This window comes from Ammospiza nelsoni, chromosome 5 (genome assembly GCF_027579445.1).
Source record: "Ammospiza nelsoni isolate bAmmNel1 chromosome 5, bAmmNel1.pri, whole genome shotgun sequence".
Taxonomy (NCBI): Eukaryota; Metazoa; Chordata; class Aves; order Passeriformes; family Passerellidae; genus Ammospiza; species Ammospiza nelsoni.
In genome coordinates, this window is record NC_080637.1 from 67,623,893 (window position 1) to 67,768,071 (window position 144,179).

The 144,179-nt window shown below is 42.7% G+C and overlaps 1 protein-coding gene across 2 annotated transcripts; it reads left to right on the forward strand.

Moving 5' to 3' along the window:
• Positions 1-23,150: 23,150 nt before the first annotated feature.
• On the forward strand, positions 23,151-112,505 carry WNT7B (Wnt family member 7B). 2 transcript variants are annotated; one of them, XM_059472390.1, is made up of 4 exons: positions 23,151-23,242; positions 73,080-73,306; positions 100,065-100,336; positions 112,026-112,505. In XM_059472390.1, the coding sequence occupies exons 1-4, from the start codon at positions 23,172-23,174 to the stop codon at positions 112,503-112,505; spliced, it is 1,050 nt and encodes a 349-aa protein (XP_059328373.1). In that variant the 5' UTR covers positions 23,151-23,171. The 2 variants fall into 2 exon arrangements, with proteins under 2 accessions (XP_059328373.1, XP_059328374.1); XM_059472391.1 differs by lacking the exon at positions 23,151-23,242 and adding an exon at positions 29,888-29,970.
• Positions 112,506-144,179: the final 31,674 nt, after the last annotated feature.

The following is a 144,179-nucleotide window of genomic DNA, read 5'->3' on the forward strand; positions in this document are numbered from 1 at the left end:
AAAAATGTAGAGTTCAGGAGGTGCTGGATTTTTGGCTGGTTGTATTTTATTTTATTATTTTATTTTATGTTGAGCTTTTATTGTTGTTTGCTTTTGTTTTTCGGTATCCACTTTGTATCCATGTTTATTACATTAGTCCATTACTAAAAAATTCCAGAAGAAACAAAAGCAAACCCAAAACTATGGAGGCGACGAGTAGGGCCCTACTGTACAATTTTAATTAACGGAAAGACAAAATTTCTCTTGACTTAGGGTGGAAGGGAACGAGGCCCTGTGAGAACCACGACAGGAGTCAGGTGTATTTTCCTTCCTCTCCTCAGCCTCAGGGACGAGGGGACAATGCCCCACCGCCGCCCATCCCGGGGCAGGGCTGCTCCGGCCCAAGGGACACGGAGAGGCTCCCGAATCTCTCCGGGATCCCTCCCCACGTCCCCACGGATCCCTGCCTTTGCACAGGAAGGGCACACGAGTGCCAGGCGGCTGCTGCCCTGCTCCAAGCATCGGCGCGGCAGCGGGAGCCAGAACCAAGCCAGGGGCTTGGCAAATATTCCCTTCCAAAGAGCAGCGAAAAGGGATTACACTGAATTATCAAGTACAATATTTAGCTTCCATTCACGCCTCAAAAAAATTACTCTAATAATCCATTAACTGCTATTATGACCAGTGTTACTTATTCATCACTGCTCCGTGAAAGTTATTATTTATTTGAAAATTCTTTGCGATTTCCAGTTGCTCTCCACATAGCATGCACTACTCAAAGAAAGCGAGAGGGCTCTCAAACAGGAAAACGCAAAGTTAGTCCCTCATTTTGCAAGACGGAGACGCCACTGGGGCTACTAGTTTTATTTTTAATACAAAGAAAATTATTTTCCTCCGTGCTGAGCACCTATTGTTTTATTTTCCTCCTTACTATTACCGTGGATTTCTCTGGCAGGTGCTGGGTGCCGAAGCCTTAGGAGAAAACAGGCTACCTTTTGACAAAGGCCTAACTATGGACTTAACAAGCAATAAACCCTACGATGTCGTTTCAATCCCAAATTCACCCAAATTCAAAGGATGCCGTAAACAATGTGAGCAGTACAGAAACATTGTGGAAAACAGGAATTAAAAAAAAAAAAAGTGTTTTTTTTGTTTGTTTGTTTTTTTTGTTTTTGTTTTTTTTTTTTTTTTTTAATGGGCTCTCATAACCGAAAAATACTTTTAGGGTATGTGACAGTCTGGAGCAGGACTCGTCTGCTCCGTGGGGAAGCAGAGCCAGCGCGCACCGACCGCCGGGCTGTGAGTGCCGCTGCCCCGGCTCCCACCCGCGGGGGATGCTGAGAACCAAAATCGCCACGGGGGAGAGCCAAGCGTGTCCCCGAGTCCCACCAGTTATTTTTATCCACGTCCGGCCTTTCCAAGCCATCAGATATTCGCTGCGATAGAAAAGCACCCTCGGAACTCAGCCGGGCTCGCAGGGACATACGGAGCCCGCCACCGGGAGCGAGCTGGGCTGTGACATCGGGCCCCACGCTGCCTGACCGTAAATTAGCAACAAAAAGAGTTAACTACCTAAACCCGAAATATTGCCGAGATCTCAGTAAAGCAAAGAAAGAAAATTTAAAAGTAACAAAAATATACCCCCAAATACCAGTTTAGGACAGGCGGGCAGCAGCACAGCAGTGCTAGCTCCCGGAGACCGAGCTGCTGCTGCTCGGATTACCCTCCGGACGCTCCAACCACGAATGGAAGGAACCTTCCTTCTTTTTTTTGTTGTTTTGGATCTTTTTGTTGTTGTTGATTTGGGTTTTTAGTTTGTTTTTTATTTATTTGATTGTTTTCCCCCCTTCAATGTCCCTTCTTTTTTCTGTACGAAGCAGCAACCCCGACCCTGCGCACTAGGCCTTGCAGAATCTCCCAAAACAGTTTAATAAAAGGTAAACCCGGGATTGAGATATCCTGATTGGCATTTATTATAAAATATATAAAGTACATATTATGTGTTTATATGCGCATGTATAAATATATATCTAAGCTCCCCCAGGCCTTTTTCAATACATCGGGAAAAACTCAGACTCGAGGTAATGCAAAGTCAGTAACAGGAGCAGCTTTTCTCGGCTCTGACAGGCTTTGTCTCCATGTCTGCGTCAGACAGCGCTCAGTCTAAACCAGCCGGATTAATCAGGACGATCCCCGGGTGATCCCGAGCAGCGTGACAAACCGCAGTGCTAAAATATGCCCGTGCCACTCTCTGCGGACACCTCGGGGCTGTTTTACGGTGCCACATCCCCGGTTATCCCTCTGCTCGCGAATACCGGCCGGGGCGCTGGGTGCGGGAATTAAAATCCACCATCGCACCCGGAGAAAGTTTTAAATGCCAGGATTCACTGTCCTCTTCACGAACGGCTAAAAAAGAAAAAAAAAATCAGGTGTAGTGATACGCTCTCATGTTAAAATTGTGAACAATCGGTATGGTTTTCTTAAAAGGGCTAGTATGATTTCAGCAACCTTGTCTTTGGAATACACTTCGGGGGCCCGGATGACGTGCTCGGTACTCGGGAGGGAAAGGACAGACGGGGACGCTGGGGATGTTCTATTTAGGGGAATTTTTGTTCAATCCAAGGACAGGAGCCCCGGGGGGCAGCAGGCGGTCCCTGCACACAGCACCACGCAGACAGCCTCGCCATTTTACACAGCCACCGCTCCTGCGCATTAAACGGGACAGCGGAGGACGGGCTGGGATCACATCCAGCAGCGGCACAAGCCTTAATCCGGGGCCGCGGAGGAGCCAAGAAACCCCCGGAGGGGCATGCGAGCAGACGGAGCCCTGCGCCCACCGCGCCCCTTCAGCGCTGCTTCCAGAGAGCCCGAGATTTACAAAAAAGGGAGGAGAGCCGGCGAACTCTTCCAGTTTGTGTTTCCACGCACGGCCCTCCAAGCGAACACGAAGGGGCGATCGAAAGGAAGATGTCTGAAGGTGCTGCCCCTCACGGCGGAGAGGGCTCTGCGCCTTGCCAGCCGAGGTCCCGCTGCCCGGCACCCGTCCCGCACCCTCCCAGCCGTGCCAGCTCGCTCGGCCCGCAGGGAAGGGCGGGCTAAGGGCGGCGGGGGCGCTAGCTGAGGACGGCTGCCTGCGGGGGGAGCCCAGAGAAAATGGAGGCAGGCGGGATCGTATCGCTGAGCGGTTGCATGGCGGCAGCGGGGCGGTCCGAGCTTCATACTGAGGGGGAGCGAGTGAGCTTCCCCCGCCCGTCTGGGCTTAACCGGGACACGACAGCGACACACTGCCCGATGCTCCCCGGGCTCCGGACACCGCTCGGCCTCTCACGGCTCGGCTCCTCCAGGCGGCCCTGGGGCCATTCCAGAACGTTCCCCGCGCGCGGGCTCTGCCAGCTCGGCATGGCGGGCCGAGGCCGCCCCCTGCTGCCCTCACGCTGCTGTCCCAGGGCTGCTGGGACAGTAAAACATGTAAAAATTAGTAATTCTGTGGGGAAAACGTCATTTTTTAACGCTTGGCATCCTGCAGCACATACGCCTACCCCCGCCTCCTCCCCCCTCCTTCTCCGCCCACCTGCTGAGTGTATAATTTGTGTCAGGATTTTGTCAATTTTTTAATTTAGCAATGTAAATTGAAAGTGCAGAGTGGCCAAGTAAAATGAAGGTTGAGTTAAACTCAGCTGACCAGTGCAATGCAGTTTCTTTTACCTTTTTTTTTCCTTTAAAAGTACGTGCCCATTTTATCACCCCTTTATGGTGGTTTATGGTTCCTTTAAATGGCCCTGAATATCAGATCGCAAATGCTGAAAAAATGTAAATCCGGTTTGTCTAATCTGGAGTTTAAAATATTCTTGTGATGTCAGAAAGTGATGGCTTATAAAATATTTTCATTTAATTAGGAAGTGCTAAGCGGATTTCTGCAAGGAAAAAAAATAAAGGCAAGGAAGCTCAGTTTGAATTATTTATGCGCTATGAACTATCATGATTGCTGCTGCAGCTTTTCAAGTACAAAAATCCAGGATTTGCTCGCTTTTCATTTTTAGAACATAATTCTTTAATTATTCAGGCATGCAAATGACTGTGAACAGGGATTAATTATGCAGGTAATCAAGGTTTTGTTCTATGTTTACTTTTGAAAAGCAGATTGGCTGATACTATGTACAGTGTTGCTGACAGTAGGCTGGTGCACTGAAATACTCATGTAAGGTATGATAGCAGTTTGGGATTTCATGGAAGTAGAAGGGGTAGAAGTGAATTGTGTTCCTTAGTTTATGCACAGCCTTGCATAAGCTAAGGAACACAATTCTTGCTGTATGTCTTGCTATCCTGTGAGAGAGAATTATCTCCTTCCTCAGGACCAAGTGTTCATCATCCCCTTTCTTCTCACAGAATCATAGAATATTCAAAGTAGAAAGGGACCCACAAGAATCATCCAGTCCAGCCTCTTGCCCTGCACAGACACCCCGACAATCCCTGCACAGACACCCCAACAATCCCTGCACAGACACCCCAACAATCCCACCCTGTGCATCCCTGAGAGCGGTGTCCAAACGCTCCCGCAGCTCTGGCAGCCTTGGGGCCGTGGCCATTCCCTGGGGAGCCTGGGCAGTGCCCGACACCCTCTGGGGGAAGAACTTCCCCTGATCTCCAGCCTGAGCCTGCCCTGACCCAGCTCCAGCTGTTTCAAGGGTCTCTTACAAGCTGTTGATCACTTCAGTGCTTCTGGCTTTAAGGCATGTCAAGTTAGAAAGCCAAGATTTGAGGATTGGCCTGCTTTGGATGCTGCTTAATTATGAGTCCCTTTTGATCATTTTGGAAATAAAGCCATAGTCTACACAAGGCTTTTTTGGTGTTGGAGGAAGCTGTTTGACCTGTGTCAAAACAGCTGGATCTGCAGAAGTAAGGAGTAATATTATCTTATTCGTTGCCCAAGGAGAATTATCTTATTCAGAAAATGAGACTGTTTTTTATACATCAGAGGAATATTTTCAAATATTAGGACAAGAGTGAAGGGTCTGTGGAATGGGGCAGCCTGAGTCTTTTGGAGGCCTCATGACTCATTTTATCTTCCTCCCTCCCCAGAACTCCCATTCCATTGCAGTCTTTTAAGGCACCTTCTGGGCAGCAGGGAGGAGGCCACAACATTAAAAAGGTTATTTTATTTCAGACTGACAAAAATGTGCTACAGTGTCCACCTCATACACAGAGCAGCTAACAAAACCTTTTAGCTTCTCCCTGCCAAAGTAGTTTCCTCAGGCAGCTTTCAATAGCCACTCCTTAAAGCAGGAGGGAAAAAAGCCTCAAACACTAATCCTCACCAACTACACTGCTGGTAGATAGCCAAAAGGAGAAATGGACCTCTTACTTGCTTTGAAGCTTTACTTTTTTGACTCACTGATGAGAGTGGTAGCTAAGCAGCAGCAGTGTAGTGGCTGTGACAACGTCAGAAGGAGAAGATGGGGTTGGAGGATGCTGATACAGCAGGGGAAAAGTCTGCATGCTTGACATCCAGTTACATTCACTTAGATGAATATCACAATGCAATTAATTACATGGAAAATGCTACAGGAGATATTTATAGCAAATATAAATTTACTCCTTGCAAATAGGAGTAACCTCAAAGAGTGGAAATAGTAGTGCTCATATTGATCACTATTGGCATTAGCATTGGGATAGTGGGGTTTAGCCAGCTTGAAGGAAGACACCTTGTTATGAACAAAACATAAAAGTTCAAGCTCCTTTTTTGTTCTGAAGATAAGTTCTGCAATGTAAGAAAAATAATTGCTGAGCAGAGGAACATGAATAAAAAAAGTCATGACTATAGAATGTGCAAACTTGCATGTTCTGGTGACATGTACTTAAGAAAAAAAGGTGGGCTGAGAGAAAGAGACAAATTGAACTCACAAAAAAAAAATCTGATTCACTCCCTTATTTTGTCCTATGATTAAATGTGAACATGGAGAAAAAGCCCATGCACACAAAGGAATCAGCACTTAAAAATGGGATTATGACGCTAAGGAATCATATAATATTCAGCTTTCAGGGGTATCATATAATGTCCGGCTTTCGGGGCAGTTTACAGGTGATTTACAGAGTGCTCACCCTCAGGACATGCCAGCCATGGGGTTGGATGCTTCACTGTACTGACACTGATGAACCCATCATGGTGCAAACCCGCTGTAGGTTCCCTGGTGTTGGTGGGACTGCTGCAGAAACTTGCTGCCTAGGAACAGGGTGGGGGGATCAGACATCTCGTCAGTGCCCTTATGTGGGATCTCAGCACCTCAGGATGGAGGTGCAGAGAGGCCGAGACCACCCTTGGGGGGCTCGGGAATCCTGGAATGTTGCCAGAAGTGTCTGGTGGCAGGATTTTGATCCTACACAGGAGATGAGACCTGTATGAGGACTGGGAGGAATTCACTGGGTGAATGGTGAAGGGATAAGTTAGTTAAAGTGTAAAACACAGGGTTTAGGATTTTGGGGGGTCTAAAGAAGTAAGATGGAGGAATTGGGGCGTGTCCTGTCCTTCTTCTTCTTCTTCTTGGCCTCCATCTTCTGTGGTGGTGGTGGCACTTTGGGATTGGTCATTACTAAAAGTGCACCGGTTAATAAGGGTAGAAGGTATTGGGGAGAAATGATAAATATTGTACACGTAACTTAGGGTATAAAGATAAGTGACCGCCCCAGGGGCTCGCAGTGTGCTCATGGCTGACTTGCTGTGCAGACCTCTGTCGGGCTGAAAGAAAATCTTTTAGATAAACAATTAATAAACACCAAGACCGAGACAAGATCAGAAGTCTCTCCTCGTCCTTTGAAGCGTCGGCTCTTCAAGGCCATCCCTGGGCCTTTCCAGGCCACCTAAACAGCTCACAGAAAACCTTACACCCTTAGTTCAGTTTCTCAGAGCATTGTTTGCCACTTCCAGCTTTAGGTGAATGGAAGAAGAAAGGGCAAGGAGCCGGTCCTCATTGTATAGAGTGAACAGCAACAGATGGAAAAGTAGGAGGCAAATTAATTTTCCCTTCCCTTTCTGGATATCTGTCTGTATTTAATTATCCTGGGATTTTATAGCTGTCAACTGATGGATGCGCAGCCTACCAGTGCCTGCTGGCTAATCCACTTTGGGGCTATATTAGATTGGTTGAAAATGACTGGATTAGAATAATATTCTGCTGTAACATTAAACAATAATGGGATAATGAGGAAGTTTACGGAAAAAATATTATTGGTGTCAATAGAAGAAACTGAGTGTCAATTTCCAAAAGGTAGATCTGAGTTTCAGTAACATTAGTGCAACAACAGAGAGAGTTAGGCTTGTTCATATGAGACTGAGAATTACATAAAAGGAAAAAAAAAGGACTGGAAAATGAGAAAGTAAATAGGATATATGGTCTGGTGGTTTGGTAGGAAACCAAAGACAGAATGTTAAATTATGTGTGGTCAGTAGCATCTTGTAGACCCAGATGTAGGACATAAAGAGTGGTAAAACAATAAAAATTGGAAGAAGAGAAATAGAAATTCACAGACCTCTCAAAAGAAATACAAGGGAGTTCCTTTAAATGAGTCCATGAGATTTACACAGGTGAAGATATGCCTTAAGTCATGAGAATTCTTACTGTGTGTGAAGTTATTTAATGATTCATGCTCAAACAACTCACCACCAAAACCCAGAATGGTCCATAAAACTGAGTGTGTTTTGAAACTCTGTGTCCAGTTCCTTGCTCTTACTTGTGAATAAAGGTTTACTCTTAAAGCACTGATTTGGAATGGAGTAAAATGAGAGATTCTCTGTATATGTTAAGGTCTAAGGAAGCTTGGTTTAATATGTATGGTTTTTTACTTTTTTGTGCTTAGTGCAACACACACACAGTGGGCCTTTTGGCAGAAGTGTGAAAATTGTTTCTGCACCAGCACTATGCTTTTATCATCCTTAATTCTTTCCTTCAGTATATGTCTACATGCCAGTATCACCATTATCTTGTTTGAATTGAGCATTATGCATTTTCTCTAAGTAACTGGGAAAGAAAAGTATTTTTTTCATCCAAACTGTTTGCAAACTGAGAAATGAATAGAATAGAATAGAATATTTTCAATTGGAAAGGAGCCGCAAAAATCATCTAGTCTAACTACCTGACCACTTCAGGGCTGACCAAAAGTTAAAACATGTTATAATTGTCCAAATGTCTTAAAGTCTGGGTTTGATCATTGATCATCTCTCTAGAAAGGGTTTTCCAGTGTCTTTGGAAACTTCAATGCTTTCAGGAATGACAGGTAAATTATTTTTTTAGTATCTTAAGGGAGTAGAAGTAGCTACAGAAATCAGAGTCCTTGTACTTTCAAAAAGCACCCTGTACAAACCAAGAGTGATTCAGGAGTATCAGGAGATCTCATAAAATACATGTGTTGTCTTCAATAAAGTACCCCTGATCTCCTGGATGGTTTCTCCCCGTGGGAGGCAGTGGTAATTTTCCCTTGTTTCACCCATATTAGTAATTAAACAGATAATTTATGGAAGACCTCTTAGGTGAGAATATCAACAGCTTAATTGCCTGTAATGAGCAACAACTGATGCAGTCACTGGCATTCACAGATGCTTTCTGTAGCAGTGCCTTCATTACAAATTGTGCTGAAGTGACCAATACCCTGCCCTTTATGTAGAAAAGTGCTAACAATTTTCTCAGTAATAACACCAAAACATTAATGTTGCTTTTTGCAAGCCATGAATGCAAAGGCCTAGGTCGCGGGTTTGGCGTTTGGCAAAACTAGCTCACACATCCAAAGACTGTGGAATATTTATATCCTTTTGCTTTTTTATCACTTCTGTCATATCACCCAAACCTAGTGCCACCTGTTTAGCTTTCCCCAATATTGATACCCCTGCTGATATCTTGCTTTTCTAGCTCAGATTCTTCATTCCTTCAAGCCTGTAGAGAGGGAACTGGCAGGAAAGTCTCCATCTCCTTGCTGAGGCAGGAGGCACTGTGATGGAAGTGACGTTCAGTCATTTAGTAATGCAGTGATTCAGTGCAGACTGTGACCCAGGCATGTCAAATTCAGCATCCTCAGCCTTCCTGAAGTCATGACAAACCACAGGAACAATGATGAGCTGAAGTAATCTGTGACAAAGGATCAGAAGGCAGAAGGCACCCACTTGCCTGTTGTTTGATTTCTATGGTTGTATTGTTTTACTGCATTATCAGCAGTGTCACTTGACAGACTAACAATGTAATACACTTTAAATGGCTGAGCTGGAGCTGAGATGCATTGGTCTGTCAGCATCTAACAGGAAGACCAGAAAAGCCAGTTGAAGGGGAGGTAGTGTTCTAATTTCAAAAAGGGAGCTCTAGCCATGGAAATTGTAAAAGAAACAGCATCTTGTGGATTCTAGAAATACTACATTTTCTATTAGATTACACTCCTGAACCCAGATTTCCTTTTGATTTTCAAAATTTAGTTGTTGATTTACAACAAATTCCTAGAAATACCAAGAAATGCTGTATTTCCTCTATATATTTAATACAATGATTCATTTTATCAAAGTGCTTGATTTTTTTTTTGTTTCAGAATCTTTCTTTCCTTTACTCCTATTTCAGTTAACTCCTATTTCCTCCAGTCCTCTTTACTTTATTTGCTGATTCTCTTCTGCACACCATTTTTCTCTTATATCACCGTTCTTCAATTCTACCTTCCATTTTCTGTTCTCTTGCAGACCCTGTTTCTTGGCCAGTATGTAAGCAGAAATAAGAGCCATCCTTAAAGCATTCTAAATATTTATTGTCCTAATCTGATTCTTCCAAAACATATAATTATGCTACATATTGAAAATAGATTATTCTGTGTTATGACAGGAATAAAAGTAAGATTTTTTAACAGGGCAAGCTTTCCAAGACCTGACACAGTGCTGTTCTAAAAAAGACAAGTTTTGATTTTCACATTACAAAGGAGAAGTACCTATACAGCAATATGGTAGTTGGAAGGAAACTTCTAGGAAATTGCTTTTCTTAGTTCTTAATTGCCAAAAGTCAGGGGATGCCTTAAGCCAAAAGAGGTTTTATATGTATGTTTTTTTTTTTTTTCTCCCTACATTCATGCCTCATGATTGTGGAAGATGCTGTCCATGGGCCATTGCTGAGTCAATCCAAGTTAAAACTTTTGAAAAGAAGAAGAAATGTAGTGAAAAGATACATTAAAAAGACAGTTAGCCAAGAGACTGTATTTAATCAAGGCAATAAATATGTTCTCACTTTATGACTCATGGAGACTCCACAGACAATTCATAACAATCAACTGGAGTTTGAAAGGTCCCAAATAGCAAAGGGCAAAAGATTATTTTAGCTGTGGCATGCACATGAACAAGTCCAGAATGATTCTGTGAATAAAGCTTTTGGTCACTCTAGAGGGAATAATTAACCCAGTATAAAATAATTTGTTCACTCTGCACCTAGAGACCCCAGGGACAATGTGAATTACTGAGGAACATTCCCAAGAGTGATATTGGGTTGGAGCTATGCTCTGCATTTGGAAGAATGTTGGGAATTAATAATTTACATTCAGTAATCAGAAATTTTAGTTCAGTTATGTGAAACACACAAAGCTAGGCTCCAATTTTCTAACCCTCATACGAACTTGTAGCAAAAAGTCATTGTCTGCACCCAGAGAATGAAAAAATTAATTAATACGCTGGGATGAGACATGTTCATCCTACAGGAACTGTTTGTACTTCCTCAAAGATTCTTCAATTCTTCCCTTTTCTGAAAGCACAGGTAGGGGTGTGCAGGTACAAGCACAGTAGCACCTATTCTGAGTTCCTTCCTTCTTTTAAAAAAGCAGAAAGATAAATTGATTCTAGAAACCACAGAGAACTGAAGACTTGCTATGGCAAGGCCATGGCTGAAGATGCTCCATAACTGGTCTCAGCTCTGTACTTGACTTGTTTTGCTCTCAGGAGTGGTGGGCATGGCAGGAGCCAGCGCCTGCCAGCCCAGTGTCCTACAGGGCTGCTTTGGGGTGCTCCCTTAGGTGACTGTCCACATCCTGGCAGCTTTCAGGCAGATACTCAGTGCGGGGAGAGGCAGGCACTGCGGTGGCCACACGATGATTTCAGATAAACGTGGGATTGTGGAATAGTTTGGATTAGAAGGGACCTTTAAGGGTGACCTAGCCCAAACCCAGACCAGGAGTGCAGGTTTCATGCCAGAAAGGTTTAATGAGGAATCTCCTCCTCTTTTGGGCCCTTGCTCAGGGAGCCTGTGTGTGGAATCCCACCTGTGCTTGGTTTGGAAAGCATTTTTTAATGATTTTTATAACACATGTGAGGCATGTTAGGGCTGCATCCAAGCAATCTGCAGAGAACTTTCAGCCCCAAAGGAGGTGATGAAAGAGTAGAGGCTGTCAACACCATGTGAGATTTAAACCCTGATTTCTGCAGATATCTTGTACTGAGTTTAAGGAGACACTGGAGTCAAGCAAAGAGTTAAATCTGTAAAGTGAAGTATGCACTTTTAAACATTTCATAAATTGCTTGTAACTGCACAAAATACCGCAGGGTGCATGTGAGCACCCCCACATGAAGCTGAATTGCAGCCAGATAAAATATCCTGCAGCTTTTGCTGATAATCCTGATGAAAGTGAGGCTCATTGTAATAGAAAGAAAATGTAGGGAAGATGTGTAGATAAGTGACCATTCTAAGTCAGTGACCTGGGGGAGGACATGATGCAAACATTATTTGATGAGTCATTGGAAGCTGTAAAGGGAAGAGTGGCAAACCTTTTTAGATAATTTGCAAAGTCTAGTCATTACATATATATATATATATATATATAAAGTTAATATATCCCATTCTGCTTTGTCATAGAACTCCTAGAACTGCAGCATGACAACACAGCTAGGTGAGCCAAACCCTGGTACACAGAGACAATGATTAAAATATCCATGTACAGAGGCAATGATTAAAATATCCATAAATATCCAATGATTAAAATATCTATTATTTTTAGATATTTTCCAAAGTCTGGCTATTACATATATATATAAAGTTAATATATCCCATTCTGCTTTGTCATAGAACTCCTAGAACTCCAGCATGGCAACACAGCTAGGTGAGCCAAACCCTGATACACAGAGGCAATGATTAAAATATCCATGTAAAAGAGACAAATGTTCTGGAAAACAGATGAAGGATGAATGAAGAGTAAACTTCATTGGGCACATCCTTAGAAAACTACTCCCTAGAAGTCATCTTCACCTGAAAACCTCTTTACTGGGGCATTTATTTTTGATTTAAGACACTAGAAATATTTCTAACTCCTAAGTAGCAGCCTATGAATGGACATTTTTTTCCATTGACTTTACTGTAGCTGTAAATAAATTGCAGACTCTACTCAGTAAGAGCAGTAGATGTTTTTAAATAGTGGCTGGTGGAAAAGACAGCAAGCTAAACAAACCAATGTTCTCATGTTTATGTTGGCAGCATTAATATCATCAATCCTGTGCTTTCAAAAATAATGTCTGGACTCTCCCTCCCCCCAGTTCCATTATTAGATTTACTTTAAAAATCAGGATAATTTTAAATATTGCAATTCTAGATATGCTTGGTTTTCTTAGAAGGCCATAGTTTCTGTGAGCAGTGGAAAAAAAAATCCCATTTAGGAGTTTTTCTTGGCATCTCACACGTATGGAATAAAATAATCCAGAGGTTTTCGTTTGTAATTTTAAAATGTCAAGCATTGGAAGGCATGTGATTAGCTTTTGAAATCTAGAAATAATGTACTGTCAGATGTATATAAATACAGATCATCAGAGTAATTTTTAAAAACAACCATGCATAAAACTGAGAGATGATATTTTTATTCCAAACAGGAGCGTTCATATTCACACAGATTTATCTCAAAATAGTAAGCAGTATACAATAAAACAAATTAATAATTTCAATATGAATAAAGCCCATAAAGTCCTTTATTTTTATGAAGAGATGGTTATCAAGTCTGTTAATGAGTTATTCTTAGGAGAAAAATGAATGTTTAAAGGCTCAATTACAAGATAACGAATATGACCTAAGCATAGGTCTGCAATTACAGAGTTTCTTACTGGTTGCTGAAATAAATGGGATATTTTCTTGATATGAGAGGGAAAAAAATATACTCTTACATCTGCACTATTTGCCTTTCAGGATGTTTCCCTGACAGGAGACTGCACCAGGTAGCAAGACACGAATAGGCATTTTGACTTTAGACCTGAGATTTCTGGAAAGTGTAGTTTAGAAATCAGAAAGAAAAAAAAAAAAAAAAAAACAACAAAACACCAAAAACACAGGTTTTTTTTCTCTTTTATAGATGGTTATTTGCAGTTATTGGAATGACAAAGTTTTTAATTTTGCAATTAATGAATCTACAAGATTTTGTATTTGCATTTAGTGAAAATGCAAGATTTTTGTGTGGTTACATGCAGTGATGCTGTTCTGGTCTGCGGGCAATCACATTTCTGATGACAGAAATGCATTTAAGCATATATCTGAGAGATTATAAGCAATGCCTTTGAAAGCAGTAAGATGAATTGCTAAAGGAGATTCACATGATTAAGCTGTATCACCAGTGATGTAATGACAAATGAAAAAAGAGGTAAGCTCATCCATGTTGTGGTCAAGCCAGTGGTAAGTGAGTAATTTCCACACTGCTCAAATTAGAAGCAAGTACATTTTCTCTCAGTGTGTGGCAATGAAGCCAGAACGTGAATGGATGGAGATGAGGCAGTGTAAGTGGAAACCTCCTGATACCTTGGAGCTCCAAATGTTGATGTCTGGCTCGACTGGAAGAGAGAACCATTGTCACATTTTATTTGTCAATTAATGCTCCTTCCCCCTTATTATTTCTCTTGCTTACTCTTACTAAGGCGCCTTGTCTTACAATGAAAAGTTCATCTCTGGAGGGTTACCTGAGGAAGGACTCCAAAGGACCCTGCAACTCTAGACTCACAATCTCTCTACATACAATATCAAAACCAATATCTGGTAAGGGGACAGCTGCAGTGGTGAAAAACCTACAGCAGGACCTGGTATCTTGTATTTACAGGGTTCCCAGACAAGGGAAGGAGTGATGAATCTGACTCCATGTTCTTAGGAGGAGTATAAAAATAATTTATTATTAAATAAATTATTATTTTAAATAATTTATTAAAGATACTATATTATAATAAGGAATACTATACTATACTAAAGAATACAGAAAGGGTACTTACAGAAGGCTAAAAGATACTGAAGAAAAGCTTCTGACTCTTTCCAGAGCCTCAACACAGCTGGCACTGATTGGCCAATGAGTGAAAACACACAAGAATCCAATGAGACAATCACCTGTTGGATAAACAATCTCCAAACACATTCCAAAGCAGCAAAACACAGGAGAAGCAAATGAGATAATTATTGTTTTCCTTTTTCTCTGAGGCTTCTAAGCTTCCCAGGAGAAGAACCCTGGGCAAGGGGATTTTTCCAGAAATATGATGGCGACACTGGTAGACTTTTCTCTTTGTCAATTAAAGGGTAGGAAGGTTTCTGTCATAATTCTGCTAAGAAGCAATCTTCCCTTGATAGAAGCATTGATAGAAGAGTGCCATGCTCCATATCTGCAAGCTCATCTCCACATTTGGCACTGTGGCCACTTTGGCCTCACACTGGGATGCTGCCCTGGTGACAAACACTCTGTGGGTCTCACTGTCTCTGAGCCAAGGGGAATATGTTGCTTGCCTCAATGAGATTTCCAGGTCTAAATAGGAATAAAGGAATAAACATGCCTGTTTATTCATAATATTTCTCTTTTTTTGCAACCATAGGTTATTGCTCACCTTCCTTTTTAACTTCCCAACTTTCTTCTGCAGAGAATTTTTCAAAGTAATGCAGTCAACAAAGAACCCTGTGATGCAAACTGTAGTTCTTAGATGTGTTTGAGATATACAGTGATGCAATTTCACTGGGACAGAACATCAGGCCAAACACACAGAAGAGTTAGAGCTTTAGTCTTAGGCTGAGTATCAATGCTTATTGGTTTGCAACTCAGAAGCTAAAAGGCATTTTGCACTGGATAGAGAAGATGTTAGGAAGAAAAAACTGCTTAACAATGTGCAGCTTCCCTTGTAATATTTACAAAAATTGCAGCACTCAATAGGCAGGCAAAACAGAATCAGTATATCACATAAAACTATTCAGTCCCTTAGCTTTTGAAAGATGATTTTAAAGGTTAAGTGTAATCTGACCCCACCATGGTATCTTTTGTAGTCATCTTTCAAAACCACAGATAACTGAAAATGTGTTTGCCCATCTAGACATGTCTGAGAATATAATAAGAAAATAGGAATGAGCATGTAAATTTCAGCAAAAATCACTTCCGAGTTCTGATTTTTCCTTTTGTTGCATCATATGTAGTTGTAGGGCTTAGAGGCTTGCTGATTATAGATTAAATTACTAATCTAAAATTATTTTATCTAGAAATTTTGCTAAACTCAGTATTTAGTTTGCATTCATTTGGTATAAAGCTTCTTTAGTAGGGCTACTTTAGGCAAATCATGGACTTGGGTTCAATGATGATGTCTCACTGTATTGTCTGAAGCATGGAATAAAATTTATTCACAGAACTTTAGAATCTACAGTCTCAAATCTTAAGTCTCTGAGTTGCTGCACTGATTAGAAATGTGCAAAGGCTCCTTTCATTGGACATTTGCTTCATGAGGACCAGGGAGAATGTTTGTTTCTGCAAGAGAGGATGAAAGGACTTGCTGCATGAAATACAGCCTAGAGATAACTGCTCTGGGTGTTCCTCTAAATTCCTGGATGCAAACTCCATCTCCTCTGGTCAAGCTAGATGCTTTCTGAAACACTTTCAGAAGAAGTCAGAAGGCATCTCACCATGCTTTATAAAGGTGAAAGGAATTTTGACAGCACAGTGGTTGAAAGAAGACTCACAGAATCAAAGGTCTCATGTCTAAAAGGAACCTGGATATTTTTAGCCTGTGGTAGGATCCTGTACTACTAAATTTCTGTAGATGATTATTTAACCTGATCTTAAATCTTGGCAATATTTGCCATTAATGGCAATATTTGCCATTAATTTTGTGTAAATGCTACTCAAGTCCATTAATCACAAGTACAATTCCTTACCTTGCTGTCTTTGCAATGTGTTTTTGCACATTTGAAGACTATTACACTCTCCCTGCTCATTTTGTGTTTCTGTAAAATAAAGCAACACAACCTTTCCTCATGGATCCTGTATTTCATTGTTGTAGTGGATCATCTTCCTGTTGTTCACCTCTGGGTCATCTCTAGCTGGTCTGTGTACTTACTGAAGTTCACTACCCAGAATACAATTTCATACATGAGTCTGGACTTCCTACTGCTGCAGAGTAACAGAATATGTCATGTTCATTCCCATCCAACATTCCTGTTTATTCATAGTATTTCTCCTTTTTTGCAACATATGTTATTGCTCATATTCCTTTTTAACTGCCCAACTTTCTTCTGCAGAGAATTTTTCAAAGTAATGCAGTCAACAATGTAAGAAATCAGTTCATGAAGAACAGAAGAAAGAATCTAAAATTATATTAAATCCAGTGCAACAAAGCCAGGAAAGCTTAAGTTATCAAGGGAGGAGTTTGTGAGAAAGTCTGTAAATTCCATTTCATGCTGCTATAAAGATGTGTACAGTACCTCTGCTTGAACACTGACTCTGAGCTTGGATGAGACAAGTAAACAGAAATTTTCAAGCCAGAATTTACCTGTATATATGAAACACCTGAAAAAACTGAGCATGGACAACTCTGTTACTTATTAATCAAATTTGCTGTCTGCTAAACTGGTGGAAGCTTAACAAGCTTGGGAATTACAGGAAGACTGATAGCTTGAGAAAGTGGAACGTATTCCAGGTTATGAGATGTAAAAGAGAGGAAAGAAAAAGAGGGAAGGAACTGAGATTAAAGCCAGTGGTGATCAAAGATGTGCCCAGATTCTCTTTTGCACAATACCAAGTGAGAGAAGAACTAAGAGGGCAGTGGACAGGTCAGTTACTATGTAAGAACAGATTCAAACCTGGACTATGGTGAAGGTTTTATTGCCATTAAGTCATGCTATTGCCATTAAGTCATTACCATGCCTGATGCACATGCCAAAAGCATAATCTTTTACCAGTTTGGTATTCTTCTGCTGAATCAAAGCTCAAAGACCCGATGATTGAGAACACATCTCAGCATCAGAAGCTCACTGAAGGACATCCCAAGCCAGAAAAAACTCTGGCATCAGAGAGTGCGTTTGGTTGTCTCTTAGAAAGAAGGGATATCATAGACATAGGAAGCAGGTGGGTAAATGCAGCAGTGTGATTTAAGAAAAGATTTCATGTACAAAAGCATGGTAACACATGTACAAAATATTAAAGACTACTAGTATGTGCATATGCTTAATGTGTACATTTGTTAAGAATGTGCATGAATTGTGTGTAAAATCCTGATCAGATGCAAGATACCTATCTTTCTGTTCTTCTTTTTTTTTTTCATTTTTCTTCTTTTAGTTCTTTTTCTCTCTTTCTTTTTTAGTCCCATATTCTCTGGGTGTTTCCCCATAGGAATGATTTTGTGCAATTGTTTTGTGAGTGATAGATGGGGCCTTCATCTACAACTACAATAGTGGAGCAACAGTGCCAGAGAGTGGCTGGCTGGGATAAATGCAGCTGGATTTGCCTTGTAGTTAAGCCTTTGGGACTTAGAACAAGGACACAGAATCATAGAATATGCTGAGCTGGAAGGGAACCCAAGGATCGTCGAAGTCCAGCTCCTGGTCCAGTGGTTGATCTGGGCAGTACAGGAAGAAGAGGAAGGCATGTAAAGTGGCCTGTCACAGAGTAATTATCTATTCTGTCTGCATTCCCTAGAAATTTCATGTGATTTACTCTGATTTTGTACACTATTCTTGGAAAAATGCTGGGAAAGATGATATGAGCTCTGACCAACAGTTCCTTTCCCTTTGGTCCTGCTTGCTCATACTTCCATTTACAGAGTTGCACAGGCTGCAAGCTGTTCCCATACTGTGGAGATTGCTCCTCCTGCTTGGGCAGAGCTCCTTGTTCATGAAAACATGTAAGCCCCAGGTCAGACAAACAGCACTGTGTCCCTTGTGGCACATCCTGGAATAAATGGGACCCGTGCATGGGCCAGTGACTCTGATTCCCCCATCATCTTCATTTTCTAAAGAGATGCACACCTAGGTTGCCCTCGAGTACCTGCACCTGATAGTTACCTCCCGTTGTCCAAGCTTTCACAGCCTGACAGGAGACTTCTGAAGGTCACTTGGATTCTCCTCCCTAGGTGAAGGAATAGGCTCTCCAGTTGGAGTGGGGGTAAATGCATTTGTGATGGATTGGGAAAGCTGAAGCTCAATAGGGCTTTGAAATATTTTACCACAGGAGCCACTTTATCAGAAGGCTGTGGGGAGGTGTGGGAAAGGTGTAGTGACCAGCAGCAGTGTGTGTAGGTGACCTTTGCTTTGGCATGTTTTGGAGGTGTGAATGTTGAGCTTTGTCAGCAGAAAGTGCAAGAGAAACTGAATTACTGAATTTTTTATTGACTATATCTCCTACTATGCCAGTTATTTTGGATGACTAATAAATAAGAATTGTGTACTAGAAGACCATTCAGCAAATGATTTCAACCCACATCTACCAATGCTTTTCTATTTAGGAATATTACCTTGCATCCAGAAAGTATTTTAGCATTATTAAGGTGGTATTTGTTTAAAGTAATTCAACAGGCTTTATATATTTTGCACATAAAGTAATCAGGTGAATCTCTGAATACTAATGTGAGAATTAAGCATTTTAATATTCTACTGAGATTTTTTCCTTAAATCACAGAATTATTAAGCTTCATTAAATCTTCTTATCCTCAGCCTAAGTTTTCAGGAATAGTCAAACTGATATTTGAAGGTAAGAAAATATATAATTTTCCCTCAGTCTAGGATCTTCAAATCAATTAGCTGAAGATAGCAGTGGAGTAAGGGTCAAAAATACAGAAAAATTTTGCCCTCTGAACAATGCTACACCATAGACTACAACATAGTCTAGTTTTGTTGAAACTTCTTGGGTTTTCATGAAGAATACTCACTAATTTGCAGAAGCGAGTGGGGTGTGCTAGCCTGATTGTCATTGAGGAGACTGAGACAATGTGAGTTGTATTCCCATATCCGTGGGGTTTGCGACAAAACAGGCACGAGGGGTCTGTACAGGAGACCTGTGACAACAAATAGCTGCGATGCGGAGCCCCTGGCTCCTCCTAACCTCCCTGGGCAGTGAATGCCCAGTTCCTGCTCACGGCCTCGCACACGGCCAGGCGTGGGTGCGGAACAGACCTGAAAGGGCAGGCTGGATTTGTGCTCGGGTGCGGGGGCAAAGGGAAGCAGCTCACGGGCAGCTCCCAGGCGCGGCGCTCCTGCAGACCGGGGGGAGCGGGCTGTACATCCCGGGGCTCCTGAGCGCATCCCGGCCCCACGGGACGGAGCCGCTCCGCACGCCCCGGGCCCGGAGCACCGCCGCAGGGTGGCGCTGTGACCCCGCGGGACCGCCCGGGGCCGCCGGGCCGGGGCAGCGCTGCGGACAGACAGACGGGGCAGCGCTCCGGACAGACAGACGGGGCACATCCCCGGGGCAGCGCTCCGGACAGACAGACGGGACAGCGCTCCGGACAGACAGACGGGGCAGCGCTCCGGACAGACAGACGGGGCACATCCCCGGGGCAGCGCTCCGGACAGACAGACGGGACAGCGCTGCGGACAGACAGACGGGGCAGCGCTCCGGACAGACAGACGGGGCACATCCCCGGGACAGCGCTCCGGACAGACAGACGGGGCAGCGCTCCGGACAGACAGACGGGGCACATCCCCGGGGCAGCGCTCCGGACAGACAGACGGGGCACATCCCCGGGGCAGCGCTCCGGACAGACAGACGGGACAGCGCTGCGGACAGACAGACGGGGCAGCGCTCCGGACAGACAGACGGGGCACATCCCCGGGACAGCGCTCCGGACAGACAGACGGGACAGCGCTCCGGACAGACAGACGGGGCACATCCCCGGGGCAGCGCTCCGGACAGACAGACGGGGCACATCCCCGGGACAGCGCTCCGGACAGACAGACGGGGCAGCGCTCCGGACAGACAGACGGGGCACATCCCCGGGGCAGCGCTCCGGACAGACAGACGGGGCACATCCCCGGGGCAGCGCTCCGGACAGACAGAGGGGCACATCCCTGGGACAGCGCTCCGGACAGACAGACGGGGCACATCCCCCGGGCAGCGCTCCGGACAGACAGACGGGGCACATCCCCCGGGCAGCGCTCCGGACAGACAGACGGGGCACATCCCCCGGGCAGCGCTCCGGACAGACAGACGGGGCACATCCCCGGGACAGCGCTCCGGACAGACAGACGGGGCACATCCCTGGGACAGCGCTCCGGACAGACAGACGGGGCACATCCCCGGGACAGCGCTCCGGACAGACAGACGGGGCACATCCCCCGGACAGCGCTCCGGACAGACAGACGGGGCACATCCCCCGGACAGCGCTCCGGACAGACAGACGGGGCACATCCCCCGGACAGCGCTCCGGACAGACAGACGGGGCACATCCCCGGGACAGCGCTCCGGACAGACAGACGGGGCACATCCCTAGGCTGCATCCCCGCGGCACCCGCCCGCTCCCGGCCCTGCCGCCCGCCTCGTCCCGCCCCGCAGGAAACATCTTTCTGTACCCGCCACCGCATCCCCGCGACTATCATGAGTGACACATAACACTTCTTTTCCAAAAAGTTTCAAAAACCGGCAAAAAGATTCACAGGTGGCGGGTGGTGGTGGGGCTGTATCGTGAATGAGTTTTTGGCGTTGGTCGAAGAGTTTGGGAGGCAGCTGTGGGTAAAGTTAGGAGGCTGTCCGAGACATGGTTCTGCAAAAGTGAAATATAGAATCAAAGTGTGATGGAATATTCTGAGTTGGAAGGGCCCCACAAGGATCCTCAAAGTCCAACCCATGGACTTGCACAGGACAGTCCCAAGAATGGCACCATGTGCCTGGGATTCCTGTGATTCTGTGAAACACGGCCTCATCTTACCAAACACTGCTCAAAAAATAATGGGGGTGAAGAACAAAATAATCCTTATGTTGGGTCCGGAAAAAAAATAATAAAAAATGACATTTAAATACAAGGAAATGAGTGTGAAGGGAAGACTCGGCATTTTTAAAGGACAAATTGTCTGTAGTTGAGTGTTGATGACAGTGTAGCCGAGCGGACTGGAGGAGAGCTGGCTGCCTCCGAGAGCCGGGGTGCTGATTGTTAAAGAATGAGACTGAGGAATGCGGGGGAAAAGAGCCAAACCGATCCGCAGCAGAGGAATCGGAGCTGGCGGTGCACTGGGAAGTCTCGGCCGCCTTCGTCGCTACCGGGGGACTTGCCCTGAGCCCCCCATCCCCAGCACGGCCCTTCTCTGTCCCGCTTCGCTCCCAGGGACTGGCCTGGGGTCTCTGCCCCGTTCCTGTGGGCACAGTGGATGGTGACAAGGTGCGGGCAGCCTTTACTGCGGCAGTCTGAATGTGACCTGCGATTTCACACTGCGCCTCTTCAACCACGGCAGCCTGGCTGGCCTTTAAAAAAATCCTTTGTTTTCTCCGTCGGGATAGATACTTTTTACCATGAAGTTCTATGTTCAGCCTCTTCTGCTTGCTTGTCACTGCCTGCTTTCCTTTCAGGCTTTCCTGGTGTGTGTTTGGCCGATTCTCTCTGAGAGATGCCTAGAGCCATCTGTGCTGACTGTTGCTACACGTATATGAATGTGTGTGTAGGAGAGGGCAGAGGTGCACGAGTTTTTCCGTATCTGTGTAGCTCCCTGCAGCCCACAGACTTGCATCGGAGTGCTATTTAAGCGTGCATATGCATGCAGATCTGTGCCTCCGGACAGGCACACATTGTGTAGTAGGCTGGAACAGATAATTCCGCAGAATGCAGGAATAAACGGAGCAGCTCAGAAATCAGGGAGGAAGAAAAATAGAAAAAAAAAAAAAAAACAGAGAGGAAGAAATGAAAGGAAAAAACCCCAAAAATCAGAAAGAAAAGGAAGCCTTGCTTCATTGTTAGTGTCTGAACACAAAGTGAGGTTTTGTCCCACCGATTAATCTCTCTAGGAGCAGCAAACTGACTATCCTAAGCTAGTGTTACAAGCTAAGTGTATCAGTTGCTCAAAGGAGGAAGCATATTCTCTTACTGCGGAAAATTATATCAAATTTGGTGGCAGACATTTGTGTCCAGCAGGGTCAAATGGCCGAAGAAGTAGTCTGGACACATGTTGCTTTTTAGGATACAGCTGCCAGCAAGTGGGGATTAAAGCCTGCCTCTGTTTGTTTAGAAAGAAAAAAAAAAAAAAAAAAAAAAAAAAAAAAAAAAAAAAAAAAAAAAAAAAAAAGACGAAGAAAAAAATTAGAAAAGTTTAACAGTTTCTTTTGTGAAGTCCGTACATTGCAAATCCAGCCGCGTTACCATACTAAAGGAAATGAAAAAATGCTTCGGTTTGAGAGGACGAGTCCTTTATTTCCCTTATTGAATACGTTTCATGTGTTTTCCCCAACACCCCGGCTTAAGGACATGCCTTTTGAAACACAAACACACGCACAGCTCGCACACGCACACACAGATAAGATATGTATTAGATCCTGACACATGCGGGGTGGAGGGAAGAGCGGGAGAGAGAGAGAGAGAGAGAGAGAGAGAGAGAGAGAGAGAGAGAAGGAGAAAGAGAGATCCTCCTACCTGGAGCCATAGATTGCAAGATACGTAGTGTTACCTGAGGAAGTCAGAACAAGTAAAAACAGATTGAACTTCAGGGCTCTATGAGGCAGTTGATCAAGATCAGTGCTTGCTCATTCTCTCCCTCAGACTGTCTGTCTTGGGGTTTTGTTTTACTGTTTTGAGCGGCCCTTTCCGTTTTTTCTTCCTCTTTAGCTTTAATATCGGAGCCGGTTTCGGTCACCATGGCTCTGGGAAGAGCTGCCTATCTGCGCGGAGTTGACTTTTTGCAGCTCGGCCGGCTTTGCTCCTGGGTAGCTTCAGCAATGCTCTTGACTGGGATTTAATCGACAAGATCAGTTCGGCTTTTTGTGCAATTTTTATGGCTCAGTCCATTTTCTAGATCATGCACAGAAACTTTCGGAAGTGGATTTTCTACGTGTTTCTATGCTTTGGAGTCATCTATGTCAAGCTAGGGTAAGTCCTTCTGCACGACAAATCTCCTTGCCTTTTGGGTCACGTTAAGTGCGGAGTTGGGAGCAAAATACTGCAGAGGAGCTAAAAAAAAAAAAAAAAAAAAAAAAGAAAAAAAAGGAAAATATGTGAATATTGTTTGTCTCTCCGCCTGCGGGTGTCCCAGCGCCGGCAGCCCCCCGAAGCACGGCTGTCCCGTCTCCCCCGGTCCCGGGCCGGGGCGCTCCGCCCGCCCCGAGCCTGCAGGGAGCCGCTCGCTGGTGATGACGGATCCTTTTATTTTGTACTGCTTAAGCGAACTTAAATATTATCTCTGGCTTACAGTACCCTCGGAGGAAAAAAAAAAAAAAAAAAAAGAGAAAGAAAAAGGCAGCCTGACAGAGTTAACTCAGGCGCTGCTGCTGGGACAATAGAGCAGGGCTGAGGTATTAGGCGAAAGGGGCGGGAGGAGGGGAATCCCTGCTCTGAACCTGCGCTCAGGGATTTGGTTTATGCAGGCCTAGACACAATTTGCGTTTCTATCCATCACAAGGACGTGTTGAAATTAACTTGACAACTGGTCCGGCTGCCTCTGCTCTGGGGCTCCCGGGAAGCCGAGCGGGCTCGGGCGCAGGGACCGGCCCGGGGCCCTGCAGGGTGCGGCGGGGGCTCCGGGGAGCCCGCTGTTTGCTCCACGCTGTTTGATCACCGCAATCGGTGCACGCGGTTATTTTGGCTGCCAAGTTTCGCCCTCTTTCCCTCTGTCTCTCCCCCCAGTGCCTGTATGCCCTTATTAATATTGCTCGTCGCAGTAGGCTGACTTGAGTTGAATTTCCACATTCCTGAGCCCCAGCCGAGTCCTTACCTGTCGAACTACAAACTCTTTAAAGATCCTGTCTTTGCGGGACTTTTTATGCTTTTTTTTTTTTAATGATCAAGAATACTTAAGGTGAGTTGCAATCCAAAAACGCTCGCTCCCCACCTTGAAATCAATACGGGGAAGCCAAAGGGCAGCTCCCAAAGGCAGGAGAACGGGAGAATTCCCCAGAGAAGGGGCAGGCTGGAGCTCGGCCGGGGCAGCGGAGCGGGAGGGCAGCGAGGAGCGGCCACGTCCCCGCTGTCAGCAGCGCCGGGAGGAGGGGGAGACCAGAGGAAGGGAATCTGCGGGAGGGAGCGCGCCAGAGCCGAGGATTAAGGTTAAACAGCGCGGGGAAGGAATTAAACTGGGCTCCTCGGCGGTGAGAAAGGAGCGGCAGGCTCTGTGCAGCCCTCCAGGGGCTCTCAGCAAGGGCAGAGCTGTCCCGTTTTCAGGGTGCCGGCGAGACCCTGGAAAGAAGCCGGCTGCTTCCCGGAGGGTTCCCAGCGGGTTTCTCGGGAATCGCATCCCTTTGCGTTTGCTCATTTAGGTGTTTTTGGCACGGCTCTCGGCCCGCCCCTGCAGCCGCAGGTGCCGCCGCGGTGGCCGGCGGAGCGGGGCGCTGGCCCGCGGGGGATGCGCGGGTGCGGAGGGGGCACGGCCTGCGCGCTGCCCCTGCCCTGAGCCCGTGGGCAGCCCTTGTCTGCCCCTGGGCCGGCTGAGCCCGGGGATAGCCCCAAATCCTGCCTGCTGCAGACAGGTCCTTTCAGTGCTCTGACCTTTGCGGGGCCGGGAACCTGCGCCGCTCTCTGTGGTAGCGATGTCGGCTCTGTCCCCCTCTGGGCTCGGATTGCCGGGAGTGTAGATGTGTGGTGAATTGTTGGGGCTGTGTATCCATAAATGAAGGGATGACAGGGTACCCAATCTACTTCAATAGCGTGAGGACTTTGTAGAGCACACCCTTCACACAGAGGCAGGCGAGCTCAAGGAAAACGCTTTGCAAAATGAGGGCAATGGTGCAGCTATTGCTTTCCCTGGGGCTGAAGGGAACTGGGGATTGGGCAGTCTGAAAGGCAGATCTGTCTTCGAAATTGGTTTTGGCTGTTTTAGAAGGAGATTCAGAGCAAAAATCACAAGAATGCTGTCGCACTGAGCCTGGAAGTGAAACTGAGCGGACATCAGGAACAGTAAAAGCCCTTGCGGAAACCCTATCAGATCCATCACCATGCCTGTAGGGCGATGAGGATACTTCACTTTCTCTGAACAATAGCAGAGAAATTTGCTCTGAGATCCAGGGCTACTTCAAGGCTAGGCATGTGGGATGCAATTATTTCCTCTTTCATCACCCACTGGAACTACCATTTTGTTGAAACCATATCCTTTGGGTGTAATGATGCCTTTTCTGGTGAACTCTTTGCTTTGAAAAGGGGGAGGTGAAGGTGGATAAAATGTCTTCCAGGACATTCTGTTGATTTTCAGCGGGAAGGAGGAGAGAGCCGTCGTGTCAGCCACGGCAAGAACGGGAGTCTTGGCAGGGTTGTTTGTTGTTGTTGTTGGGGGTTTTTTGTTTTTTGGTTTGTTTTTTTTTTTTTTTTTTTTTTTTTTTTTTTTTTGCTGCTGAGCACGTCTTCGTGTCTCAATAAAACGTGCTAAAAGCTCCATTTTCGGTGGCAAACATGACACCGATGGGAGAGAAAGTAACGCAATACATAAGCTGTTGGACGGGCCGGGGTGATGCATGCAGGATCCCATAAAGAAGCCACTATCTCCTCCAGTTAGGAGGAGAGAGCAGGTCCCACTCAAGCAGTCCTTCCTCTAGGGGATCTGGGGATCTTCCGTCGTTCCCGTTTCTATTTCCGGTCCCCCAGATTGCTGGAGAAACAGGGATGAGGTGAAACATCCCTTAATATTTCTGTCGAAGACGTTTCCAGGCACTGAACCATTAAGTATCTGCAGCCTTGCTGACTTCATGTAACCCCCCGCGACAGCAGGTCACATCAAACATTGACCTCAGGCAGGATTGAAACAGAAATATTTCCTGCCAGGATCACAGAGCATTCGGATACCGCTTAATTCGGATACCGTTTTAATTATAAAATACATCAGAAATTAAAAATTACCGCAGTAAAAATTTACAGTGCTACAGATGCAAATAACAGCGGAAGCTCTGGGTATGAGTGATGCGCCTTTTGGAAAGATGAAGTCGTGGGCAATACCCAGAATATGGGGGCAATCCCCACCCTTTTCCTCTTTATTCTGGAGGAAAAGAAAGGTGACAGCCGGGCAGCTCCAAAGGGAGCGGGGAAGATCCCCGTTTTCCAGCGGAGAGAGGGTCACTATGACATTAGAGGGATGCTGGCGGCGGGAGCTGATGCTGCCCGAGGGAGTAGCGAAAGGTGTCGGCAACCCTTTGAGGGGAGGTAGGAACGCTTCTTTCGTGCCCATCCGAGCCGAGGGCGCGCAGGGATGCGGACATCGGGGACCCCGGCCCGTTCTGGGAAGGGGTTCTGGGAAGGCCGGGGCGCTCCGCTTCCCGGGGCTCCCGGGGATGCTGCGGCGGGGAGCGTGAGAGCCGGTCCCGCTCGCCTCCCCCGCGGCCAAGTTCGCCTTGCCTTTGCGACGTTTGCGGTACAGGCCAACGAAATCCTGCTGCCCTCGGCATCGGCGGGGCTGTCCGGCCGCGGGGAGCCCGCCCGAGCCTGCCCTGTCCCCCCGGCCCTGGGCAGGCATTGACCGGAGCTCAGCCTCGACGGCGGCAGCACGTGGAGCGCCGGGAGCGGCGGCGAGGCCCCGGCAGGAGACCCCGGGATTCCTGCCCGGAGCGCCGCTGCCGGGCACCGTCCCGCAGGAGGGAACATCGCTCCCCGGCCCCTCCATGGACAGGTGTCGTTGTGCTGCCGCCGCCCCATTCCCTGCTCTCCCATCGCCCCGACACCGCTCATTCTGGGACTCGTTGTTGCCTTCTTTCCCCCGGCACTGGGCTCGATGAGATACAACAAACGCCCGGTTCCGCCCAGAAAGGACCCGGTGTGTTCTTCACCTGGCGCATCTTCCCGGCTTCCGACGTGCCCTTCAGCCGGGCGCTCCCCAGGCTTGGGGTAAAAAAGAATCCGGGGCTGGGAATAGACAGATAATAGGGGATTAAAGAACAACAACAATAAAGCAAATACTTTATTAGTGCCCGCCCGACTATAGTGTCGGCAACTATTTCAGTGTAATTCTGCCCCATTTTGTCCAAAACACAGCTGTTTCTGGGAAAAGGAGCGACAGATGCTGAAGTGCCCGTCTAAGACGTTGCCGACAACACCTCCTTTCCAGCGTGACGTTTTATTGAAGGGAATATTTCCGTCTTCAATCAACAAAATGAGTGTGGTACTCGCTGATATATGTATAGAAACCATTTGGATGGAATTTGCAACGTTATTCTCATCATCATCGTCATAATCTTCATCCTCCTCCTCATCATCATCATTCAGCATCAATAATTTTTCGCCATAATAACCGGCCCGTGGTTTTAGAATAAAAATTAACTCCTGGAAAAGAAAACTGCACGGTTTGATTTCTTTATACGACTTTTCTTCCTCTACACAGCGCATCTGTGGATAAAGTCAGTTTCGACCTGAAAATGATGGAAATTGGCAAACCGTCTTCATTTCAGGTGGAGTGGGTCAAACTCTGCCAGCACCAGTCCGAAGTTTTCCGGTGCCAACTTTTATTTGCATTTTTACAGTTCGCTGTCCCTCTCCTTTCCCTCCCAGGCACATCTTTAAAAGCAGACTCACATTTAAAACACCTATCCGAGGCGGGACAAATGCTAGAAATAAAACATTCCAAGTGGCTTCTCGTTCTCCTGCTTTCACGCTCAGCAGAGTTGCCCCAGCCGCATGTCTAGCAGGGAAAAGGGCACTGAGGAGATATACATCTCTAACTCTATATATAGACTTGTATGCACACTTAGAGAAGTATAAATACGTCCATTTTAGAATCTGAAATAATTATAAACAAGACGGTTCGGGGATGTAAATAATCGTTGAAAGGATTAAGCTTCGGTCTCTTGTTAATCGAGATCAGCGTTTCTCGAAAGGACATTGACTGCCCCAACCTCTGTGCTGAGCTTGCAGATGAGTGGTTAAAGCAACCAAACCCCGAGAAGATTTTTATCGCATATCGAGCGGCATACAACGTTTTGGCACCAGTTCTGCCATTCCCAGTCCATCTGAGGGCATATTTCGTTGTGTCGCTGGGACAGCTGCACCCATGTTCTGGGGCTGGTGAACTGGAGGAGGTGTTACCAGGGCGTTCGGTAACACCAAGACATCTCCTTCGGTCAATAGCCAATTAACCTGAGACGAACATTTACAGACCGAGGACACTTCGGAGTCTGGTTCTTGTTCGTTTCAGCTGCATTTCAGTTCAAGCGCCTTCTGTGGCCGCTTATTTTTCGGGGTTCGTTTTCAACGCCCAGCCCCGGTATCCGCAGCGCACGTATTTCACCATCGCTCTCAGCACTTCCGAAATCAAGGACAGACACCCAACAATGCAGAGGAAAAGCGATGTCTCCTGCACGCCCGGGGCTGCTCAGGGCTCAGGGCTCGGGCCCGCCGGAGCGGGAAGGGTCGAGCATCTCTTTGCCGCGGTGCCAAGGGGCAGGAATCGCTCGGCTCAGGGGGAAGGCGGGGGAGAGGCGACAAACCTGCCGGGAAACGCCTCTCCGGACTGGCATCTTCTCGGAAACGAGAGAAGCAGAGGGAAGAGCGGAGAGGAAAGCTCTTCCTGCGGGGGAGGCGAGAGGTGTGGGGAGCCGGGAGCCGCCGGCAGCCGCCCCCCGCTCGCTCCCTACAGCGGCTGCTCCGCGCTGGTCCTTTCCCGAAACCCAATCTCGCCAGGAAGCCGCGAGTGTGTGTGCATGTCTTTATTTCTCACTCAGCCAGGCTATGACTACATATATGTTCCCTTTTTTCTTGACGTTGCTCCTGAAATCGAAGCCTAACTTTTAACATCGGGGGGACGACAAGAGCCAAAGCCCCGCCGAGGCTGGAGGGAAGGCGGAACCCTTCGGTGGAACCGGGACAGCAATAAAGCAATTAGCCGAGAGTGGGGCTGGAGGCTCGTTCAGCCTCTCACAGGGCGAGCTAAGGGTGCCACGGCAGAAGCAGGGAGCTCTCAGCCCGCCGAGAGCTGGTAAGGGGGAGTTAAAAATGCCCCACGGGGCGAGGAATGAGCCCTTGTCGGGCGAGGCGTACGGAGAGGGCTCAGCCAGGGAGCACGGATTCATTGCAGCCCCGGCTAGATCAGTGTCTTTCCATTGTCATCCTCCCCTAGGAAAAAAAAAAAAAAAAAAAAAAAAGGAGAGGGAGAGAAAAAAGTAGGCGGATTGCAGTGACTGACTGCCCAATGGCAGCCCCGGGCCTCAGGAGAGTTACAGAGAGAGAGGGTGAGAGAGAGAGAGAGGCACTTTCTGCCATCCAAATCCCTTAAACCATCCTCATTCCGACACGAGAACCCACTGTAACAACTTCCAACCACTGAGACATGACAGGCAGGAGCCCAGAGGCAGCAGCAGCAGCGAGAGCAGCAACAGCAGCAGCACACACTCTGCACAGGGAGCAGCATTAGCACCAGGGGAATACTACACACAACAATACAAACAAACAAACAAACAAACAGACAAAGCCCCCCCAAGCCCAAGGGACTGGATTCCAACTCAGATTCAAGCCACAGCTGACACCAAAAAGGGTGGGGAATTACGACCAGGGGGGGCCAGAAAGGAATAATCAAGGAAGCGAACTCAAGAGTGTAAACGGGATTCAGCCATGATCCTTTTTTCATCTCGCAGTGTGTTACTCTCAGTGTATTACCCTCAGATTTTCCTCATCCTTACCAGTGGGAGTTACCTGTAAGTGATCCAGATTTTTTTTTTTTTTTTTTCCAAATACTGTTTGCAATGCCCCCGCTAGCAGCTACCTAGGGGCAATGCGCAGAGCGAGCAGAGGGAGCCGGGAGAAGCCAGCACGGGCGGCAGCTCCGTGCGGTGCGTGGTGGTGAGGTGCGTGGTGGCGGTGGCGGCGGAGGAGGAGGAGGAGGAGACGCCGCGCCGGTGGCGGTGCTGGCGCTGCTGGTCGGACCCCGCCGGGGGAAGGGACGCACCGCCAGGTAACTCCCGGGGCTGCCCCGCCGGCGAGGCCGGGGCCCGGCGTGCCCGCAGCGGGGGCGGCGCACCTGGGAGGGCGGCGGGGCAACGGGACGCGGAGCGGCCGGCGTCTCCCCTGGGGACTCCGACCCCGACTCCTCCTCCCGCCAAACCGGAGATGGGCATCGCTTCGCGCCCGCCGGGGGAAGGCTGTTCGTGCGCGGAGGTCCCGGGGAGCGCGGGGCTGCCGCAGCCGTGCCCTGCTCGCCGGCCGGCTGCTTTCGCTCCGGAGGGATCTCCAGCGCCGCAGTTAGAGCTGGCTCCAGGACTTTTTCCTTGTGAGGAAGGGGGTGGAGGTAGGGGTGGGGGAAATGAGAGTCGGTGGGTGGGACTGCGAGGAATTTCGGTCTCTTTTTTTAATATCTATATCTGTATCTATCGTTGCGGGGGATAAGAAGCGGCTGGGCTAGTCCGTGAGGGCTGCGCAGAGAGTGTCCGCCGCCGTTCAGCTGCAGGTCCCCGGCAGGTCTCAGTGCCTCCGGGGCAGGTTGGCGGGGGTGCTGGGCCGGGGTCCAGTCCGGGAGCGCAGCCGGAGCCCGGAGGGGCTGCCGGGGACCCGCCAAGGGCTTCTGTTCTCCTGCGCTCCGGAGCAGAGCCGTGCGGAGAGGAGGGCGCTGCGGCGGCAGGTACCCGGCGGAGGGAGCCGCTGTGAAATCGGGGAGCCTTCTCTCTCCCTCCCTCCCTTGGGCATCCCCCCAGCCCCGGGGCAAGAGTGCCGGGACGCGGGGGTCGGGCCCGGGGGCGCTCCGGGGCGGTTCGGAGCCTGCCCGGGCTGCCGGGGCTGCGGCACAGGGGTGCACCCCGCTCGGGGGTGGGGAACCCCGGCCCGGCATCCCCGGCCCCGCGTTTATCTCGGCTGCCGGGGCCGGACGGATTTCCCTACTCTCCTACCCTCAAGCCGACCTCAGTTTTTTGTGCCCCGAAGGATGCGATTTTGAGGTTCTATCCCCAAACTGTACGTGGATTTATATATATTTGGGATTTTTTTCCTCTGTACGTGCTCACAGGAGCACATGCACAGGAACAAGCACGTGTGCGTGTGTTCCTCCCTGTGTGTGTCCGTCTGCTTTCTGTGGGCTGTGGAAAAAAACATATCCCACTGCTGTGGGAGAAAAGTGGGAATAAACACGCCCATAAAAAGAAACTAAAAGCCTATTTCTACATTCTTAATTCTTAATGAAATGCACATGTCTTGGCCACCGATTTTTAAAAGCACTCAGATTTATGGAAGCACGTTAGATTGATTCAACCAGAGCTGCCTGGTTCTGTTCACAGGAGGGAAATGTCTGCTGCGTAGGTGACCGATGGCTTGTAAAAAAGCTCGCCGTGCTATCTTTGGTTGGTTGGGGTTTTTTTTGTGGTTATTATTTTTTTTATACAGGAGGAAGGAGTCGTAATAAATAAATAAATACACCCTTTTAATATAAGCGTAGCCATATTTTTCTCAAAACCGTAGGAAATTACTATCCTACAAAGTTTTCCTTCTATAAATAGTTCAAATCTTAAAACAAAAGTTTGCAACCGCACACCAGATGCTGGGATGCTGGCGGTTTCCCTTGCTGTGTGACATAATTATAAGGTCCGAAAGCAAAAGCTATAGAAGTATAATAATAATACTAAGGCGACTGCTGAGGGGAAATACAAGGGAAGCAATGCCTGCTTTATTTAAAGCCAACTGCTTGTGGATCTTTTGAGCGCTGCCCCGCGACAATGAGAAGTTGTGGTGGATAAATAATGCTCTCTCGCCTTTCCCTGGGCCGTCCCCGGTTCATCCCCTCCGCGGCAGGTCACGGGGAGCTGGACCCGCGGGGCTGGAGCCGAGGTGGCTATTGCAGCCCAGCAGAGCAGAAGCGAAAGGGATCAGGAGGTGAAACGCAACAAAGCGGAGCCCCCAAAGCGACGCCCACCTCCCTCCATCCATCACTCCGGAGGGACGGAGCCGGCTGCTTTCCCGGGGGGAAAACAGCGTGCTCCGCTGGGATCAGGGTGCCCGGGACCCGACCCCCCCCTCTGCTTCTCCTCCGTGCCACCCCTGGCACCAGCAACACTTGCTCCTTTTCCAGAGTGTCCCCCCATCCCTCCCAGAGAGCGGGGACAGGCGGGAGAGCCGCGGCGCTGCCTCACTCCCCGTACGAAGTGAAAAGAAAGAGGAGTTATTGCAGCGCTTAATGGAGAGTAGCTACTTGCGGTGTTTGTCTGGTGGGGAAATATACTTCTCTGGCTTACTAATGGTAGCTTTTGAAGATTAAAGCATGGTAGAGTCTTGTTGGAGCATTATCTGCTGGTGTCTCTGCTAGCCTCGCTCTCCAGAGGGGAGGATGCTTCCCAAGCTGCTCTTTGGTGAGCTCTCAGGGATTGCCAATGGTTATGTTAATTTTCCCCGAGATCTCCATCATCTTTTAGCTGTGGGAACGACTCCTTGGCTTCTGCATTGCTGCTCCTTCAGGGACAGAGGGGGTGAGTTTCAGCGGGCAAGCAAGTGGAGTGCTCCGTCTCTCTTGGTGCAGGGAATGCAGGCCGGGGGAGATGGGATAATGCCCGGTTATTCTGTGAGAAAACTCGTCAAGCAAAAATCCCATCAGATTTTTCTGAATGGAAAAGGCAATGGTGAAATGAAATGAAATGGGCACCACGCCTCAGGTTTTTTTTGTGCAATAGCTGGAAAGGAGGTTAAGTTATGGTCAGCTACATCCAAACTTAATTTAAAATCCGATTCCTTTATAAAATTGATTTCTGTATTGTAAGTGTGCTATCTGATAAAGTCATCTTCTTCAGTGTGCTTGCCTGGTAACCTCTGGCCTGATGAGGCACTGTGAACATTTTTACAGCCAGAAGAAATTAGTGTCTGCCTCTCTGAAAAAGAAAACTGAGTGTGGCTCCAATAGCAGATGCATTTTAATGCTGGACTTATTTTGGTAATCCAATGAAATATTTAAAGTATAAAGCTGCCATTAAATAATATCAGTGTAATTAGCATAAATGTCTAAACGCCAGGATTGTGCAGAACACTGGCACTGTTTCTTGCAGTGCATGTGAGAGTGTGCCAGTGTCTGTACACATTCACATATTCAGCTGCTTCTAAAGATGGTGCTCATTGGTTTTCCATTGGTGCTCCCCTTTCACTGTTCATCTTATTTAGTGCAGGATGCATTCACCAGCAACATGAGAGACAGTTCTGAAAAAGCTTATTTGGGGATTATCTGCTGGCACATAGATACAGTTAATTCAGTTATTTGCTATGAAGTGATTTGGAACAACTCTTAAGAGAGTGTGTGTGTATGTAGTAATAGCAGCACAAATGTTCAAAGCAGATACATTTTCTAACAGCATAGCACAGCAAATCATTTATATTGGTGAGTAGCTATCACTGCTTGGTTAGGAAATGTAGAGGAAGTAAAATCCTCTGCAAGTTTTGTGTTTGTTCTGCTGGTGCTTCCACATCCTTACAATTCCGTATCCTTAACAACAGGGCTCCTCAGCACTTGTGGGAAGAAGATTATAAGGGATGCAGATTGTTCATATGCCTACAGGAAAGTGGTCATGCCTAATCCCTAAAGATTAGGACTGCTGGAGAGAGTCCCTGGAGTTTGCTTCTTAATCCATCAGTGCTGGAGGGAGCTGCACATGCAGAGAAAAACCCAGCTGCTCTAGGAGGCAGAGCCTTCAAGGGCATAGTGGGCACAGCTTCATAGCAATGCCAGCCAGCCTGACTGATGCTCCCCCTTTAGCTGGTGCAGTCACAGTTACACAGGCTGGCCCACTCTTCCCATCCTGGTTAGAGCAGGGCAGGATCAAATTCTGTGATTAAGCTGCCCGTTGTGGGGATGGGGTTGTCTCTGGCTCAGTCACTGAGCTGCAGCGTAAATCATTTCCCTGCTTTTGCACCTTGTTCATTTTATAACTGAGGCTTCAGGGGAAGCTTGCTCTCTCAGCCTCTAGTTATGCAGTGTACAATGCCCAAAGAGAGCTCTGCTGTTATATTCTCCTTTTATGTGATACTGTAATAATGATTGTCTGTAAGAGGATTTGTAATAGGACTTCCTTCCACTTTACCATCCCTCAAAGATGTGTTTGCATATAGAAAGAACAGGTCAATCTTCAAAGAGTATCAAGTATTTTCAGGCTCATCTAAAGCTAATGCTTTTGCTCAGCAGAAAAGAGAAAGATAAAGGATATTTTTATGCTGGACTGCCATAAGCTTGGCTTATGTGCCTGGCACAGGAAATTTCCATGTATTGAAGCAGCTACACAAAGATGGGAGAATGATTGTGATATGATTTCTTGGTAGGTCTAGGAGGCAAAGTCCAGCATTTCACTGTGAGACCCAGAATAAAATTCCCTGTCTAAAATCAGAGAGCCTGGTGAATCTGGGACTGGCCACTCCTTTCCTGCCAAGGTCTAGATCTAGCACTGAAGTCCTGAATATCCTTGAATCCAAATGCATTTGGATGAAAGAAACTCTCTCAATCCTTTGCAACAATCAGTTCCAGGAATAATCAGATGTTTAATACACCTTGAAGTTGCAAGAAAAATAATTACTTTAGAAATTATAAGGAAAAGTGGCAGCATCCAGAATGTGTAGGATGACAGCATGGAATTACTACATATATTATATTACTAACATAGAATAAAAAGTAGGTAAAAAGCAATATGAAATGTTCAGATGAATAGGTAAGGATGAATACAGATTTAATGCATATTAAACACCCAACAAGGCTAATCCCTCAGAAGAGAGTCTTTCAAATAAGGTGTTAAAGAGCTAAACAAAATGAGGAGCAATTATACAGTTAGACTGACAAAACCCTTTTTTTGCAATGGTAAAAGCACCTTGTATACCTGGCAATGTGGCATGCTGAGGGTAGAATGGTGGCATCCACTTTGTCAGTGCTTGGGATTGTGTAATTGGGGCTGAAATGCAGTGAGAGAGCCTCCTGACCCCAAAACACAGTTTGACCCTCTAGTCCTCCCAAGTTACCCCAAGCAACAAAAACCTAGGACCAGCTGTAGATCAAAGGAGTTCTACAGGTATGCTGACACGAAGAGTTACAGAATTGGTTAATGTTGCAAGCCCAGTTTCTTCAGCCCACAACTTTTGCATGTTGCTCTACCCTCAGTGGACTCTCACCAGTGCCTTTCATGGCTGCTGGCAAAGCATGTCTGCCTGTTAATTACCTGAGAGATGAATTTTTGCAATACAGGTTCACCTGTCTGTTTGGTTCTTCTCATTATTTTTGCTCTTTCCCCCTTGATGCTCCACTGCCTTTCTGTAGAGCATCTCTCCAACCTCCCCCAGGTATGGAACTTGCATAGTGGCACAGTAAAACTTTGTGTGGAAGGGGTCTATGAGAATCAGACAGGCCTCTCTCAGTGAGAACCATGACAGAAAAGCAAGATCTCCATGACTTTTTTATTCTGGAATTGTGCCACGCACATGTGAACACCCTGTCAATGAGCTAAAGAAACTTGCCACCAAAAGCTTCAGAATTTACAAGCCCAGAATTATGCAGGAGGGTAAGAAAAGTCCAGGAGTGTAGGCACAGGAGTACTCTGGAAGAAAAGCCAAGGAATTGGCTTCTGGAGAATGTATTTCAGCCTTGTAAGGGTTGTTAGAACCCTCTCCTCTTTTGCCATCCTTTCAATCCTCCCCCAAATGTAGAAAGATTTATTTTCTCGCCCTTGTGGATAGCTGCATAGGACTTGCTGTTAACTTCTTGCTAAGACAATTCCTATGTATTTGCATTTGCTACAATACATGCCTAAGGAACATAGCAAATTCTGCATTAGTAGAAATGGAAAAAAATTCTAGATACAGAGACTTAAACATTTGAGCAGTAGGTTTTTCTGTCCGTATGCATTTCTGTGACTTCTCCCTTCCATTACTGCCAAAATGTTTTTAGGACAAACCTTTAGATAACAAACTGAGTTTTTTTCCTATGCTTCCCTCTTGGGCTTTCTTTCTAAAAGTCAGTTTTCTGGATGGAGCTGAAAGTTTGCTGCCTTATTCAGTTCTAATAGAGTATGGGCAGTTTTACTGAAGTTAAGGCCAAATAGTTGCTCTCATCATAAAAACATATTTATTCCACTGGGATCTGATAATAAGATGATTATCACCTACTAATTATTTTTCAGCAAATCATATCTCCTCTAGAAAATCTCAAGACAGAGTAAATCAGAGAGTTATTGTATCTTTCTTTTCTGGAAATAATTTTAATAGCGCATACAGTTTGTACCCGTATCACTGTTACAGTTTCGAACATTTATTTTTGTTTCAGCCTATGCCTGTGGATCAGATTTCCCTTGAAAAAGGATAAACTTCGTGTTTATGCAAAAATCCCACTTAATCATCGTGGTGGCAGTCTTTGTTCCAGCTCTTTGTCCAAGGCTCAGATTTCACCCTGAGTTCCTAATAAGGAGAAAAAAGACATCCAGTGGTAAGGCAAGTGTGCAAGTGAGGGAAAAAGTGAGGGTTAGGAGTTTGATAAGTGACAGAAGAATTTCCCCTGTGTAGTGGCACCAGGTCCACTGGTCCCTGCACATCCCAAATGTTTTATCTGAGGTAGGGCCACACTGTTACAGGCAGTGACACCATTTTCAAAGGTGATGGAACTGTATGGACTTTACTGATTTGTGATGCAAAAAGTAATGCAGGTAAGCTGGGTCTCCACCAGCACTTACTTGGAATGCACAGCAAAGGTATTCAAAATAATTTCTTTCTGGATGGCCATCACTGTGTAGAATTTTGGGAAGATCTTACCTTTTGTCTTTTAAGCTTTATGGGCCTAAAGCTTCTCTGCCCTGAGGCCATATCCACAGCTCAGCAAGCTAATAAAGCAGGAGTGACTCTGCTGCAGTCAAGGGAGTGACTCCAGTGCAATCAAAAAGAGTACCAAACAGAAAGTCAGCACCAGCCTTGTCCTTACAGTATCCATTTGAATTTAGCCTTGACCCAGGCTGCTGTTTTATGCAATTTGTAGGGAATCTGGCCATGGTTAGCAAGAACATACAGTGAAGACAATATTAGTAGGAGGCCATGCCAGACAAACCCCCAAATCAGTTCCATGGGCCACTGAAAGAATTATGGCCTTTGGAATCAACAAGACCAGACATAAATTCAAAACCTTATTTAATTTTTTGAGGAGAGAAATAAATTAAAAGCCTTGAAGCATTTGCTGTTGCATGTGAAGTATTGCAGAGAAGCCCAAAGCTGGAAGTAAGCATGAGCTAGAAAGATATAAACCACTGTCTGCATGCAGGCAGGACCTGAGAAATGTTTTGACTTGTATCCAATTAAAAATTTTGAAGTGCTGCAACACTGGGACCGGATGTAATATGCACCTTACTAGTCTGGTTGAAGTGAGACATAATTATCAAATGTGACTACTATTTAATAATAATTTCTTTCATCAGGGGTTGTAAGTGAATTAATCCTACCAGTATGCAAGTGAATTGGGCAAGGATAATTTCCCTCACTCGTGGGGCAGAGTGCAGCAGTTGCAGCACCCAGCAGAGCCGTACGGACGTGCAGGGCCAGCACCAGTCCTGGCATTCCTGGCAGCTAGGCAGGAAAGCATCTGAAAAAGCCCAAGCACATCTCTGATTGATCTGGACCCCGGCCAGGGCCAGTCCCTCTAAACACTGCACTTTCCCATGGTGGGTTTCGCACTGAGATGAAGATAGGAGCGGTCCGAGAGTGAGCCGATGTCTGAGATGCTGAATAGCAGTATCGTGACTGCTGCCTGCCTCAGTTTCCCACAGCTTTAATAGGGCAATAACAGCACTGGCAAGGCTTGAAAGTAGGGGAGGGGCAGGAGAGCAAGAGCTGCCGCAGCACTTTGGAAAGAGAAAACGCAGCGTAAGTGCTGCGTCATGACTTTCAGTGACTCTCTCTCTGACCACAAGCACAAAGGCGATGCTGCTGCACTCACCGAAACGCGGCGTCACCATCGCCCTCTTCACCACCAGCATGGCCTTGGGGAGAGCTCAGGGCTGCTCACCAAAGTCAGGAGCATCACTTCTGACAGCGCCTCCTCCTTCCAGACAGCCACTGTGGGCAGCATGGAGAGCTGCTGGCCTCGGGGCTGGAGTGCTGGGCACAGACAGGACACGGTTAAGGGAGTGCTGAGGAGAATGGCTGCATCTCTCATGACTCCTTTGGCTGCTGGCCAGGGAGCCATGTGACTCCTTGGTCAAAAGAGTCCTCTCAACCATGGGACACTTTTTTTCCCCCTCTGGTTGTACCTTTTCTTTTCTGAAGTTAAAAAGAAAACAAAACGTACCCACAAAACTTTCCACATTAAAGTTATATTGTAGTCCGGTGACTCAGGGTGAGAAATTCAAGGGGAATGAAGAGGAAGGGAAGCATTCCTGAATCAGATCTGTTGTGCTGGGCCTTAAAGAAGAAGATGGTTTTGCTGGATGGAGAACAGCTCTGCTGCAGCACAGTGAGCAAGAAGTAAAGGATGAGACTTAAATCCCTTCCCTGCTGCTGTGGACTGCTGCTAAAGCTCCCAGGGTAGCTTCAAACCCAGTGGACTTTGACGCTATCAAGAGGGCTGAGGGTGGAAGCACAAATAAATATGGCTTCTGATTCACAGAGAATTCCTTTTTCTCCACTCCCATGGCCTAAAGGGTATATCAACTAGCTTAACAGTTTTTGGTTAGCTTTTTTTCATTGGCACTGCCCACAATAATCAGACTGGCACATCCATAGTAGACTCCCTGGAGTCTTTTGTTCCCCTGCCTGCTCTGTCTCTGGGGAGCTCTGCCCAGGGTAGGTGCTCCTGAGGGGAGAGATGGGGTCAGGTTATTGTTGTTAATGTCACTCTGGTTATGTTGTAAAAGATGTATCAAAGAGGAAGTTCTTGCACTATGACCTACAGGTCATCAGACTCTGGATTAGGCTAATCTCTAAAAATTTGTCCCCTAGACAGATCCTTTCGACCGAGAGTAACTTACTTCTAGGCACAGAGCTTTGTAATGTGGTTTGTGATCTCCATTGTTCCAGAGAAGCTCTGCAGCTGAGGCAGAGGCTTGTTCTGCCTTCTCTTGCTAGGCCATGATCCTCTAATTGTTGTGTTGAGGTCAGGTTTGACACCTTGAACTGAGGATGAAAGAGAGCAGGGGAGGTGAGAAGGCCAGGAGAGATGCAGAGGTGATGTGTGTGGCATAGCCTCACCTGGACACTGACTTTAATGTCCCTATGCTGTATTCATGGTCAGAGCACTCTGGAAGCCATAAAGTCTGCACCTCACTGTGGCTTTGTGCTCTCTTTGGAGAAAAAGGGCAAAACATTTTGAAAATTGACAGCCAGGAAGTTTTCCAGGCTTGTCTGTCTCTTTGGGACTCTTGTAGGCTGCACTGGGTGGTTGGAAAAGCTGTGGATGGAGAGTTGCAAGTTCAGGGATGTCCATTAACCAGGAACACAGAATGCAAGCTGTGCCAAGGGTGTGGAGGTGCAGGACAGGATTCAGAAACAACAGCATGCTCCTTTGTTTGTAACCCCCAAATGCTGGCACGCTTCAGAGCAGAGCCAAGGTCTCCCCTTGGTGTAAATACTCACTTTTAAGGAATGCACTTAAAACAAGCATGTGTGCCTGGCCCTGTATGCTCCTCTCCTTTCCCCACCCCAGTTATGCAGTGTGCCAAAGCCAGTTCCTCAGCAACAAGACTTGGCAGGTGGCACCTGATGAGATAATTGTGCCCCTGGGACATTCGGAGTCATGAGGTGCAGCCAGGTGCTCCTGATCCTTCCATGGGTGTGATTTTCTGTGGTAACCACACCCTCAAGTGCTGTCCTACTGCAATTAGGAAATTTGTTCAGTTTGGGTCAAGTGCTTCTTTTAGGGTGCTCTTCACACCTAACATGTGTTGGCATGGAGAAACGTGTGGATGTCCAGGGTCAGGAGCATAAGGCTGAGGGGTGTTCTTCCAATGAACAGGGAAGAAATCCTACTTCTCACCACTTTGATCTCGCTTATGTCCAAATCTGGACCTTCCCTTCATGAAGAGCCACTAATCCGAGCATTGATTCAGGTGCAAATAACGAAATGGCTCCTTTGGACAAGATGCTGCTCCATTTCGTGTGCAACAGATGAGGAACGTTTTAAGAGTTTGCCACTTTTGCTTCCTGGGATTTCCATTTTGCAAGAAGTTCTTTTAAATCTTAGACATATGAGGGCCATGCAGCAGGACAGACCAAATGACAGTTCCCTTTTTGTAATTTGATAGTGCCTTGCTGTCTTACTCCTGGTGTGGACGCTAGAGGTTGAATCAGTCACAGCTTCTTATTAAAGTCTTGGTGTAGCAAAGCCCAACAGAAAATGAAGTGCTCTGGCTGTCATGGAGGTGAACAGGAAAGGGGGGTCTCCAGTGAATTGCAGTGTTCCTTCTCTGTGTCTTTTCTTGGGCAGCGCTGTCACTGCTTGCCATGTTTGCTGCAGTGCTGTAGGAGGCAAGAAATGAGACAGCCAAGAAGTGGCTTGAGGTGCTGCCAAGTCTTGCTCCAGCTTTGGGGAAGCCTTTCCTGACAGTGCACAGAAAAGTTCTTCCAGCACTGCCTGCCTGGCCTGCAAGCAGGGGAGGATGGCTCTGTGCCTTCATGCAGGGAAGCACATGCAAGGCTTCTGCTATTTGCCCTTCTCACTGCATCTGGCTACTGCCTAAAGTTGAAGTTTAAACTTTGGTTCCACACAAACATCGCCTGAATAACTTCAGGATTTAGGTGAAAGTATTTTGTTAGGACAGTGCTGTTTTTTGGAAAGAGAGGCTGGTGCATTTTACCTCTCTAAAATTGAAAACCTCTTTCAGCACTAATCAAAATCCCGCTTTTCTTTGTTATGCCAAGATAGGAATTTTTGAGGTGTATCAGATTTTTTTTTACATGATAGTTGCCATTGTATACCTAATTAGAAATCAGCTTTAGCTTTCTGACAATAGCTGGCACAGATTATGTACACTGTAAGACATCTTGTGAGATAATTAAAGCGTTGACTGAAAACACAGCACAGCAAAAGGAATGTTTCTTGAAGTGAAGCCACTTTACAGGTTGGCTGTGTGTGTTTTGTTAAATGCAGCCCAGGCATAACTACCCTGACTTGGATGAATAGCCCAGAAATTGGCACCTTATTTTTTAGAAAAAAATATCAAAATTCTCTCAGTTTCTAACTCTTTTAAAAATTAAACAGATGTATATGAACATACTGCTTGTGAAGGGTGCCTGAAGCACAGCCCTGGAAAATGAATTCCTCTTCTTACCCACAAAACCAGGACAGCACAAGCAGAGGGTGTGTGAGCTTCCCCCCTCCACCCCATGCTCATGTCTCATCCATGACCTAGAGGGGCAACCTCTAGCTAGGCACAGGCGGGTGGCTCAGTCTCTGTTCTCATTTAATCCTGGGCCAACCTGCCAAGGCTGCTGGAGAGGGTGCCAATTGTGGTGGTGGTTTCTGTGATGTGGAGAGCCATCCACTGGGAACTGGATTAGGACCATCAACTCCTTTCAAATACTCTAGGCCACAAAGCTCCTGCCAACCAGTAACCATTTTTTTGGTCACTACTGACTTGGGTCATGTTTGGATCAGCGATGAAAGGCTCCATATCCCAGTACCAAGCCCCTGAGCCATACAGTTTCCCGAAATAATTTTTTTAAAGAAGGAAAACATTATTTTTTGTCCTAGGTTCTACTTTGATCTGCTGATGTTTAATGTGCATATTGGCACTTTAAGACACATAATTTTCATTACTTGATTGTAGAGGGCTCAGATGATGGGAAGCGTTTTGGAAGATGGCAGGTGGCAGACCCATGTGGTGTGATCTAAAATAAGCTCTCAGAGATAGTGGTTACACACTGGCACCCCAGCTTACATTATATTTTGACCTAAAATTGATTTTACACCTTGAAATTTATCTCACTATCCCTCAGGAGAAAAATTGCCATTAAAATTGGAGATCAGATTCTCTGTTGCTCTTGTTCTTTCAGAGCTACCTAGTTGTGTGTCAGATCTGGCAGCATTTCCAGCAGCTGTTCCTATTGTCAGTGGCCCCTGTTGGTCTCTGTGCATGCCCTCTAGTGCTCTGAGTTGTTGGGAGGTGATTTATTTCTCAGAGATAGAGACTAAATATTTTTGCTGAATGCTATAAAATCCAAGGTTTCTATTGGATTGCATGGCCCAGCCGGGCACAGAAATGGAGCAGAGTTCCAGCTTTACCCCCAAAGCATAAGTTCCTCTCTTCAGCACACCTGAGAGAGGAATTAGGGCCAGCTGAAATAGTTTTGTTGGCAATAAATTACATTGCTTCCTGGGGCTGTAGCTCCTGCCCAGAAGAGACCCAGCCCCAGAGAGCTCTGAAGGTGAGCGGCGCATTTTCAGCATGCCAAGTGAAATGTTCCAGCCTTTCTCAGGTAATGTATAACCATGCAGCGCTGCCACCATCCCTCCCTTGAGCTGAAGCAATTCCTGAAGGGTAACTGGGTTTGTTTTTCTGGGGGTAATTTCCATTGAAGCTGGCAGGAGGGCACTGCTTTGATTGCTTGAGTTCCTTGGAACAGTGAGTCACCTGTCTCCTCTCTGTTACACATGGAGGTGACGCTGCTGGGATAATAAAGGAGTGGCTGTAAAGATGATAGAGAATTCTGAGCAAAATCCATTTGCAGCTGTGGGTATTCAGAAGCAACAAATAGAGGAAAAAATGGTATTTGTTGCTGGTATTGTGAGGCTGTAGTAGAACCTGCTTTCTCACACACAGGTGAAGTGTCAGAGGCATCCTTACCTGTGGTTTATTAGTCTTGGACCGTGAAGCGTATATCTTGGATTTCCTTTTATTTTGTTAAAATGAAAATGAAAATATTTTATGTATCTGTCTGCTGTGAAAAGTTATCCCTGTTAAGAGAAATAGAGGAAGATAAAGAGTATTGAAGAAATTGTGCTTGAAAGATTACATATAGCCATATAGATACATATAGAAAATGTAAAAAAAGATTAAAGAATTATTCTAAGTGTGTATCTTCTCTTTTAGAAGTTTCTCTGCTTATTTGGAGCCCTTTATTTATAATTTATCTTTCCAGAGTAGAAGCTTCCCTTTTAGTGACAACTGAGGCTTAAGTTCATGGAGAGTTGGAAGCATACAGGCTTTGGAGAGTTTGCAGTTACATCACATATTTAAACAGACCATGTCACACATGTGGAAAACAGGATATACCCAGTGCCCAGCACCCTTTATGTTCCCTCAGTAGAAAGGAATTCTAAGACATGCTTAACTCTTTCCTGAAACAAGCTCTAAATTTGAGCGGCGTCTCAATTTTACTTTTCCCCTTCCAAACCCATGAAAAGAGAACTGAAAATGAACTTTGTCAGAGAAATCTCAGTTTGGGACATATAAGTTTATGTATGCTGCTGTGGCTTGTTTGTCCCCAGACAGGATGTGAGTGACAATTGCTGGCCAGGGAGAGAGCACAGACAGAGTGCAGGTCACAGCTGGCTGGTTTCAGCTAGATCAGAGCACGATCCCCTTTTTCAGGGGAGAAGTACAGGAGAGGGAATGTAAGAGAAGAGCCAAAGCACAGTTTACATCAATAAGAGAATTTGGTATTTGAAGAAGACTTTATGCATGGCTGCTCCACATAAATTGTGCTCTTTTAAACTTAGAAATTCAGAAATGCTCTAACACTGATGGTCAAAAGAGATGTGGAATAAGGGCTGTCTTCACAGTTTGGTTTTTTTTTGTTTGTTTGTTTTTTTTGTTTTTTTTTTTGTTTTTTTTTTTTTTTACCTGAGAGTCTGCAGCTGCAGTGTGTACTGGGAACACAAATCCTTGGTGTGACACTGGTGTGTGAGGTGGAACTCACACAGTCACTGTGTGTGGATGCTCAGCTTTGCCTTCCTCTAGAGCATGAATTAATTTCAAAAGCCAGCTTTCAGGGAGTATAGCATTGCTTGTGTGCAGCCAAACCATAAGGGATTTTTTTCCCCCCCAAATTAAATTCAGCTCTTTCCTTGCCACCTTTAGAACTATTTTCAATATTTCAGCTGACTGGGATCCAGTTTTTAAAAATATATATATGAGCCTTTGCTTGGCACAGAATAGAGACCTTGGATTTTATAGCATTCATGCACTACAAGGATCTAGTTTATTACTTTGTAAAGTGTTTTTGGGACATATCTTTTTATGTGAAACTAAGTTCAGAACAATTCATATTACACATCTCTCTTCTCTGTTGTTTTCTTCATGGATACAAATATTTATAAAATATTTATAAGGTGTAGAAAAACTCCAGAGAAGGTCTGACTGAGTGGTTTTGAGGTAATCCTTTTAGCTTTTCTTAGAGTCCTCTATTCAAAGTTACACACCATTTTAGTTGAAATTGGTGCCTCATCCATACCTATATGATTTTGGTGTGTGTCCAAGCCTGATCCTCAGGGTTTCACTCAGCAGTTTTCACCAAGGGCATGTATGTGTACACCTGAGACCAGGCAAATGTTAACATCAGGTGGCTGTTGAATTTCATCCTTCTCAGTAACTCCTTGAGATGAAGATTGGTATCTGAAGTTATCTTATCAAGGCTTGTCTCAGTGCAGCTATGCCGTTTCAGTCTTCCACACAGTCAGAGAGCTGTATTTTCTTTTTCTCCCCCTCCTGTCTTCCCTCTATTGTTGTTTCTAAAATAAAATGCTTAAGGAAGGAGATAACTGACAGAGAAACACATGAAACTCCAAGGAGGCTCAGAAACCACCTCTGATTCCCTTTGGTGTGTCCTTCTATTTAGAATAAACCTCAAGTCAGTCACTTTCCTGAAGATGTGAACCCCAAAATACACTTCCAAGGGACCAGGAAGCACCTGGCAAATACCTGGAGAGAGATTTACTCCCATGCTCAGACACATGCAGGCACACACGTGCAGCTGCCCAGGCAGAAGAGCGAATGCTGGCTCCAGTGTTTCCAAGTTGAGAACACATATCTGGGCAAGCATAGGTTATTATGACTCTGGACAGCAAACCACAAAGGCATTCAAAGAATCACCACCACAACATTTTGCAGAATATTATTACAACTGTCACTAGGAGTTCTCTCAGAAATCTGGAAATTGCAAAGGACAAAAATTTAACCACTGAGGAGCAGGGAATTCTCAAAAATTGTCTGGCAGTATGCTGGCATGTTTGAGCAGACAGAAAGGTGTTAGACTGTGCTGCTAATGATCCTGGAGTGTAAAGAGGGAAAGTAATGTCAGAATGATACTCATGTGCCCCTCTTTCTTCAAGATCCTAATGCATTATCCTTAGTGTTTTCTTGCTCTCCTCCTCTACATTGCACCATCTCAAGCTGGACTGGCTCCAAGGACTAACTTAAATACTCTTCAAAATCTCACATCTCATTAGAGCTGAGATTTTGGAAACAAGTTTGAGTTTTAAGAGAGAGAAAGTAAATGGAGCTGTTCCCATATAACCTATGCCAGCAAAATACATCACATCAGGATTGCATTTAAATTATATCTGGTTGAGCATGACCTCTTGACTGTTAAAAGCCTTATTTTGTGCTTTTGTATGTTCTGATAAGATGCATGGCATTTTTTGTTGCTCCAAATTTTAATTTTACAAGATGAATCCTTTCCCCTTGTTTCCTTGATGCAGGAGTCTATCAGAAGAGAAGTAGGGAGTTGGACACAAGGATCTGAAAGCTGGCACCTTTGAAACTTGGAAAGTTTGCACAGGAACGGGTTTTGGTAGTTTGAGCCCTTGGGATATCTTTTAGACAGGAGGTGGAGCAGGGCTGCGTGCAAAGATGCAGAGATTGAATTCCTTCCTTAAATCCCACATCAGCAATGACTGAGGAATCTTCTTCATGCTGCATCCTTTTGAAATGCTACTTCAACCCAAAGTGATCCATGAGCACATTGCCTAAAAGCTTTTGGTTGCATTACTGGGAGTGAAATGATTAAGCACACTAATCACCATTTCTGCCAGTTTTCAGGAAAAGCAGATTTGTGATGTTTCTCTTGGACTTAAGGTTTCAGGCTCCTTGTGGAAGCACTCGCGGCCAAAGCGGGGCTGCAGATCCACAGTGAGTGAGGACATGCTCATGTAGCTGGCCCTGATTCCTGTCTGGGACAGCCTGCCAGCATGTGCAAAGTGCTGCTGGGGGTGAGCAGCTGCTGGCAGCAAAGCCTTGCTGCCTCTGTCATCACGTGTCCCAGGGATAGCTTTCTTGGAGCCCCACATGGAGACCCTGTGTGTGCTCCTGTTTGCTGGGATTGAGATTGCTGCACCCAGAGCAGTTCTGTACCTGCCTTCTGTGTTCTTCTCTTGTTCTCTGTGCAGAAAAAAGTTTTTTTTTTAATCCTGGAAATACCTGAGAGAGCTATGAAACTTTATTTTTACTGCTGGTCATGCTCACCTCCCTCCTAAGCCAGGTGTCTCTAATAGTGACAGTTCAGGTTCTTGTTTGTAACACAGAACTGGCACTGAGAGGGTGTGAGAGTGCCCAGTTGTGCAAAATCCTTTTGGCTGGCACTGCTCTGACGGCTTGACTTTTGGTGCAGATCTGGAAATTGAAGCTCAACTTCAGTTTGACAGGACAAGAGGGCATCAGCTTAAGCTGTGCCAGGGGAGGTTCAGGTTGGAAGTCAAGAAGAACTTCTTCATGGAAAGGGTTGTAGGCATTTACTGCCTAGAGAGGTGGTGGAGTCTCCATGTCTGGAGGTGTCTGAGGAACACCTTGGTTAATATGGTAGGAATTGGTCACAGGCTGGACTTGATGATCTGGGAGGGTTTTACAAGCTTAATGGTTCTATGATCATGTCCTCTCATTTCGTCCCATTCAGCTCTGGGGCCATTTTGTTGTCTAGTGTAGCAATTTGCAACCAGGAGAAAACACAACTGTAGTTTTGAAAGTATAAAAAACCTCATAACCTGTAGACCACAGGGTGAATGAGAATGTGTTGGACCAGGGGTGCTTTTTAGGCACCTGAGTCCATAAGCTATGTAAAATTGTGGATTGCTTTAGAGTCATATGATCCTGCAAGGCCTAGAAATGGACAGAAGACAATCCCTAGCTCCTCAGGGGTGCAGCATGCTCATTTCCAGCCAGAATGACTTATGAGAATTACACATGAATCCTGTTGGTCATGCAAGGCTGACCATTGTGCCTGACGTAGGAAATGCTGATTCTGGGGGGAAATATGTTTATGTATGTGCTGGTGGTTTTATAACTGCTGCTTAGGTTTGGGGCTTCTGAGGTGGCTCCAGGGAGCCTGGATTGATGGGTACAAGAGGTGCAGGGTAAATACTGTAGGAGGATTTCCACAGCTTAGCAGCTGATATCACCACAGTGTAAGTGATATCAGAGCCTTGCTGAACAAAGCAATCTGCTGTGCTGGGTTCCCATCCAGGGTCACTTCTGGCCTAATTTCACCAAAACACTGAAGTCTGGGAGTATCCCACTGGCTCTGCTTTGAGCTCAGAGGGAGCATATGTGTGTTTAAAACTTTCCACACACACTTTAGAGTGTGTCAACAGCCCATGCCTGGTGTGCTCCATGGGGCCAGCACCAGAGGCTGAGTGTCACCAGCGGCCACCAGTGACGTGTGTTCTTCAGTCACAGCCTGCTCCCCCGGGTGGGTGGTTGCTTTACCAGACTGTTTCCAGTTACATTATTTTTCCCTGACCAGGAATGCTTTGTTTGTCCCTTTCCTCTTTGCTTGTACAGTTGTGTAGCTCTTTTTAAGAGCTGCCTTTAGCACAGGAGCTCAGGCCTCTAGGGAATCTGCCTGCAATCAGCAGAATCGGAAGTGACAAATCTGCATGTGGAATGTGCTGAACGTGTAGCGTCATGCACTGTCCAAGGGAGATAGGAGCTCTTCAGGAAATCAGGCTGCTCCTGTGCTGGATATGAGGCTTTCAACTCCTTGGAAAATTTGGCTGCTAGACAGATTGCCTTTTAATTGTCATTCTCTGAAGCCATTCCTGGCACGGCTAAAAGCTTTGTGAAGGTGCTCACCTTCTCTGAAGGCCTGAAGAACATTCATTGCCTTGCATGTCTGTGCTATTGCCAGTACACTCAGCCAAAGATGCACACATTCCCTGACTCTGGCTATAGCCTGGGTCCCATCCCAGTGCCTCTTTTCACCTCAGGGCTGCCTCACCACCCCATCCATACACAAGGATGTGGTGGTCTTCTCCATCTCTGCTCTAGGGGTGGTCACCCCAGCCTTGTCCTTTCCCATTCACTGCCATTTCAACATTTGCTATTTATTTATTTTAAGCTGGGCTCTGCAGCTGCCCAGATTTCAATCTTCTAGCAGGCTCAATTATCAGCACCCATGGGGGCATCATCTACCCCACATTCCCTGGTCTAGCAGGGAAGGAAAGGGGAAACATGCACAGGCAAGGTCCTGCACAAGACAGGAACACTAAGGCAGCAATCATGAGCATGGATACTAATCCTGGCTTCCTAGTATACTCATTGCCAGTGAGCACAGTAATTTCTTTGAAATCCCCAGAGACTTGTGGACTTAAATGGACTTTGTCAGGTTGCCTTTTTTATGATACAATAATTTGCTTTAACAATGAGAGTGAAATTAGTCCAGTTCCCTTCCAGTTTGAGACACAGCTGGTTGAAGGGGAGGGTGTGGAATTGCAGTAAGAGGGAGGAAGAGGGAATAGTCTCCTTTGAAAGCAGATAAATGTTACCACTTCTTCTAATTGCATAAAAATGAAAAGCTAAGCCATAAACTGGAGTGCAAGTCTGAGATTACTTGACACCCTGTTATTCAAATGCAGAATGCTGGATGGAGCAGATAGAGGAGCTTAGTGTTGGAAAAGGAACTTATCTTCACTTGTAACCCCCCCCCCCCCCCCGTGTGCATGAGAAGCCATCCCCAGCCTGGCAAAGGAAGATTAGTGCACACCATCAGGATTAAAAGGCCTGGACACAAGAGACTGTGGCACCAGACCCACATGGCCCCTGATCTGTGGGGAGCTGACACCTCAATCCAGCCATAGCTCAGGCCCCTGTATCATGAAAAATTAGAACCCCACCTGTCTGTTATGTGCTGATGAACATGTAAAGGAATCATTTTGCTATGAGAACTGACTTCCCAGTCTAATTAACCCAGTGAAAAGACTCCTGCTGTTTTCAATGAGCTTTAGATCAAGCCCAGGAGTGGCTGATAACGCGCACTGCGTGCTCCTGCGTGGCCCGCAAGGACAGCAGACATTGCTGCTAATGTTTGGCAGCTCCTGTTAGAGCCAAAGCATACCAGAGTGTCTCCTCAGAGATGACTTGCTATGGAGTGACAGAAAATTGGCCTGGGTGTTAAAATCCAGATTTGTTTTCAAAGTCAACTGGAATACATATTTGTGTGTTGGATTTTTACTTTGAAAAATTCAATCTGCGGAAACCACAATTGCTCTGTGATAAGAGAGGGGTAAACAAAGAGAAGAACAAAAGGAGCTGTGAAAGGCAGTGGCATGTTGCAATCTATTTGAATAGATTTATTGTTGTTTATCTGCAGCAACACGCAGAGGTGGATTCACACAGCCAGATTTAGGCAATGAGGAGAGGTTCTCAAGTTAGGAGTCCAGTCTCCCTGGGTGTCTTCTTAGTTAATGGAGAGACAGGCAGGTCCATGGGGTAATTCAATCTACCTCTGCTCTGAATCATCCTGGGAGGTGTCTGGGGATGGTAGAGGGAACCTGGTGCACCTGGTGGCTTCCCTCAGGTAGGGAAGTAGTGCTACATCTAGTAGCACTGTGAATGGAGAAGAAACAGGACCCAGTGAAAAAGTCTACCAAAATGCAGGATGTTCTATAGTTCTGTAAGAAATCTCTTTTTAATTCCCATTAAAATTAATTAAACCTAGCCTAGTTGCCTGAATGCTGAGCTGAAAGAGAATTAAAAGGGAGCGAATGGGATGCTAAAGAGGCAGAGGACCAAACTCTGCTCTGTGCCTGTGATCCATCACATCCAAGGAACCCAAGCAGTGTTGGGGGAAATTCAGCAATGGCAGTCTTTGTGCTGCATGGATTTTTAGATTGCTAAACTGGAGCTGTAACAGCCCCTCATAAATTGAAATAGTCCTGAGGTGCTGCACCAGTGGCATCCCTCTTTAGGCTGCTGGGCTGAGGAGAGTGACAGCATTGACAGAGAGCTACAGTTCTTTGAAAGTGGGATTGTGTATCATACTGAGTTGGAAAGAACAGACAAGGATCATTGAGTAGAGCCCCCCAACAATCCCACCCTGTGCTGAGAGCATTGGCCAAATGCTCCTGGAGCTCTGGAACCTGACTGTTCCCTGGGAAGCCTGTTCAGTGCCCGACACCCTCTGGGTAAAGAACCTTTCCCTGATATCCAGCCCGAACCTCCTCTGACACAGCTTCCACTCATACCAACCCACTCCTGCTCCTGAGGCAAAACAGCTTCTCCAGCTTTGTTTTGGTTTATCAGTGTCCAAGGGAGAAGGAAGCAGAGCAAAGGTTTCTCAAACAGGTTAGGGGCTCGGCAGCGCTTTGGGCAGAGGGAACATAATCTCTGGAGCTGCCAGCATGTGCTTGGGACTTCCAGGCAGCGAGGGTGAGTCACAGGGAGGGACAGGGAGAGAGAGAAAGAGAAGGGAGCTCGGATCTGGGAAGGTAGAGAGTGTGGGTGGAAGGCAATTACCATGAAAGAGCAAAGGGCTGCTGTGTGAGTCAATCGAACCCTATGGATACTAATAGTTATCATAAATACCAAAGAGGTTTTAGCAGCCACAGTTTTCAGAAAGTAATAAAAGAAAACTGTTTCCTGTGGTTAGAAGGACCAGAGAGGATGATGTGAGTGGAGGAAGAGGAGGCACCAGGGCTGTGAAGGCAAGGGAAGGAGCATTGCGGGGGATGACATAATGGAGCACGGATTAGCAGCAATTATGTGGCATGGGCACAAGACCGGATGATTAGCTTTTCCAGAAAGATGTTGTGCTGTTTTTCCCAGTAATCTCTTATTAAATGGGTGCTAGAATGCATGAACAATACAAGAAAACCCCTTCTTATTCTAGTGGTTCTTTTTTCCATAACTAAGTAAGTTTTGCCCATAAAGTGTTGCAGGACACTATTTTTTTCCTAGTGCTGCTTCATTTCAGCGCCATGTGTCTTTCTTGCTTTGGTTTTCAGGTGGCACTCAATGTGAGGCAGTCTGCAGAAACATTTTTAACTCTTGAAGTTTCTTTTTGGGAGTTCTGTCAATGCAGAGATCACTGTTTACTGCTTGCAACATTATCCCTTGCAAAGGCCTGCACTGCAGGGTACAATAATCTATCAGTGATTCATTTATCTTCTTTCTTTAGAAGAAAGAAGGTATCTGATGGGATCTTTCTGCATTGAGAGGTGAATAAGCATTATAACAATATTTTTACTCAGGTTTTAGATTTTAATAACAAAACAGACATTGTGAAATAAAAAAGATAGAAGTGCATTTTTGAAGCTAAGACAGAAAAACAATGTGTGGGACAATGCAGAGTTTTCTCCAACCCTTTTACAATTTTATAAAGCCTGAATTTTGAGCATTCCCAAAATTCAGAAGTGGGTTTTTTCCCTGTTTTCTGAAGGACAGAATGCAGTGATTTTAAAATTAAATTGTCAATAATGCACCTAAGCCATTTCAACTGTATCAATTTTCAGGTGAAGTATTCCACTACTCAGAATGGATGTAAGCATGGGAAACTCAGCCACAGATGTAAGTGAGGGCTGTGCATGCAAACCAGAGCAGAGAGAAGCAGAGAGAAAGAATTTTTATCTGAAATTATAGGAGGGATTGTTATGCATTTGATATGGTATCAAGGCTTTTCCTGTTCCGTGACATGAAATTTCTGCCTCAGTGATTTCAGATGAAGTGGTGCAGAAGATGCTTAGAAAAGAGGCTGCAGAAAGTGAGGCTACCCTGACCTTCATGTTTCTGTCATAATGTCCTTTTGAACAGGGAGTTGCAGTTGGTATCCAAGTTGTGTCCAGGTTTAGTATTTGAAAGTTGCCATTTGGGTTAAAATTTCAGTCTAGCAATTATTTCTTTTTTTTTCTGGCAACTGCCAATGGATCTTGAATGTGGCTCCCACCCAAGTGTGCATTAGTGTCTGTTCTCTAGTTCAGTCACATATTTCTACAGCATTTCTGCCTCTGGGCATTTACTTCAGTAAAGTGGCTTTGTGCTGTAGGCTTTCCTCCAGGGGCTGTGCAGGGGGAGCAGAAGTCTCCTCTGAGTCAAATATTTGAGTGTTGCTGTATGAAAGTTTTTGTTTTTTTAATGAGAAGTAGGTGTTGCCTGTATTTGGTTGCTTGTTCCCAGAATGTGGCTTTATGAAATGGGGAATGATCCCAGCTGCAGAAGCAGTCAGAAGGATCAGACAACAAAAAATGTTTTGAAGGCTGAAGTCCTAAGAGTTGTCAAACTCAACTCCTTGGACCAGTGAATACTTGATAGAGAAATCTTGCTGAATTTCTAAGGTGGGAGGATTCATGTCTCCTGTCCTCAAAGGGGTATTATGGGATAGTTTTTCTGTCATTCTCTCACATGTTGTAATGAACATCACCATACAGAAGGTAAGGTTAGACTCTTTCAATAAAATGGAGTTTGAAATGCTTGTAAAGCCTGGGTCTGCACAGTGAAAAAGGAGAAAGCAAGACAATCCAATTCCTCATCAAGAGAGTGCATCCACCCTGTGCACCAAGTGGATGAGGGGGTCCTGTGGAAAAAAAAAAGTTGTGCTGCTGTAGAACTGCAAGCTGCATTCCTGTGCATGCACAGGAGACAGGTGAATTCAAGTTTCACTGTCAATCCTTGTCCTGGCATTTTCTGACTTGCAAGTGCTTGACCTCACGACCTGAAAATGTTAGTGTAGAGTTGCTTTCTATCACTTGGTATTATGTATGCTTAGAGGGGTTTGAATGGAAAGACTGGCAGAATGAGCTAGGACATAAAACCCTGATGTAAATGTGATGTAAATGTTTTTTTTTGTTTTTTTTTTTTTTTTTTTAAGCAACAGTTCTTTTCATACTGAATTTTCTGAGGCTTTAACTGTATCATAATATATTGGCTCACTCATTTTTAAATTACCAAGTTAATTGAAGCCTATTAAATCCTAGAGTTTAGCAGTTTGGCAATGTAGAGGCATTGCTCAAATTCATCCATCATATTGCTCTAATGACATTGGTATTTGGCTTATTGCACCCCTTTCATTTTGGAAGGCTAATCCTGCTAGTCCTGCTCACAGTGAAGGGATACATCGACTTGGCCTCTTACACTGGACTCCTTTGTGCCAACAACTCAGTAAACAAAGAGACATATCTGGATGCTTTTGCAGGGAACAAAAAAATAAAAAAATTAAAAAAGAAAAAGAACTATTTTGTGTATTGCCAAAGAAACAGAAGCATTCACAGGGCAAAAGAAAACTTTGCTACATGGAAAACCGCTAAGTGCTTGCACCCTGCTTACAAACTCTTGATTAAATCCATCCTAGCTCCTAAACCCTTGATCTAATTAAAACAAGATGTATTTTTAGATAGAGATGTTGGAACACACTGTAATTTCTATGGCTGATTGCACTCTGCAGGAGCAGGGGAGGCAGGTGAAGGGCTGGGTGTGTATGAGCACAGCTACGTGTGTACCTGTGTGCCAGTATCTGAAACAAGGTGGAGCTGGGTCTCAGTTGAAAGAAGAAAATCAACCTCAGCAACTTCTGGATTTGCTTTGGAATTTTTTTTTAAAGAAAAAATCCCTTGTAAAAGATACAGCCTGCAAAGCAGCTTGGCTGTGTTTCCCAGGGTAAGTGAAGAAAGGTGGTAGGCAGTAGAAGCAGGATATTGAGGCACCTATCTGGATAGAAGCATGGTTGACCAAAGTCCATTGAACAGAGATCTCCCAGCTTCGCAATGAGCTGCCCAAACTCTGTCTGGAGCAGCATTAGCTAGGAGACATCCCCACACCACAGCTGCTGGGTGGCTGAGGAGAAAAGAGATGTTGTGGCTTCGCAGCAGCTCCCCCATGGGACCCACCAGGCCACTTCTGTAACCAGTAGTAATTAACACCCCTATTTCCAGTGTCAGCTCCATGGCCATGGGCAGGCCTGGAAAGGTGAGAGCTCTCCCTCTGAGAGGCCCCTGGGTTGTGGCTAAACTTGTACAGTGAGCATTGTAGTATTCTTTGAGCACACAAAGAGAGCGGACAGCTGGGAAGAACCTAAGGTGGGGAAAGAGATGGGTTAAACTTTCTCTCTTGCTATTTAACTAACCCAGGGAAAAGCACTGAGATTGGTTAGTGAAGAAAGAGAAAGCATCTATATCTTAGGATGCCATTGTCAGAGTCATAGAGCAGAACTGAATTTCGTACTGCAGATGTTTCAGTTTTGGTTTTGGCTGTCATTTGCTCTTCTGTGGCAAATATGTGTGTCTGAATCAATGACTGGAGGCAGAAAACTGAAAAATTATTATTTTTGTGTTTCAACTGGAATTGCTAGAGCAAACTGCTGTGGGAAGTGATGGGCTGTTCATTTTGGAAAGTGCTCATGAAAAATCAAAATCCACTCCAGCATGTGCTTTAAAGCTGGGTTTCTCAGATGAGTGATTCGTGACCTCTTCAGGGGTCCCAAGAGGATTTGGGTGATGCTACCAAGTGTTGTGTGGCATTGTGCAGCCCCTTGGCTCCTGAGAGAGAGGCAGTGCAGACATGGGTGTCCTGTACTTGCACCAGCCAAGGCACAGCACCATGAATTCAGTGTGCTGTAGGAACTCGGCTCCTTCAGACCTGTGGAATGTGCAGGAATAGGCAAGGACAGTGGAAGAGAGGAGGTGTGTTATTGCCAAGTGTGGAGTCAGCACCTAAAAGGCCACAAAACTTGTGCTGGGTTTATACTTGGTTCGTCTACGTTAAGAATTTGAGATTTAATATATTCAGGATATCCTCCTTGTCCTTAGTGGGAGATATTTGATCCACAAACTAGTATTAGCATCCTAGGTATGTAACTAACCTGCTAGTTAGTGTTTGTCTGTTTAACATGGCTGAATTTGAAAATTGTCCTTTAGATGGTACTCCTGGGCAGCCTGAAAGAGATATTTAAGATTTGCTGTGCCTACACTCATGTACCTTCTCTGGAGCTGGAAAGCACTGACACAAGTTTGGCAGGAATGAGGAGAATGGTTTGTTTTAGAATTACTGCTTTGGTAACAACACCAGCTCAGCTAGGCAAAATCTATGGGCAGCTGGAGAGGTAAGACCAGATTCCAACCCAACATCTTTCTTCTGTGCAGATGAATAAGAGCATCTACAGCAAAATGGATCATTTAAAAGAGTTTGAAAAGGGTGATTTGGATGGCAGAGGGAAGCACTAAAACTGATGGTATTTAAATTTTTAATGCCTCTCCTTTTTGCTGTCAGCCTGCTTGTTACTGGTGGTACCTATGTGAGAATCAGTTTGTATATATATATATATATATATATATATATTCTAATTAATTTTTCCAAATAAATTAATGCCTAGCACTCAGTCTGTAGAGTGGAAGAGAATGCAAGTACAGGCAAGTCACTGTCCTGGCTCACACTCTGTCTAGGAAGGTAAAACTGCAAAGAAGCAGGAAAGCAGCACCCTACAAGGAGGTGGCTCACTCAAACCAGCACAGAAAATCAGAGTCAAGAGCAGGACCAGGTCTTGCCACTTTGATCCTCTATTGGAGCCACTGGAGAAGTGGCTCTCCACTCCTTATCTGTGGATCTTCTGAAGAATAGGGGAACAAGGAGAGCAAGTTTAGGCTGCTCCTCATGACAAAAGACTCTCAATATCCGGCACCTACTGGGTTCATCCTTCCCACAACCTGCCTTAGCTTGCAGACATGGGAAGTGAACTGAAGTTCTAGGTATGAACAGAGCAGAGTAAGGCCTGAGTCAGGTTATCTGATTTTCTATGAGTCTGTGACTCCGGAGGACAATCTCGGATTTTCATTTCAAATTCTAACCTATGGGATGAACTGGTCTATCACTCCCATGAGCTGACATTATAGTCCTAAGGTTGATATTATAGTCCTTTCATTCAGAAGGATGTAAATGTTGTGAAATACTGCCCTCAGTGTGTGCCATGGAGATTTCTCATGCCATTTAGAAGCAGCAAGCCTCTGAAATGTGGGAAATACTGGTGCAGACAACTAAAACCAGCAATCCCATGTCCAGCAACTGCTTGGGCTTGATCCTGTAAAGATGTACATCTGCTGGAAACTCTAACAATTTTCTACAAGCTCCTGTGTGGGTCTTCAATCCCTTCCTTTTATATTGTGCTATAATGGTTGGAATTCTCTCCAAAAAGGAATGGATGATTCTTTAAGTTTCGGTAATCACCAAGGAGCTGAGCAAGAGGTTGGTTGACAAAGATATAGCATGTGGAAGATGTCACTAAGTTAGGATGGTAGGGAGCCAATTAAGATACTTTTCACCAGCTTTTTCATTAAAATTCATTAAAACCTTTGCAAACCAGAAGATGTTTTGGATTAACTGCCACATTCAAATTCCAAACCCTAGCTTTTTGCATGTTTCTGTGCTTCAGTATTCACATCTTAGAGTGCCACTTCTCATCTATTGCTATTGCTGGGAATTTCAATCTCTGATTTTTTAAGACTCCAGGCTTTTCTTTCACACAGGATAGTTTTGAAGATTATTTTGTTTGCCTGTACAGTGTCTCACCATGCTCAAAGGAAGGTTTGGAATGTTTTGGATCCCACCATCAACTGATGCCAATTAAGAAGAAATGATGGAAACTAACACATTGTAGCCAGGACAGGAGTAGAATTCCTGCAGCACCGCTTAATTCCTTGACAAAGTTGCCGTACACAAACTGTAGAGTCCAGCTTTGATTCCTGGCTTCAGTAGCTCACAAGATCTTCTCAGAGACCTATTTCTTCATGTTTTCTTTTTAGTCAGTGTCAGGTTACAATTTGGCAGCTTTCTACACAGCTTTCCTTATAACTATATCCAGGCCAGGGCAGCTGTAAGCTTGCAAGTCAACAGCTTGCAATCAAACCCAAGGATCTCAGCCACCAGGAACACAGCCTGTCAATAAGACAAAAATAAAAGCTGCCCACCAGTTTACCATGCATATTCAGGGATATTTATTTCGACCCCCTCTAGCTTGGAGTAACAGCAGTTTGAAAGTATTAGCTTACTCCTGTGTGAGTTCACCAAATTTAGTGAAGCGGGTGGAATGTGGGTGGAATTTTGGTATTTTGTGCAGAATTTGAAACTCATGAAGATGCAAAGAATTGGTGGCCAGTGAGAAAAGTTATTATAGGCAAATATAATAGAGCTTTTTATTTTCACATTTTTGATTCACATCATGATGGAACTTGTAGTTTGGAATGATCTGAGTTTGGCAAGCTTTGGGATAATTTCCAGAACTCAGAACATCACATGGCTGTTATCTGTCATTGCCTTATTGATAGTCTCTACATAGAATTCAAGGATTTACTGGTTGTAGAACAGGAACTCTCTCTTCATCCTCAGAGAAGTTTTTTCCAGTTCAGCAGTGAATATAGCAATCCTTGCATGTGGGTAGGGAAATAAGGGAGGGAGAATATCAGTTTCTAGAAACTTACCAGAAGAAGTGTGCCAGAATTTTTTTTTTCTCTCCTTTCGTTCTTGCATAAAAAAAGAACACACCAGCTATATCTCGTAAAAGCTGAACAAGAACCTTTTTATAACTGGATAAAAAGCCATCAGGCAAACACTGAATTATCACTTTTTTTTTTTTTTTTTAAATGTTGGCTATGCAGAGTTTTATTTTTCTCTGCAAGCCCTGTATTTGTCACACTGAGTCATCTGAGGTCAAGCAGCTCAGTCCTCTCTGCTGTAGTGCCCATCTTTTCTGGGATCAGCCTTGGCAGCTGTTGGCACTGCCAGGCCCAGCTTGGCTCGGGTGCCCCTGGCAGTGCTGGCAGTGGTGCCTGGCCTGGACCAGCAGCTCCTTCAGGCCACACCGTGTCACCTTCCCCTTCCTGGGCAGAGCTTCTCCTGCTGCTGTCACAGCTGGGACCGCGTCATGGACAGAGGGACACTGGGGAGCAGAAGGGTCACTCTGTGGGACTCCTTTCTCCCAGTGTTTCCAGTTCTCTCTGGTCTGCCCTAGAATTTATTACCATTTCAGCCTTGCTGCAGATTCAGTCACTAAAACTGACATGACTTCAGTTGGCTGCAGTGTATTAGGACCTTATACTACAAGCTATTTGATCTCTCTTTTGGGTTTACATTTTCCTCCTGAGTGAGTGATTTTTTTTGGCATGGGAGACATTTTTATTAATGATGAACTTTTCTCTGTGTTGGAGTTTTGTGCAGTGCTGTCGTTTGGACACACATGATGATACACTGCTGAATATTTGGCAGAACTGAGATCCCTTCACCTAGAAACTGGCTGTCAGTGTTTGCCTTTCACTGAAATAGCACAATGGGGGTTTTTGAGCAAAATAACCAAACTGGATAGGGAACTTACCATGACAGTTATGATTCAAAAATAGTCCACGGTATAAAAATCATTATAAGGTCAAGTTTCCCATCTGAAGTCTCTAGAGCTGTGAATCACATTTTCCTCTGTTAGTAAAACAAGGAGGATAATCTCTTCTGTGCATTGTGGATTCGTTCATTGCCATTTCTAGAAAGCCTAGTTCATAAGTTTGGCTCTTTTGCCACCCAAAATTCTTCTTTGGTAGGTTATGGCCAAAATCTATCCTGGCATCACTTGACTTCTCCAGCCAGAGAGAACCCTAAGAAACATAAAATGTTATGCCTTTTCTTTTTGAGGTAAACCCACATTCACCTGTACTTTGTATGCAATACATGCAGATAAGTAATAACTATACAATATTTATGTCCCCAAATGAAGCTCAAAACAGTGGCAGACCTCTGAGATGTGTACTCAATTTTACATTCATGGGATTGTCCTCTTGGGCCATAAAATTAAATATTGTGTCTGAGCTTCTAGGTTGAATCATTTGAATCTGAACTGGAAAATATCAGCTCTTTACTTAGGCCCTTTTACTTGAATAATCAGCAGGTTTCTTGCCCCCCAGAAATAAAAAGCTAGGATGGTTTTTATACAGAAAAAATGCAGAAAAACTGTCTAAACAGAAAGAGCAGAAGAATACAACATATAGTTAATACTTACAGGAATTCTAAGCAGGCAATTTTAATTATCTGATTTTCTGTCAGTTCTTTGATTCCAAAAATGCCAGAGGATTTTTAGCACCACAAGAGACCAAGCCCTCTGTTTCATCTGTGGGAGGCAACAACAAACTGTGGGACATGCATCATCATCATCTGTGACCATCTATTTTCCTTGTGAATGAGGCATTTGGTATCTCCAGAGGAACTGGATTTTGGGTCAGCATGAGATCTCATAGTTTTGTTCTACAACAAAGACGCTGATTCTTGTTGGCTTTTGGGAGTTGGTTTGTGATGTTTGGATTGTATTATCAGGATCATGCACCATATGGGTTAGTTATCAGATCCTTTATGAAGTTACAGTTTTTCCTACATCAACTAAGAATCCCCAAAAGGGTGATTTTCTTACTCTCATCTTTCTGTAAGACAGAAGGAATGCTGTTGATTTTTTTTTTTTCCATTTCTGGTGACAGAAAGTTTTGAAGCATAACAAACAAGATGCTTAGGAGAGTTCTGAAGCATACTTTAAGACATGGCATTAAGGTATTATTTATAATTCTTTTTTTCCTGAAAGCATGCAAAACATTCTCTTCATAAAAGTAACTGAACAAATACATATGTTGTTCCATTAGTGCAATTAGTTTTTCCTTTAAAATAAATATTTTTAGCATCTTGTAAGTATTTTTTAGAACACACTGGAAGACAGAATAAAAGACTCAGCTTGGGAAACACTGGTCAGCCCAGGAAGAGCCTTAGGGAAGATGGATTTTGAACAGCATGAGCTGTGATTTTTTTCCCCCTTTCTGTGGGGTGGGCTTCCCCACGCAGAAAGGCATATTGTGTCTCATGGTCAAATTTTCAAAATCGGTGAGAATTCTGTTTACCCTCCAAATGGGTGGCCAACTCATCACAAAGAATTGTCTGTCAACTGAGTAGATTTGTGAGAGGGGTGAGTGGTCCTACTTACAGACTGAACCCATGACCTCCTAATCCTATCTCATGTGTAGTGCCTGCCAGACTGTTCAATGGTCATTAGACCTGGGTGAACAATTTGGACAAAAAAAAAAAAAAAAAAAAAAAAAAAAGGAGCCATTCTGGGGATTAAAGATCCAAAGAAGCCAAAACCGAGCTCTCAAAGTTACTCTGGGCTTTCAGCTTCCACTCAGTTTTATTTTATAGTAATGTCCTTCCAATACTGCATGTTTGTTCTGCCGTGGCAGTAAACTTTCATCCTGGATCATATAGGCTGTGCTGGGAAAACTTGAGGATATGGCATAAATGCTTTATGTGTGAGGTAGAGAAACCAGAGTCTAATGATTCACGGTAATGGCATAATGCAATGGTAATCCAATAATATCAGGCACTTTGATTTTTACTAGGGATGAAATGCTCAGAAGCTGGATGAAAACACTTAATTCTAGAAGTGTTACTGGATAGAAAGTTTTATATCATCCATACTTTATAGAAAAGCCATGAATTACAGAAAATTCAGAAGCACTGAATGATTTGAACTGTAGCTCTTAACTCCTAGGGTCTCTTGAACGTAGAGACTGGCCTAGAAATTAAACAAAGGGTGACAGCATTGAAGCCTGCAACTGAAAGATACTTTCCCACCAGCACATGTAGCTCCTTACAAGAAAAACTTCTCTGGCTTTGGAGACAAGAGAGAAGTGAGGCTTCTCACTTCTTAGTAAGGCTGGAGGTGATACCACCTCATCTCATCTTCTCAGTTCCAGCTGGAGCAATTCTCATTCTCCTGAGCAGTTGCTCTGACTCTCAGAAGTGCAATGAAACCGAAACACATCAAGCCTACTTTGGATACTGTTTGCTAGAAAAATTGATTCCTATGCCATAATTCCACTCAATACTGCACCAAAACTTGATGTAGATTTATTCAGGCTGTGTATCAATGGGAAGCAATATATCCAATATTTTTAAGACTCTTAATATAGGTGCTTTTAAAACACAAGCTTTGTGTGTTTTAGGTACTTAGTGAAGATACTTTTACTTGATCTGTCTCAGACAGTAAAACCTCTAATGCAAATATTAAGCACAATCTAAGCAAATGTGTTTTCTATGCTTTTAACCATACTTCCCCTCCAGCTGCCCCATGTTCCCAAAGTCAGATGCTGCAAATCAAAGGAGTGCTCGTAACTGGACATTGATTGCTGAACTGCTGCTGTTCCACTAATGAGGGGGTGAGGCACAAGGAGTCAAAATAATTTTGGGCCTGTTTTACACAGCTGCAGTGCAGCCCATGCAGGAACAGAAGAAGTCAGAAGCAATGGTAATTCACTGTAGAATAAGGACTGAAGAGCCACTTTAGGTCTCAACTCTATTTTAATAAGTGGAGCTAAATATGTGGAATGGCAAAAGCAGTTATCTTGTTTTTGTTTCCCTGAGAGGAGAAGAAGGGACTGTAATTCCAGTCATGATGTGTGGTTTATTTTCTCGTGCAGAAAAGCTTGGATCAGTGGAAGAGAACATTGAAAAGGGGGATAGAAATGATCAGAGGTCTCATGCATGAGAGGAAAATTTGAATGAGGGCTCTTTTATTCTGCAGAAGGTTTATAAAAAACTTAAAGGGCTGTGCAAGGCCTCTGGGGACAAAATATTCTGTTCCCATTGGGTATCAGAGAAGAAACCCTGATCTTTAATTGCAGAAATTTCCTAGAATCATAGAATAGAAACACTGAAATATTCTGAGTTGGAAGGGACCCACAGGGATCATCAAGTCCAACTCCTGGCCCTGCACAGGAGAACCTCAAGCATCTTACCCTGTGCCTGAGTGTTGTTCAAATGCTCATTGGGGGAATGGAGGGGGCAGGTTGCAGGCTTCAGATCTTAGAGAATGTCCATGGCTGTCCTTGTCTATGGCCACAACCCTTTTAAAACAAATTAATCTTCTGAGCATGGTATGATGTGGAAACCCAGGGCACTGGGAATATTTCTCTGTCTGCTCTGGGGTGCCCTGACCCCCAGGGCAGCACTGACTCTGACCCTCATTCATGGAGAAAGTTTCCTGGACTTCAAGATAGACTGGAATCCACTAAAGTGTGAAACAGATTATAGAGAGTAGTGTAGGTGATCACTTGGGGAGAAATTTAGGTTTTGGAATTTTTAGTGTGTTGTGGATGGAAGCAAGATGGAGGGCACAGGGTGTCATCCTGGGTTTCTTCTTCATGCTGCTTCTTCCTCCTTCTTCTTCATGGGTTTGGGTGGCATTTTGTAATTGGGCAGAAAAGTCTGCATTGCAGCTCTGTGGGATCAGTTGTTGGGTTAAAAGGGAAAATAATCCAGGTGCCAGTTCTTAATTGGATAATTTAGTCTTAAAAGACCTTGTAACAAGAGATTGTTGGCCATTTTGTGCTTTGTTAATGAAAAGGTACCAAACTCAGAGTAGTGAGACTGTTTTACTGATAAGAAATAATAAACACCTGAGTCCAAACATGAACTATTGTCTCAAGTGCCTTCAATCCAGACCCAGAGAAACCAATGCCTGGTATCACCACACTATAGTTCTTAAAAGATATTTAAGTCATAGAGTTGTAGGAAAATTTGATGATTTCTGAGCTTCCTAATAGTCTGTGATGCTTCTGTTAGCTTAAGTTTTTCTTCTGTGGAACAGATAAATGTAATTCAGACAGAAAGCTGGCTTCTGTATCAATTTTTACCTAGGGGTAAAAAGTTAAAAAGATCAGTGGCAAAAGAATGGTAGCATCAGGGAGAAAAATGAGAGTATTTGTTGGTAGTGAAAGGAGATTTCTGTGAGTGTGGGGCTGGCTGATGATGGAGACTGGACTGTGGCTCAGATGTGGCTGTTAAGCCAGGCTTAACCTGCTCTGGGTGCTCACTGGCTGATGCTGTGTGTGCCATCAGCTGCCCATAGCCCCTACAGATTGCACGTGGCTCACTTTGGTAGAGCTGTTTTAGCATCACCTCTGCAGGCTCAGCTGTGAACTCCAGAGAGTCCTCATCACCTACCTCTTTAAACCTCTTCATTCTTTGAATTGCGTGGCCATAAAGAGATTTTTTCAAATTATCAAATTCAGAAAGAGAACTGCAGGAAAAAGGAATTCAAGATGCTCATAGTCAGCAGCATCTTCAGTTTTAAGGCAAGAAGCAGCTAAATTGGGGTCAATATGCCACCTTACAAAAAGGCAGGTAAATGCCTGGGTGTGTCTGACTGACAGTGTGTGTGGGATCTCTTGAGAGAGGCTTTCAGAAGGAGAAGTATTCCATCCAGCTGCTTTCACAAGCTTACAGTGATTTTCAAAACACCAAGGGCACACCCAGCACGGGCCACTGGGATAATAACACAGATGCAAGACTTTTATGGCTGCACACCAAATTTAGAAACTCCCTCTAGAAAAACAACTCAAAGTGACTTTTGCTAATCCTTCTGAACACCTGGAATAGGCTCAACAAGCCAGGGAACTAGAAAAGTTACTGTGTGGTTTAGCAGGCCTCTTATATCACTCAGAATTAAAATTTTGAAATAAGTAGCTGAAAGAAACCTTAGACATTCATAGATAGCCATGTTTGGTGTCACATTATTTTGTGCCAGTGTTGACAGTTCAGATTATAAAACAGAGAGGAGTTGTTCACACAAAGCCCACATGCAGCATACAATAATGTTTTAAATGCTTGGAAATCTGCATAGGAAATAAACTTTTATATTTTGCAGTTTCTGAGGAGTGCCCCCCTTTTTATCCACACTTGAGACTTTCTCAGACTGAAGCTATTTTATAGTAATATCCAACTTTTAGGTACAGATTTGAAGGTCTGATCAAACTCTATTTCCATGTCTAACCAACATGTATAATCTCAAATGGACAAACTGTCTCATAACTTCAGTAGGGTAATTCCTGAAAGGAGTTAATAATAAATTATCTATCCGATGGATCAGAATTTCTCTTTCCATGATCACCAATAGCCAGTGGGGAGTTTTGCTGGGTTGAGAGAATGTAGACCTGCTCCATGGAAGTGCCAAGCAGTTTTTCTTACAGCTGGTGTGAAGGTACAAGAAAGGCTGTAAATAATTTTCTTATAGGGGAACAGACTCAGAAACTGAGAGACAAAATTAGTTAACACACTAAGAGACTATTAAAAAAATATTTCCAAGAGCCATTTGCTATTTGCTTAAAAATGGGTTACATATTTTTTCTTTCTAATACTATTAATTAAAAGTATAGAAAACCTACCAAGTGAAGCATTTATGCACTCTGCATTTCCTTTGCAACTTCCTTAGTGTAACACCTCTACCTTCTTAATTTATTTTGGGATCAGGCATTCAGCATGAGGTCTTTGTACAGGGCCATATTCTGGTACATTGACTTGGGCTGACTTGCAGTTGACAACAAATTTTCCATGGAAGCAAATAGAACTGCATGACCAGGAAAACACAAAGGGTGTCAGCACCTTGAAATCTCTGATAGACCTCTTGTGTTTAGTAAGGTGGTCCTAAAATAATTTTCCTTCCTAAATCAAGGCTTTGCAGGAGCTTAGCTGAGCAATGCAGGCTGAAAGGAACTTTCAGGGCACTTTTGCTTGGAGTTGCAGCCAGCCCAGGGAGGTAATTTAAAGCTGGGTGTCCAGCCCTAGCACAAGCCTGTCCTGGGAGCAGAACCTGTACCCAACCTGTGCCAACCTGAGCAAGCTGCTCCAGTGGAAAGGGAGGCCCTGGCAGAGCAGCGGTGGCTGCCCCAGCCCTGGCAGTGCCCAAGGCCAGGCTGGATGGGGCTGGGAGCAGCCTGGCATAGTGGAAGGTGTCCTTGCTCATGGCAGGGGGTGAGACTGGATGAGCTTTGAGGTCTCTTCCAACCCAAACTCTTCCATGATTCCGAGGAGCAGAATCTGTTTCTTTGCGAGGTGATGTGGAAGGTGCATCCTCCCTCCCGTCCTTGGTGCTGGAGATGCAGAGTAGCTGTAATTCAGTGCATGTCTCTGACAGAGGCACCTCTGCAGCACCACCCAGCCTCATGCAGGCTCACCACCCATGTCTGCTGGGATATTGCAGTTCTCCTGTGAAGGAATAAACTCTGACATAAAAAATATATATAAAAAAAAAGAAATTTAAAACCCCACAGTCTTCCTCATTCTTACCTGTTCATGCTAAACCTGGAGAGGTCCGTGGTTTCTGCCTGTGGGACTTTGCGTTTCTTTTCCAGTTTTTCCCACATCGTGAGAACAACACAAATGTGTTCACTGTGAATGGGTATCCCCCAGCCACTGTAGTTTGAGGGAAAGGTGAAGGTGGTTAAGTGAGGAGGAAAAACACAAGGGCTCAGGGTTGCACAACCAAACCGGGACTATTGTCAAGGCAGCAGGGCACTTCACATAGAAATTTTCATTTTTCTATGGTACTGAACTGTTTCTGCATAGACACAGAAAATCTGTGAGTTATCCCTTCCAGCCACTTTGGTATCTCAAAGCTGCATTCCATGCCAGGAGAACTGCAATATCCCACCTTGGTTATTCTGCAGTGGTGTTGCTGCCCAGCAAACAGCTCTGTGCCTGCCCACCAGATATTGTTGTGGGTCTTTCTAGTACTGAAGAGAGCCAGAAATGGGGTGGAAGGCAAATTATAGTGCTAGACATCAATACCAGCTGTAAGTGCTTTAAGGGGCATCTTGGCACTGAGGAATGGATTTTGTTGTTACTGAGGGTGGAAGCTGCTTGGTACTCTGCAAGGTGAGGCATGTGCATTTTTGCAGAGCTGGACTGGTAGGTCCTGCTAACACTCCTTATAGAGAAAAAAAGAAAAAAACTGTTTGAAACAAAGTGTTTCAGTTTGATTTCTTAATCTGATAAAGCTCTGTTTGTAAAAGGAATCAAATAATTTTATATCAACATCATTTTTCATTAAGCTTATTCAGATAAGTTCAATTGCACCATGTATGTCACCACCTTCATCACTGACAAGACCAAAGCAGGAATATTCCAGCCTTCCATGAATTGCCCAGGAGAATGTTAGAATTGCTACCTTCCTGCAGCTTTCAGACACTGGCCTATCAATTTTCTTTGGTTTAGCAAACCCATCAGTTATTGAAACACAAATTCCTTTGGAATTATTTGCCGCACTTCAGGTATTTTAACACCCAATTTTATTTTTATAAATTTTTATATCCACAGGATGTGTTTTCCACCATATAACAAGATGCCCCCAGAGTAAAGTGATTTGAGACAAGAAAGAAAACCCCCATTATACAGTAGTTTGCCATAAAAATTCTGGAGGACAGTGAATGTCAAATGGAAATGTAATTTTGCTAGTGCAGCTTTTACAATAGGACACATGAAGCCTATGAGGCATTTCTGTTCTCCATGAGCCTTGTGTTGGTGTGAAAAAGTTGAATACAGGTAACCTACAGATGTAACAGTCTTCAAGACACCCTGCTGTTACGTATCAAGTGTTGCCTCACTGAAAAATTATTAAAAATTATTGCAGTGGACCAGTCATACAGCAAACAAGATATGTGTCAAAATCAGCTTTCTCTTGCTGAGTGAACAGCAGGAATGTTCAGGAGGCTGGTGCTGATCTGTGAATGGCACCCCAGGCAGTGTCTCCCCTCCTTCTGCTGAAGCCCAATGGTTCACAGCAGCCATCCAGCTGGGAGGGTGTGATCCAAGGCTTTGCTGGTGTTCCCTGATCACTGTGGCACAGAGGGATGGGGGGCATGCCCCACTCCTCTCTCAAGCAGGCATTCACCCCAAGGCAGGCTCAGCCCTTGTGTTGGTCATCCCTCAACTCACCCATTCCTCCTGGCCGTGCCAGCACGCATACTGCATGGGATATCAGGCACTTTTTTGGGTGAGATCCACAGAGAAATCTCTGCCTTTCATTTGGTGGGAGTGAACAGGTCTGTGTGCAGCCCCCTGACGGGGTCTCTGGTTTCGAGATGACCCCAAGGTGTTAGAAAGTCTCTTTTTCCCAGTCCCAAGAGTGAAAAAGAAGATGGGATTGCCTGGCTCTCCTTCTCAAGGTTGTTTATTTGCTCTTATTTAATACATTGTCTTTGTGACCTGCTGAGATCTGTCCAGCACATTGGTTCATGGCACACTGAATGCCTTTGGGGTCGTGTTATCTTTTTATACTAAAAACTACGTGTACATTACTTGCAATAATTTTCCAATACCTATCGCTTATGTTAGACAGTCTGTCTGTACTCTAAACCAATTCAGAGCTGTCACCATCATAGCTGAGGATGGAGGACAAGAAGAAGGAGAAGGACAGGACATGCCCAGATTCCTCCATCTTGCCTCCTGAACCCTCATTCTAAAACCCCCAAAATTCTACATTTTCACCTGGTGATAAATTGACCATCTTTCTACTCAAACTCTCGTGGCTTGTAAATCTTCACACAAAGTTGGTAATTGGTAAATCGAAGGCACAGGTGTTTTTGACTCTGTGCCAGGGTCTCTCATCCTCCAGGGCAGCCAGAGGGATGTCCTGGGCTCTGACAGCCCCCAGTCTGGAGCCCAGCAGAGGGAAGGGCACACAGGGCTGAGCCACGCAGCCTTGCTGCGTTTCCTCTTCAATCCCACATGTGCCCAACAGCGATTTCCCGAAGCCAGGGTGGAAAGCAAAACTGAAAGCCTAAACAAATGCATATGGCATTCAGAGCCCAGGACACTCCTGCCAATTTCTGCAACTGATACGCACTCAAAATATTTACTTAGGAATTCTTAATTAAGTCAACCATTTGGTAGTGGTGTTCGGTTTCAGATGTGTCGCAATGTCACCACAAAATACCTCGGTGGCTCCTGCTAACAAAGAATACTCTGTGTGGATTTTTTTCTTTTTTTTTTTTTGTCAGAGGTGGTGGGGTAAGTTTTCTGTACAGTGTGCCAAAAAGCTGCACAACTCCTCTGCTGTTAATGGGGTTCGTGTGGCTAAATGCCTTCATTCCTTGCTGAAAACAAACCCCCTGTCCAAGAGCAGTTTCAGGTGAATGTCAGAAAGCGGAGCTGGGGTGGGATCACAGTGACCCTACAATTGTCTACCCAAGGTCTTGCAGCAGGGCTGGTTTGGTGGGAAGTGTGTGCTGGGCTGTTGTGCAGTCAGGAATGCAAGTGAGGGATGGTGCTGGAGGAGAAGAAGTTCTTGACACCAGTCCTGAGCTCCAATAAAGTGTAATTTGCCCAGGGAGCACAGACTGGCAGAGAACTTTTAAGGCAACTTTTTAGTTTTTTTAACCAAAAGGTTAAAATCAACTTGATTGTTTCACCTATATGCAATGTGTTGTTGGTTTAATCTCTTATTTTACATCTTTTGTCGTGTATTTGTCAGAATAGCATATTAAGCTCCTAGGAGAAATCTCAATACTCACCTGTGCCTGTGCAGGAGCTTGGGGACAACTCCTAAGATTGGTCAGATACTGCTCTTCATCTATAAGTAGACAGTTCTCTTTCATAATTTTATCAAAATTCAGATTCTTTTAACAATAATAAAATTTAAATTTTTTTCCTCTCATGTGCTTGTACAGCTGTCCATTATAAGGATTTACTTTATATATTTTCCACTCATGCAAAGACTCTCTAAACTGCAGTTCACATGATGATCTTCTTATATGTAAAATTAATCAGAAGTTGCAAGGACATGATAATATTTGAAATGAATGATATTACTCGTGCTCAAGTTAGGTGAATGCTCGCTTTTGCAAACATAAAATGGAGAATCCAGCAAGCCAACCAGGAATGAGGAGTACATTTCTCTTCCAACAAGCAGTTCTTAAAACTCAAGTGGCCTTAGTGCTTAATTTCTGAAACATTTCAAAGACGTTTACTTTTATGACTGGCTTAGAATATCTAATAATTTCCATTTCACTTTGTGAAAAGGGGAGCTGGAGTTGCTTAGGTGCTACAGAGGAGATACAACTGTAACAGGAAATACATTTGGAAGGAGAAATTTCTCTTTTTGTGACAGGATTCATCTGTCTTTGCACCAGTAAGCCAGCAGTATTTCAGAAAATAGGCTGAAACTTTTGTCCCACCGCCCTGTTTTTCTGCTTGCTGTGACACAGTTGTAGTTATTTTCTCAAATGATAAAACCCCTGATGTTTCAGAATTCTTATGCAGAAACCAAGCCTTCCAAAATCGTGTTCATCAGGTGTAATTTGATGGAAGTTTGAACTGCAAGGTCCAATCCAAGCCCAGATCTGATGGGTTTTTCTGTTTATTTCTGTGTGGGTTTTCTGTTTGTTTTTGTTGGGTTGTTTGGGTTTTTCCTGTGTTGTTTTTTTTTTTTGGGGGGGGGGGGGACTGTTGTTGTTCTTTTAAATTTGGGCATAATTCTGTTTATAGATATTGCTCAATTTCAGTGCTGCTGTTTCTCTTGCATTAATGGCATAGGCATGAAGAAATGTCAAAGCTCTCCATATGCCAGGCCCTGGTGCTGATTCCTTAGGAAATGTGCCATTATTCCACTCACTCTGTTTGTCTGGATAAGGCATGTGGATGGTGTTTAATGGAGCAGCCCATGTGGGTGACCCAGCAGAACACTCTGAGCTGTGTGGAGACTGTTGTGGTGCAGGATGGTTGCAATTACTGTAAACTGCATCAGAAATCTTAACAAAATGCCACGCTCAGGAGTTTCTGGTGATAAGGATCAAGGCAATTTGCGCCACAGAGAAAGATTAGATGAAAGAGGATGCCAAAACGTGGCATGGAGGATCTGCCTTTTGACAGCTATAAATTGAATAAAAGTAATTTAGCCTTCAACCTGCCAAGGGGCAGGAGCTCATCACAACCCTCCCAAATGTGTGATGGATGCACAAACTGAGGGACGCCACAAGAAATGGAGGAGAGGAAGCTTGAAATGCTGTTGGGTGCATTTCTTTAATAAAAATAAAGCTTTCCAAAACCTCAGTTTCATGATTCAGCATTTCTTTTGGCAGTGTAACAATTTAAAAGTAGGCTAAACAAGTCTGAGGGAGTATGTTGGTAAGTTCAGGCCAGAGAGGGGGAAGTTTCTGGAAGTAATAGAAAAACCAAGACCCCTTCCACCCCCAATAATTGTAGTTTAATTGTTATAATACATTTCACAAGCACACAATAATTATAATTATAATAACATAATACCCTCACAATACCTTCTGAAGCAGGTATGACTGTGCTTATTTTCTGGATGAATAAACTGACCCACTGTATTAAAATATTTTGACCAAAGCCTGCTCCAAAAAACAATGGGAGCCCAAAGAATATATTCTTTAACCTAATTATGAGACAGCAGGGACATGTATGAAGGAAGCAACTTAACTGAAAATTATATGTTTAGATGCTGTGGCCAATTCTTGCTTTCCTTTGTTTTGAAAGTCGTAAGGATTTTGCTGCTCAACTTGAGAATAGTTAGTGGAAACTGTGGAAACCCAGCAGTTCAAAAAATATTGTCAGGAAGTTATGGCACAGTTTTATAAATTTTTTAATTTTTAAAAAAGTATTTCTATAACATACAAATAATTTTTAGGTGTAAGTTTTGCTAGTAAGTTGGTGGCATGGCCTCAGTAACTTGGTGACCATCAGGCAGCTACAAGACCAGAACTGGGTGTCTTGTGCATGTGCCAAGCATCAGATGGAATTTTGAATGCCTTGTGCATGTCTCTTTCTTAGGAGACAAATACGGATTTGCTCAGGGCTAGATTTTCCTGGAAGGGTCAGTGTCTGAAGCAGCAGTGGAAATGGGATTCCAGGTGGGAAGGTCTTGCAGGAAGCCTGGGCACCTGGTCTGTCCCAGGGAAATGGGCAAAGCCAGGTGGAGGGGATGGGGCAAGAACGGGGCACAGCATTTTAGTATCCTCAAAGAGTCTATGATTCTGAATTTGACACATCATTTGTTAAGGTAAAATGCTTTCCTTTGTATTTTAATGAATATTTTCAGAATGTCCATCCTACTTTGTGTGGAAAGTGGATGAAGTCAGAGAGAGAAAAGCTCCATGACCTTTCAAAGAAAATAACACTTTTACTTCTCAATATTGAAAAGTGTGTGATTAAAAAAAAAAAAAGTACTGATACTTTCCTCTGTGATTTTCATTAGCTTTTGAAGCCATAACATAAAGGTCATAAGCCACTGTAAAGCGAATCTTGTCCTTGTATCAAACATAATACTTTTTTAAGATTATCGCATCTCTTGGAAAGTCCCAATTTAAAGACATAATTATTTAAATTTATTATTTTTTTTAATTTTTAAGAGGAGAAATACTTTTTGCCAGGAAAAAACCCCTTAGCTCAAAACCTGCATGAATCTCAGGGACTCTCTTACTCCAGCTGGTGCTCCAGCTTTGTTGCTCAGCATCCAGAGGAACACAAATTAAAGCTGCAGATCTGAGCACTCCTGCTCCAACACTGGGAGTGGTCAGACTGAAACTACTTTTTGTTCTTACTTCTGTTTAATAGGCAGAACAACAAGGCATGCACCTGCTGGGTGATCCCTTATTTCTGTATCCACAACCCCCCTGCACTGCCATAAACAAAAACCCACCAGTGGTGAATTTCTCATGGACTGTTAACTTTGGAAAAAGTGCAAAAATACCTACTAAAGGCAGAGTGGATCATCATGGAATATCCATTCCACAGGAATAGCAGTATTTCACCCTCCTTGCTCTGGCTTTACTGTATCCTATTGAAATGATAAAATTAAACACTGATTTAATTGAAATGCAGCATTTATGTAACTTTGCAGTTACCTTGTGATGAAGTTGACAAATTCTTTTATAATTAGCCTTTAATTTTAGTCAGCATTTCCCCAAGGGAGCATTTCCAGTGGGAAATTTTTAACACTAAGATGAAAGGCCTGGGCTGGTGTTCAAGGTGGGAAGCAGGATCATGGGCAGTCTGTCTGTCTGTCCAGAGCCAGCTGAAGCATCTCCATGGGCCTGGAGGGTACTCAGTGACCAGAGGCATCACTGAACATCTACCCATCTTGTCCTATTTTGTTCAAGATATTACCATTTAAAAAGTAGGCTGTAAATATGTTGAAAAATGAGCCTGTGAAGATGTTGAAAAGTGAGCTGGAAAATGAAAAATAAATGTTCTCAAGTGAAAACATATGGCAGGTGCAAGTTATATGCAAACTTCCTAATGAATTCTGAAAATATACTTTAAGAATGAGAGGTGCAAATGTTTCTAGCCTGGATGGCACATATTAAGGACAACTTCTATGCGCTCCATTATGTTTGCCAGATCTAAAAGCACAGTTGTGCTGGAGAACTTCATTAATCATTCAATAACCTGAGCGTAATAATGGGCAAGAGAGTTGGTAGGGTCAAGTAATTTTCTAAATTGTGCTTAACTTTTTCAAATGAGGGGTGAATGAACTGGCTGCAGTAACTAAAACACTAATTCTGAAACTGAATTCAAAGTAATTTCAGAGATTTGTGGATGATCGCTTATCACTATATTTCGATTTTAAATAAGTCTGTCTTTCCACATCTCACAAGCTGATGTCTGGAAACAAAAGCGCCAAAATTAAATTTCTTTGTTTCTTCTGGCACAAACCAGACCAGGAATTACTGCAAGATTTCCAGGCTGCTATACCAGACTGTGCCAAGTTGGCATAATTACAGGAACTCAACCTCCGACCCTTCCCCTTTTGCACAGCGCCCTGCCAGCCACACAGCAGCTCCTGCTCACCTCAATTTGGTTATAACGTGTCTTTCTGCTTTTCTCTTCAGAGCTTTGTCATCCGTGGTGGCTTTAGGAGCTAACATAATCTGCAACAAAATCCCAGGCCTGGCCCCTCGGCAGCGCGCCATCTGCCAGAGCCGCCCTGATGCCATCATTGTGATCGGCGAAGGGGCACAGATGGGAATCAATGAGTGCCAGTACCAGTTCCGCTACGGGAGGTGGAACTGCTCTGCTCTGGGAGAGAAAACGGTCTTTGGACAAGAGCTTCGAGTAGGTAAGGGTGTCTCTGTCCCTGCAGTGCTGTGGGGATCTGTTTGGGATGGTTTGCTCTTACCTTTCCTGCAAACGTTCATAACTTGGAGTTCAACAGGACAATTGTGTGTTTCCACTCAGTGAAAAGTCACTGGCAAGAGACATGGAGTCTCCAGTGGTCTGTAGATGGAGTCACTCATATCTGTGCAAATTTAGGCCCAGCAATGGCCTCAGTGCCTGCACAGCCATCCGAGGTCACAGCCCATGAAAATGTTACACGTTGTTGTGATACCTGTGGTGAATATTATGGCCAATCAAAAATTCACAAAAAGCAGCTAAGAAAAATCCCACTGGATGGATAATTTCAAACCGAAGACTGGGAAAGGGTGGGGGACAACACAAACAACAGTGATTCTTGCTCTCTTTGTACTGGAAACAGGTAAAATTGTCAGTCCCCTCTTGATCCCGTGTTTCAGCTGCAGGCCTGAAAAAACATGGGAATTGAGTATGAAAGATATCTAAGTCATGGAGGAGCAGTTGGCATCTCATCATACATGCTGAGGGGGTGTCAGCCAGTAAATTATTCTTTGTTCAGACTTCCCAGAAGTTTAAGTAATGGGAGAGTCCCAAATAGTTGATGGAAGTACTGTGCGTGCAACACAGGCCTTCCAATATATGGCAATGATACATTTTAGTGTTGCTATCATACTGCAAAGAAAATACTGCAAGTGATTTGAGGCAGGAAACATAGTCAAAGAAAATAATACATGGCCTTGGCCTGGCAAGCTGCTAGCTGGCAGAAGTTAGATCAATACCTTTTCATTTACCCTATGTCTGGTATTATTTCACAGGGGAGATTATGTAAATTTTTTTCCAGCACTGAGGTCACTATTTTCCTCATCACCCAGCTGGGTATCCTTAACATATTCCTGACCTTTCCTCTCTCCCCCAAGGGCTGTCCACTCTCCTGTCTGCTGTTCTGGGTTGGGATAACATATTGTGCTGTGTGGCTCTCTCAAGGGCACTCAAAGTCATACCATCCAGCTTCTCAGTGGGGTTGTAGCCTATACTTCTTGTATCCCATTTTTCTTTGGGTGATACCTCTTACATTCAATGGTTTGGGTGAGTCTTGTGCTTCCAATACAGCTGAGTGTGGTCAGACATAATATCTCATTAATACTGTATGAAAAAAGGCATAACATTTAGTTTCATCTGTGCAAGGAGGTGTTGACTCACATGGTGATGCTTAGTGGTGGTCAAAGTGTCAGGGTTTTTGTCTGACACCCTTGTGAAATGAATGCCAAAAACTGAAGTAAGTTTGGGTCAACAAAGGAATGGAATATTTTTTGAAAGAACATCCAAATCTGAGAGTCTGGCTGAGGTCTGGTTGTGTTAAGGACACAGTGGTTCATCTGCAAAGTGTTGTAAGGGAATAAATCCATTGGCATTGGGCAATTGACTTAAATTTGCAGAGGGTCTGTCATATTCTGTGAGCTTTACATTACATTCTCAAGGCATCATATTCAGCGATTAACCTAACTTTTGACTTCTACCTTCAAATTTAAATGAGCCAGAAAGAAAAATCTAGTGACTTGTCTTGACTGTTAGAAGCATGGTCTGGTCCTCCTTGGCTGGTATTATGTTTGTTTAATTTTGGTTGGTAACCAGAATTACCTTGCTGTCAGAAAATGTGCATCTGCCAAGCATTCTGTGCTTCTTCATGCTCTGTTTTCATCTGCCAAAGCTTGCAGGCATGCCCTGACCTTAGATAAGTGAGTTGTCTTACCTTCTGTGAGATCCCTTATGGCCTGAGAAGGGCCACTCTGGAGGGTTGTACAAGGATAGGTGTCATCTCAAAGCTTTCCAGTGAAAAGGCTTCCACCACTTCTGCTCTCCTCTTCAAGCTGAGGATCTTGTGCTGCCTCACCACCTTCATCACTGTGTTTGTGGGTAGCAACCCTCTTCACCAGAGACTCCTTTCATCCTCCAAGACTTTGCAAATGAGGGCACTTCAAATGCCTAAAGAGGATAAGCTGTAGTTGTGCTTTCAGTCTCAATGTTTCTATGCAATGTAAGAGCTACAAGGAACAGAAATTTTTTGTCATTAGGATGGACCAGCTATCAGGCTGGTCAGACTATACAAAGTTGGAAAAAACGAGGGTTTTCTTGAGCCACCGTTCAAGCCATATTTGCCAAAATATTTACCAGATTCTTGCCCTGTTCACTGAACCTGGGTGGTTCCTTGCAAGTCTGAAATGACTGAAGTGGAATTTGGTGGGTTCTTTTATGGGTTAACCCAAATGCAGATGAAACTTGGCAGTTGCAGCTGAGTTCTGCTCTGACATTTGTTGGGTGTGAAACCACACAGACTCTAAGAGTTGCAGAAGGTTTACATGACCCCTTCCAGCCGAGCCAGATGAGCTCCATGCAGGTCTGTAAAGGAACCTATAATTCACAAGTCTTTATTTCTTTTATTACTGGGGTAGCACCCAGAGATTATGAGGTCATTACCTAGGAAAAGGATAGGGTTTAGGAAGCAGTGTTATTACACTAGCAAGGGGGGAAAAGGTAAAAAATGGACAAAGAATTAAAAAACCCAACTACTTAAAAGTACAAATATTCACATGTGTAACAAAACATGTGTCTGACGCAGAAACACTAAACCAGCCATTTGGTTCTTCCTGAACACACTGGAGAAAGGACTAAAACTAAAAAAGACAGGCACGTTTTTCACTTCACCCCAAAGGAAAGCTTTGTCCCAGAACCCCCTGGGGGAGATGAACACTGAAGGTGAGTTATTCAGGTCTCAGGTTGGGAGGGAAAGTAATCAGTGATAACATATTAATCATTCTCTTGCTGCATGGGAAGGAGAGGACCTGCTCTTTAGCTACTGACCAAGCCTCTACCACCACACTGACAAGCACGGAGTTATGGTTATTCTAACTTGTATTTTGGTGCAACACTCCCCCTTCAAAAATCAAAGCCAACACTCAGACTCATCTAACATGAGGTTTCTCCAACAGATGTACATCTCTTTCTACCATCACCTCTTGGGTGCCTTTATGTTCTAACCATGCATGTCTTCCACCCACCACCAAGCCAGAAGACCTGACACAGGGACACATGTCCCCCCTGGTGATTTCCAGGGATCCTGCTGTGCCAGGAGAAGCTCTCAGTGTATTAGCTAAGCTCTAAGATGGATCGGTGAGGAGTTATTTATTCACAGAGGTACTTCAGTGAATGAGGGCTGCACCACCAATACAGTACATGGAATCTATATTAAAAACAATTTAAATAGTCCAGGGGATGGAACAACAGTTGCAGAAATCATGGGGCATTCATGTTGATGTGAAAGATTTATAGCAGCCAGACATAAAAGTGACAGAGAAATTTAAATTACTAGCATGAACAAAGGCTGTAGCATGGGATGAATTTGCCAAGCATTGTGTATGCATAGCTTATTTTGATATATTTATAGCTGGGAACTCTTCCATAGTCATGCCATCCCCAAAGAAAGTCAGTCCTGCTCTTACTTTATTCATGCTGTCCTTGTACATTTTTGTATTTGTCACTTTCTTATGCTGACAGTGGATTATTGTGGCTAATTATTTGTGCATTGACCCTTTCCACTGGAATGCTTTAAACTGAAGTGCTTGTGAACAGGCAGCTCTTACCAGTGCTAAATCCAGGGCAAAACTGAGCTGTTCTGGTGTTTTGGAAAATATATCTGTCAAGATATCTAAAGTGATCTGTACCCGTCTCCTTTCTCAAACTCATGATGTGGAAAACGAGCATGATTTAGCAATATTTGGTTGTGTCACTGGTGCAGTGGTTTGGAAAATCATTATATTGGACACCTGACAGGGAAATATTAACAAGTAGACCAAACCTAAGGGAGTTCTGAAGTTGATTTTGTTGTTTGTTTTTTGTTGTTGTTGTTAGGATTTTTTTTTTTTAGTTATATGTTTTACCCTTTGTTTTGATCTGTAGTTTTCTGGTGTGTTGAAAGGAGGCATCTGAAGGGAAGTTACAGCTCTGCTTGCCAGGGGAGGTTTAGGAGAAGAACATCTTGAGTAGTTTCCTGTCTCTTCCCATTAATTTAACTTTTGATCCACTCTCCAGGCAGAAAGGGGGAGGGATGGGAGAAAGAAAAACCCCACAGTTTAAGCAACCAACAAAATCTGTGCATGGATTTTATTAACTCCCAGGTGAAGGAGACTTTTGGCAAACACAATCAGAACATAAAGTTCAATTTCACAGCTCTCTACAAGCATGGACTTGTACATATGCACACATAAACCGGGAAAAGGATGGATAATTCCAAACAGAACACTGGGAAAGGCAGGGGGACAACTTCTGAAGGAGAGATACTCATAAACAACAGAGATTCCTGCTCTCTTTGTGCTGGAAACAGATAACATTGTCAGTCCCCTCTTGATACCATGCTTCAGCTGCAGGCCTGGAAAACCATGGGAATTGGGCATGGAGGATATCTGAGTGATGGAGTCATGGAGGAGCAGTTGGCATCTTATCATACATGCTGAGGGGGTGTCAGCCAGTTAATTATTCTTTGTTCAGGCCATATATAGGCTAAATTAAATTTGGATTCCACATATGAATCCAGTAATTTTTATTCTGGGCTACGATGATGGTTTAACCGAGATGCCAAATGTTCATAAAAACTTCCTACCAAAAATGGGAGGAGTAGGGAGGCTCATTATTCTCCAAAAATGGATATTTGGGTCCAAGCAGATGGATTAATCTAGCACAGTAGTGTCTAGTGTGGTATGAGTTGGCCAACTTGGGAAGCTTGGCTTTCAGTGTGAGCAGAAAACTTGGGACACATGAAGACAGGCGGCATTCTTAGGAATGCTTTACAACCATAGCTGTGCTTTAATGCTATCAGCAAGTCAATAAAGGGAGCCATAAATGAATCCAGACAGCTTGCTAAAGTAAGTACATTGCTAGCTCACTTTTTGCCTTTATTTTCTCCTGCCATTTCTTTCTCTGCTACTTTATATTCTCATTTTCAATTTTTTAAAATCGATTTATGTTGTTTGTTATATGTTTGTTAAGGCTTAGTAATATTCATATATCAGGTTGACTGTATGTTTATTATTCTAACATCTGCGTATTTATTATGGGAAAATCTATCTTTATGAACTTGCACTATATCCAATAAAAACAATATGGGGGAAAAAGAGGAATTGTACAGCTGGAAACAATTTGGAGGGGGAAAATGAGTTGGAATTAGATTATTTTAAATATGATACAGAGCAGGGTACACACTTCACCGACGGAAAGGCCGTAATTATCTTTGTCATAGCAGTAGGTGCTATGATTGGTTTAGGCATTTGTCAGCTATGGGAACCTCAATTGCACAGTGGCTTTTGGACCTAAAGTGGAAAAATTTGGGGTTTTTTGTTGTTGTCGTATAGCACGGGCCCGGACAACAATGTTCTTTGAGCATTCAAGCAACAGAGCAGAAATAAATCTGTTTTCAGTAATTTGAACTGGATTTCTCTGTCGGTGCTAGGATGTAGTAAAACCCTTCCAGTGTGAGGGGTGGCTTCTGAGGGCACGGCATCAACTTTCAGCTCCTGGTGCAGCAGGCTGTCTGGGATTCCAGGACAGAGGTGCACAGGATGCATTCAATAGGCTGCAGTCTGTACTGAGGATGTGTGCAGCTCCAGAAGGTGATGTATGACCAACACAAACTGTGTCTTTATTGCTCATGTCGCCAACTTGGAGTGACTGCTGGTGTCCATTTTCCACGTGGAGTCATTGCATTTGCCTGTTTGATTTAGTTAAACTATGAATACCATGGCAAACAATGATCTGTGGCTTAAGCAAGCATAACTCTTAATAGAAGCACAGTGGTGCATAATAAGTTGGATATTTCTTGGTTATTTGGAGAAGGAGAGTTTTCTCATTATTAGCCTAAATGGAAAAAAAACCCCCAAAACTAAAAAGACATGCATGATGAATCTCCACCCCTAGCAGCTAGATAATTGGCAGGCAGTAAAGAGACAAAACCCCCAAAATCTGTGGAATTCCTCTGCATGTTCATTTTGCAGGAAAGATTTACCACCCTGCAAACAGTCACTGCAAAGCCTCCCCTTAAAATGTCCCAAACAGCACCTTTATTTTCACAAGTGGCATGTTGTTGCTGGAAGAAGAAACTAAAATATATTTGACCTTAAGGAGGTCCAATCTATTTGTTCTCAGTTATTAGCTATATATAGTAATATATATAGCTAGTAAGTATAATAATACACAGAATATTATATATATAGTATAATAGTATACTGCTATTATATAGTATTATATATTCCTTATGTTAGAAGGATTCTGGTGCGTCAGGGGCTGTCCCACAAGTTGCCTTAGAGAGGTAGAAAGGCCATGCTGGAGCTGAGCTGCTCCACCCAAAGCCCCGTGTGCTGGTCTGAGTTATTCTACAGGCAGTGAGAAAAGTGCTCAGAGGCAGCTGCCTTAGCAGAACAGTTTCCTCAGTGCATTTCTTCTCAGCTGAAAGCTGAGCACTGGGGAAAAGGTGCGATAATGCAGCAATAACAAGGCAAAGCATGTGAGAGGGCATTTCAGTTTGCATTATCATCTTTGAGGGAAATTGAGGAGTTGGTTCAAACTGTTCATACTTTCTTACTGTTGAATGTTGGATAAGCTTTTCACTATCACAAGTAACAAGGTAAGACAGTAACCCAAACCAGAAAAGGAAAATAAACCCTCCCAGCTGGCGGTAGCTGAGGTTGTGAAGGAGCAGTAAAAAGGTTATGAAACCCTGAAGGTGCTAAGAATTTTACATTTTAAACTGAGGAGACAGGTTATTGTGGGAGTGGTAGGTTAATGTCTTAATGTCTGTCACTTGGATATTTTTAGAAAAAGAAAAATATCTTTTTATTCTAAGAAAGTACTGTTGTATTAATGAAACATCCTATTTTGACAGGATAGAGGATTCCCAGCTTGGTGAATCAATTTGAACATTTGTGGATGATAATTTCTCTGTGTTTTAAAAATTTCTTAGATGTCAGAACCTAAAAATGATTCAGGGAGGCCTTAGTAATGTTTTCAAAGTACATTGTAAATCATAAGAGAAAAGACAAACATTAATGGACAGTACCATTTGTAAATTATGAGTTGACCGAAATAAATTTTGTTTTACTTTACTAGAAAAACTGTCAGTTTGCCACATTAATTTTATAACCTTTATTTCTTTGCCTCCCTATAAAAGAAATAAAAGCATATATAGTCTACAGCATATAATTTCCAGCCATGAACAGACAGATGTTTATATATCTCAAATTATCTTCTCCACTTCCTTGTCTTTTTGTAAGGTTTTACTGTTCAGTTCAAGTATAGCTCAATTGTATTTTCTCTTCCCTCAAGGGCCCTGTGTGTGAAGAATAGTATAAATTCTCTTAAATTAAAATGTTCTTGTTGCCATTTAAATATTTACCTATTTGGCAGCAGACTTTCTTTAAAAGGCAGAAATCCTTATTCCAAACACAGCACTAATATGGTAATACAATTACTTGGTGAACTGTGTGTGGCTTGCAGCTGGATGGGGAATGGTGGTTACTGATCTGAATGAAATCTGGAATTTCCATTCTAAGGAGAGGGCTTTTGTTTCATTCTGTTTCATATAAAAGTGAAGATTTTCTTGGAACAGGTGCTTTTCTGTAGACATTTTCAAATTTAAATACACTGACATACCTGACTGTGAAGGATTCCATTTTTGTTTTCAGAGCACTTAATTTTAAATTTGCTCCATGCATTGATGTAAATTAATGCCAAGAACTGTAACTTGGGAGACTCAAGTCTCTGGATCACTGCTCTCACATGCTTCCATGGGTTTTCTGGGATGTAAGGGCCCATTACCCTGCACAGCTTGGTAGGAAACATCATATGGAACAACACCCTGTCTTCCTATGACCCTAAACCTCAGATCTCCTGAAAAACCAATGGACTGGCATGGGCATGGGGTTTAACACATTGTTTCCATGGTCCAAATCTAAATGGACCTTTTTATTGTTTGCAATTGCTCCATTTAAGTGCCAGTATGGAAAATAAACATTTTTTGGGGGAGAGGGGAGGGTACTCATAAGTTTTGGAATTTGATCATCCTACTTGTGTGCTTGGGTGTGGTGGAAAGGGGGCAGGAACAGGTGATGGGGCCTTGGGTCTGTGATGATCATTTCCTGCTCAGCACAAAAATCTTCCTTTTCTCTTTTAGCTTTGTCTGTAGCTATTCAGGGTAACATTTTCCATATTGCTTTTCTGGTTTCCCTTGGGATGAGTCAGTCCGAGGTCCTGTGGAAAAGATAGTGTACAAATTCTAGGCTATGGTTTAGTTGAGTTCTGTACCAAGATTTGGACACAGGGCTAACTTTGCATAACAGCTTTAAGCTTGGCATTTCCTTACTTCCAAATGCCTCCAAGGAACATTAATGCTCATTTAGTGTCATTTTTAAATATTTTTATTGCTGAGTATAATTGTTCCATAGCATGCTGATTCATTAGTTACTTCTGCATCCCAATCCTATTGGTCAATGACTTAGAATGCAATGCATGCTTAAGACAGGAAGGCAAATGACATTAAAAGTCAAATAAAGTGGGGCTGGGCTCCATCCAAAAGGACAGGGGCCAAGTTCTTGTCCTATTGCTGTCAGTAGAAATTTTGCCACTGGTTTCACCAGAACCACTAAAAAGTCTCCTGGCTTTTGGTTGTGAGCAGAAGTTGAAAGTGAAGCTGAACTTCACAGAGGGATTCAGCTAAACCCCAATTAGTTAAATGACAATCAACCATACAACATCTGACTTTTTAAGTACAGAGCAACTTTGCAAAGAGGCAGGTGCTGCCAAGCCTTGCCATGAGAGGGGAAATTCTTTGTGGAGGGTGACAGGGAGTGCAGGACAGCACCTGCTGGTGTGTGATGCCTTAATAACTCAGGGTTCCAATGGCTCTGGAGATTCCCTGAGCTTTACTACTGCGGTTAAGTGTGTTGTCAAAATCTCTTCCCTAGAATTACAGATGATAGGTTTGGTCATCTAGTCCAACCTCTACACCAAGCAGGACAGGCTAAACATAACATTAGGCTCCAGAGTTACATGTGTAGCAGCATCCCTCCCTTTCCTCCTCTGTTCTTAGGGATAGGTTCTGTTTGGTAAACGATCTGTTTCTAAACTGAAAACTTGAAATGCAGAGAGAGGCGTGTACAAACATTACAAAAAACACAGTGTTTGTTATCTGCACATTTTGGTTTGCAAACAAATATTTTAGCATTCAGGATTAGACCACTGATCCATGCAGTTTGCCATCGTGCCTCCAGTCACGAGCAATTTCTTTTCCTAACAAACTGGCTGGTGTATTGCAAAATATTACATCTGACAAATACCTCATTTTCTAATTGACAAAATTTCCTTCGTGCGTATCATGCCTGACCTTTTAGCATTGGATTAAATTGTGCATGACTGTAGTTTATTTCTTACTGATGTTCAGACTGTGAAGAATAATATTTTTGTTACTGATAGAAGAGGAAAATTAAAAAGAGAAATAAAGCAAGCAAGCAAGAGAACTCTATAATCTGTTATTTAGAGACTTGAAAAAGCGAATCTAGCATTTTAAAGTAGTCAATCTCTCAGTATTCAAGCGGGGAACTGACTCCAGCAGTGCTTTTTTTTACACAATACAAGCTTAACTTTAAACCTTTCATCGTAAGTGCTATTAAAGAGGCTTTGAAAGCCTCTTTTTAAAGGCAGAACCAAATGGTTTGCAGAATACAGAAGTCATAGTGAAAGAACAAGCAGAGGATGGGTCCTTCTGCCCATCCCAGATCCACTTGGAGTGGATGATGGAGACTGCTTTTAGCCACAAGTGTAGTTTGCTGCTATCTCCAATGCTCTCTCCACTGCAGAGGTTCAAACTCCTCTTCTGGAATTGTGTGAGAAGGATAATTCCTAAGGCTTAGCTGGTGTTAGTTAAATGGGATTGAATTACTGAGGTGTCTTTTTGGTTTGCTCTCACCCCAGACATCTCTCGCTGGTGCACTGGGAGAAGGCTCTGCTCTCTCTGGATGGAAGCTCAACAGACATGCACGGAACTGCTGTAGACTTTGCAGATTTATTCACATTGCTAAAACAAACAAACAAATTTACTCATGGATCATGACTATTTTTACCTGTGCACTCATTTCTTCACCAAACTGTGGAACCTCTTATTCTGTCTGGTTCCGCCTCCAGCTACCTTGTTCAGAAGAGATCTCCATTTTCAGTCCCATCAGACAGGGTCAGTGCAACCTTGTAGTTCCTGAGGGGAATGGCACAAGAGGCTCAAGTGGTTTCTCTCTGCTGCTGAATTAAAGGGTTTCAGACAACAAAGGCAGAAAAATGAGGAGCCCCTTCCTCACTTCTTTTCTTTGGCCCAGTTTCACATCACACAGCTCCAGGCATTTGCTTGAGATGTCTGAGATAGGAACCTAGTCAGGCTGTTTTCCTTGTATGGTCAAAGAACAGGGAGAAACACTTCCACAGGGTGATTTGCATCTTAATTTGACTGCACAATGGTCCCTGTTGCCTATCCTGGAGGTTTAGACTCCCTAAATACCTAAATTCTCTTTGTGTTTGAAATTTTTCCATCTCTATGTATATATTTCCTCAGGGAAGCATTTGGTCCTCCCATAAAGCCAAATCTGCTCTCCCAAATGGCAGACATGGAAACTTGATCCCTATTTAAAATCCTACCAATTCTCAGTACTCAATCACCAGTAGTACCTGCAGAAGTTGTCTTAGCTGAGGACTTTTAGACAGATAGTGGCAAAACCCAAAAACGAATGCTGCAACCACAGGCGTAGCTCCACCGCTGCTCTTTGGAAATTTAAGAATTGGGAGTCCAAAATTACCACCAGATGGTGCACCTATTTAGCAAGTGACAGAGACATGCTCCACAAAAAAAAGGAAGCCACAGCCTCCAGCAACCCACCAAGTAGCTTCCCCTGCTCTTTATTCTCAGCTGTGACATAAATTGAATGTGTTTGAAACGTGGACCTGCTGGTCATACTATCCTGTTACACTAATATGGAGTGTGTTTTCAATCTTTGTAATGGAAGCCTTTCAGCTCTCTGGCTAGGGACGTGAGGAAGTGGGAAAGAGTGAAGCAGACCTATAAATGCATATGAAGGGAGAGGGAAAGGAAAAGGGATGGGCCAGAAGCAGGAAAAATCAGTAATGGTGAAGGGCAATGGCAGGATCCAAAATCCAAGGTGGATCCAGCACAGAGCACTGGTGCATTCCTGTTTTTAGCTGAGGCAGTTCTGGCTATCAGTGGTGGGCACCTGACAGTGCATTTTTGAAGAATAATCTTTATGTCTGTATTTTGGAAAGTTGCTAATGCCAGTACCCCAGGCAGAATCAGACAGGATATTTCATTCAGGGCATAGTAAAGGTGGTGAACTTTCCTAAACAGTCAGGTGGGTTTTATTCTCTGACTACTTCTCATTCCTAAGCATTTGGGTCCTCCATACTCAGAGCAGGATTAGCACAAATCAACAAGAATATTTTGCCATTTTCTGCCATGTTTGTCACAATGACAAAATACCACATAATTCTTTCAGCCATCAATACTTTATGATGTGTAGAACATGAGCTGGTATCTATTTCCATTCCACTCTACTTCTTGCTTTAAAGAAAATTCCAAAGTAATAACTAGGTTCCTGGTAATGCTATTTCATGAAAATCACAAAACTTATGCATAAAAAAATATTGTGTCTCATTCTTTTACTTAGGTGCATCTTTTACTGCTTTATGTTGTCATGGTGTCTTTAAAATTATGCCATAATTAGAATTTAGTATATTGCTAAGAATGATTAATTAGATTGTTCTTTTAGTTACAACTTCACCAGTGAAAATGAACTGAAAATTTTCTGAGAGAAAACATTGGAATATTCTTTAGCTCGAGAAGTATTCATGCAGAATGGATAAAATAATTTTTTATTCTCTTTATCTAAGCTAAGAGGAGGAATCACGTTGAGAAGCTCAATACCATTCCCTTCCCATCCTTTTTCACATACCTGTGTCTCCTAGTTCAGTGTAAGAATAATCATTTTATGGTGAAAGCATGGATCAGGAGATAATGGACTTGTTCTCTGCTCCCAGCTGTGCTTTTATGTGTCACCTTGGACACTTCATATCTCACTCTCTGGAAACTAACAATGACTAATTTCAGTGAGGAATTGAAATGATTAGAGACCAGCCTCCATTTAAACATTTGAGATATATCCTCAAACAAAACTGGTTGCTGGTAAAGTCTTCTTACTTAAAGAGGAAAAAAAAAAAGGAAAAGAAGGAAATATCATGGAGGAATATGGTCTTCTAAAAAATTAGTCCAGGCCTGAAAAAAACCCAGCAAAGTGAAAAATCTCAGTAGAAGAGGCCTAGTAGGATTATTAGCTTAGTTTGCAGGAGAAGGAAGTTTGAAAACCTTAGGTAATTGTCCACTCAAATTTCACAAAGAGAAAATACTGAACTGATGTTCAGTACTTACATGTAACATAAAAGCGACAGAATAAAGCCCACAGGGACAGTAAATTCTGGTTACTTATTATATGTGTGCTGTGATTCTTTGACTAAATCTTCCTGTCTGCGTTCCCTCTTTTTCTAGCTACTGGAGCACATCCTGACACCAGAGATGGAGCATTAACACTTTCCCCCCCTTTCCCTTTCTCTTTCTCCTTGCTGTCTCCCATTTTCTTTCTCTTCAGCAGTTCAGTAATGCTGAAACCAAGCTCCTTTCCCTTTTGTTTGCTTTCCCCATGTCTACTGATCAACCATCTTGATTATTACCCTTTAGTATTAACTATAGTATAAACAGAACCTCTGAGCAGGGATTTAGCTGGGTTTCCCCTGCCCTCTTATGCAACCTAAGGTTCTGCAGCACCCCCTTCCTGTTTGTTTTCAGGGATTAGAGGCAATAATCCACATACTGGTGACATAATGAGGCATAAGCTTCACTCAGAGGAGGCAGGACACTGTTTTGGGAGACCCTGGACTAGAAGGGATGGGCATGGACAGTTTGAAAGGTGGCAGCCTACCCTCAGAGCTGAGTGGCAGGGAGATTGCTGTTGGGTTTTGCACATCATGAAAGCATTTCCATGAATACTGTCTTCTTATTGAAGCTGGATTCAAAGTGTCTGCATGGAATATCTCACACAGCAGCATGTGCATGCTGTCAGTTTGTGTTAAATTAACCAGAAGGACATGACATCATGTGATAGACAAAAACACTGCTTGGTACCATATAGCCCAACCCAGAACTTTTCACGTGAAGCATTTGTTTTGGTTTGGTTTGAAGACATTTGCCTTTCTAACTGGTCCATTTTAATTAGAGCTGAACCTGAACCACAAACGATAGATTTGAACTTTCCCAGAGTTCAGCGGTGTTCAGATCTGGCTTTTGGTTTGGCCCATCACAAAGACAGGGGTCAGCTCCAAAGTTCAGATCTGGAAAGGAGCTGCTGGAAAGTGGGGGGCTGCAAAGATTATTTAGTGAGACCCATTTCTCATGGGTCTCACTAAATTAATGGGGAATTTGCAGTAGAGACATTGCTCGTGGGTTTTAGGAGCAGTTTTACATAAGCAGCATCTCAAAGACTGGTATTAATATCAATCTATCTATTGAAATACTCATGTGCAGCAGAAAGGGCCTTGTTCCTCCTTTTCTGGTCACAAAGCCTGGTCTGAGGCTGGAGTACCTTAAAAACCTAGAAATTTTTCTTCTTGTCTTTGTTTAAAACTCATAATTCCTTTCCAGGGTATACTGCTTAAAACCAATTGACTGTGGGCTAGAAATTGTATCATTTTATTCTCATAAATTTTAGTTTTTTCAGCAGGTAGCTTGCAGGGTTGTTAAGGCATCTGCCATTTGTCAATCTCTTGCAGGTTTGGATCCCCATTTTAGGGTGAGCTCTCTCAGTCCATGGCAAGACACAAACTTAACACAACACAAATAATAAACAGCCACCACTTGTCTGCTAGATCAGATAACCTGACCCAGTGGGGTCAGCTGGAGAGGCTCAGATGAAACATTGATTCAGTATCTGTTGTAAGTCCTCAGAAGATTCAGATAAACCTTGCTTGTTTATGTGAATCTTGTCACTTCCCAACTCTTGTAAGGACCAGAAGCTCCAGAGCTGAAAAAACAGACTTTGCTCTTGTGATGCTTCCAAACTCATTTTGCAAACCAGAGAGGTTTGGATCAGAATCTAAACTTTGTGTATTTATCCCAACTTCTCTGAGCTCTTTACTCTTTTAAATCTCTTTCATATGTGTGATCTGTGCTGTGTCTTGCTCCCTGGGGTTACAAATGGGACTACAAATTAAACACCAAGAAGGGTGGACGTCATTTCTTGACCCTGTCTCTCCTCCCAGCAAGATGCACAGGCAAGGCAGATGTATTAGAGAGGTGAATGAAGCCACACAAGCAGTGTGAAAGAGCATTTGGAAAATATTTAAGCAAATTCAAAAGCAAGTCTCAACCCAGCCCTCCCACCAGAATTTTCTCATTTGCTTTCCACAAGCTCTGAGCCTGGAGGGAGGACTGCAGTGGCTTGCAGGGTCTGCTGCAGCCCAGGGGATGTGACCCCTGAGCAGAAACAGCAGAGCACAGACACAAGCTGGGGCTGCCAGCCCAGCCCCAGGGCTGGAAGGGCTGGGTGGAGTGGGCTGAAGCCAGTGAGGCACACCTGCTGCCATGGGAGATATCCAGAGTGAGAACACCCCCAACAGCCACACAGCACTCACTGCTGCCTCCCCTTCCACACTCTGCCCTGCCAAGAGTGCACCAAACCCATGAAAGCCCCCACACCCACAGGAAGGGTCACCTGTGACAGTGCAAGTGGCTTGCTTGTGGAATTTGACTTGCTGAGTTGGTCCTCTAAGGTGTCCTGCCAGCCATTAGAAACCATGACAGGAATTTATGTGAGCTACAGATTTGTAGGACAGCCTACATACCTTCATCCTTCAGGAGATAATCCAACAGGAATTCCCAGAAAATGCAGCAAGAACCTCTCTGCTCTGCTCCTGTGCAGAATTCATACAGAAGAAGAAAACATTCTGGTACACTATTTGACACAAATTATTTTTTCCTTTTTTTGGTCAAACATAAGTCTTTTTCTATGTCTATGCACTCCTTGAGAAGAAGGCCACCTTGAAGAGCAGAGTCACCAGACAGGAAAGCATAACACTCTCTGTGCCTGGAAAGTGCTGTCCTGGGCACACAGGAGCTGCTTCTCCATGACCTGAAATATTTTTCAGACCTCCCAGTCTGGCTGTCACCATTTCTCAGTTTGAGCAGGATGTCCTCCATACTCACTGCTCTTACCATGAAATGTTGTGTAGAGCAAGGTACTTCCAGAGGTCATTATTTCACAGTTGTTTGACATAATGCGCATCTTGTGTTGCTGTTGCAGTGCAAACTAAAAGGTCAGTGGTTGTTCCATTTCATGATATTTGTCTGGATTTAGATTGAAAGTCTGAAAGAGAATTTAAACACATATTTATTTATTTATTTATATATTTATTTATCTATTTATTTATTTATTTATTTATTAGACCCTTCCTAGGTCACATAGATGCCTGGTGTATGTGATTCAGTTTAATAAAAGATACAGCTGCTCTTCATAAATGCTTACTTTAGAAATGTCACGACAAAGTAGAATTAGTACTTTATATAAACTCATCCTAATTTTGTACTTGACAGAACCAAGTTAAATGATACTGAAAAAAAAAACAAACCTAAAAAAATACACTACAAGAAATTATGTTCAGAAGAATATTTTTTTTTCTAATCAGTGAAAGCAAGAAAGTAATCTCCTTGCTTTTCATTTAAAGAAATCTTTTTTCCCCAGTCGGAATATTTTAAGAGTGGGCTCTCCTTTTCTAAAACCACCATGTCCCTCCAGCAATTACACTAAGATGATTGCTGCCAGCAAAGTTGGAAAGGCTCACTGTGCAGGGAAATCTGGCTTAGCTCTGATGGGATAAGTTTAGACTCTCCCTTTCCTTGCATTTTCTGCTGCCAGTTTCGGGGCTTCGCCATGCAGCTTGATACCTTCTGGGAGCCTTGCTTTTTTGGTTTCTAACTCTCTCAGCTCTTGGTGAGGCTGGATTTTTGTGCCAGCCACATGGAAAATGCTATGTGGAAGAACATCTAAAAGATGGGCTTTTAGAGCCAACACCCTGTTGCAGATTTAGCTCTGGGTGATTAGCTCCCTGTAGATGTAAATTAGTTTGTATCCCATACACATTAGTCTGAAAGCAGTATCTCATATTTGATAAATGTCCTGGGCTATGCTTGCTTTGTATGTGCTCCCAAAAGGAGGCATGCATCTATCTATCTATCTATCTATCTATCTATCTATCTATCTATCTATCTATCTATCTATCTATCCATCCATCCATCCATCCATCCATCCATCCATCCATCTCAAACATTTGTGTGGGTTAACATAAAAATTGAGTACAAGAAAAAAGTCTACACTGACAAACAAAATATCCAAAATATCCAGCTTGAGGTTGTACCTATCTCTCTAGTAGTCAAGAAATGTCAATTCCAAATGGGGATGTGGGATCCCTTGGTATCTCTCTGAAGCAGAACAAATAGAACCTCAGCAATTATTATGGGAAGACATATTAGGTATTTTTTGGCCAGGTTTTTTTTCCAAATTAAAAGTAAAGGCAGGGTGTGGATCCAAGCTAAGCAGGTGTGGCATGTGAGGATTTGTGTGGGTGTGAATGTAAGGAGTGGACTCCTACAGCCATGGCTTTCTCTGGCAGGCACTGGGATGCAGAGCATTGCTGTGCCAGATCCCCCTGTGTCTCTGCCAGTAGATGTGCAGGTCAGTACTGTATTGAACAGTGGAGAAGCAGAGCAGAGGATTCACACTCCCATAACTACTGCTCCTACATGGATATTCTCCCCGGCTTGAATTTGTATTTCAGTTGTCTCTTGAGACGATTCCAACTGAATTACTGCTATCTCCTCACAAAAAGAATCCAGCAAGAGCAGGTCCTTCTGTCCTGTAGATACATACCTTACCCTCCTCATGCCTCTGTGAAAGAGAGGTAATTATCTCTCCCTTCTCTTGCCCTCTCCAGCTGAAAGATGTGTCTCCTTAAAGCAAGGACTGCCTCTTGCAGAAACAGGTTTGTGTCTAACACCAATTTCATCTAGGTATCACTCAGATATTTGTAATTCAACAATTCTGGCAAAATGGCTCTGGCCTATTCATAGGCTCTGCACAGAACATTCAGGTAATATTCATCATTCAACTAAACTATCTCAGGAAGCAAGATCAGAAATTTTATCTGCAGAATATACAGAAGCCCATCCACAGACACTCTGGCATGCCCAGGTACAGGAGTTTGGTGCTTACAACAACCCATAATTCATTAGACCCTTTAGAGGATTATTTAACATGTTCCTACAGCAAAGGACAGGTATGCACAGTGATTTAAAAAAGAATACAGACATGACCACTGTCCCTGGGGATTTGTTATCTGGGCTAGAAATGACACAAGGTAACAGAGGAAAAAATGACATGATGCAAATGGCAATGCAGATTTATTTTTATAGCGGTGCTCTTCAACACAGTGCTATTATGTCAGATCACTGAGATTATTTAAATTAATTAAAATACTGACCCAGCAAAAAATCCACTGAGAAGGTCTGGTGCTGCATGGTAGTGGATTTTGATACTCATAATAGAAGGAATATAGACAGAGTATTTGTGAAATGGGGTCCACAGCAAAATCAAATAGAGTCACAAAATCACAGAATTACTTAGGTTGGTAGGATCCTACTTTGAGTGCATTCATTCTGAACTGATCCACTCATGAAAGGCTCAAGCCTCTAAAATCTGTGCACATGAAAATCTCAGTGATTCTGGCAGCCACCTCCTCTGCTCTTGTATCTCCTCAAACTAAGCATGAAGTTGACTTGAAAGCAAATGTACTTTAAAAGTGTGATTGGTAGCACTGTCCTGTTTTTCTTCTCAGGTTCAGAGTGGAGGTTTCTTTTCTGGTTGCTTTTTTCCTTCTTTTCTACTTCTTAAATCCAAGTGGACAATGTTTTCCTTGCTGAGCCCCACACAGGTACCTCAGAAACCTTTAACAAGCCATATTAGAGTGCAAGAATACTATCAAGAGCAAACCTAAAAAAAAGATAAAATATGTGCCCACATAGTTATAGATTCCCTTCCCTTTTTTTCTAAATATTGGACTTATTTTTCTCTGTGAAATGTCCTTTAAAAGAGAGACTGTAATGCATTGTCAAATCCTACATAAAACTGTTGTGAACAGGTTGATGCAGTAGAATTATTCGAATAGAATAGAATAGATGAGAAAGGAAAGGAAAGGAAAGGAAAGGAAAGGAAAGGAAAGGAAAGGAAAGGAAAGGAAAGGAAAGGAAAGGAAAGGAAAGGAAAGGAAAGGAAAGGATGAGATTGGATTGGAATGGAATGGCATGGAATGGAATGGAATGGAATGGAATGGAATAGAATAGAATAGAATAGAATAGAATAGAGTAGAATAGAATAGAATAGAGTGTATAACACATCTGGTTCCTCACAGACTCATTTAATTTAAGGACTTTGGTACACTTCAGAGCACAGTTTCTCTGGGTGCCTTCAGGATTCCATGCTTTCTGGCAAGGGGTGCAAAGATCTTTTTTAAACCCCAGCGCACTGGAAGATGTCTCCAGCTGAGCTTTCACACACTGTGACATATCAAACCTCTTGTCATCACTGAAAAGAAAAGGCACCAAACATTCATCAGGGAACCATTGAGCGCCACAGTGGGACACCAGCAGGTCCAGAAGAGAGCACAAGCAGGAGACAATCCCTCTGCTCCAGCCCTTGTTTCCCACATGCTACTTTGATAGCATTAGCAGCAGCTTTGTGGAAACACAGCCGTGTGTGACACACAGAGGCTCCTCTGAAAGGCACAGAGCATCTGGGAACTCCCCCCTCGTGCTCCTCAGGCCATGCTCTCCTGCACTCTTTAAATGTGTGCTCAGCACCATGTTCTCATTTAGCTTAGACAAAAATAAGCTGTGGTGCTTTGGGACCAACACTCCATTTCACCATTTTCTCTGAGAATGCTAAGTTCTTAGGGCTGAGCTGGTAAGAAATATTTATTATGGCAAATGTAGTTTTGCGGCAGAGAGCACAAAAATTTCATATTTCTCTGGGCACTGCTAAAGATCTTTTCAGAGATTACAGCAAACTCACTAACCTCACAGAAATTGTCTCAGAAAACTTCACCAAGGGACATGTTGCCAAAAGACAGTCAAAAACATAATAGAATTATGTTCACTAGAACAGAAATGCTGACTATTGTTTAAGGTTGCCAGGACTTAACTGAATAAATGAGGGAGTTAATTAACTTTAAAATCCCTGTAAATCCTTGGAAGACTCATTACAGAAATCACTGTGGAAAGTAACACCAAGCCTTTAGAAAATACCCATGACGTTCCAAAAATGTTTGAAAAAATGTGAAAAGGAGAGGCAGAGTATCTCTTTTTAATAGACATGCTTTCAAAAGTATATAAGAGTGACAGCAAGAAACTGCAATAAGGCTAATGTGAAATAATTCTGGCTCATGCACAGCCCATTTCTAAAATAAGATTTGACAAACCCACATGAGCAACAGAAAAGAATCCAGTTGACAGAGCAATTCTAAACTGATGGCCAAGATCCTGGCACCTCCAGCCATAAAAACTTAGTGGGAGCCTGGAGATGAAAAATGCTGAGTAAGAGAAGAATCTGTAAATAAACCATTATGTCATATCACTACACACGCTCAGCCTTGAGATCTGCAATTTTCTCTGTCCTGGCCATGTGTAATTGAAAATAGATACCACAGGAGCCTAGGAAGAAGCTGCTGTAATCAGCCCTGCTCCAGCTCTAGACCTATATGAATCAAACAAAATTAAACAAGATTATTTTAATTAGACTGTAGTAGAAAATAAGGGGGTTAAGGAGGAAAAGTGAAATGAATGAACACTGTAAAGAGAACATTACTGAACATGACCATCAGCAGGCTCCATCCCAGAAAGTCCTGGGACATTCAGCCAGCACCACATTCATTGCTCAGGAGCACTTCTGAGCATGGGTGCTTCAAAGGAACGTCACAACCATGGATGGCTATATCTATTTTTTTTTTATTTACTGGAGGCTACACAGAAATCAACGAGTTAGCACTAATTTGTCAGTGAGTAGGAGATGTAGAACAAAGGCTGATCCACTGCCCAGTGGAGTGGACTCCAGAGGAGAGCACAAACCAAGGATAATATGAAGAAGTCCAAGCACTTCTTGCCTCAGACTTCCCTAAGCAGGTGAATGATGAGCAGATGTTATAAACTTACACCAGCAACAGAGGAACCCTCTGAGCTTTAGAGAGCAGAATTTGTCTATTTTGATTGCTTTCCAGTTAGATGTCCCTCATCTCAGAACATTTAATGGAGTGAGTGGTTGTCCTTGCAGCCACTAGTGCTGAAAACTAGTGAAGAGCTATAATTAAGAAGAATTGAAAAGACAAATGTGTTGCCTCTGTGAAAAAAGCAAAACAAAACCACCAAAAACCTAAAAGAAAAGAATTGTAGGACCAATCAGATTAACTTCAGTAAATGAAAAAATATGGGAACAAACTTCCATTTGTAAGCTCATAACTAAGAGCAGGGACATGAGTAAGAGTCAACCAGGAACTGTCAAGAACAAATCACATTAAACCAAACTAATTTCCTTCCATCTTGGGCCACCCAGGGCCTCAGAGGCAGGGCAGAAGCAGTTTATACCATACATCTTGGACTTAAAGGGAGCTTTTGACCCTGCTTTATATGACATTCACAGAAGAAAAATAAGAACTTGCCAGATGGTTACAGACCATCTGGAAATATCTTGGAGGGTAGTTATCAAAGTGGAAAGGTGTGCTGACTGGGTTTCTTGTGACCTGTGCTGGAGCTGGTACCAGTCAGGATTATACTCTTGACTTGAGCAAGAGAATATGGACATTGCATTTGCAAGAGAATGTGCACATTGCATTTGTGAATTATATTATGTTGGGAACGAGTACAAGGAAACTGGAGGAAGTTTGGGTCAAAACTGGACATGATCATGGATAAGTGATCCAGAAAAGAAGGAGAAAAGCCTTAAAACAAGGAAAGAGGAGGCAAATCAGGAAGGCAAAGATCTGTACATGGGAATGATCATCTGCACAAATGCAAGATGACAAACATCTGGTGGCAGAGCAGCTGCACAGAGGACAGCTGCAAATTGAGTAAGAGTCAAAAGTGTCCTGCTGCTGTGAGATGAGGAATGCTGGCAGGAACAAACAGGACTACAGCACACAAGGCACATGAAGGGCTCCTTCTGCTTTGACCTCAGCTGGGGCACCCTGTCACCTCTCCAGCACTGCAATTCCAACCAGCCAGCTGGGAGAGCAGGGCAAGGGGCAGAGCCCTTGGGGGTGCTGGGCAAGAAATGGTGCAGCACATCCGGGAAGGGGTGGAAGCCTTTACATATTTCAAGGCTGCTGCTGGAGGGGGGAATAATCTGTTTGTGGAAGCTCTAGAGAAAGAAGCAGTGGGTTTGCACTCAGAAAGAAGTTTCAGGTTAATATTAGTGAAATACATACCAGGAGGGGTCCTAAGGTTCTGGGCTAGACCATGGAACATCCTCTACTGAAGATCCTTAAGAACGGGAAAAATAAAGATTGTTCAACAATAAAAGCTGTTGTGAGGAACATCTGTCTTATTAGCCTATGTTAGGGTTGACAGAGCAGAGACCCTCTTGAGTTTTCTGCTCCTCTGCCTTAATTTTTCTGCCTGTACGAAGTGATTTCAGTAGCCGCTAGTTCTGACATGTAGCACTGGGTACAGAAATTTAGAGGGACAGAGAAATTAAATTGAATTTAATTAGTCCCTACTTTATAAACCAAAGTTAATTACACTGAAAATGCAAATAAAGGATCTGTTCCAGACAGTGAGAAAACTCCCTGTGACTTGTACTGTCCTAGGATCAAACCCAAAATGCAGAGCCTGCACTATTTTCCTTGGCAATTGTTAATATGTGTGTTGAATAAAATACAAAATTACAAAGGAAATAAACTTGTCTGTAAAGGTCTTCATCCAGCACTACTTAAGATGCTGTTGTCTGAATTTCAGTTTACTCATCTGGATGTATCTATGGTCCTTTGCCATAAAAAATGACTCAATCTGTCATCAGCTTACCAGACTTGTTAAAAAGGGTAGGTTTGTCAAAAAAACTTTTAGTTTTGCTGTGGTTCATTTCTTTTTCCCATTGACCTATGTTGTATGTTTCATATAATCAATCTTTTGTCTTGTGCGAGTGCATGAAGAATTTGTTTTGTTTAATAACAGTGTGTAGTATTTTCTTCTATCATTGCTGATGCAAGATCTAGGAAATTGCTGGCCAAACACTGTATGTTCTGCAGTTAAATATTTCAAGTTAAATTACAGTTCTAATGGCTGACATTCAGTGGCAGCCTGATTCATCCAGCTGCTGACATGAGTAATTTCAGGGATGGTGTGTGCAATAGCAGAATTCTCATCTAATTACTCTGACAAAATAGATGTCTTGCAAACAGCTATGGAACAGTTCAATCTTTAACCCTGTGCTCACAGCTGGATAATTGAATATGTATTTAGCCTGTGTGATTCTCAGCTGATTGTGGCTCCAGGCTGGAAATTCTCTGCTGAATCTGTGCACGTTGGAGTCTGGTAAACTACAGCAATTGTGGAACTTGTCAGAATTTCCACATCAAACCATGCTAAGTTAAGTGCTCAGTTAGAAGTCTAAAATTTGGCCAGAAATGACATCTAAAAGAGGGGTAAAACACAGGCTACTCCATGGCTCCAAGGACAGATAAAGGCTCCTCTCTGATGGAAGAGAAGTGCCAAGGAATCAGTGGTTCAAAATCTGTCTGAGCAGCAGCTGCCTGCATTGCTGGCTCTTAGAACACTTTTAAAGTTCTGTTAGAATGCAAATAAACTCAAGAAAATGGCAGTAACTCAGATTGGCAAATGACAGACTCCTCTGATAGCCTGGCAGATTGCTAGAAGTGGCCTTGAGCACCTTCACCAAAGAAAAAAGGCTTAATTTTAATTAATACTGCCTGTCATCTCCTTTTGGAGTTATTAGATTAGACAGTTATCAGATCAGATAGTTATTAGTTCATGTTATATTCATGAAAACATCCCTTCTATGTTTTGGGAATAAAGTCAGAACTGTCGTCTTTGACACCAAGACAGGAATTTCTAACAGAGAAATGGACAAATCCAAGGGTTGCAATAAAGCCAAAGCAGTGTCTTTTCCACCAAAATAAAAATCTCAACAGAATTTTTCTGGTCTATGGGACAGAAAACTTTGGAAGTCAGACAAGATTTTTTCTTCTGAGACTGAAAAACTGAGTGTATGCATTGCCAAACAACTAGATAATCAGGATATTCACTGGGAAAAGAAATATCTAGCCCCAAATTTGGGTCAAATCCCAAATCTGCTGCTACTTATATCTTCATTTCATGAACATTTCTGGAAAGGCCTGTCTCCTTTTTGTTGCAGACTAAGAATATTTTTGAAATCTCAGAAAATTCCGCAAAATGAGATTATTGTTCTCCATTAAGGTATCACAGCAATCATTACTTAAATATTTTTAGCTGCCTGACAAAGAGTTGCTTAGAACTGATTCCAAGTGATGACATGCTAATGAAAAGCTTTGTGTAGAGCAGACATTATTTGAGCACAGAGGTTCCCTTCCCGCCTCCATCAGCAGTTTCTGGTAGACTCCACTGATCCTGGGACCTTAGTGAACTGTCCAGGAACACTAGTGAAGTTTTAAAACTTATTCTAGTTTAAAAATACCCCCAAAACTTTAATTCTTAGCAGGACAACTTAACTTGCTAATTTCTGAGACCTTCTTATTTTAGAGCTGCATTGAAACAGGAGAGTAATCTCTTCAGAGAGTCAGTGTGGTTTCCATTGGATATTATCCCATGACTTGAGAAAATTCCATCACTGCTGCTAGCTCTCAAATGGATAAAGGAAAGATATTTTCCTTTATTGTTGATGGTAGTCAGGGGTATAATGGGAATGAGGGAGAGAGAAAGGAAGATAAAGACATGAGTTTCTTTCATTTTATATAACTGACCAAGGGAAGCAATGTGTGAAAATTGAAAAAGAAGGCACAGACACTGTGGCTGTAATAAAATGTCTTACCATGTGCTCTGGAGACATGGGGAATATATTGAGCTAAACACAAAATATGAGCAACTGTCACCAAATCTCTGAGTAAATCTCCTGAACTGTAGGTCACAGCTGCCATATTCCCTCACAGGAATTAATTTCATCTTGTTAATAAACCTTTCTACATATACTTCAAAGGTATCTGACCAAAAATTTCCCTGGGTCTGGTTTTGCTTTGTTGTTTACCTTCATCCTGAAGAAAAGCCAACTGTATCTATAAATGTAGCTTCTATTACATCTCATACTTCCAATATTTCCATTTATAGATTAGAAATAGAATTTTTTTTAAAGAAGAAAGAAAGTAATCATGCAGGTCAACAGAACACATTAATAACTGTAAACACATTATAATTTTTAACACATTATTATTTTAATTAATAATTTTAAAACAAGAGTCCCAGATTTGAATTTAGCTGGCAGGCAGAGAGGAGAGGAGTGGACATCAACACGTGAAGATCACACTAGGAGCTAGAACAGTGGTCCCATAGCTGGTTTGGATTGCTATAAACCCTCAGAAATTTCTTACCGACCACCAGGTATCGTTATCATCAAACTTTTAATTGAAAACACTATTTAAAATAGTGTTTAACATGGCTCTGTGGGTTAGCTGTGAACCCTTTAGCGTGGCCTCCTGGACCACCAGTGTTCTGCAGAGCATTTTTGGGAAGCACTGAACCAGACTGCACACATCGTACACCCCAACAAAACACGGCTGGGTCTGAAACAGAGGCACAGCTCCCGCAACTGCACCATCTACTCAAATAATGCACATGCCAGCTCAACCTTCTTGGGAGCTGAACAACACAAAACCCTTTTGTTTTCTTCCCTACCCAAAGTTCATTTTTTATTTCTTTGGAGAAACAAGCGAATGGTGCCAAACCTCCGTTTCTGATTGTTTCTTGTAGGATCTTCCTCATATCTGGCAATGGTGTAATCTTTCAGGAAGCTAACTATGAAAATAAGAAATATAAATTCCCCCCACACTGTGGAGTTATCATTCCAGAATCATTATGAGATCTATGAATCCAAATATTAAAAAATTAAAACTAGCTTCTAAGTTGGTTTTTTTTTTTTTCCTCCTCTGGAAAATGTGTTGCTTTTTTTCCCTTCCCAAATCCACTAATGATGCTAGAGCTCTGTGTGTGGTCATTAAAGCATTTCAACAACTTCCTGCAAATCCTTTATAGTAATTCTTTGGCTGCAGCACTACAGGATTGTCTGTTTATTACCAGAGAAACACACTGAGGAAATCAATGAGAAGGGAACTTATGGGGGAAGCATTGAGAAGGGAACTTGTGTGGAAGTGTCATAAATAACAGCAGCAAAACACCTCGATCCAGCCCTGTGTACAGTCGGTGACAGAGTGGTCTCACACAAGAGCAGGGATGGGCTGCATCTTCCCCTGCCATCATTCTGCCTCCTTGCACCTCACAGGCACCTCAGGCGGTCATGTAGAAAGGAGCCTTATTCACCTCTCCTCATATTCACCTTATTCACCTCTCCTCATATTCACCTTATTCACCTCTCCTCATACATTCATTATCGACAGCTATTGCATGGAATTGGCAACCAGGAACCTTTGCAAGTAGCAGCATCACAGACCAAATAAAACCCCCCAAACCCCCCCAAAATAACTCCTTTTCTAAACCAGCTATTATTTAAAAAATAACTCTGTGCTTCCATGACAGTACTCACCTAATTTGGAGAGAAAATAGTGCTGCCACAGCACTTCTGTGCCCTTTGTATGCTCAATAGCCATGGTAATGCAGAGGTTTGGGTCAGAGTGGGAGTGGGAAAGGGTCACTTCAGCAAAACTAATGCACAGGAGAGGTCTGCAAGGGAAAGGAGTAACCTCTGCCTTGAAAGAAAATGAGCCCTACCCAGTTCTTGTCTCTATAGGTCTCTCTTGCAGTACTTTACACTCAGCATCACTAATGGATGCTACTGGAGCATCCATTAGTGTTAGATTAATAATAATCCAAAGTTAGATTAATAATCAGTCTCATTTTTGTCCAAGGGTTTTTTTTTGTTTGTTGTTATCTGAATAGTTCTCTTTTTCCAATTGCAGTGCCCATGGTTAGAGGTAGCTGTCAACTCACTTTTTATTAATCTGAAACAGATAAACGTCAAGCTTGCAAACCTGACTAGACAGTATGAAAACAAATCCTGTGGCCTCACTCAGCACTGTCCAGATTCACTGCCAAGTTCCCCTCTGGTGAAGGGGTTTGCTGGGACTATCCCATGCCTGCATACCTGGGGTAATTTGCCCCGAGCTGAGCCAAGCGTCTCAAACACGCGCGGAATTCCGTAAGATGAGAAATCCACGCTGAGGAACGATGCCCCTCCTCACCTCACGTTGCTGCCTGACCCCCCTTGCTGTAGATGATGTGTGTGTGTGCTTTCTTCAGCTGCCTTTCTGCCAACCCATCAGCTTTTGGCTTCTCTCCACAGGAAGCAGGGAGGCCGCGTTCACCTATGCCATTACCGCTGCCGGGGTCGCGCACGCTGTCACGGCCGCCTGCAGCCAGGGCAACCTCAGCAATTGTGGCTGTGACCGAGAGAAACAGGGCTACTACAACCAGGAGGAGGGCTGGAAGTGGGGAGGCTGCTCTGCGGATATCAGATACGGCATTGAGTTCTCCCGGAGGTTTGTTGATGCCCGAGAAATCAAAAAGAATGCACGGAGGCTGATGAACTTGCACAACAATGAGGCTGGAAGAAAGGTATTCCAGAAAGGATGAGGGATGGGATCTTGTGTGCTGGAGGATGGGGGGGAGGCTGGCTTGGTGGCAGGAGGCATTTCCTGAGAGCTCACCCCTCTCTCTGATGTTATCCCACACCCACATCAACTCATCTGTTGTTCACCATTTTCCCCCATTTCTTTTTATTCAGAGCTGGCCATGTATATATGATACCTATAGTACCATGTATTATAGGTACTCCTGTAAAAATTTGTGCTTCCTAAGCCTTCTTTCCAGCCCTGATAACAGAGAGGACCTTGCTGGATCTGGTTAGCTGAAGATCAGTTTTTCATCCAATTTGCAAAAATCTAACAAGGGATGTCTGGGCTTATGATGGGACACAACTGCATTGCTCAACTTCCACAGCACTTCCAGATATTTATTCCAGTGAACCCCAAATCACTTATTTGACCCCAGCTCTAGTTAAATATACATAGTAATACACAATGCACTTCTTAGCTCATGCACAACTGTCTCTTTGTAACTACAAAGAGCTTCAGAAGAAGAAGAAGCAGTTTCCTGTCTACAACCATGATGGAATTGCTTCTCATGATAACAATAAACATCATGCATGGAGCTATGCTGATTTGTGTTCACCAATACTCATAGCTGTCAAAGCTTGTCCTTTAAGAAGTGCAACAAATCTTTCTGCATCATATATACTTACCTCAGGAGAGATTGTACCCTGTGTTGCAGAAAAATCCAATATACCAATGTAGCAATCCAATAAAATCTGCCTCCTTCTCTAGTCCCTGAAGTAAGACTGAATTTTGCTCCTCCAAAACCATGTGTGCTTTCAGTTCTGTACTGAGCACTGGGCAGAGAGAGTAGAATTGGTGGTGACAGAAGCAATGCAATTATTTTACAGCCTGGATCTTGTTTGCTAGCACAGTTGCATTGGCCATGCTCTGAAACAGAGGGTTTTGTATGGGCAGGGGTTCACTGGGATGGAAATGCTACATAAATTCAGTGTGGTGAGAGAGGCACAATCTCAAGTGTAGGGAGAGGATGGGTACTTCAGTGATAATTCACACTGAAACAGCCTTGAGGGCCGCAGTCTTTTTTCCTAAAAATTGCTGCCATAGATATAAAAGAACTTCATTCAGCAATTGACATTGGAAGACCAGCTCCAGGTGTGATCACCTCACTTAGGCTGGGAATTTCAGCTCAGCATCACAAATTGTATTTGGAGGCAAAACAAGATGTAAGTCAACTCTTAAACTTGCCAGGGAGGATTTATTACTGATGGATGCATTCCCATCCCTGCTGAAACTGGCATCCTCTGTGGTGTGTGTGTGCCACCCCCATGGAGATCCTGAGGCAGGTCCTGCTTGGAACAGGCCACGCTCTAGATGGGAAAGGGGGACAAAAGAGCAAAAGCAGATACTGAGATGGAGAACAGTGAAGTCCCAAGGACAGAAAGAGCTCATTATGTGAACCAGGCACTGATCATGGGTCCCCCAATTCTAAATACAGCACAGTAACCACCAGATCACATTGCTGATTCTTATTAAGCACATTATATTTTACTTTTCATCAGAATTTCATAAACAGAGGGACATAACCAAACCAAATAAGTGCATGTTTTTACAGATACTTCTGGTAGCAGAATTCATGCAAATAAATTTTATTTAACAATTCTAAATTTTTTTTCAAATGTTCTTGCAAAAAACAAATGATAATACTTTCATGTTTTAAGAAAGGAATTCAAAGGCTTGCAATACCAACAATATATTTTTTCTCATTTTTAAAAATATAAATAGTATTTTGGAATTTATTAACTTTCTGTTGCATTTTTCAGTAGTTATTTATACCCATAGCCATTCATTAATTCATTGTATTGCTTTCAAAAGCTAAGAATGACTGAAAGGATTTGATGTAGTTTTTTGGTTTTAAGTATAATCCATAAAATCCAGAGTAATGTGCTAATATAAAATATGGTTTGGGGGTCACATTTAGAAATAATGTTGGTGTTGTGATATATATTCCCTTTAATTGAATATTCAGAGTTGTACAGTAAATAATATTTAGTGATTTTGGTTCTTCTGAGATAATTTGCTGCTTGTATAAATTAGACATTTTGAATTCAAGTCTGACTGACTCTCTGGACAATCTGTTGCATTTTTCAGTAGTTATTTATACCCATAGCTGTTTCATTATATTGCTTTCAAAAGCTAAGAATGACTGAAAGGATTTGGTGTAGTTTCCTACAGAGATGTCACAGCACTTTTCACCATTTAAAATACCCTGCATTCACATCTGTAATGATAAGGCCTGCAGTTCTTTTTTTAGTCATTCCAAATTGACTTTTTGAGTTAGCTAAGAACAACTTTTAGCCAGCAAATATGCCACCTTTCTTTTATTCTTCTTTTTGAATCTCAGAGCATTCCAAGTCAGAAACATGAGGAAAAAAGGGCACAAAAATGTCCCAACCCCACATCAAATTGTTTCCAGCTTGCTCTGAAGTCAGTGGTGGGCCCTGGATGACCCCATTGAACATCTACCAGGTGGCCAGAGGTTCATTGCAAGGATCATTAGTCAAGACTGTGGCCACCAGTTTTGCCCCTCGAGCAATTATTTGAATATTCTTTTATACCACCACAAGGGCTTTCTCATGTGCTCTGAGAAATCTTGCTCATTCTCCATCTCTTCCAGCACTTGTCCCACACATACCTGGGTGTCAGAGGGGTTTGTAAGTACAGCAGTGTGGCTTTAATAATTTCCCTTTGTTGGGATGCTCTCAAACCTGACCTGCTGGTACTTCACTGCTGCTAAAACCAGAGCCCAGAGGAATTTCTCTTTGTGGAACAAGCAGCATGCTGTAAAAATAATTGCACAAACTTTGCAAACTGATGAGGGAAAAACAGTCTTGGGGGGGTCTTTTACTTCTGTCTAGGGTTGAGATGTTCAATACAACCCTCTAATAAATGATCTCATTGGAAAAAAAAGACATTTAGACTTCTCAGGGAATTTCTGATGACTGTGGAATGAATGAATACCCTAATTGCCCCACCCTGCATCCTGTATGGCTCTGCACTGAATTTCTAAGAATTGTTTCAGCTAATGGCAGGTTTGCAAAGTTTTTGCTAAATTTGCAATAGGAAGCACCAGTGAAAAAAATCATAATCTTGTCATTGGTGTAATTTGGAATGAATAAATGCTCAGGGATTCCTGGTGGCACAAGGCTCTCCTGATGGAAGATTTATGTTTGGTGGCAAAGCGGCACCGCATGGTGTGAGAGAGCAGAGGAACAAAATTCCCTGTCAGTTCCTAAACATCTGCTGTGATTTGGGATGAAAAGAACAAGTGTGGTACATGAAAACAAGCCCCCAAAGAGGACTAGTGTAAGTCTAAGACAAATGTTACTGAAAGAACGTTTTGTTGCAAATCTGAAAGATTACAGAGAGATCTGTGGGCAAAACTTTGACAGAGTAATGAAAAATTAAATACCAACAAACCAAGTCAGCTTTGATGCTGTTTTATGAAGCAGCTTTCTACCATGTATTTTTAGAAATAAGCATCTTTATTCTGGGATAAATGAACTTAGAGTAACATCTGGGAACACATATGATTAAGCTTAACTTTTTGTTGAAAGTTTCAAAACAATGACTGTCTCTCACGGGAAATCTCATTTATAAAAATGGAGGTTTCTCTTTGTTTTTATGGGGTGAGTTAAAAGAACAAACTGACAAATTGGTAGCAGATTGCAGCTTTTACCAAAAAGTAGAAATGTTTCTAACAGTTTATCAATCAATTAGGCTCTTACAACAGACAGTGACTGTGGTTATGTGTAGAAAAAATCGGCTTTCCAGAAACACACCCATCACTCTGACTGCCAGCAGCTCTGCCTGACACCATCCCAATATTTACTCCTTTGTTACACCAATGGGGTTTTCCTAATTTTTTTTGAATGCTTGCAAGATGACAACAGCTTATTTTACATATGAAACAATAAGAGTGTGGGGAAAAAACAAATAATTCAGGCTCTCTTCAGAAGAGATTTTTCAATTATTTGGGACATTTCTACCTAAGATATGGCCTTTTCTCATAGTTTCTGGTGCAATAGGCCTGTGGTACTGGGAAGGGGTTCTTTTGCTCACTTGCTTTGGCTGTAGAACAGCTAATGAGGTGATTTGTTGATTACCATTAATTACATATATACATATATAAAGATACAAAATTTATAATAATATAATATAATATAAAATAAATTAAAATAATACAACATTAATATAATATAATATAATATAATATAATATAATATAATATAATATAATATAATATAATATAATATAATATAATATAATATAATATAATATAATATAATATAATATATATAATATATATAATATAATATAATGTAATGTAATATAATGTTACATTATATTATGTTATGTTATGTTATGTTATATTTACATAAACATTTATAAATATAAATATAAATACAATGATACCTATAAATATAAATATAAATAACTATATAAAATATATAAATAAATATATATAGTGTGTGCACATAATTATGGATATTTATACATATTTATGTATATGGTCTGTGCATACTTTGTATAAGACAGTGTTTGCTCCCTTCACCTCATGTGAAGCACCATAATTAGTCAGCTCACTCCTGCAAGATGAACAGTGCCTAATTTGCTGCAGGCTGCCCCCACTGTCACCTGACAGGATGTAACGATAAGAAGCAATGCCCAGAAAAAGACTCTGAATAAAATGTTCTAAAGTCACAGTGAAGGCTGAATCCCAGTTTCAAACGTGAAAGCCAACTAATTTTATGCTGTTATAAGCCTAAAGTATTCTTTAAAATGTGACTTTGTTTCCTAAGTCATTTCAGGGATGCAAAGAATGTTACTTTCCAGGTTTTACAGCCTCCGGTCTATCATTTGCTGAAAGTTTCTTTCTCTAAAAGTGACAAATTATTTCACTACACATCCCTTGTGAGAACTTTTCTTTCACAAAAGAAAAGTTTTCAATAGTTGTGCTTCGTGCCGTATTTTCAGTCTTCCCACTTAAAGTGATTTGCAGTCAGTTACATAAATCCAATTTCAAAAATTTTGGTGTTACAGCTTGGGTGGGTTAGATGGATAACTAAGGACTTATCCACAGGTCCTGAGCATGCAAGCTTTGGCTCAAAATCTCATGAGGATAGATCTCCTGCTTCCAGTTGGGCTGGATTTGTTAGCTCATTTTTTTCTTCCAGAAACACACCCTAACACAGACAGCCAGCAGCTACATCTGGTACTACCCTGCTTTTTGAACAATTTGCTTTAAAATTAGAGGGGGCAATAGCCAAATATTTTAGGACTTGCTAAATGGTTTTATTCAAGAAATGTGCATGCCCATGCATACCATGTAATGCATGCAAGGCATGTATCAAACATCCAGTGAAATATCACTGCACGACCTCAAACCTGACACATCTGTTCTGCCTGACAGAATAAAACTATCAGTGAAATAGTTTTAACTATTTCAGGTGATATTTTACCTTTAATGTTTACAACAAATTCCTTAGAAAACAGAGTGCAACACTGCAAGCACGCTTTGGGGACGATGGGGAGGATGCTTCTGAAAGAAACTGCTTTGCAACATTTCACTGTAAAAATAATATTTAGAATGTTTTAACCAATTGCAGCAGTTTGTTGCTCAAAAATTTATTTTCTCCTCCTAGAAAGTAGAGAAGAAACACTGATGGATTAAGCTATTGTTGAGCCTCATAACAGCAGGGACATCCATCAAATGGGCAGCAGGTCCCAAAATGCTGGGTTAATTTTCCTGGTGGCCAAGAGGAGAACTTGTGTAAGGAGAGCAGTGGGCTTTCCTCAGCTTTTTCAACACATTAAGTGGGGACTTATGGAACAGGGAGGCCACTGGAGGGCAGGAGGAGGCGAATTGATACCTCCAGGCACCCCTGATGGTCCCCAGCCCTGCTCACTCTGGCAAGTGGCAGGGAAAATCCAGTTCATGCTGTGTCTGGACAGAAAAGCAGAGGCTCCCTGGTCCCATTAAACTAAACAACAAGGAAAGCAAGGATGTGACAAGAGGAATAAACACAGTAACTCAGTTCCCCATCCCACAGAACATAAATTCTGTTGTGATGCTTGATGGAACAGCTTCACAGAGGAGCAGAAAGAAAGCCATGCAGCTGAACTTCCCTTATTCCTCTCCTACTGGCTCCATGCTCCCTCTTCACAGGAAAGGAACACAACTCAAGGAGACACACCATGAACTGCTCAATTTTGGGCTCTGTGAGCTACTATTAACAAAGAATAATTTCAGGACATTTGTATTAGAAGATCAGCTCTCCTGGCTGCAGCTGCATGAGCACCAAAGAAGTGGTGACATCTTGTGACCAGAATTTGGTAGTTATTACCCAAAACAAAAGTTGGTCACTTGCATATTTGATGAGGCAAAACTCCTCAAGTCTTTTATTTCTTTTTGATGCTTCAGTCAAAAAATTACATTCAAAAGTTACATTCAACACTTGGTCGAACAATGTGCATTTCCATTAAGGAAAACAAAAACCAGCAGGGGTAAACCAAAACACATACACACACAAAATGTAACTATTGTTTTTACATATATATGTAAAATTACTATATATACATACATGTATATGTATATGTATATGTATATGTACATGTATGTATATGTTTTATCCAAATAGGATTTTTACCATGTACAGAAACTGTATCTGATGTTATGCAGTTGGGTCTAGATATGGAGCTTGAATTAGAAAATTTCTTTAATGCACATAATTTTGTTTCATTTTGGTCTTCACAAGTCTTTTTCTACTTAACTGGCAGCAGGCAGCCCTCAAATTGCATTTTAAATGTATGATTTATATAGGTATAAAAAAATGTGGGATTAAGAAAGCTTTAGCATTCTATTTCATAATTCATTTAACAAAGTAGCAGTAGTTAGAAAATTTTACTTGGCAAGATCATACTGGGTGGGAGTGGGCCTGTATGTGGAAAAGGGACTTGAGAAATGTTCCTATGATTAATCTGAGGCAGCACAGCCCAACGATGGGAATTTCCTCTTTGGGAGGTAGATGTTGCTGTAAACCATTCAAGATTAGATACGAGGCACTGACATATGACAAATGAAACTGCTGAGAGAGTGGCTCATTGGAGCTAATGATTTTCAATCTTTAATTAAGCACCTAGCTTGGCACAGTGTCTTAGATTTGAGTGAATAAGTACCTTCAGGGCTCGGGGTCAGAGCTTTGATGGGAATTTTGCTGAGGAAAGCTGAGCTGGAGGGACTTTTAGGAAGCCAAATGTTAGTTACTCTTCATTCAGAGCCTTGAGCAAACAGGGTCAGATCCTGACACCTTTTCCAGGTCCCCATGGCACCTCCCTGGCTAGTGGGAAGCTGCTCAAGGCACCACACAGAGAGAAATAAATTCCTTTGGAAGGCCAGAACATGCTGGCCTGTCAGCAAGGAAGGGCACTCTGGATGGAAAGAGGGGAAAAATGCTGCTCAGAATCTGCTTAGGTTGGGCCTCGTATTCCCTGAACCTCCAAGTCTTTGGGCACAATTTTATACCCACAGCTGACTGTGGGCACACAAATTATAGCATTCAGGAATTTAACTACCTGATGATTGGGCCTCTGCTGAGTGTTGTAACCCCAAGCATTCCACATTCATGAGAGAAGCCTCCAAAAAAATTTAAAAAACCTGCAAGATTGGCCTCAGGAGAATGAATTAATACTTTTTGAAACTTCTGATTTTTTTGAGCCTGCATGGCTTGCATTTGCAAATCCTCCCACCTTCAAAAATAGTGGGAATCTTTGAAAAAACACAGCAGTGAAATCAGGTTTCTGCTCACCAAAATGAATCACAAAACTGGACCTTCAGAAAGAGAACGGCAAAAAAGAAAAAAAATATCAAGACTTAGGATAAAGTTGCTGGAGATTGTACTATAGAGGCTGTGATGTAGTGTCTATAAATAATATATATATAATGTATTTAATAATGTATATAAGCATCAGCATCTCAACCAAATACACGCAGGCAAACAATTATTATATAGACAGACAGGCATATATATATATATATATATATATATATATATATATATATATATATAAAATTAAAATACACATTTCCAAAGATGTCACCCAGGACACCAAAATGGGTGATGTCTGTCTTTCAGGAGCAATGACACTGTCTAGTGTATCAGGGAAGGACATCAGAGGCTCCTTGGGACAGTGTTGAACCCATAAAAGGATAAGGAGCCTCATGAACTTCGTCTCCTCCCACTCTTTGCAAGTTACTGACTTGGCTTTTTCAACTAAAATGTAGACTCCAGAAACATATGTAGGGCATGACAAAATACAGACCCTTCAGCAATATTTACTGCTCAGGGAGGAGTAAAACTCAGGGATGACAGATCCCATTGTCAGTGCTTTCCTGGAAATCCTCAGATCCTTGTGCTCTTTGCTGGAGGTGTAAAAGTTGCATCCATCCACCTCTTGTCATGGATTTTGCTGCAGTTCTTACAGCTGCATGTTGAGAAAGCGGTAGGAATGGGTTGGTTTCAACAAAACCAAACATTTTTCAGCGCAGCTTCATGTTGAGCACAACTTCTAAGCATGTTTTAATACATATATATATATACACAAACGCGTCTAAATATCAATAGATTATTTGTACCCAGATTTATGCAATGGGATTGAAATCTTACTTAGGGGTCTTTGGAGAAAGGCCTTCTCCATAGGCCAGAAATGGATACAGAGGAGACCCCGGAGACCCCTAAAACACCCCAGAGTGTGTCACAGTGCACCCATCTCCTCACTGCCACTGAAATGCTGCTGCTGCTGCAGAAGAAGGTGGCAAGTTTTCTCTTCTGTCAGTAGGTGAGACAGGAAGGTGATGCAGTGCATTCCAGTGTCTACAAAAAACCCAGCTCATCACAGCCTTGCTGATTTTCTTCTCTTAGGGCAGTTGCAGCTACGGGAATTTCTTCCCCAACTCAGTTTCCCTTCCTGGGAAACACCTTTTCTGCCCCTGATAGGATAACTTGACTTTCACCCTGGTAAAGCCTGTGGTTCCAGAAGGTCTAAGGTATGACCAGACTGAGGTCAGACCTCATCAGGGGCTGCAGCTCATCCTGAGGGGAGCAGGAGGGGCAGGCCCTGAGCTCTGCTCTCTGGGACCAGGGACAGGAGCCAGGGAACGGCTGGAGCTGGGTCAGGGCAGGGTCAGACTGGAGATCAGGGAAAGGTTCTTCCTCCTGTTCAGGCACTGTCAGGCTCCCCAGGGAATGGTCACGGCCCCAAGGCTGCCAGAAGCATTTGGAAAATGCTCTCAGGGATGCACAGGGTGGGATTTTGGAATTGTCCTGAGCTGGACTCGAAGAGCCCCTTCCAGCTCAGGATGTTTTATGATTCATGCATAGGTTGCTCAGCTATCTCATATTTGCTACCGTATGTTGGTAAGGGAGAATCAAATCCAAATATTCTCTTTAATACTGAAACCCCAGAAATTTGGGAAAAAACAAACCATACAATTTAAGTGAAACTCAAACAACTCAGGAGGGTGCCCTCTATTTGCAGGGATAACCAGATCTGCACAGCTTTTATTTTAAGGCCAGTTTCTGAAGCAGTAAGCATTTTTTACTCCCTCCTACTTCATTATGCCATTGTACTCAGATTTCGGCCCTTTTATCCCTTGCCCATTTCAGTCATGTTCTGGGATCTGCAGCGAAACCGCTACAGGAGATGGTCTGCAGCATCAGTAATGCTTTCAGACAAGCTCCCTGGCTCATGTTTCTTTGTTAGCATCCCGTTGCGAAGGGGAAAGATCAGCCTGCTTTGCTCTTAGGCCCTGATTTTCATAAGCTAATGATGACTGTGGGTGTAATTATGGTCAGCCTTAAGTGGTAACGCAAGGGCAGGAAAACAGAGAGGCGCTTCCGTGGGGCTGGCTTCCCCCTGCTGCACACACGGGGAGGGAGGACACCGCTGCTTTCCCCCACACAACCTGGCCCTGTGGATTTTTCAGTTCAGGGCAAATTTGGGAGAGAACCCCCAAAGGGGCTCCTCTAGGAAAGCAGATTCAATTGGCCCCTCCTTGCAACCGGTCCGGGAGAAAATACCTCCTTGGAGAAAAGTGGAAAAAACCCGTTTATTAAACAATAAAACTTAATGAATAAACCCCTTGCTGCTCCAAAAGAGATGACAAACTCAGAAAGTCCCCTCCCCGGGTTGCAGCTCAGCTCACTCAGTCTCTGTCAGTCCCTCCAGGGCTGGAAATGCCCCGGCCCAGGCCCGGCCCGGTGCCCACAGCTGGAGCTGCCGGTGCTCTGCTGGGTGTTCTGTCCAGAGCAGGGTTAAACAGGTCCAAAGAAAAGGGAAAAAGGAAAAAACCACAGTCCAAGGAACTTCTTTGCCTCAGCTAGCTAAAACTAACTAAAAGCAAAGGAGAGCTCTGTCCTGCTGTCTGTCCATCCGCAGACAACACAGTCCAGGGGCAGGGTTGTGGAGGAGCGAGTGCAGTGTCTGAAAACAATCTGTGTGCTTCTTCTCTGGCCCCTTCACTCTCTGGAACAAGTCTTAAAGGTGCAAAACTTATTATTTAGCACAGAACAAGACAATTGGGGATAAAAGCATCATATAGTCAACCTAGGACACCTGGAAGGAGGGATGTGCTGGGCGTGGCACAGCTGGGCTGCAGCAGAAACAGCAGTGTGACAGCGGAGCATCAACCTGAGCTGCCACCCCCAAGTGTGTGTCTCCTCTGACTCTGAATTAAACCCCTCTGGCTGAACCTCCTCTACAACAGCAATGCATTTCTCTTCTCTCCTGGTTAACAGTACTCTGTTGAGCAGGAGAGAAGAGAAATGCATTGCTTTCACTTCTTCAGTGAATTTTTTTCCCTCTAATGCTGTGTTATCATTGCCCTGGTGGAAAAATAATGTATCTGTGGCTGATTGTTTGCTGAATAGTTGGACTAAATACAGCAAAAATAAGTGCTGCTTTTTAAGGAGATGAGACATTCTGTGTGTGGAATAGTCGGTAAGTTTACCACTGGTGGTGTTGCTATAGGTACATAGGAAAAATCTTTAATTGTGCAGTGAATATAGGATCATAAAATGGTTTGGGTTGTAGGTGACCTTAGAGATCATCTAGTTTCCAGCTCTCTGCATGTAGGCTTGTTCGGTCACACAGTAGATACTGTTCTTCTTAAGCATTCTTTCATCATTACTTAAAGCAATTAAATATTTTGAATCTTATACCACTTAACCCCCAAACCCATTCTTGTTTTCTGTTTTCAAAATGAAAATGATTTGAAAAAAATTTGAAGTCCCCTGTGGCTCTAAAGATATGTCTCCTAAAACGTAAGTAAATATTCTCCAGCATTTGGAAAAAGAATGGAAACGTTTTCCCCAAAAAAAGACAAAACACTGTATTTCCAACAAGGTGCCACTTGAAACAAAATGTTATGAGCATTGTGCTGGGAGGTGAGAGGATTTATAAGCATTATAAAGAATTAGAAAGCATATATAAGCATTATAAAGCATATTTAGAAGCATTTGAAAAATTTCAACCAGCAGTAACGAGTATTCATATGAACTAAACAGACTGAGGTTTAGGCAGACTTGCAACATTATTTTCCTGCAGTAACAATATGCAAATGTCTGTACACATAGGTTCTTGAAGAGAGAATGAAATTGGAGTGCAAGTGTCATGGAGTTTCAGGTTCCTGTACAACCAAGACCTGCTGGACCACACTCCCTAAATTCAGAGAGATTGGATATATTTTGAAAGAGAAATACAACGCTGCAGTGCAAGTGGAGGTGGTAAGAGCCAGTAGACTGAGGCAGCCAACCTTCCTGAAGATCAAGCAGATTAAGAGCTACCAGAAACCCATGGAAACAGATTTAGTGTACATTGAAAAGTCACCCAACTACTGTGAGGAGGACGCTTCCACGGGGAGCGTCGGTACCCAGGGACGGCTGTGCAACCGCACCTCTCCCAACGCGGACGGGTGCGACATGATGTGCTGCGGCAGGGGCTACAACACACACCAGTACACCAAGGTGTGGCAGTGCAATTGCAAATTCCACTGGTGCTGCTTTGTCAAGTGCAACACGTGCAGCGAGAGGACAGAGGTGTTCACCTGCAAATAGCGGCGCCGTGCGCGCAGAGCGAAGCGCCGCGAGCGAGGAAAGTGGAGTACAACAAACAACGACAGCATCATTTTGCACATCTGATCCTCTTGGGGGAAAGAACCCCAGCCAACACCACAACAACCACTCCCTCCCCACAACTACCTATTCTTCTAAGGATGGTGCATTTTGGCTGGCTGGCTGTTGTAACTGCTTTGGAAACAAGGGCAACAGGATTAAGGTGATGTTGACAACCACATGAAACTTTCTCTCTGTCTCTCTCTCTTTTTTTTTTTTTTTTTTGAAACTACAATCTGGATGTTGTAGAGTTCTCTTAGTGTTTTAAATTATACATATCAGAGAAGCTGATTGCATTGCAGCTCCCATGACATTTAAAAGAAAACAACATTTTCTCCTATTTTGCAGCAACAAAACTGTCTGGCCCTGTGCAAACAAAGACTTTTTAAGGAAATGAAATCTTCACTGCCTAGAACACAGCGTTCTCTCTGCAAAAACCAAAATTTCTAAAAAAGCAGAGAGAGAGAAAACAACAGGTAGGGAGCAAAATGTATGTCAGAAATACTCCACTATCAGTTTGGAATAAAATCCCAACAAGCATTCACAAAATTACATCAGCTGCCAGTGACACTGGAACTCTTTGAATGAACATTAAAAAGAATTATTTATGGTTTTAATAGTATCAAAAAATTCTAAGCACTAACGGGTAGCTATGTCTTAATTCTGTACTAAATGTAAACTTATTGGAACTCTGACTGTATGACTTTTGTATTTGGTTCTGCCTAAGTTCTTCAATGCTACTGATCTGTTGTCACTCCACTATTAGAGAGCTGAATTACTGTAGGCCTTAAGCAATTGCCAGAACTGAGCAAAAACATGAAACTTTGGTTACCAGTGTTTGATATTGACTTTTACCACTTGCCTCCTGAATAAGAATGACTTTTTCAGACTCAGGCCTGAGGTGTGGAGCATCTGCTCACAGCTCCTCATAGGGAGTTTTAGGATAGAAAGGTGTGCTTCAACAAGTATCAAAGGTTTTGCTTTGACAATGAATGCACTGGCAGGGTCTTCCAGGCATTTTGTTTTCCCTTTAATGGTTGAAAGTTAGTATTTACAAGACTTTTAAGAAACTTATGCTCAGTATGCACTCAGAAGACGATAAAAGCCAGGCAGCTGAGCTCTAGGTTGCTGCAACCTCTGAGCTGTCATGGCTTCAAGAGCATAAGAAAGCCAAAATTTGGGTTAGTCTGTGTCACCATTATTTTAAGGTTGGCAATAGAGTACCTCCTGGTAAGCACATGAATGTTAAAAGAAAGAAGCTCACTTAAAGCACTCAATCCTAATTCCCACACCTTTTCCCTATGAGAGATTTTAAAAACAGCCTCAGATATTTTACTGCTGTAAAATCTAGTGTTTTAACCCCAAGAGCCCAGATATGCCCACTTAGAACACAGCCCATTTAACCATGTAATTGTTTGCTTGTCCCAAGGGTCCCTGCCTGATTTTCTGAAAAGTTGGATTAAAAATTTCCTTACATCTGCATATCTACATTTTTAGCTTTTGTTTAATTTTTGTTCCTTATTTTGAGGGGCTGCAGAGCCATGAGCCCTCCCCACCTAACATGGAAGCACTTGTCCATCCACATGGTGCTCTTGGGGCAAGGGGGACCTGGAGCTCCACCAACTCCCGTGCTGGATATGTGAATGAGCCAGAATTACCTCTGCAGTTTGTGGACCTGTATTATCAAAAGTAACTAATGATTTGGGGACCTTCATTTGAACACTTTCTGACCCCAAGCACTTATCCTCTAAAAATCATACCCCTTTGATGACTCACAGAGCAATGTAAAATTGCCTTTTTTTTTTTTTTCTTTTGATTTTGCTGTTAATTTCTAAATACCAGCCTTGGCATGAATGAGTGCAACTTCACAGAAATCAACAGGGGCCCCCAAAATACTCGATTCACTCCATGTAATTTAAAGTCCCTTGGACTCATGGGTATTGTTGTTGAATTATAGTGATGATACTGTACTTTCACTACATTCTTGACAGGAAGCAAATAAAGCTCCCAAACACAGTAATGCACAGTCTTATGGTACTAGATACTGTAAATTTATTAGAATAGTATTTGTTAAGTACAATTGAGGAATCCAATTAAGTTATAATATTGTATATCGTTTAAATGTCTATAGAGTATTTTAAATTATTGCGAACTACACTGCGTTAGAGAAAAGAAAAAAAGGAAAAAATGTTATATATTATAACACCAACCACTCCAAAAAGTGGACCAAAGTGACACTTTCTCTCTTCCACAGCCCTAGTTGAAGTAGCTCTGTCTGCTACTGTGAGACCACTGTAACAGTCCCATGACTGGTGAGCAGTCTAGAATGTAAAGTTTCACAGCATCCTGCAGAAGCTTTGCTCATGAGGAGGTGCAGCATTCCAAAAGGTGCTGTATGGCACAAAGCAGGGGCTGGCAGTGGGAATGCTTGGACTTTGAAAGATGTCCCATGGAAAAGCAGTTCTGGTCAGAAAATACCACTACCTACCACTAATATTACAAAACACTCCCCAAAGTGACGACTTCTAACGAAGGTGTCTGTGAATAGAAGTGGGTTACACACAGCTTTTATTTTTAAAAATGTAGTTTGGTGTCAAAGACCTGTGACAATAGAGGTTGGAACACGACCAGACACATGTGGTTTAACCATACCTTAGCCATGACAAAACTCAAAATACTTTATGTTATTAAAGAACTAAAGAGCAAAGATCAACTTGTTTACTATGTTAATGTTTTGTGACGAGCAGAAAACAAAAGATGAAATGTGTTTCCATTAAAACTTAATTTTTCCCCTTCCAGTTCCTTTTCCTTTTATTTGTTCTTTGTTAAGGGGAAAAAAAAAGGCAACAGGGCCTCATGAAAAGACCATTTGTGTACAGGCTCCTCCACGTGAGAAATGATAGGTGAATTCCAAGTCCTAAACAGTTTTTGTGTTTCAGGAAAAATAGTAATGAACATGACTATGTGTGGTATCAGTCTTTGGCCATCTACCTACACCAGTGCTGCAGAGACACCAGCCCTGACAATGCTGCTACCAGAGACTTTAGCTGGCTACAGTAAAAAATGAATTTTTTGGTGGAAGAAAATAAATGTTTTGTGATAGAAATTTGGCATCTAACCCAAAAATGGTTCTTGACCATGAACCTCACATAACAGATCAGCAAACAGAGAGGAATAAGAGCTGTAGAGGACAAGGTTGAAGGTCCTGACTTGGGCACTTGAAGAAGTTCCAGCTTACTTAAGCCTGCTATGGACACATGTGAAAACCCTACCTGAATCTGAAGGATTCTACTGCATTTACATTGGCTAGAATAGTTACCACCTCTTTGATATTGAGAATTCTGTCTTCCTATACAAAATCTAAAGAAACTGTACAACTTTTGCTGTATTTACCCCTCAGGGAAGGTATCCAGATACAGATAGTGCTATAGTGAAATTCTACATGAACTGAGTCCAAAATAACTTCATTAAAAGGAACTAAGTTGGCCTGGGTTTTACAGTAGCATAAGTATGTACAGTATTTTACCCACACATGCCAAAGAAAACACTGCACCTTCTTTCTAATTACATCATGGGAAACTTGTTAGTAGAGCTGCAGGAAGTTTTTATAGCACATGGTAATATTACATTTGTTTCTACGATGACATCTGGAAACTAGATGAAACTCATCAAAAGCTTTGCAAATCTTTTTAACAAATCTAAAGCATGTTGTAAGCAGGTCACCTAAAGTTTTAAACATATTTCCTTGGGTCTCTTTGTTAGTTGAAGACTAAAACCCCAAAGTGAGACAGAAGATAACAAATCAAGACCTTCCCTTATAGCAGCTTTCCCTTGCAAATAACTCAGTGTGGCTTTCATTCTTGAAGGCAAAATTGGCATACAGCAGAAAATGCTTTCTATAAAGCTGATTTGCATTCATAGCAATTTTCATAACTGGACAAGAATGACTGCACGTCTCCTTTCCAGCCCTTCAGAGCTTTTGTTGCAGTGACAGTTCCCACAGCGAAGGCGGTGCAGTAAATGGTACAGCAAAGACCCAACATTCTTCTCTCTGAGTGATGGCCACAACAAGATGTGGGATATACAAACAAAAAACTATGCCTAAGAAAAAAAACCCATCAAAGTTGGAAAGGCAGGGGAAGTTGTAAGCAATTTCAGTTTGTGTTACTGATATTGTAAGAAACCTCCTGTGTGCTAAACAAACCGCATTGTAGGCTGAACTTCACCCACGGCTCATTTCCCCTCAAATCCAAAGTCCCTGTCTGCATGTCTACACATTCAGACTTCAACAAGCTTACCCAAAGGTTGGCAAGTATTTCCTTTGTCGTGTTTAATCTGCTATTAGGAAATGGTAGGGGATCATTTTCTGGCAGGGAATGTATAGCCGCAAATTTAAAATTTGCATCTCATTTTTAAAATGAAGATTTAAGTCTTTTCCCCCCTGCACAATGCTGCAGAACAGATATGTTTACTTTAAAAGATTTGTTCAGTGAAGAATGGCAGTTCACGTAATACATGGTAATTGTTTGCAATGTGTTCCATAGAGCATAAAGACAGAGGGAATAGTACTACTGTAAACTCAAAATCTTTAGTCCTGCTCTTTTTACTAAAAGCAATATATTAATTATTAGCTGTTTGGAGACCCCCGTGTGAGTCTATTTTGATCATCTTTTTCAGAAGTTAGTGGTATGAAAGACCAAAAAATTGCAATATTAAAGTTTGCTTTGTTTCCAGGTCCTCTTATTCTTGATGCAAACAGATCCTCAGATCAATAAAAAAACAGTTTAATGAGACTTAAACTTGCATAGGTCATAAAAACGATTGCGATATTTGTTTCATAGGCATCCCAAACAACTGGCAACCACACCAGACATTGGAAATGTTTGCATCTAAAGCCAGCTGTATGATTAGCCTCTGCCTTCATTTGCCCAGCAATTTAGGGAAAACCCTGCATTTTAGGTCCCATACAACTAAAAGGAATTCCCAAGAAGATTACAAGATTTTGATCTTATTGTTTAATTCCTGTGGCTGAGAATGAAAAGGAGCATTCCCTCAATCTTTGGGTAAAGGGAAACCCAAAGGCATTTTGAAGGCTATTCACACCACTCAACTTAAAGGACTAAAAGACAGGCTGAGGGAAGTGACAGCCTCTCCGGAGTCCCTCTACAATAGGGAGAGCAATCTTGTTCCAGGGGGGCCTCAGTTCATCTCTGACAGACCTTCTCCCTCTCATCTGGAGAAAAACTCTAGGAAGACAACGCTGGATAATTTAACTGCTGAAATTAAACAGCAAAAATTGTATCACGGGAATGAATTTCCGTTTCCGCTCTACCATTTGCCTTAATGGCTCTTGGGCACCAATTCCATTTTCCCAAGGGTTTTCTTCAGTGCAAGCTTTTTTATTTTATATGTTATGGAATAGATGCTCCATCAGTGAAATTTGCTTTGCTTTTGCTTTTTACTGCCACCCTCTCCTCTCTTCCAACCAATCTCCAACTCCTGGTTTAATGCATGGACAATCTCCCCGCAGAAATTATTTCAAAGAGAATTGTAAGCAGTTTCCTACAAAGCATCTTATTTATGATTTTGAATTCTTCTAAACATATAACCTGTCCAGAGAACGCTTATTCAAGGGGTGTACATTTAATAGTGCCATGATACTGGTTGTGGACAATCCGAATGGATGTTCATAGGAGTCTTCTCCTGGTTCTTTCACCAGAGTGGGTCCAGGCTGCACTGAAAGGATATCACAGCAACAGCATCCCAGTTATTGCACCCTGCCATTGCACCCAGCTGAGTCCAGCTTCCAGGTTAGGCTTGTTCAAAGGGCAGTGAAATTTAACAATCATGTATTTTCAGTAGCGCTAGACATAACACAGAATTTTCCACAGTGTTAAACATCATCTCAGCACTTTGCTGAGGTAAATATTACATTCTTTTAAGACAGAAATATACACAGAACAGGAGGTTTAGGCTGGATATGAGGGAAAAGTTGTTCCTCCTGTTTGGGCACTGCCCAGGCTCCCCAGGGAATGGTCGCAGCCTCAAGGCTGCCAGAGCTCCAGGAGGGTTTGGAAAATGCTCTCAGGGATGCACAGGGTGGGATTGTTGGGGTGTCTGTGCATGATTCTATAATACTTGAAGGAATTAGCATACCCAGAGAGAGGGAGAAAAGATAATCCTCAAATTGCATCTTGTAGCCCAAATAAAAAGCCTAAAATGCATGTACATTATCCATGTATTTCCATACACACGTACAGATACATATAAATGCATAAAAATACATATGTGTGTGCATATCTAAAAATACTGCAGATATTCAGAAGAATTTCTATAAGCTCCTTCCCCAATTTTCCTTTTTCAAGGGGAGTGGATTTTGTTGCCTCCTACTGAAATATAGGGATACAAATTTTCTATATTGTCTTCCATATATCTGTGTCATCAGCACCCAGTAACTTCTGATAATACCTCCTTCTTTTATTTGTAGATTTTTTTTTTATTAGTAGGTCTTGATGGAAAGCAGAAGGGGAATTGGATCTAGATGATTTTTATGAGCCTTTTCTAACCAAAACTGTGCTGTGATTCTATGCTTGTGCACTTGCTAAAAGGGGATGTGTGTGAAACCACTCTCCCTACACCCAGTCAGGAACAGAAGGCAGCCTAATTCCATTCTAAATCCCTTGCCAAAGGCCCTGCAAAGGCCAAGAGTGAGGGCTGAATTCAGAGCTCCTGTTTTCCAGGGCTATTGCTGGCCCCACCTGCCGTGGCTCCTGCAGCGCACAGGAGCGACAGTTGTGATGAATATACATTTATTGGCAAGCACCTCACAACCCTTCCTCCTTATCTCTCTCCTTAAGAGATAAGCTACTTAATATTTGCCCCTGGCTGATATCAACAAATGTGTCATGATATGCACTTGATCTGCACCCGTGTTAACCTTTTGAGCAGATGCAGGCACTTTCAGTCAGAAAACCATCACTGGTATGCTCTGTTAGCACATTTACAGTAATGAGTCAGATGAATGCTTTCTGTTTTTAAAAGGCCAGAAGCAATGCAGCAGGACAGGTTTGTCCACCCACTGCATTTTGTTCCAGCAATTCTGGCACTGAGCTGCATCTGGGATGAAACAGTCTAAGGAAGCCAACATGCCAAGCTTGAAGAGTAGGGTAAAGTAAATATATAATGGCGTGGGAAAAAGTCTTTTGTTTGTTAATATTAGGTGATATAGAATGTCTGTTGTTCAGGACGAGGAACCTCAGAGTTGTTGGATTGTGTTCAACAGTGCCCAGTTGTCTTTTTTTAGTGGGTAAATTGCTTTACTCTCTGTGCATGTGCACACATGCAGAGGGACTTGGGAAAGATTTACTGAGCCAATGCATCAATAAACTTTACTTTTCATGAAAGAAACAAAAGAAGAAGGTGTTAGGGATAATCCAAGCGAGAAGTACCTGGAGATGGGTCTCAGCAGCACGGTAAGAAAATACGTGCTTTGGAAATTTCAGCTGACTACCTGGCCCAAACCACTCCTGGAGGAAGGAGAAGGAATGAGGAAGTCAGTTTGTGGTTACCAGCTCCTCTGGCTGTGATATCCAGTACATAATTATTACAGGGCTACAGTTCAGCCCGCTTTTGACAAAAGAACTACCAAGGGTTTTCTCTGCATGCTTTCTATTCAAGTGTGTTTAGTCATAAATACTTGGTTCTGATGGCATTTTCTTAGTCAAACAGAGCCACTCCTAAGCATTAATGTTCCTGGTATAAGCCTCTGGTTTTTTATTCAAGCTGAAGGTCTTTTTACAGAAGTTGAATATCTTGGACTTTTTCAACAGTACTAATTTTGGCTAACTACATTCCTAGCACTCTACATCTCCAAACTCTTTGCAACACTTCCTACAGTCTCTGCTGAAATGCTTCCATGAAATAGAAATCATCACTGAGATTCTCAATAAGAGTTATAAAGATAATTTTAGAAAAGGGAAAAAATGTAGCAAAAAGGACAATCAGGCCACAACATCAAATTTCTTTGTTCCCAAGTATCTTATTCAAATTCAGCTTCTCTAGCCTTCAGGATCATAAACTAGAAACTCCTGGGTTTGTAATGCTCCCATTAACTTATCCAGAGGTATCCCCATTTTATCTGTAAATATCAACTTTCAGTTCCAAAGACCTGGAAGAAGAAGCAATGAACCTTTAACAATCCCCAGTGATGCCACTTTATGCTTTGGCTGTATTTGTAAATTTAAAATGAGAAGATAGATGTGGAAAATGTTAATTTTTAATCAGTGCATATTTTTCAAATAATATTATTTATTAAAGTGAGAGCTAGAACTCTTTGTGATTATTTGCAATTTTACAAGCAGATAATGTCAATACATCCCTTTGGGGATGTTTTCCTGAAATGGAAGTTAAGATTTAGTGAATTGAATGCCTTCTACTAGTACTTGAACCATTTTTGTAGTTTTTGATTCTGCATTAGAAAGTCATGTATACTTCAAACACATTTAGTGAAAGTATCAGCATTGTCAATTTTTGGGTTTGAAAATCCCTGAAACATTCTCCCTATCCTTAACTACCCACTAGCAAAGAGAATAAACAGAAATAAAATTTTTCAAAACCCAGCTAAATGAATGCTTTCCCAAGGACCTGCATTTGCTTTCCTTTAAAAACAGTACCCTCAGTTTTCTGTTTAAAGCCTTTTGCCTTCAAGAGCTGCCTCTTTTCCCTAGGTGGGTTCACTTGAGCTTCTTTTTTCCACTTCAGCTTTTTAGTTGGCTACACTCCCTCCCAGCCTGATACCTGTTCAAAAGTCTCTACTCAAGCTGAGACAGATCCAAAAGGCTCTTGCAGAGGGTGTTGGCCACCATCCTGAAAGCTTTTCTGCTGGCACTTCAAAGCACTGAAGTGTTTGCCTGCTCCCATCATCTCCAGCTGAAAGAGGAGGGAGCTGAGCTTCCCCTTCCACTCTGCAGGACTGCAAGGTGAGACACAGCAGCCTGAGGAGCAATAAATCAAATCAGCTTCAGCTCCTGGCCTGAAACCTCTCCAAGGTGATGGTTTTCACCAAATCCAGCTCTGACTCTACACTAAGCAAAGCCAGACTAGAGGATGCTATGAACTAAACAAGGAAATCTTCTAAGTCTGGTGTGCCTCTCAAACTTCGCAAAAAAATTATTTGGGGACAAAAGACAGATTAATCAAGACCAAAATAGAGTTATGATGCATCTCTCAAATTCAATATAAAGCTAGAAGACTAGGGAGTGAGGACATTTTTAAGGCAGGCTTCCTCAGTGTCCTAGTTTTTGCATTATTTTAATATATTTAATCTAAAACATTGAAAAAACATTAGAAACAAGATAGAGAAGGATTTCACAAATATCAAACTGAAATTAGTTGGCTGGTCCAAACCAGACCTTGTCTTAAATCAAGGGAACTATAAATTTTCGTGCTTCCTTGGAAAGAGAATAATTTTCAGGATTCTCTTGTGCGTATGTGTGTTTATATTTTTGATGGGGAAATCATTGTACTCCTAGTTAAAGAGCAAGTTAGCTTTTTGAACATTTCTGTCCCAATGCAGTTGATAATCTTAATTTCCTCCAAATTTTGTAAAAACCTTGACTGGGTGACGGTATGGAGTTTCATATTTCAGTTCCAAAAGAAGATAGTCCTGTATTTTTCCCCTCTCTCTAAGCTTTCTCAGATATATTCTGTTATTGTTATTCTTCCAAATGGAAACATGCAAATCAAACAAAATTGGAGTATACCACCATCTTTATCTTAGAGAAATATATGAAGCCTAAAGGTGTTAAAAGTATTTTAAAAAGATATTAAGATAACTCCAAAACACAGAAACCAAAATTTAAATAGTCAAATTCTACCATTAAAACAAAGCCAGGCTATCATATTCTGTCATAGTTTTATAATAAATACAAGTGATTAAATAGGAGTTTACTGGCCTGACCTGGGATGTCATTGGTGAAATATTCCCCAAAGCCTGGGGTAGTTTCCCCTTTCCTTCATTCAGCAGACCCCAGTAAAATTCAGTGCTGAGGTCAGGGGTAGCAGAGGACACCTTGGAGAGATCAAACTGAGCATGGAGGTCAGGGAGCACACGGTAGGTGCAGCAAGGCTCAGACTCAGCAGGGCTTGAAAACCTCCCCACAGCTATTTGTGGAACGCAGGAACACTCCTACCAGCAGCCACACCACAGGCAATCTATGGCTGGAGCTATTTTCAGTCATTTTCATATTTCCAAGTGGAAGATGTTTGGCTTCTCTGCACTTCTTGGTTAATGACTGCTTCTGCATCCTCTGGGGGAGAGCAGGGCAGAGGGCAAGACTTTGAGAGCTACAGGAAAACTGATGGGAAACTTGGCGTGGTTGTTTCTTCATCATGGAACCAGCTCAGGAGAACACTTGGAGGCCAGTGTTGGAGAAGTTATTTAAGACAGGGAGGGACAGGATGCAGTCAGTGCCCAAGCAGAGCTTCCCGAGTGACCCTGCAGCCCTGTCACAATGATAACAGCCCTTGACTGAATCCCACATTATTTAACCTTATTATTTGGCTCATATTTGTTTTCTTGGTGTTTTCCCAAAAGCCAAGTGTCTTTCTTTTCCAGACCAGCAACCAAACAGTGCAAAATAAACATGCTGCCTGTTGCTAGACAGCTTCAGCGCAGGCTGAGGAGTCACTCTGAGCGCGGGTGACGCAAACAAACGAGTCTTGCCCAGATGACAAAGCAAATATTCCATTGGTGTCATTTTGACTGTGGCTTGTGTCAGGAAATCAAAGGCAGAGGGGAATCATCTGCTCAGGGGAAAGGGCTGGAATTGCTGCCCTGCCACCTGCAAAGAGCCATGGCATGGAACCAGGAACCAGAGAGGTGAAATCTCAGCCTCCAGCGCATCTCCATGCTTTGCCTGAAGAGATTGAGTTTGCATACTCAGGGCATGAATAAAGGTGAAATTTTCTGAGCTATTTTAATGTAAATACAGGGGTATCCAACAGCTAACCAGCATGGCAGTTAAACTGGGATGGCTGCCAAGGAACAAATTTAATGCAGTGTGTTTCATTTACTGCTTAACAATGGGTAAATGGCACTCTCTTGCTGTTCCAGAGGCGTACCCACTGCTGTCTACGTGTCTGCCCACAGATGCTGTGCCCTGTGAGCACTCACAGCCTGCTAACATAAATCTCTTTGCTCCTGTTTGCTTCCCTCTTCCAGCCTGGCTGCTAAAGCCTATCCCAGCTCCCAAGCCAAACAAGTACAAACAGAGCTCAGAGAGTGAGCAGCAGCAATTAGAGCTCGCCCAGGTAGGAGCAGAGCTCCAGCCAGGCTGGCCCCTGGCCAGGGAGCTGCTCCAGGGAGCTCTGCTTCCCCAGCCAGGCAGGAGGAGGGAGCAGGAATTCCCTTCCTGCCTCCCATCCTTCCAGAGCTGTGCCTCTGTGCTGGGGTTTCCAGCTGCCAGTGGACGTTCACGTGCCCCTTCTTAAAATTTGCCTTCTCTGCAACCCCATTAAATACTTGTAGTAGCCCTTTTTCCCCCCTGACCACTACCTGTGACTAGCAAATAAACTGCTAATGCAGTGAATTTATATGTTATTTGAACAAATACCAGCAGCTCCCTATTGGTTTTGTGAAAAAAGGTGAAAATTCATAGCCAAATCTTAAACAGAGAAAATATTTTGCTGTTACATAATAAAAGGTGGAAAAAAGAAAGCAATTTTAAAACATCAAACTAAGATATTTTATCACTTCACAAGCTTAAAAATAAGCATGCACAGAAGCATTTTGCTGAATTGCAACCTAAATAGTTTTTACCTTCTGGGACAAACCTCCAGTACAGTAATGATGATGGGGAGCAAAACCATCTGCTAATTCTGTAAGTTTTTCTTTCCAGGATTTTTTCCATTATTGAGTGTATACATTATGAAAGGAAATGCATTCAGCTCATGCAGTTTTTCCTTTGGACATAGACATGGGAAAAAATAATAATCACATGGCTCAGTGCAGTGCTCACCAAACTCACCGCTTTCTATTTGCTCCCCTATTGCTGTGAAACAACTAGAAGTGCATCCCATATATTAGCATACAAATAGTGTATATAATTCAGTGTAAACTGAATTGTTTATAAACAGCAAACATTATTTACAGCGCTCACACATGTTACCATGGAAACAAAGTAATTGCTACACCATTAGTACCCAATTTCTCTGTGCAGTGGGAGAGAATGGCAATTTATCTGCATCTGGGTGGTTTCACATTGCTGCTTGTGGCCACAGATCTCCCCTCCAAAGCATCTTTTGGATGTGGAACTAGTTTTGATTAAAGGAGAAAGATTAGATCAATATAAGAGGTTTGAAGCAGAAGCGCACACGTGAAAAGGCTGCAATTATTGCTCAGGAGTGATGTGAGCTATTCAGGGATGGGAATTCAAAGGCAAACTGAGGAATTTCAAGCCCGGTCAAAGGTCACTGTAGGCCAGTGTTTCCCATCTCACCATTGCCAGTGGTCAGTGGTTGCTGCCATCTGTTTGCTGCTCAGCAGCCTCATGAAGCAGCAGGATTGATTGCAGATCCAAAAGGTAAAAAATTAGCAAAAAGAGACATCCTTGTTTATAATCCTTCTAGGAAGGTCAAGGGTTGGACGGACCAGAGAAATGTTTTTCCTCGTTAAAGAGAATGGAGTATGTGCAGAGTCAATATTTAAAGGTAAACAGAACTTTATCAAACTACTATAGAGGCAGAGTTTGTAAAGGACAGATAGGTCTGCATATAGAGAGAGACATTAACTGGGTTTTTTTTGTTAATATGAGTAAGAATATAAGGCATTAAGAGCACTGTTTTCCTTCTTGCACTTGAATTGGAGGCTATGATACAAAGAAATCTGTTTTGGACCTAACAGTGTTAATGGCAAGATTATCACACCTTGGCAATAACAGCTTCCAACTTGGTCTTTTCTGCCCAATAAGAGCCCTTCAGGAGAGTTAAGAGAAAACAGTAATTCATCACAACATCACACCAGACTGCATCAAACCATGGCTTGAGCTGATCATGTGTGTTTTAACATGAGAAAATAGAATAAAATTCTCAGCTGAAATCATCATTTCCTTCAACCAAGATTTATAAAGAGGAACAGATTTATAAAGATGAGGATCTTTGTATTTTTGGCAAAAGGTTCACACTGATAATTTTGCAATATCAGTGCAGGCCCAACTCAAAGAGATGGTAATTCAGAATCACAAGGTTACTCCAAAAAGACTGCATGGAGAAAGTCCCATTACTCCATGAATTGAGCTTATAATCAGGCTAGATTTCCTATGAAATGTCCTGCATTTTGTGTCATCAAAAAGTGCACCTACATTCACTCCTTTGTGTCATCTGTGCTAAGAACAGTAAAACCAGAATGGCTTCTTTATATCTGACAGAGATTTTTCTCTAAGGGGGAAAAAATATCTTCTCCCTCCTTGCAGATCTAAATGCTGCAAAGTACTTCAGGAGGCTTTAGGATAAAAAAATGGCTGAAGTAAACACAGGGTATAATTATCATCATCTGTCTTCTCTGTGAATCCATACATTTTATATTCCATTTAAAACAGAAAAAATCCCCTCAACGGGATGTCTTCCAGTGAACCAATTTAGCTAATGAGAGTGAATATCAATGACTGCTGCTAATCAGAATGGTATTAGCATAAATTTTACTTAATGAGGACATATTTGCCTGGTGCCAGGAGAAAAATGCTGCTGAGATAGATTGAAAAATGCAATGGATGGGTAAGCCTCATCTGGAAAAAAAACCCTGCAGATGAAGTAAACAGAACTATAGATGTGGTTCCTGCTAAACTAGATTTTTTTGCAACCCATGACTTTAACCCCACTTGAGGCTTTTCAAACTTCTCCATTATAAGAGAATGCTATCAAGACTTTAAATGTGATGAATTAAACACCCTAGGGAACAGCTTGACAAGAGATTCCATTGAACACTTTTAACCTCATGTGGGTAGGTAGATCACTGAGGGAACTTGCTTTTTTTCAATTTAAAGCATGCAATACATGTATTCTGCCGCACAACAAAAGTGTATTTTCCCTTTGTGCATTGTGTAAGGCTCTTTTCTGAAAAAATCCTACTACTCCTTCAAAAGCAGCAATGGCGCATTGCCCTCTGCCTGCCTGTGAGTGATCTTGGGTGGAAAATTCCCTTCAGCCACTATTGTCTTGAAGGAGTTAAGTCCCAGCAGCATCCTGGAGCTGTTCAGCACACTGCATTTCTTCCTCTTTAGACAGAATCCCTACTAGACAGTCTGAGGAGGCTCCATGAACAATATGAAAGATTTTTGTCTACAGTAACATAAAGGGGTTAGAGTTCAATACTCTCACAAAATATTTAATCTTGTGAAATGCTATTTGTAGTGTCATTCTTGTATATACCTGCTTTGAAATTCCTAACCTCAGATTCTTCTATGTAAAGGAATATAGGGCACAAGTGTTCTTACCTTTGATATACTATAGGATCTAACAATATTTAACTGGTGAAGTCATTTTTGTTTCCAAACCTGTGTCTCAAATATGCTTGGGAACGTGGAAACTCACAATGCCCTTATTCATGACATCAAAATCAGTTCCATGGTAACACATTGTGATGACAAAATACACAGATTGCAAGGTCACAAGTCACACTTAAGAACAGGCAGGGGAGAAATTGTTAGTTTAATGAATAACATTAGCCCGTTCCAATAGGAATAAAAATAAAGAAAAAAAATAAAGTGCCTAAAGTAAACACCCTTAAATGCACTTCAGAACCATTTCATCTTAAGTAGTTCTTCAAAGGCAGAAGGCTTCCACAGCTTTCACCTCTGCAGTAAAGAGAAGCCAATGTTAAGAAGAAAAGAGGTACTGTACATTAATGACAACCCTATCAGTGCACAGAGAGAATCAGCAACTGCAGGGAAAAAATGTGGGAAGAAAAGGAGTCATGTAAATTCCAGGCTAAATCCTGAATTATTTGAAAGCAGCTAATGAGTCTTATGCTCAGCAAGGACTGCTGAGGGCTTTTGCACCCAGTGAGAAGACACTTCTGAGACTTGCAAGTCCTTGGTCTACAGACAGGTATTTGGAATAATTCTGTCACAGAATTCAGCAATGAGAACTGCAGTGTGACTCCTTCTGCTGAATTTGAAATTATTCTTTTGGGGCTTGTTTTCTGAACACTGCATCACAAGAAAGCAACCCAGGTTTACATGGTTTTAATGTCCAAAACCCACCTCTGACATTTAAGCCCTATTGCTGCAAGGATCCCAATCTCTGCAGGTGTGAGAAATTCCTGTAACCAGCTCATTGCCTGAGAAGGTAAAGGCTGCAAAAGAGAGAAAGGAAAAACACAAAGGAGGAAATGAGCAGCCCAGTACCCCAACCAATGCCAGGCACCTCTAAGTCTTTGACATCACCACCAGGTTTGCTTGTGATTTCCTGGGCAATGACAGGAAAATTTTGGAGTTCTTCAAGCAAATGAACCAGAAAAATCTGTGGTTAAGGGAATGTTCTTGCAAACGGCATGTCTTAGTCATTAGGTGGTTGGTCCATGAAGTCACTGCACAAAAAGCAACAAGAACATATTTGAATGGGTTTTCCCTCCTGACTCTTACATCTAAACCTTCTTTGAAAGCACAGCTCAAATGTGTCACATACAATCTATTTGACATGACTGTGTCATAAAATTGGCACTGTGTGTTCTGTGCTTACCACAGTCTGAAAGGTCAACAGAGAGGATAGATTTCCTTTAGCCTCTTGTTTAAATAGCATCTTATTTTTATTAGGAAAGATGGTTTTGTTTTTTTTGCCATATCATGGCAGACAGCCCTATCCCAATACATCCTTACATAAACAGCGACGGAAGAGCCAAAAAAACAAATTGCAACTTAAACTCTGTAAGGAGAACCATGTCAGATTAGCCTTCTCTCCATATATCAGAGCAAAGGCTTTGAAAGGTGGGAGCATTTCAAAAATAGATCAGGGAGCAGCTTTGATTTTTATTTAAATTATGTAAAATCACTGGATTATTCAAAAACAATGAAGCATGCTTTGGTAAGGCATTAACATTTTAAACATATTCTTGTGCTCTGGCAGTGAAGGGAATGGTGAAATTCCCTCTGTATTAGATAAAACAACTTGACAGTTGCATACATACTTAACCACAGGTGGGGGGGTTCTTCTTAATTTGGTGTCTATCATGTGATGCTTCATAAGCAAAGAATAGCAGGCCATGCTGCTTTATTCAATTGGGTTATGCTTTTACTCTTTCTTCCTGCATGTGAAAAGCATAACAGAGAGCTAGCAGAGCAGAAGTAAGATGTGTTTTGTTAGTTGTCTGAAGCCCTGGGGCCCGGAACCGGATAAGTCCTGATATTATACCCTGGATTGAGCAGAATAAATCCATTTTGTTTCCTCCAAACATTTAGCCATTAAAAAAATATGAGATAGAAAAACAGACTTTGCTGTCTGCATGCCTTCTTGTAAAGCTTGTATTGTGGAAATGTCAGAATCATTAGGTCATTGGCATATATTTTGCAAGCTAATGCTTCTACTTTAATTCTCACTGGGGACTGCATGTCTGCTTTTCAAATAAAACCCAGACTGAAGAAGGTGAAGAGAGCTTAAAATGATGCTGGTAATGCTCTATGATGGCTGATAACATGTCAGGATATGAATAATTAGGAAATATCAGCCGAGGCTGATACAGCTACAGCTATTAAAGTACCAAACACCGCAAAAGTAATTGGTAAGTGTTAAAATTGCCTCATAAATATTTGTGGCTCCTTTTAAATGCACCGAGAGGCACATGGCTGAATAAAGTTTTAAAATAAATGCAGCAGAAGAAATAAATTTAATATGTGAAATCGTGCACGTAATAGAAGCACAGCAGGGTTATACTGCAGAGGAGACAAGTGGATGAATTTGCTCCTGAATCATCCACGACAGATGCAAAACAAGTGGTCACAGAAGCACAAGCCCCATTCCAAAAGGAGCTGTTTGCCTCTCAAAACACACATTGCTGACAAAATCCAGCATGAGCTGAAGAAAGAGGTTAATAATAATAGACATAATAACACAAGTAGAAACACTCTCCACTCACAACTGGACAAAAGTCTTGAACTTGCAGCAGTTACTCTTCTTCCTGAGTGCTCCCTGCCCAGGCCAGCTTTTCAGCCTTTTGCAGACACAGTCTCACACTTTATTCTGTGGCTGAGCACATCTCAGAATGCTGGGGGAGATTTGCTGCGGGAGAAGGGACAGACTCCTCCACTTGGAGTCCTTTATGCAGCAGCAGGCCCAGCTCCCCTGTGTGCCCCTGCAGCCCTGCCAAAGCTCATGGCAGGGAGCAGGACAGGTTTGGCACCTCCAGGTTTTCCATCTTGAGCCTGGGGCTCTGCTGAACTCAAAATAGCCACTGAAAACCCGGCCAAAACCACTGGCTGCTACCTCGATTTTATAGCATGGCCAGTTTAAACTGCTCCAAACCACAGGTTTCGTGAGATTTTGATACCAATTTATAAATCAGCCCAGATTTATCTGAAAGAAGAATTCAGAATCAGTAGAGAAGCTAGTGGACTTGAATAAAGCTTCAGACAAACACAGTTTTTATTCTGAATTTTCAAAAAAATCCTCAAACTAAACAAATCTCATGCATTTTTTTTTTCATTATCTTGCATACGCCAAACTAGCTGCAGATTTCTGTGTCCATTTTTATATTTTGGATCCATATTTCATGCTTGCATGCTCCATAACAATCCTTCAGGATATATCCCAACCAACTTTCACAGGAACTTCATGTACTGTGACATCCTGGCTTAGAGTTACACCACTCCAAAACACAGGAAAATCAACTGTGAGCATGGAAAGTGCTATTTCACCTGGTGCTTTTCAAGGTATTAGTTTACCTTAGGAGTATTTTAATAACCCAAATCTTTACTGTAAACTTCCTTAGAGTGGGAAGACCAAAGAGATTGTGAGGATATGCATAATCATAACTCCATAGCCATCAGAACAGATATATACTGCAAATCCTGAATCCTGCTCTGAGTTTCCCTGATCTCCTTCTTCAACCTGCTCTCCTTTGTATTTATTTGACTTAAAATCAGTCTGACTCTAACAAACTATGCAAAACCCATTCTGTGTCATTCCTCTGAAACTGAATGGAATCTAAATCATCCTATATGAGTAAAAGATGAATTTTTACAGGTTCTTGGCTTTACCTGAAGCCTCTCCTTTTCTCCACTGCAGAAGTGGTTGAGATAAACAGTAAATAACTTGTTAGAAATGCTAAATTGAGTTTTACTCAATTGTTCTTTTGAGTAATTCAATGAAGTGTTTTGGGAAAATATTAATTTCTAAAATCTTCAATACTGGAATAAAATAATTTTCAGAATGTATGCCCCAAAAAACATGAAAAATGTAATCTATGCACTGTAGATAATCCTTCTTATTTCTTTGTATTTTATAATATTTCTTTAGTTTCTTTGAAAAATTATGGAAGGAAAGTTAGTTTGAATTTTTTTTTAATGAATAAATATTTTCAGAAATGGTTTAGGGTATAAATTTGCTCTGATTATTAGCTCAGTAGTAGATTTATTTAATCTTAGCTGCTACACAAAAAGAGTTTCCCAAGTATTGGCCTCAGGTATTTTCCTTTCCAGATCATGCATAAGAGCAACTGGAACATGATAAAAAAACCCCATGTTATTGCTCCTGTGAGCATGATGGCAATGTTTTTTGTGGCTTAGGGCAAAAGAGGACACAAGCTGCAAGAGAACTGGCCATCTAAAAGTCATGGAGCATTTAATTTCATTTCATCCTGTCCTTAGATGTTTGCTGACTTTGTGGAGAGCCCCTCTGCCTGGGTTTCTCACTAATTCCCTCTTTTCACAGTTAGCTTATTCCATAAAAGACCATCCATGGCTTGTAAGCAATGCAAGGTTCTCCCTGGGGTGGTGAATGAGCATTATGTGGTGCCATTAATTTGGAGGCAACATCCAGAACCTGAGGAGAAGATAAGGGGATAAGGGCAGGGCTCTCGTCAACCACAGCACTGCTCCACTACATCTGTACACAACTGGAAGAGGTCCAAGCAATATTTTCCTCTTTGTGAAGACATTGAAGCTATTATTACATAGAACTAGGTCAGAAACACTCCATTTATTAAGAGAAGAGCAAACTAGTTGCCATTCTAAATTACAAAAATCACAATGCTGCAGTTTTGGGGAAAATCAAGCTATGGGGATAGAAATTTCCTAGAAGAGACAAAAAGATGGAAAAACCTCTGATGTATTTAGCACCATTTTTTTCACTGTGACTGATTAAAGCTGTAATCAGATGTTGATTTAGCTCTGTGGATCACAGAACCAAAACTTTAGCCATAGCCTTAGCCAAGTACCAAGACAAAAAGCAAGAGATTGTGCACACCAATACTGGGAGAAATAAAAAAGAATAAAATGTTATCGTACTCTTTTCAATCTTTTCCTTCTACAGGTTTTTCTAGGTTAGATTTGGGTGCATAAGTGATTCTCACACCCAGAGAGTGTGTACAGGATACTAGTCAGCTTAGTTACCAAAATAATTTTGAAAGGAAAACTTATTTATAGGGAAAGCATTGATAAAATCTTTCTTTGATGACACTAGGGTAAAATCAAACCATACCATGTGAATGTGAACTTCATGTGAAAGTAAAACAAAATCTAGAAGAAATAACATTTGTAATTGCTTTCTTATAAAACATTTTCAGGAAAAGGAGTACTTACTCAAGGGGTGAAAATGCCAGATATTATGCTGTTAAGAAAGTGAATACAGTAGGAGGACAGAAGCCATTAAAAGCTAAAAAATATATTCTCAGATGTTTTTAATGGCATAGAAAAGCTATCAACAGAACACAGAATAGAGTTAGCAGAATTCAAATTCCCTCTTGCACGTGTGCCAACACATACTTAGAAGCACACTTAGATGAAAACTTAAGGAAGAAATTAGACTTATTGCTCCGAATCCAGAAGAATACTGATACACTTTTAGAATGGGTCTTTTGTCTACCAGCTCCAAAAGAGGAAGCAGAAACCTTTTACCCACACTTTGAGCTTAAAAGACAGAAGGAGAGGGACTTTTTACAAGAGAATGGAGTGACAGAATAAGGGGAATGGCTTCACACTGAAAGACAGTAGATTTAGATTGGATATTTGAAAGAAATTGTTCCCCGTGAGGGTGGTGAGGCCCTGGCACAGGGTGCCCAGAGAAGCTGAGGCTGCCCCATCCCTGAAGTGTTCAAGGCCAGGCTGGAAAAGGCTTGGAACAACCTGGGAGGTGCCTCTGTCCATGTCAGGGGGTGGAATGAGAGGAGATTTAATGCCACTTCCAACACAAACCCTTCTGGGATTTCATGTTCTACACATCCCCTAAGGGACCAAGCCTGTACAGATCTCCACATATCTACCAGGAAGAGTGTTTCTTAATAAATGCATTTTCCCCTTCTTCCTCTCATCTCACCCTAGTAAGTTCAGTGGGGTGGTGGAAAATTTCTTTAGAAAGAAAATTAGAGTCTGTGAAATTTTAACTTAGACCCTCTAAATACAGTGCTTCCCTGTAAATATTAGGCTGTGCTCTGCACCCATATAATTTCCTGAAAGGATATCCAGACATGGGAATACACTGAAGTTTAGGGATGGTATTTTGCTGTGAGTATAAACATTAGAAGGGTATCATGGGCAGGGAGTTGGGGCTGTGAGCTTGGAACATAACAGACAGCAATGTGAAGGTAGAAGTGAATAATTAACTTCTATAGGAAAACCAGGACTGATCTAGGGGCCCTGCTGGGCCTTGGGGGGGGTTAGAGATGGCTATCAATATTTCTTTACTTACAGAGAAGGAAAGTACACATGAATGATAAATTTGGCTGGAAAAAAATTATATCCAATTTCACTGCCATAACTTTGATCTAAAAAACCTTAATCTGCAAAAAATATGTACAAAACACAATAGTAATAGTAATAGTAGTAGTAGTAGTAGTAATGAATAAGAATAAGAATAAGAATAAGAATAAGAATAAGAATAAGAATAAGAATAAGAATAAGAATAAGAATAAGAATAAGAATAAGAATAAGAATAAGCCTAGGAGCAGCTTATGAAGAAGACACTCTTCCTTTTATTGTCTGGTGGTAATTGCTATACAGAATCTGGACCTGTTACATGTGGTCTTGCAACAACATTTTTACAACTACAGAAATCATCAGAGGCTGTAGGTAATGCTGCAGGAAACCTAAAAAAAGATGAATGCCAGCAAATATGGACAGAATAATTAAAACTTCCAGTGCTTATGCATGCACAACCCTCCAGCTCCTCATTTGCCAAAGCAGGCTGTAAACCGCTTGTGCCAGTGGTGGAGAAAAGAGTTTCACAAACAGAAAAAGTGATTTCAATTGCAGATGGATGATTTACAGCCAGAATATAAACCTGGAAAAGATCTTGTGTCAGCAGACACTCTGTCTGAGTTTTCAGTAAAAGAGAGGCAGTGCAAACACCAGAGTCTGATGTTGCTCATGTAAATAGGTTCAAGAAATTTTCCAGGTCTCAGGCAGGATGTGATCGGTCACTGCAAGAGACAAAAATGCAAAAATGAGACTTTGCCAAAGGTAATGCCAGTGATTAAGGCTGACTTCTGAGTGTAAACCTACTCCTCTTAACAACTTAGAAGGAGAAATTTATGTGGCACACAGCACTCTGCTCAGAGGTTCTATCATTGGTGCGTAAAATTGTAACGTAGGAAATACAAAAGTGAGTACATGCAAGGTCTGTGGACACCAAGAATGGAGGGTTTAAAATCATAAGGTGTTTGATTCCAAATTAATGCAGATTCAGGGGAGAATAAAGCCCTAACAATACAATAGCAAATGCCAAAAATAGGAATATTCAGAAACTAGAAGGGTGGGGGCTAAACTGTAATTTTAAACAATGTAAGACCCCTAGACCTTTACGTACATAGACAAATAAAAATTCATGTTTTGGTTGGAAGGACAAGCAGATGGAGACTCGAGATGTGCCAGAGCAAGTTTAGGTTGAACATCAGGAAGATTTTATTCACCTACAGGGATGTTAATCATTGGAAGGGGCTGCCCAGGGAGGTGGAGGAGTCTCCACCCCTGGAGGTGTCCAAGGAATTCCTGGATGTGACACTCAGTGCTTGGTCTGGGTGACATGATAGGGATCAGGCACAGGCTGGACTCAATGATATTGGTCTTTTCCAATCTTAAGAATTCTGTGATTATATGGTTATTCCTAATTTCCAGAAATATGATCATTGAAGGTCAATGATCATATTCATACTCAACCGTGAAATTTGGGACCACCCATACAAAATCTCTGTTTGCATAGAAGTCACTTGCCTTGGAGAACCAAAGATGGTATTAATGCATTTTTTGTAAATTTGTATACATATATTGAAACAAACTGATACAGAAGACACTATGGCATATATCACATGACTACAAGTCTTTTTATGCATGCAATAACACACTGAAAATATTTGACAGCAAATACAGTTATGAAAATCACTCGTGTCCTGTAAAACAAGTTCATTCATTTCTCTGAGATTACTAAGAAGGTCCACACAAATAGTGCCCCCTTTAAAGCTGCACAAAAGAAAGAGGGCAAGCAGACATCCTGAGGCTCCAAGATCCTAATTAGAGCAGACTAGAAATGGAGAGGGGACTGGCCAACACCAGTCTGAGAAGTGAACAAAGCATTGTGGAGAGCTCCAACCAAAGGAGCACCAGCTCAGTCCAGTGGACAGCTCTGAAGAATTCGCTGCATCATCAGGTAAATTTTGTCCCCTCTTTGTGGAGAAATTTAAGTCCTCAGTGAGGTCCAAGACCTTATTTTAGTTTACACCTCCCAATGTAAGCAGCCTGACCTTGCTCTGGGTGCCATCTCCTTTTCCCCAAACTCTTCCTTCGAGCAGCTGTTAGCTTACTTTGAAATGCCAAGTGATTTTTTGATTTTTCTGGCCACCAGCTGAAGACAAAGGATGAGCCTCATAGAACTTGGAGTTCAGGTAGACAACCATAAGGATGGTAGACGGGAAAAGGGAAGCAACAGAAGCTGAATGTCAAGAGACAGGCAGAGGGAAAGGAAACCATCTCATTCCTTCAGTATGTTACCAAAACTTTCCATTTCCATCTCCACCAGAGAATTTTTCAAGGCAGTTGAAAGAAAAAGGCCATCTTCTGGGCAAACTGAGTTCTGCAAAAGACAGGGCAAGAGACATAAAATATTTGTAGTATAAATAATAATTTGCTTCACAGGAAACTGCCCCAAGACTTTGGGGTGCAGCTGTCCTGCAAAGTCTGCTCCTGCTCAGCTGCATTACTCACCCAGAGCTGATCAATATTAGCAGCTCAAGATCCCTGAAGTAAGTTTCTAGACTTGCAAGATTTATTATAGCCATTTTGTCTTGATCCCTCCGTAGATTTTCCCCCTGTTTTGTGTATTTAGACCTCAATGGAGGAAAATAATTTAGAAATATACTTAACATTAAAGATGGGATTAATGCCTAAAGACATCAATAGCAGGTAAGCACATAATTACTTATGTCTAAAATAAAGATGAGATTTGTGCACTTAAAGTGCATTCCTAAAAAGATTTCTTAAGGGAGATTTTTTTTCATCTTGCTCTGCTCTCCTGTAAAGTGCCTAGCACAAAAATTTCTGTTAAAAAAGAAGCAAACAAACAAAAAAGCAGAAGTGTTTCATTGCAAAGATGTCTAAAAGAGAAACAAGATTTTGATTTGTTTGGAACACAGTATATTTTACCACACATTGATTTTTTCAAACATTTGCAGAATCTGAATGAGGGAATTTTCAAGCCAGTGTAATATATATTTTGATTTTTCAAGAATAATATCTATGCTTGTACTTTTGATTTGGCCACATTAAATAAGAAAGTTTCCTTCCCTTTTTTTACAAGGCCTGTTTGATGCTGTTTCTTCATCTTGAATTAGTTGTTGCCTCATATCAAATGCAAATCAAGTCCTTTTACGCTATGAATCATCGCTGCCCTTAGTTAAGGGGTAAGAGGAGATGAAAAGGGAAACAGAGCATTTCTGGACAATGCTGATGATTGAGGGCTGGCATGACTCATGCTTAGGAGGTCTGCTGCATTTTCAAGTCAACAACTGAGGAGATTAAGGAGCAACTTCAAACAGGGCTTTCAAAGGGAGAAGAAAACAGGAACTGGGGTAAGGTACAGGGAAAGGCACACAGCCACATCCTGAAGCCCTCACTGGTGCAAAATTCCCAATGATGTTACCCTTATGGTTTCCAAGCACTAAGCTTAGAGTTCATGGTTTAAGACTGGCCCTCAGTTAGCTGGGAGTTCCAAAGAGCCCAAAGTCCAGACTGTAAAGTTTTAAAGTGATTATTTCTTGTAACAAACAGGCATACAGAGAGTTGTATATAAATTTCCTCAAAAACCACTTTTCCGCCTCTCAGCATTGTTATGAAAACTGTTGGCATATCTGTGGTTAGAAAGAAGAGGATATAGATGGTGACATTTCCATTTGCTGAAAAGCAGATGGGGAGGAAAATTCTCAAATAAATATCAAATAAATAATTTTTGTATCCCATCTAATTTTACTCTATATGGGAACTTAATACAGAATTAGAAAAAAAATCTGTCCATGCAGCAAAGCATCTCTTTGCTGATGAGAAAGGGATAGAAATAACATATTACAAAATCAGTAAAGTCAGAAGTGTGCCCACTTTGCTATTTACCACTGACAGATAACATTTTTTCCCAAAAGTGAAGAATACGTTTTTTTTTTCCAGTTCTAAAAATTGAAAGAGGTTTTTGACTATCCCCTTTTACCCTGTCAAGGGGAGGGAGGTGTTTGGTTTTTTCATCAAAGATAATTCCGTTAATTACTTTCCTACCTACCACGTACATTATGGCACATGAACCCCTGGTGAACCCCCCAGGTTTGATTGCAAAACCCATGCTGCCCTCTTTGGAGGACAAGGAATCAACATGTCTTTTGTACATGAGTCTTAATCCCATAAAAATTTTCTAATTCCTTTCATATTCTTGTCACTGGTGTTTAAGAAAAAAAAAAAATTGGCCAAAGGGCTTAAAAAAGGCAAGGTATTTCTCAAAAGTTTAAAAAGAGCAAGGAAGAAGATATTTACCGATTCTTAGAGAAGTAATGAAACAAATGCTTTTACTTTTAAGAGTCCAGATGACTTAGGTGAGATTAATTTTGGATTAAAGAACAAACACAATTAGGATTAGTTGGCAATTACAGTGGGGTACTCAGCCAGCGATCCTGCACAGAGATATCCTACTGCTATCACTTCTGCCCTAAGGAGGGCATTGTGCTGAGTGCCAAAGATCCAGCCTGAGCCTGCTATCAGCAGGCAGCTGTCCATCAGCCCTCCTCCTCCTCCTCCTCCAAATTCCCTGCCCTCAATTTTGTCCCTCTCCTCTTCACCCTCTGCTGGGGATCCGCAGGAGCAGGAGCTGCTCTGGCTCCATCCCCTCCTCTGGACGGTACCAACCAACTGCACCAAACCACACATTGTGATATGACAGATTAAACACCAAGAATGAGGAAATCAAACAACACACAAAATCTGCCAGGCGAGTTCCCTGGACAAATATTTCCAATTAGCTCTGCAACGAGGGCCAGGTTCAGTGGAGCTGGCTCTGAAACCAGAAACCTCACAGGTGGCCAGGTGGGTTTCATGTGGCTGTGCTGTGCTGACACTGAAACAGCTTCTGTAAAATATACCACAGATAGCTTCTAATTTGAATATATTTGCATTAATAACAATGTATTTCGTGTGCATTCAGCCAGCTACATCCTTGGTTAAAAGAAAAAAGCCTCTGAAGTGTTTGAGAGAATCAGTGCACGGAAGGGACTATACATTTGTGGTGTCTGTTCTTATCTGCATAAAGTGAAAACTGGAAATCAGGTTGCTTAGGTTCTCCATTTTAATCTTTCTAGTTGCCATCTGATGCCAAACTGCTAATTACACCCAGGTGGTGCAACAGTCAAGTGGTGAAAGTTTGAGGCTTGTGGCACAGAATACTTTCAGTGTGCAGAGGCTGTAACATTTTCCACTGGGCAATGTGATACCGGATTTAGAGCCATAAAGTTGTGACCCCAAACTCCCACTTGCAAAGACACAGCCCAGTGAGTAACAACTCCCACTACCCAAGAGTATCTCTGTGCACCTCACATCAACCTCTGATGGAACTGATGCAGGCTTGTCATTCATTTAGGTGAACTTATATTGGCTTTTCTGCTTTAAATTAGGTAAACTTATGTCTTGGGTTTTCCTGCTTTAAATTCCTCTCTTTAAAACATTGATTTAGATATCTTAACTTTTACATGAATATGCTGGAGGAATAAACTCCCTGTCAATTTCTATTGGTTTGGGGCTTTTTTTAAAATAAATAATGTTTTTTCATATTTTACAGAACAGAATTTTCTGTTTCCTCAACCAAAATGAGATTTAAAAAGAAATTCAAACAACTGTGCTAGGCTGCACTCTCACCCACACCTTCCTTTACATTACAGCAGAGCACAGATGTATCAAGGGCAGCTAAAGGGCCTCTGCTGCTGATTCCTTGCTCTGGGGGTGGCTGTAGCAGCGTTGCTTTGCCTGTCTGGATCAGGGCTTTTACCTGGATGTGTGGAGTCTGCAAGCCCTGAGGAGCAGCTGCTGCCCTGTCCATGTGTGTTGGACTCATCCACATCTTCTGGGCTTGCTGAAGGCTCCTGGTTCCTCCACCCTCGTTGTTTGTGACCCCAGCCTGCAGACATAGCCTCCTGGAAGTTAAACTGCTGCACCCAGCCCTGTATACACCCATTTACTCAGGCCACCATACATAACTGATTAACAGAGAGGAACATTTAATATCAACATCCCCTGCTCAGGTAATTCCAGCCTAGATTTTAGATTCATCCACAGGGAGCTCCAGTTTGGTCCTGCACTTATTTGCTCTGAGGTGCTGTCACCGTGAGCTGTGACCAGGATCCCACCATTTGGTCCAAAGGAACATGCACAGGAGCAGCAGCAAGAAGCAGCAGTGCTCCAGAGAGCAGCATGAGCAAGGAGGAGAGGTGGGAGGACAAACAGATGGCAAAGACTCTGAGCAGCGCTCCAAAAGGCTGGAGTAATTTAGGAGCAGAAGTCTCACTTACTTTCAAGAGGGCCAAGGGAGAGGGAACAAACCGAGGTCCCCAATTTCTCTCATACAAGAAACAGAAAGTCACATATTTAAGGAACAATCTTGAATTCTGGTTTGGGTTTTCTTTTATGTAGTATTTTATTTTTCTTATAGTGTTTTTTTTTTTTTATTCTAGCATGATGCCTGCAATAGCAAACTATGTGCTGCAAGAGATGGCTGCCCGGGTGAGTTTTGAAGGGGTAAAACAAGAATTCCTAATGTCTGAGACAACTGGCCTGGCTTTAAGGTGCTGAAGGACAATCAGCATGGGGGACAATCAGTCCCAGCCTTCATCCAGTGAGTGGGTTAAACATAATCCAACAAAACTATCTGGAATTTTCCAGACTTTCCCTACAGAGCCCCAAAGACCAGGCAGGGGAAATGTTTATGCTGTCTTTGGAGAAGCGATGGAGGAGCCTCCAAACCCCAACTGCTGCCCAGGCACAGCACATGCACATCTGTACATGCACACCTGCACATGCACAGCCCCAGGTGGTCACTCTATCACACAGGGCACCCCAGCACACACCTGCACATGCTGAGGCTGAATTTTGTGAAATTATCCTTGCCCTGCCTCATGACACAAAGAGAACTGGGGAAGTTTGAGGGCAAGGACATGTGTCAGTGGTTTTAGGAAAAGGAAGTGGATGACAGAGGTACAAACGTGGAGATTGCTCTGAGCAGAGAAGCTTTTAGAAAATTGAGTGAGGCAATATGGACCTCCTCTGGTGACAGTGGTGTGCATCTTCACCTGGAGTGCACACACATTTTCCCCAAAAACACAGCCTTACAATGAAGAATATTCCAAATTTGCACCACCAGTTGCTCCTTCCTGTAAGAGAAATTCAAATAGTCATGTTACCCACTCCACTAAGCTCTGCAGAAACATTTAGGTGACTAATGCTCTTCTGTAAAAGATCCTGTTAAACAGATTCACAATTGCCAATTTAAATTCAACCATGTTTTTAAGTATGGCACAGTCTGTTAGTCCTGCTCCCTCTTGCTCATGCAGCTGCCAGCTACGTGATGGCAATGTTCAATGGAAAACTTGCTTTTCTTTTGAATAATGGCAGGTATCTTCCCTTGGAAAAATCCAATCCTGCAGTTTGGTATTGCTTCAAGCATGCCAGCTCTCAGGAACAGAGACAACTCCTGAACTTTGCTGTGGGAAAGGCAGGTTGTTTTGCTGAGAGCTGTTTGTAGCCTAGTATTCAAAGAAAAGAGAAAATAATTCAAAATAATGGAGCATTCAAAAATCCTTTATTTGGTTAGCACTGGCAGTAAATATCTCACTTGAAATACTGCAAGGAAATTCAGCTTGCCTTCATGGGAGAGCTATGTCAGACCAGGATGCTAAACACACAGTAATTAACAGTGAGATTATAGCTCTGACAACATAAAGCACAGCACAAGGAACTTTCTAACATTTTGCATTTATCTATAAGAACAAGGGTAGAGTTCAAAATAATGCAGGGGCTTGGGTGAGAGTTAATCATTCAACAGCAGCTCCTAGCAAGGATCCCCTGAATCATTCCGGAATGGTGCTGGACTCTTTGTGGGCATTCAGGTCTACATAAGTAGATCATGTTTTGCAAAATTGGTGCCTGATATGCCAGCTAAAACAATCCAGCCTTATTGTTTATGCAAGAGTGGTCTGAAGCAGATACAATAGAAGTACAAGGGAAGGGATACAGGACTTGCCTGATCATTCAACCGTAAGGGTGTGCTGAAAGATTTCTTTCTGAGCCTCCTCCAGCACAGCCCCACAGAGAAAGCTCCTGCCTGGGCCCACAGAAGTCTGATTACTGTGCACACCGTGCACTAGCTCGGCAGTTAAGTAATTCAGTAGTCTGATTAAAATAACATCTTCTAATTCCCTTTTTGTTGTAATTTACAGTCCCTCTCCTTTGGCTGAACCTGCCAGCCATCCTGGAGGTGAACAAAGAGAATGTGCTAAAGTTGCCAATTCTGGGGCCTGGTGTGAGAGAAAGCTTTTGTTTCCAGAGGTTGTATTTACTCTGGAGATAGTTAATCAAAGCTCCACAGAGCATTGTAATTCTTCTGTTCCTTTGGTAGGGCTATGAACTCTCGGTGTCTGATCCCTGTGACTGTCTTTCAAATCCCCTCAGTAAGCTCACTCCAATGTAACTCACACTAGGGCTGGTTAAGAAAGATCCAAGCTTTTTCAAAATGGCTTTAGATAATGAAATTACATCACTTGTGCTGTTGTATTTCCTATTAGCACCATGGACACCAGCTAACACAGCTGAAATGAGTGTCAGGTACATTTCAGCGGGAGGACATTTAACACTCACAGCCCAAAAGGGGACCTGGATGGAGCCAGTTCCATTGAGGAAGTGAACATTTGGGACTATATGGGAAATTCATAAAATGGCTAATCTAAAATTGAAGGACAATCCATATAGAGATATACAAAACAGACAGGTGATAAAAGTCTCACATCTTCTTACCTTCTTAATTTGTTATTAACCCTCCTCTAACATTCCACATTGCCTTCAACCATAAAACCTGCGTATACAGAATCAATGTGTGATAAGTCATTTGTCTTTCAGCTAAAAATCACACAGAAAACTCTCTCTAAAGTCCTCTGCTGACAGTCTCACACACTTTTTTCAGGTACAGCTGAACAAAATAACAATTCCAATTCAGGCTCTTGATTCGATTTAACACCACATCTGGAATCTATGACAAAAGACTAAGGCAGAGCAAAACTAAACTGGAGCAACCGATGCTGCTGAGAATCTGACAGGTCTCATTTTCTTTGTTATGTCAGTAAGTTTTGCTATAAAGCACAACTTCCTCTTTTCAGCATAGAATTATATAGGGAAGAAGCTTCCTTGATAAAAGAAATTCTAAGCTACTCAACATGCAAATATTATAAGCCTCATTTCAAATACAGATACTTAAATAAACAGATTCATGAAGGCAGCAAAGGTTTTTTAGCATGGACATGGATGCCAGTTATCCTAGATAAACATTAGCTATGAAGATCACTCACTTATTTTTAAACTGCTATTTATTTTTTAAATGGTTCCATTACACAAATGGAAACAAAGCAGGCCAGAAACAGAGTGCTCTGAGACAAGTCCCCTGAGCACTGCCTGCGTGCATAAATCCAGCTCAGAGTATGCCCTATGGGCAGTGAACTCCAAATAATTTCAGCCTATCTCCTTGGAGAGAATGCTGTAGTATCTAGGATCAGTTCTGGGTGGTCTCCAGTTGCATTGGAGAGACTGTTTTAATACAGATAATTTAACATTGCAAAGTATTTTGGACTCTGGGGAACAATGACAGGGAGACAACTGTGGAAACTGTGGTATTTGACTCTGCTCCTTCACCATGAGATGAACCACACCGACACCTGCCTATGTCACCTTCAGTTTGTTTGGACTGAAATTCAGCCAGGTAATTCCAGTGTTGGCCAGATGCTGGAGCTTGGAAAGGTGCCCCAAGCCACCGAGTTGGGTGGAAAAGGCATTGAACTGGGTCACAGAGCTATGGATTGAACTGGGACATTGAGCTGGGACTCAGAGCTATGGATTTGTCCTGGGTTCACTCACTCCTGGCCCTGGTTCACTTTGCCTCTGCTCCAGTTTTAGCTTTGGTGATCTCTCAGCACAGTTTTGTAGGACTTTCTGCAGCTGCAGGGGCAGGCTGGGGCTGGTGTGTGTTGCAGCCCTGAACACCAACAGCAGCAGCAAAGCACCAGACAGGCTGTGCCATGAACTGCTCAGAGGAAACCCTCACGCCAAAGCACAGGAATAGCTCAGAAACCAACTCCCACCTCTCCTACAGGGAAAGCATCAGGCTAGTGCAGCTACACTCCATATTCCCCAGGCTGAGGTCTGCTGAGAGTTGCCTCATCATGTGGCATTTGCTTCTTGAGTTCTGAGCAGTGGAAACCATATATACAATATCTTTCCTGCTCTCCCAGTATCACATTTCCGTTAAAATCATTGCAACAGATACTACAGAAGCACAGTCTGTGCTCAGAAGCAGCAGGAAAGGTGATCTGTGATACAAGCTTTGTGTGAAAATGTAGTCCACCACACGAATGCAATCAAGTCTCTGAAAGATAGGAGAGGAGAGTGATACAACCCTAGCCCACAAACCAGGGCATTCAGATGCATTCACAAAAGATTAGGGCCAGTCACACAAAGATACTTGAGCACAAAGCCCTTTTGTGGCATCAGAAGATGATTGTTATCTAATAAGTTCAGCTCAATATCACCTGGAGCACTCTCGATTTGCCTCTGTGCTTCCTCACTTTTGCTTTCTAGCAAGAGGTCCACATAAAACCTGAGAAAAGCTGTTTCAAATGAGCCAGCTAAATTCTTATCC

Bases quoted from the DNA above. Each gene is read 5' to 3' on its own strand.
- WNT7B (XM_059472391.1), top strand. From the start codon at position 29,888: ATGATCCTTTTTTCATCTCGCAGTGTGTTACTCTCAGTGTATTACCCT. The intron at 29,971-73,079 runs GTAAGTGATCCA...TTTTCTCTTCAG, and splicing joins CTTACCAGTGGGAGTTACCT to AGCTTTGTCATCCGTGGTGG. The intron at 100,337-112,025 runs GTATTCCAGAAA...CTGTACACATAG, and splicing joins ACAATGAGGCTGGAAGAAAG to GTTCTTGAAGAGAGAATGAA.